Source organism: Neovison vison, chromosome 4, assembly GCF_020171115.1.
Source record: "Neovison vison isolate M4711 chromosome 4, ASM_NN_V1, whole genome shotgun sequence".
NCBI classification, from domain to species: Eukaryota; Metazoa; Chordata; class Mammalia; order Carnivora; family Mustelidae; genus Neogale; species Neogale vison.
In genome coordinates, this window is record NC_058094.1 from 155,094,109 (window position 1) to 155,238,287 (window position 144,179).

General features: G+C 40.5%; 2 protein-coding genes and 1 pseudogene across 5 annotated transcripts; 1 reads left to right on the plus strand and 2 right to left on the minus strand.

Moving 5' to 3' along the window:
* The first annotated feature begins 11,663 nt into the window (after positions 1-11,663).
* Positions 11,664-57,145, plus strand: DMTF1 (cyclin D binding myb like transcription factor 1). Of its 3 annotated transcripts, XM_044245933.1 has the most exons (18): positions 11,664-11,771; positions 22,344-22,466; positions 23,866-23,982; positions 25,719-25,841; positions 30,423-30,517; positions 33,998-34,112; positions 35,609-35,685; positions 41,154-41,311; positions 42,460-42,492; positions 43,396-43,505; positions 45,420-45,648; positions 46,889-47,040; positions 48,551-48,760; positions 51,306-51,391; positions 53,656-53,811; positions 54,332-54,706; positions 55,467-55,614; positions 55,793-57,145. In XM_044245933.1, exons 3-18 carry the CDS (start codon positions 23,874-23,876, stop codon positions 55,900-55,902), a joined length of 2,286 nt encoding a protein of 761 aa, XP_044101868.1. In that variant the 5' UTR covers positions 11,664-11,771; positions 22,344-22,466; positions 23,866-23,873; the 3' UTR covers positions 55,903-57,145. The 3 variants fall into 3 exon arrangements, with proteins under 3 accessions (XP_044101868.1, XP_044101870.1, XP_044101869.1); XM_044245935.1 differs by lacking the exon at positions 48,551-48,760; XM_044245934.1 differs by lacking the exon at positions 25,719-25,841.
* Positions 56,970-77,501, minus strand: TMEM243 (transmembrane protein 243). 2 transcript variants are annotated; one of them, XM_044245936.1, is made up of 5 exons: positions 77,289-77,501; positions 76,337-76,638; positions 60,009-60,059; positions 58,886-58,990; positions 56,970-57,580 (listed from the first exon to the last, which is right to left on the minus strand). In XM_044245936.1, the coding sequence occupies exons 2-5, from the start codon at positions 76,412-76,414 to the stop codon at positions 57,458-57,460; spliced, it is 357 nt and encodes a 118-aa protein (XP_044101871.1). In that variant the 5' UTR covers positions 76,415-76,638; positions 77,289-77,501; the 3' UTR covers positions 56,970-57,457. The 2 variants fall into 2 exon arrangements, with proteins under 2 accessions (XP_044101871.1, XP_044101872.1); XM_044245937.1 differs by lacking the exon at positions 77,289-77,501 and adding an exon at positions 76,899-76,917.
* A 60,814-nt stretch (positions 77,502-138,315) lies between these two features.
* On the minus strand, positions 138,316-139,448 carry LOC122904025 (annotated as a pseudogene).
* Positions 139,449-144,179: the final 4,731 nt, after the last annotated feature.

The following is a 144,179-nucleotide window of genomic DNA, read 5'->3' on the forward strand; positions in this document are numbered from 1 at the left end:
CTTCCTTATTCTAGGTTTGCTGGTATCAGTATAATACTGTTACAGTGGCTTCAATTCTACAGGATGATGTGTAATAATATTGTTCACCAGTCTGAACAGATGGCCCACAGAGCTCTGCTTTCCTAACCCTGTTATTCCCAATCTCATTAAATTAAAAATTATATATTACATGTTTCTACTGGGTCTGCCCACTTAAGATGTAGTCATTATAACAAAGGTATTATGCTCTGGAATTTACTTTGACATGGCTATATTTAATCCATTGTAGATGTTCTTAAATTGGGTAGGTATTAAAAGGCTAGGTTGGTATTTCAGGTTATTGTTTTTAGAGGAATTGCTTCTTTGATAAACAGTGTTTTCTGTTGAGTTTGGATTTTAAGTCTAACTATTTCAGGCCAAGACCGACCTTTAGCTTGCATCTGTTTACATGCATCTATTGTACACATGTTTTAAGGTCTCCAGTGAAGCTTAGTAGCAGGGGTTTCCTCAAATAAGTGACCATATCAATTTCTTCAGTGCATAATGTCCTTTGCCCAGACACATGAAAACAGGACTATTTCCAAGGAGTTTCAGAAAAACAAAAAACTCAAAACAATGCAATTTATAATATTCCTTTCCATATCTATCAGCAATAGGCTGAATTTTGGAAGGCAGTTTAAAGTAAATTAAAAAGGTATCTAAAAACAAACTACCTGTTAGCTATTTTTATTTTAAGATAAGTATTTTTTTCCAATACAAATCTTTTTTTTTTTTTTACTTTTTTTATATCCTAACCCTCTTCACTGAGATACAACTGTTTCCCTAATAAATCCTACTCGCTAGTCAAATAATACGATTCTCTCTTGTTTTTTTCATTTTTTTTCTTTTTAAAGATTTTATTTATTTATTTGTCAGAGAGAATGAGCACAGGCAGACAGAGAGGCAGGCAGAGGCAGAAGGAGAAGCAGGCTCCCTGCCGAGCAAGGAGTACCACGTGGGACTCGATCCCAGGACTCCGGGATCATGACCTGAGCCAAAGGCAGCCACCCAACCAACTGAGCCACCCAAGCGTTCCTTGTTTTTTCATTTTTTTGTTGTTATGACGGGCAAGACAAATAATACTAGACATTTTGGAGCACTTACTATTTGCCAGATATTGTTCTAAGTGCTTTGACAGGAATAAATAATGTCCAACTGTCTATACTGCCCAAAGCAATCTACAGATTTAATGCAATCCCTATCAAAATACCAACACATTTTTCACAAAACTAGAACAAACAATCCTAAAATTTGTATGGAAACACAACAGACCCAAATAGCCAAAATAATCTTGAAAAAAAACAAAACAAAACTGGAGGTATCACAATTCCAGTCTTCAAGTTCTATTACATAGCTATAGTAATCAAAACAGCCTGGTATGGACATAAAAATAGACACATAGATCAACAGAACAGAACAGAAAACACAGAAATAAACACACAATCATATGGCCAATTAATCTTTGACAAAGGAGGAATGAATAACCAATGGGAAAATGACAGTGTCTTCAACAAACGGTGCTGGCAAAACTGGACAGCCACATGCAAAAGAATGAAACCGGACCACTTTCTTTCACCATACACAAAAATAAACTCTAAGGGATCAAAGACCTAACTGTGAGACCTGAAACCATAACAATCCTAGAAGAGAGCACAGGTGGTAACATCCCGGACTTCAGCCAAAGCAACATTTTTCTAGATATGTCTCCTCAGGCAAGGGAATAAAAGCCAAAATCAACTATTGGGACTACATCAAAACACAAATTTCTGCACAGTGAAGAAAACAATCACCACAACTGAAAGGAAACCTACTGAATGGGAGAAGATAATTGCAAATGACATATCCAATAAAGGGTTAGTATCCAAAGTACAGAAAGAACTGATACAACTCAATACCCAAAAAACAAATAATCCAGTCAAGAAATGGGCAGAAGACCTGAACAGAGATTTCTCCAAAGAAGACACACAGATGGCCAACAGATACATGAAAAGACATTCATCACTTACCATCAGGGAAATGCCACCCCAAACTCCAAGGAGGTATCACCTCACAGCTGTCAGAATAGCTAAAATCAATAACCCAAGAGACAACAGGTGTTGGTGAGGATGTGGAGTGAAAAAAATCCAGGTGCAACCTTGGTGGGAAAACAAACTGTGTAGCCACGGTGGAAAACAGGATGGAGTTTCTTCAAAAAATTAAAAATGGAACTACCATGGGCACGTGGGTGGTTCAGTAGGTTAAGCCTCTGCCTTCAGCTCAGATCATGATCTCAGGGTCCTGGGACCAAACCCCACATTGGGCTTTCTGCTCAGCAGGGAGACTGCTTCCCTCTTCCCCTCTGCCTGCCCCTCTGACTACTTGTGATCTCTCTGTCAAAAAATAAAATCTTTAAAAATAAAAAATGGAACTACCATAAGATTTAATAATCACACTATGGGGGCACCTGGGTGGCTCAGTGGGTTAAGCCTCTGCCTTCAGCTCAGATCATGATCTCAGGGCCCTGCGATCGAGCCCCACATAGGGCTCTCTCTGCTTGGCGGGGAGCCTGCTTCCCACTCCCACCCCACCTCTCTGCCTACGTGTGATCTCTTTCTCTCTGTCAAATAAGTAAATAAATAAAATCTTATAAAAAAATAATAATTACACTATGGAGGATTTATCCAACAAATACAAAGACACTAATGCAAAGGGATACATGCACCCCTCTGTTTATTGCAGCATTATTTATAATAGCCAAACTATGGAAGCAGCCTAAGTGCAGCCTAAGTGTCCATCAATAGATGAATGGATAAAGAAGGTGTGGTAAAAAAAAAATATATATATATATATATATTTGCATATATATATATGTAGATACACACATACATAATGGAATATTTAGTCATAATAATGAAATCTTGCCATATGCAATAACATGGGTGGAGCTAGAGAGTATAATGCTAAAGTGAAAGGAGTCAGGCAGAGAAAGACAGATACCATATAACGTTACTCATTATGCAGAATTTAGGAAACAAAAGAAGTGAGCAAAGGAAAAGAAAAACAAACCAAGAAACAGACTCTGAACTATAGAAAACAAATGGTGACCAGAGGGGAGGATGGTGGGGGCATTGGTGAAATGCGTGAAGGGGATTAAGAGTACACTTATGATCTCACGAAACAAACTGTGGGTTGCTGGGGGGAGGGGGGTTGGGAGAAGCGGGGTAGGGTTATGGACATTGGGGAGGGTATGTGCTTTTGGGTAAATTGGAAGGGGAGATGAACCATGAGAGACTATGGACTCTGAAAAACAATCTGAGGGGTTTGAAGTGGCGGGGGGGCGGGAGGTTGGGGTACCAGGTGGTGGGTATTATAGAGGGCACAGCTTGCATGGAGCACTGGGTGTGGTGAAAAAATAATGAATACTGTTTTTCTGAAAATAAATAAATTGGAAAAAAAAAAGAGTACACTTATGAACACTGAGTAATGTATAGAAATGTTGAATCACACTATATTGTATGCCTGAAACTAATATAACACTGTCTGTTAACTACACTGGAGTTAAAAAAAAACTTAACAACAATATTAAATACAGAGCTGTATGTAATTTAGAAGAAAAACACAGTGCTTTGATGAAGAAAAACCAATGAGCATTGATCCACCTTTCCTAATATTTGCAATTCACACTAATTTGATGATGCCAAGTGATTTGATTCATATTTTGTCTTAATCCCTCTTTAAGTTAATAATGAGCAAGTTTTACAGGCAGTTGAAACAATTCAGTAAATTGGTACTTTAACCAAGTGGTTTTTTTTGTTTTATTTTTCTACAAAGGCACATTGAAAAAAAACAACTATAATGTAAGCTCCTCCATTAGAAAATAAGTTCTTTGAGGGCAAGGACATTATGTCTCTTGATCCCTACCATATTTCTTCTGCCTAAAATAGTGCTCAGAAAGGTCTGCAGAACGAACCCAGTGAATAATTGTACCACAGACTCACAAGCGGCTGAAAGCTAGAAGCCACACACATTCCTTATTTCCTTCTCATTTCTTTCACTGTGTATTCTGTGCAAGGAAATTAAAGGTACACCGAATAGGGGATACATCAATGACAAGTCTTTGAATGATAGAAAACCTTTCACATTTGGATTTCAAAGCATATCCCTTTGGTTTTCCTATTGATGAGGCTTATCATTGGTCTACCATAGTGTAACAGGAACAAATTCAAACCACAGAATTCCCACCTACTCTTGAAGCTACTACTCTGGAAAGAAAAAAAAAAAAATCTTGCTAAACAACAGGGACATCTGCTGGTTAAAATGTAATGCTTCTACCCTTAAAATATTGCATCCAAATGGACAAGGAGATTTGGGCAATAAAGTAATTCCGAACCTTCTGTTAGACAAATGCTCACTTTCAGAGCAGTCTGTTAACACAAAAAAACAAAAAAACTCCTTGCACTATAGTAATAATAAAAGGTAGCATGTATTTTATTCCAGAGTTACACAAATAGTGATGCTATCTGAAAAAAACAAGCTAACTGTGGTCAGTAACTATTGCCAAAGAAGAGAAATGACTATCTTCCTGATCTTCTGGCTTAAGACACTATTTCTCAACTCAACAAACATTTAAGAGTCTATTAAGTTAAAATATTTTGCCATATGCTGACAAACTGAAGCAGTAAGGCAAAGCAGAAGTTGCAGATGGTCCAGCCACCCCTGGGCATATGCTGACCTCCAATCTTAGAGGAGAGGACTTAAAAATGAATTAACGTTGCAAGAGAGACTGAGCCTACCCCTTACTAACACTGTGCTCTTTCCCTTTTATAAACATTATAGAGGCCAGTTGCTTTCTACAAATACACTCTTTCCCATATTAACTCGACAAATGTTCTCCCACCTTTTACCCCTATGTTCATTTCTTCTCATCTTTCCAGTCTCTCTTCAAATGTCTTCTCAGAATGCCATACTCTGAACACCCTATGGAAAGCTCACTTTCAGAGCATTCAATTTGTGTCCTCCTTAGAACTTGCAAAAATTGGCAATGATTTCCTAGCTTATTGGTATATCTTCCTTCTTTCTCCTATGACAGACTGTAAAGGAACGGGTCTTTTTTTTTTTTTTTAAAGATTTTATTTATTTATTTGACAGAGAGAGATCACAAGTAGGCAGAGAGGCAGGCAGAGAGAGAGAGAGAGAGAGAGAGGAAAGCAGGCTCTCCGCTCAGCGGAGAGCCCGATGCGGGACTCGATCCCAGGACCCCGGGATCATGACCTGAGCCGAAGGCAGCGGCTTAACCCACTGAGCCACCCAGGTGCCCCAAGGAATGGGTCTTTGAATCTGGGTCCAGACATTCTCCCAGTTTTTAGTCAAGTAACTTAACTGTTTTATTTTGCACAAAAAAATTTCAAGGACAGAATGAAAACTTTTATCCTCGCTTGCTGGGAGTACCCAAAGTCTTGGTTCTCCATTTTCCTAACTGAAAGAGAAACCAAATTTTTCTAATATTCCATTAGTAAGTCTCAATAAAGACCTACTGCAAGAGAAAAGGTGAAGAGCATATAAAGAGGTGGTGGCTAGATTGAGAGATTTTAGAAAGTGTGGAAATGAGACACTGATCCAAAAGGCAGGACATAAAAAGGAGTATTAGATGGAATACCATAAGCCCCGGAGAAAAGCTTAGAGGAGAAATGTGAGATGAAGGAGGACCTGGAAGAGCCTGATGTGTGGGCCTAATTAGGGACAGTTTGTTCTTTCCCCTATTAGCATAGGAATCCCCATCAGATGTCCAGAACTTCTTGAAAGCCTTCCAGTGTAACCCACAAACTGTATTAACATGACTCAGAAACTGGGTAGAAAGAAAATGGACTACTCAATAATTGCATTTTTCATGTACTTTGAACAAAAGCTCTTGCAAACATCTCTTTCACATCATCCAAGATACAAGAGGATCACGGAACCACAGAACCTGTCTCTCAGTATATGAAACACCTTTTGTATGCATACATCATCCTTTCATAAAAGAAAGCTAATTTCATCAATATTCTATCATGATGAGCTTCAAGAAAGTGTTATAAAAAAAATCTAGAGTCCAAGAGAGTTATTCATAACTAGCAAATGCAGCAAATACCGTAACCCTGCTGTAAATACTTTTATGATATAACTTCTATTTGGGATAGGACTATTTCTCATGATTTTTCTCAAAATATTTAATTCCTGATTAGGTAAATCCTAGGATAATATTAAAAATCTCTTGCATTCTGTAGGTATACAGAGTACTAAGGTAGAAATAACCTAGAACCTAACTACAGAATGTTGCCCTAGTTTTCAAATTACATTATGGTAAGTCCTTACAATGGTTATGCAAGTTAAAGATAATATGGTGTTACTATAATAAATTTATTATTTTTTTATTTAGTACTAAAAAAATTTTTAAGTACATCCATTTCTCCACCCTATACCCATCACCTATGACAGCTATCAATTTGATATCTATACCTATGATCTTCGGGTTTGTTTTGGGGTGGAAGAGCATTTTGTTGCCTTTTGGGTTTTTTTTTTTTCAGTTTCCACATATAATCATATGGTATTTGTCTTTCTCTGACTTATTTCACTTAACGTAAAACCCTTTAGGTCTATCCGTATTGTCACAAATGGCAAGATCTCCCTTTTTTATGGCTAAGTTATTACATTACCACATCTTCCTTATCCATTTATGGACACTAAGGTTATTTCCATAGCTCAGCTATTACAAGTAATGCTGCAATTAATATGAGGTGCATGGATCTTTTTGAGTTTGTGTTTTCGTTTTCTTCCAATAAACACCCAGAAGTGGAATTGCTGGATTATATGGCTATTCTATTTTTAGTTTTTTGAGGAACATCCATACTGTTTTCCATAGTGGTTGCACCAATTTACATTCCCACCAACCATGCACAAGGGTTCTCTTTTACCAACATCCTCATCAATGTTTTTTTTTTTTTTAATCTTTTTGATAATAGTCATTCTAACAGTGTGAAGTGATATCCCTTTGTGGCTTTAATTTGCATTTCCCTGTCTGGTGATGTTGAAAATTTTCTCATGTATTTGTTGGTTATCTGTGTCTTCCTTGGAACAATATCTATTCAGATCTTCTACCCATTTTTAAATCAGATTGCTTTTTTGCTATTGAATTGTGTGAGTTTTTCACATATTTCGTGTATTAGCCCCTTATCAGATACATGATTTACAAATATTTTCTCCCACTCAGTAGGATGCCTCTTCATTTTATTGATGGTTTCCCTTGCTGTACAGAAGACTGTTAGTTTCAGATAGTCCCATTTGTTTATTTTTGCTTTTGTTGTGTGTTTTTTTTTTTTTTTTTGCTTTTGGTGCCAGGTTCAAAAATCATTGCCGAGACGTATGTCAGGGAAACTACTGCCTAGGTTTTCTTCTAGGAGTTTTATGGTTTCAGGTCTTATGTTCAAGTATCTAATCCATTTTGAGTTAATTTTTATATATGATATAATATAGTGGCCCACTTTCATTCTTTTGCATGTGGCGGCTCAGTTTTCCCAAAACTATTTATTAATGAGCCTGTCCTTTAAATATTGTATATTCTTGACTCCTTTGTCATAAATTAATTGACCATATATGCATGGGTTTATTTCTGCACTATTTTGTTCTATTGATCTATGGGTCTGTTTTTAATGCCAATACCATACTGTCTTAATACAGCTGTGTAATACGGTTTGAAATCGGAGAGCATGATGCCTCCAGCTTTGTTCTCTTTCTCAAGAATGCTTTGGTTATTTGAGGTCTTTTGTGGTTCCACACAAAATTTTAGAATTCTTTGTTCTGTTTCAGAGTAAAATGCCATCAGAATTTTTAAGGGATTTCAATGAATCTGTGTATTGCTTTGAGTAGTATGGACACTTCAACAATATTAATCCTTCCAACCCATGAGCATGGAATATTCTTCCATTTATTTGTTTTAAGTTCTTTCATTAGTGTTTCCTAGATATCAACACACAGGTCTTTAATGTGCTTGGTAAATTTATTTTTAGGTACTTTACTCTTTTTGATGCAGTTGTAAATGGAACTGTTTTCTTAATTTCTTTTTCTGATAATTTGCTATTAGTGTATAGAAATGCAACCAATTTTTATGTGACTTCGTATTCTCCAACTTTACTGATTTATTAACTCTAATAGTTTTTTTTATAGTCTTAAGACTTCATATACATAATACTATGTCATCTGCAGATAGTGAGTTTTACTTCTTCTTTTCCAAATTAGCTGCCTTTTATTTCCTATTCTTGTCTAATTGCTCTGGCTAAGACATCCAATACTAGGTTAAATAAAAGTGGTAAAAGTGGGTATTTCTGGTCTTGTTCCTGATCTCAGAGAAAAAGCTTTCAGTTTTTCACTGCTGCGTATGGTTAACTGTTGGCTTGTCATATATGGCCTCTACTATGTTGAGGTACATTCCTTCTAAGTCCACTCTGTTTTTATCATAAATGGGTGTTGAATTTTCTTTTAAAATTATATATTAAACTATTATTAAAATTCATTTGTCTTCCCCAAATATTTACTAACTGACTTTGGGAAAAGGTAGATATGAAAGAAACTCAGCCAGAAAGGGAGAATTAATTGAGGATGGGCTTGACTTTTTCAGGGAGTTAACAGCAGAGTGCAGCAGAGTGCAGGCTGCAAATTTTTGCAGAAGACAATGGACAGACTGTTATTCAGATAACCACTCTGTCTTGCCTTGAAAAAGAATCCTAGATGATTATGCTTTATTAAAAATGTAGCTAATTAGGAGCCACTTCCTCATAAATGTTAATGTTAACAATTTTACATATGTAGTTATTATTTCATTAAATGAAATACTTGAGAGTAATTGCTTTTCTGGCTCATTTTTAAATGCTTCCTACACATGTCAGGCTCTGTGCAGTGCATGCCTACATTATTTTGGGAGGTAAATTTTATTATTCCCATGTTTTGAAGGCAAATGAAACTGAGCAGTGAACTACCATACCCATTACTAAGCAATTAAGCCAAGATGCATACTCAGGTTTAACTTTAACATCTATTCCCCAATACAATCCTACCTCATGGTTTTGCTTACATATTACTTATGTACTCATTTAAAAATTGAGTGATATATGTAGTAACCAAAAGGATACAGAGTACCTCATATAGGTAATAAAGTTAGATGGAATAAAATGTTGCTTCTGGCATTTATTTTTGAAAAGTGGTCAAACATGTCCACAAAGATTGTTGCCAAAGTGTACTTTGTGAAGTGCAAAAGAGTAGTAGTTCGAGCATGGGCTGTGGAGCTGAGGACTCAATTCTGAATCTATCACTTAACTGCTGTGCGACCTTGGACATTTTTTCACTTGTTTTGGGTTGTCTAAAGTAGGATTCATTTGTAATAACTGTACTGATGCATCTAACACCTGTGAACATTAAATGAGTTTAATACACGTGAAGCATTAGACACATAAGCACTCAAAAAATGCTGGCTCATGTTGTTCAAATCCAAAGGCTTATTTCGCACTTCCATTCTTTCTTTTTTCAAATAGATCTTTTTTTTTTTTTTTCTTTAGAGGTGTTTAAAATGCACAGCAAAACTAAAAGGCACACACTTCCAATATACTACCTGGTCTACACATGTGTAGGCTCCTCTATTATTAACATCACCCACCAGAGTAGTACATTTATTACAAATGAAGAACCAACAATGAGACATCATTATCACCCAAAGATCATAGTTCACATTAGGGGTTCACTATTGGTGTCGTAAATTTTGTGGACTTTAATATAGAAGCATTTTTATCTACCATTTTAATATCAATATCCTCTGCTCCATCTATTCCTCTCTCCAGCCCTAAATCTTGGCCATTACTGATCTTTACTATCTCCAGTCTTCCCCTTTCCAGAATGTCATATAGTTTGAATCATACAGTATGTAACTTTTTCAGATTGACTTATTTTACTTGGTTATGTGCATTAAAGCTTCTTCATATCCTGTAATGGCTTGATAGTTCATTTCTTCCTAGCATTAGATAATATTCTATTGTATGGATGTACCACAATTTATCCCCATCACCTACTGAAGCACATCATGGCGTCTTCCAAATTTTCGGCAATTATGAATAAAACTACTATAAATATCTGTGTGCAGGTTATGTGGACACAACTTTTCAACTCATTGGGTAAATATCAAGGAGCAATTGTTGGATCTTATAGTAAGAATGTTTAGGTCTATAAGAAACCGCCAAACTGTTTTTCAAAGTGACTGTAACCTTTTGCATTCCCACTAGCAATTAATGAGAGTTCCTGTTCCACATCTTCACAAGAATCTGGTGCTGTCTGTGGTTTTTATTTTAGTCACTCTAGTAGGTATATAATAGTATCTCTTTATTGTTTTACGCTCCTCTTGTGAAACCCAACGTTTATGACTGAGAAATTCTTTTACCCCAAAGATCAGCATGGTTATGTGGACTACTGCTGAAAACTATATACATCTGGGTTAAAATCTAAATATTTATGTTTCTAAGCCCATTTCATTGTGCAGTTTTTTTACCACCACACCCCCATGTTTGTGAATTACTGTCCCTTCCACAAAGTCTTTCAACAACATTTTGTAGTCAAAGGAAACCACAACTGCGTAGAAAAATCAAAACAGGCTAAGATAATCGGGGGGATTATTAAGTATTATGAACCTCATTAGCTACTTGGGACCAATTTGGGAGTACCTTTTCACATTCTCCACAGCCTTATTTGACCTTTACGACGGAGGCTGACTACATTACCCTTGTGACAACATAGTTTGAGTCTACACATAGTTGTTGGAAGCAAGAACATTAGTTAAGTCTAACTTTTAAACTTCTGTCAACTCAGTACAGAAAGGCTACAAGAATCTAGTTTCCAAAACAAGTAAAAATGAGGTTGGAATCCTATATAGTGGTAACAGGTTCGGACCATTCCGCATAAGATTTCCAAGGCCTTGACTCTTTAAAAACACAATCTCTGCCTGGGTCTCACGGAGCTTCTAAAACACTGGTCCAGAGGATGGACCCGAGTATTGGTCCTTCTTAAAAGTTTCCCACGCAACTGAAGAGCAGCCCGCTTAGGAAAAAAGTGGTTTAAGACGGCCTGTGCCCTAGAGGAGAATCTTAATGCTAACAGAGGATGCTTTTGACTAGAACTGCAACACACGCCCAAAGCGCCTCTATGGTAATGCACACTGTGAGAAGCCAAACAAAATTCCCGGCTTTCTTTTGCATCTAGGCAAGGCTCTTATTCCGTTCCACGCCCGGCCGTACTGGCTCCGGAGCACGGCGAATTTGCGAAACTGCCAGCTGGGCCCAACTGCCCCCCGAGCCAGAAAGGCCACAGTTAACGCCCAAGAAAAATGGACCTCCTTCACAGCATCAGCGGCGGAACTGTAGGTACCGCGATTTCCTATAAGTAAGAGAAAAGAAGGGCCGACCACAAACAACAACCACACCAACCCGTACGAAAGCTCCAAAAACCCGGGACTTAGAGCGCTCCGACTTGGCCGGAAGTGACGTGAGCAGGCACCACGCAGGGCAGTCCCAAGGGAGAGGAGAGCGGGAGGGGGAGCGTGCGGGGGCTGGGGGCGGGGCGCGGCCGTAGCTCCGTTTCCGGTGGCTTGTCGCGCTCGCTCACTCCAGCTGCAGCCACTCTTGCCCGTGGCTGCTTCCTCCATCCTGGTATTTTTTGGAGCCTCCATCCTGGTTCTTCCAAAGTGCCCGGACCCAAAACAGGAAGTAAGTGCGATGGAACCTTCAGGTCCCAACCGCCGCCAGGGCCGCTCCGCCCAGTGGAGCCTGTCCGGCCCCCTTGCTGCCAGCCTGTTCCCGCCGGCCGGCACAGGCTGTGGGCACTCGGGCACCGCGGGCGGGGTCGGAGCTGGGCCTTCATGACGCTGAAGCTGCAGTCCCCGCACGCTCAGGCCAGGGCCTCCCTCTCAGGGCCCGGCCCGCGTTGGTGGCTCGGGCTACAGAGTCGGGTAGTGAGCGGCCGCCGAGGCGCAGCAGCGATCCGGCGGGGGCGGAAAATGGCGGCGGCTTCGGTGGAGCTAAATGGCGCCGGGACCCCTGGGGGTGGGGTGGGCCGGCAGCTTCGGTAGAGAATTGGGCACGAGAATGTGGAGAGTAAGGAAGCCTTAGTTGCTTTCTCGTGGTGTTCCTTTTGGGTTTTTTTTTGTTACCTTTTCGGTTCTATGTGGTCTAGTGAAGGAGAGGTGGGCTTGAGAGAGTTGGGCGGGTCTCGTCTCCCCTCCTCCCCCCTTTTTTTTCTTTTACCTTGTTTGCGTCTTAGACTCTTCCATCTTTTGGGATTCGTTCTAGCTCTGCTGTTCAAGGCCCATGCAGAGGCAGTCGAGGTTGCTGGCCGCGGTAACTCGGTCAGCCTCTCTTAAAACGAGGGACTTGGACTGACTGCGGAGGGGAGAGTGTCCTAGTCGAGCAAAGAACCGTAAAAGGCGTCTGCAGAGTAGTAGTTGTCATATTTTGCTGAGTTCTGAGGAAGTTTTAAAATTTTTTAATCTTCTTGTCCTTTACAGTAGACTTTGTTTTGACCCAGTCTCTGGCGTAGATTTGGGAGGAGAGGTGGCCAAGTGCCGTTCCATGCCGTTGAATGATACAGCATCTGTTTTTATAATAAAAATGCTCGGCGAAGATGAGGAGAGGGTGATAATCATATGAAATGTTAGTCAGTAGTCCCTCTCTTTTTCCATGTTTGAATCTGGAAATTTAAATTCGGTGTGTCGTTGCTCTTCTTGTAATTTGATTCATCGTCGTGTTCCTCTTGACAGTAGGCGAGGCTGCTTGTTGGGACATCCGACAAAATTCATCGTCTGTAGGGTGACTTTCTAATGTGCCGTGTTTTAAGAATAGAATAATACCATTCCGAATTTTTTTTTATCTTTTCCTAATTTTATTTTTATTTTTAATTCGTGCAAGGCGATTAACCATTTATAGCTTTTAAGCTCCAGCCCAAGTAAGAAACTATTCTTCCATTGTGTTGAAAGTTTTACAAACGGGACATCTTTTTTTTCTTTTTTAGTTAAAGGTTTTCATATTTTTCAATGGTGGTTCTTTCTTTGATCCGGCTTTAAAGTTGTTTCTAATAATCTTTTTAGTGTTACTGTTTTGTTGTTTTGTTTTTTGTAATTTGAATAATTACCACCACTTTAACATTTAAAGATTCTTTGGCGATAAATACCAAAAACTTAGCGTTTTACTCTGGTGGTGTAGTGATAAAAGCGCATTTATTAGGTTAAGATTCAGAAATGTAGTTAAGATTTAGGAAAAAATAAATATTCAGTTCCTTACCAAAAAATAGGCTGTCTGAGAAAAATTTAGTGGAAGAATAGTTGCTGTTTTTTCATTCACCAGGGACAAAACCGCTTGAATTTGTATGGAAAAAAATTACAGTTATGAAAAATACATTTCATGTTTATCTCATTTTTACTTCCATATACTTTTGTGCCACCAAGAAGCTAATTTTTATCTTTTTAAATTTTTTTTTACTAGTTTAGTTGATAGGCTTACCCCAAAATACGCTTTTGGGGACTGATCGAGAATCTGCCTTTTCTGCGTAACTATCTGACTATCTTTATTTGATTGCAGTTGAGCTAGATGGTGGGGCCAAATGCTATTGCCCTGTCTTCACCAGTAAGTACCCGGCATTGCATACTGCTTAGAACTTTAAGTTCATACTTTGATGAGCAGTTAGACAAATAAATATATATCGTATAAGTATTTTCCTCAGAACGTAAAGATTTTGGAAATATTTTGAGGGGAAGCAATCACAAGAATGTTGTGGAGTTAGGATTTAAACTTCGAAAGCAGAGTATGGCTGGGATGTGGTTACTAATAGAGAATTCTGTAAAAAGAAGGCAGATGTCCTTGCATCTTTTTTTAAGGTTTTTGTTTGTTTAAGACCGCAGGTTTATCTGATTTCACCCTGAGGCAATGGGAGAGAGAAGTGTATTTGTAAGTTTAGATATTGCTGGTTAGAATTGAAATTCAAACAGCAGAAGCTTATTTTTCTTTTTTTTATTCACTTCATTTATCTCTCTAGCATCTACAGACCCTAGTTTTTATTAACGTTATAATAAAATTGTATGTTCTGACAATAACTCTACATTATTATAAGCAGTTGCTTTTGTCATGCTCCATTAAGTACATTGGCTTAAGTTAACACCTGTGAGGATGAACACACTAATGTGAAACACTAGCATCCCTAGGGGTTTACAACCTGGCATATTGGTGTTAAAAATTGAGGAGGGCTAGGAAGTGTTTTTTGAAACACTGAGCTTCTAGATCATTTTGAACACACATTTGTAATTGTTGCAGGGACAGCAAAACTTTAGAACACTAATGAAGTTTAGGAAGAGTTGTACTTTTTATGTCTTAGATGCTACTTATGGGATGTTTATCTTCTCAAAATGGAGTTCTGTTTTTAATAGTTAATCTCCTCTTACTGCCCTAATCTGTAACACTGTTTTTCCATATAAAAGGTTTGCCTAGCAATTGGTGTACCTCTAAATATTGTGCAATTTCAGTTCCAAAGCCTTTTTATCCTCAAATGATAGGAAATGACCGAGAAAGTTAATAACTTTATTGCTTTGTTAAATGATAGATTTATTAAATGTATGTGGTATTTGTTTGCTTTCATATCATTCCCCCCCCCTTCTTTTCCTTTTGTGAAGAGAATTCTTGTAGGAGAAATCACAAATAGGTTTGGTTTTGCTTTGATTCCATAAAGATAAATAAAAGAAGGAACCTGTTTATCATGTCTGCTGCTTCAAGTTTGTGGAAATATACCCCATTCCATGACTGAATTCTATAAAGAAGTTGTCAGGAAAAAGCACACTGCAGATAGTTTTTAATTTTTTTTAAGCTGTCATTTTGTTTAGGTACACTCTTGTCAGGCCATTCTTCCAAGCACTGGGTTGTCTACACTAATTTTTATTTACCATCACATACTGTGTAGCAAAAGAAAGGTCCATTATGTTTATTTACTGCTTATGTGTATGTTACTATCTGTCAAGAAAGTGTGCTTTAAAAATAAACATCAGGGGGCGCCTGGGTGGCTCAGTGGGTTAAGCCGCTGCCTTCAGCTCGGGTCATGATCTCAGGGTCCTGAGATCAAGTCCCACGTCGGGCTCTCTGCTTGGCGGGGGGCCTGCTGCCTCCTCTCTCTCTCTCTCTGCCTGACTCTCTGCCTACTTGTGATCTCTCTGTCAAATAAATAAATAAAATCTTAAAAAAAAAAAAATCAGTGTACATCAGAGGACTATAGAGATAATTTGATATATTTCCATTTAAAGAGTTTCTCATGGTTCCTTGCGTAAAGTGCTCAGTTTTGAATGGATAAAATTTTTAAATGTAGCCAGATACACATGATTATAAGCTCTTAAATCATGCAGTGCATGAAAAAGAGTCTTTCTTTTTAATAATGTGATTTTATTGTCAAACCAGGTATGAAATGCTGCACTTTGAAATGAACCATACTACCAAGTAATTCTCTTTGATAATAACATTGTTTTTTGATAGTTGGTTAATTGGGGGGTGCCTGGGTAGCTCAGTCAGTTAAGGGTCTGCCTTCTGCTCAGGTCATGATCCCAGGTCCTGGGGATTGGGCCCTGCTTAGGGCTCCCTGCTCAGTGGGGAGTCTGCTTTTCCCTCTCTGACTGCTGGAGTCTCCCCCAGCCTGTGTGCTCACTCACTCTGGCTCTCTCAAGTAAAATTTAAGAAGAAAATAGTTGGTAGTTGAAATCAACAGCTTAAGCAATTAAAGCCTTTTATAATAAACTGCACAAATAATTTTGACACTGTGTAGTCATATTTTGCCACCTCAAAACTAAGCTGTTAGGATCATTAGTTACCTTAGTCTAGTATGCTTTATGTTCTTTATAGCTTTGCTTCTCAAACTTTTCACAAAGTGTATAGAAGAACAAATCCCCAGGGGCCTGGAACAACCATCCAAAGCATTCAACCTCAGTATGAAGTGTCCTGTTCCTGTCTTAAATAAAATCAGTGTTCTGCATCTTTCTCTTCTGCCAACGATCTGTGTACCCATGTACAGGATACAGGCATTTGATCTTGATTCTCTTTCACTAAGACTTTCTAATTAGCAAAGAGTTTGATTTCAAAATATCTTAAAACTTATCTTTTAATTATTTATTACATACTCCAGAGGAAATCCACTTTATAAGCATTTCCTAAGGCATTAATTACATGCAATGATAGATATGGTGGTGGTCAGTATGGGGTCTTCATGATAGCACAACCTCAAACAGAAGTTCATTTATAGGATAATGGTTAGATAAATTTAGATAGCATGCACCCATTAAAAATGCTATGGAAAAATAAGTAGAACTATTGGAAAATACTCCCAATAAAGTAAGTGCAGGAAAAAGTTCAAAAGTTGGGACAATATGTTTGGAAGATCATCACAAAATGTTACAGTGGAATATATGAATAACTTTCCTGATAATGGTTTAAGAAAAAACATCGAAAATTAAATGTGGCCTTAAGCCAGAAACCTTGCATCTGTGTTTTTCAGTCAACTCATTCAATAAAATTTTAGTGTTACAAGTTCTGTAGCTTGCTTGATTTCCCTGTATAAAAGTATCTTAACAATGTTTAGTCTTATCATATCTTTCAGTGTAGAATCCCAACTCCAAGCTTGTAGGGTCAGCAACTTTCAGCTCCTGTGCTTTTCACGATCTCCACTAAAATATGCCCTCCCACACTTAGACAGTCAGAAACGGATACAAATTTATCTACAAAACTAATTCCCAAACTAGGGAAAAATGCATTTTTCTTCGTCGTGGTTTTTGGAAAACTTGACACTTTACTTAGCAAATTAGGACCATTAAAGATATACCTTAGAGATACCGCAAGTTCATTTTCAGACACTGCAATAAAGCAAAGGTTGCAGTAGAACAAGTCAAATGAATTTTTTGGTTCTCAGGGCATGTGCAAGTTAGGTTTATCCTTACTGTAGTTCATTTAAAAGCATGCAAGAGCATGTCATAGCCAATGTGCAAACTTAAGAAAAAACTGTTACAAAATGTTATCATCTGAGTTTTCAGCTAGTCTTAATCACCACAGATTTCCACAACCAATATACAGGTGTTGGGTGCTTAGGGGAGATGGCCCCCTGGGGAGTTGAAAATCCCTGTATAACTTTTGACTCCCCGCAAAACTCATAGCCTACTATTAACCAAAAACCTTACCACTAACAGCCAATTAACACTTATTTTGTATGTTTTATGTATCATATACTGTATTCCTACAATAGAAAAATGGAAGAAAACACATTTACAGTACTGTATTGTAAAAAGTCCACATGTAAGTGGACACATGCAGTTCAAACCTGTGTTGTTCAAGCGTGAGCTGTAATAATGAAAAAATTGTAAATAGTGTGAGAGTTAGCAAAATGTGACACAGATGCAAAATGAGCAAATGCTATTGATAGTACCAATAGATTGTTTAACACAGGGTTACCATAAACCTTCATTGTATTAAAAAACTTAATGTATAATAAAATGAGTTATGCCTCTGTGTAGATTTAGTGGATGGAAATACCAGTCCTAAAATAATCCATTGAATGTGAACTTTACATCAATACTGGAGTGAACAGGATGAAGTATTCATTTCTTTAATTAAATTCTGTATTAAGTACCAGATCCAGAGTTGTTCTTTCGTTCTACCTTAAAGAGGGTTCTCGTTCATTGGGAGCTCTCAATGAACACAAATACATTTTTCATTTAAATGTGAATGTAAGTATTTCGTTATAAACGTTTTATACTGCATTTCACATGTTCTCTCTCTCTCTTTTTTTTTTTTTTAATTTATTTGACAGAGAGTGAGAGAAGGAGAGAAAGCACAAGTGGGGGAGCAGCAGAGGGAGAGGGGGAAGCAGGCTCCCCGCCGAGCAGGGAGCCTCATACGGGACTCGATCCCAGGATCCTGAGATCATGACCTGAGCCGAAGGCAGAGGCTTAACCCACTGAACCACCCAGGCGCCCCTCACATGTTCTCTTGATTTTATTACTATACTGTTGATATTTAAGAGACCCACCGAAGGATGGATGGAAACGTGCTAAAAAGCCATTTCACCAGTTAAGATGGCTGTTAAAATTGTTTTCCTCTTTTCGTTTCTAGTTAGTATAAAAATAGTACACATGATCTAACCCTTTACAGAGAATGAAGGGAAGATACTTTTTGATACATTTTCCCTATAAACCAAATAAGGAACAGGTCCAGAAGTTAAACATAGTTTCATGTATAATGAATTAGAATGGAAGGCACTAAAATACTCAGCTTTGTACCCTACTATCACAAGTTTATTCATCAACATTTCTCAGATAATCTCATAGTCCTATCAGAATACAGTATAGATGTGCTTTTCTAAACAACAGTTTTTTAGACATTACTGTACCTAGTACTCTCACTTGCCCTGAAAGCTAAACCTCGTAAAAGACCTGTTTGTCTTGTCTCCCTACTTTGAATTCTCTATATTCCAGTAGGGCTGCTGTCCCCACTATACCTCAGATACTTTTGTTAAGGCCATCAGTGTTCTCCATATTGACAGATCAGATCGTCACGTCTCCATGATCTTCTCTCTTGCCATGGTTGACTACTTAACGCTCCTTGAAAAACACTCTGTGTGTCATAACACCTTAGTTTCCCTTCTCCATCACTAGCTGGTCCTTTTCATTCTCCTTTGCTTGCTTATATATAGCTTGATTTCCACCTGTTAAAGGGTGCTCTGAAACTGGAATCTAAGCTGTTTCACCAAAGCTCTCTGAGTGATACTATGTTTAAAAATTATTTGCCGGGGTGCCTGGGTGGTGCAGTGGGTTAAGTCCAACTAGTTTCAGCTCAGGGTTGTGCGACTGAGCCCTGCCTTAGGCTCTGCACTCAGGTCAGAATCTGCTTGAGACTGTTTCCCTTTCCCTTTGCCCTTCCCCCGCCAAAATAAATAAATAAATAAATAAATCTTTAAAAAATGTTTTTGCATGACACTAACTCATTTGTCTGATATGTCTAATCCTTGTTGAATTGCAGCTTCCAACAGTCAATGTGATATCTTCATTGAATACCTTATAATGTTAATTATTCCTACTAATAGTAATAAAAATACATAATACACATCTGAGTGCCCCCCAGACTGAATCAGCTGTCCAAGCCTAAAGCCTAGGAGTGGGCTTGAGATAGTTACCCTTTCCTTAATTTCCATCATCTCTTCATTGAGCACATCCTGTCAACACTGCCTCCAAATATATCCTTTAATCAGTCTCCTTCCTTTGCCTGCTGTCAGTAGTCCAACAAGAGTCCTCTCTTAGACAACAGCTTATCTTCATAACTTGCTTATCCACTCTCCATTCTGCAGTCTAAGTGATCTTTTAAAAATGTAAATTATATTCCCCAACTGAAAACCGTCCAAGGATTTTTGGAAGGCCGAGGGAGATCTACCCCTGTCTTTATCTCTAACCTTAAATTCAGCTACTCTTCATTATGGAAAGCCTCTGCCATACTGGCTGCTGGGTTTGGGGGGTTTTGTGTTTTTGTTTTTGTTTTTGTTTGCTCTGCAACAGGCCAAAGCAGGCTCCACTTTAGGGACTTTGCTATTATTACTAATCAGCTTTCAGTCACATTCTTGTAGTGGTGTCTCCTCATCTTGCTGAAGCCCTGGAAATTAAAGTACTGTTCAGTGTTGATTTCTGTAAAAAGAGTATGTGTAGCAGGAAGGGCTGTGTTGACTTACATATGCATAAAATAACTGGAAGGAAGCCTGAGAAATTGATAAGAATTTACTTACAGAAGAGTACTTACTTACAGAGTTTACTTATAGGGGACCCGGTGACTAGGGAACTGGAGCAGGAAGCAGACTTCCCTGTATAACCATTTCATCTTTTGAATTTTGAAGTATGTAAATGTGTTACCTATTAAAATTATATTTCAAGTAAAACCAGATTAGCTTCTTAAATATTAATAAATAACATCGACCTCCTGGTTCTAACTACAGTGGAGAGTGGGAAAGGCCTCAGGAAAGTGAGTCAAGATCATAGCTAAAGAGGCAGTTAATAAAAAAATGGCCACTGTATCCCCAGTGCCTGGAGAGTGCCTAATACATTGTAGGTAAAGGATAAATATTTGTTGATGGAACAGATACGCTTGTTAATTTGCAAAGCACCTTAGAACCATTTACTAAGCTCAAACCTCAGTTGCCAAATTTTTAAAAATGAACCTAGATTTCTGATTGAAAGCTAGTACACTGCAGAGGATTACCTGTAATCAGTGGTTATCAAGAATTTAATACTTTATTTCAGCTAGCCATTTCGGGCTCCTTTTTTCTGGTATTATTTTACCGTATCTCTATATTATATTGTCTTAAATCTACCTTTATTTTTTCTTAATTTAGACTAATTTGGGTCCTGGTGAAATTGATTTAAACATTAAACCATTGACTACTTTGCACCTATCACATGAACTCTTGGGCTGTTTTTTTTGCTTCATGCTTTCTTTTTATTAAAAAAGAAAAAAAATGGTTGCCAAGAATAAAGTTCTACCTCAGTGGCTTGGATATAAATTCAAACAACTTTTCTTGAAAGGGAGACTCAAAGGAAAACGGGCAAGAGTCTCATCTTTGTTTGCTGGTCTGGAGTTGTTATTAAGGGCAGTGGTCTGGTGTACAAGTCCTCTCAGGTATCCAGGAACTGGTCAAACAGCAACTAGTGCTCAGGTGTCCTCCTTAAGTCACTTAATGGCCCTGGAGCCTGGGGTATTGTCTCCAGTGTTTGGAGTCTTGGTCTTGGAGAATGTTCCTGAGGACCTCGTCTGGTCACTCCTTAGTTAGATGTTACCAGTTGTGCTGGAAGACTTCAAAGAAATCATTAACTCCTTGACCTTTACAAGGAGGACATACATGAGTCCTGTATAAGGTGGGGGTACAGGTCCTAGCAAAATTAGAAGCACGAAAAAGAACAAAAGAAAAAAAAAAAAACACCACTTTTTCTTTCTTTTCTTTTTTTTTTTTTCCATGAGGTCCCTTACAGTTTCCCTGTCTCAGTGTTACTTAAGAGTTCCAAGTTCTGGGATGCCTGGGTGGCTCAGTCAATTAAGCAGCAGCCTTTGGCTCAGGTCATGTTTCCAGAGTCCTGGGATCCCGCTTGCATCTGGCTGCCTGCTCAGTGGGAAGTCTACTTCTCCCTCTGCCTCTCACCTTGCTCTTGTGATCTCGTTCATGCGCCCTCTCTCTCTTTCTCTCAAATAAATAAAATCTTTTTTTAAAAAAACTCTATAAATTTTTAGTACATAAAAGATTCTTTTATGTCATAATTTCCACTAATTAATACTATTTAAGGAAATAGAGTATATAAATGTTTGAGTATGTTTTAAGGAAATGAAAACTTAGGAACAGCGCAGATGTCCAGAGATAGGGCAATTATTAAATAATGTCATGTTTTTTATGAGGTTTAAGTTTACGTGATTCCGAAAACTTCAGTTAGATACCTAGTTTGGTTTCATCATACTTTTTAATATGAATAAACTCTAAAAAGCAGGATATAAATTGCTTACACACTATAGTGTATACACATTTATAAACGCACACACACACCAAAGAGAGTGAATGAACTCTGCTTTTGATAAGTTTATGGATGACTTTTTTTTTTTTTCCACATTGAATTTCTCCATCTTCTGTAGTAAAGTATTACTAACCAACCTTTTAAGAAAATTTAATGGATTCGGAAATAAGAACAACATTGGATTCAAGAGCTTGCTTGTAATTGACCTTTTCTGGCTCAGTTGTTTAGGGTTTCTTTTTTTCCACAGATCCATAGACAGGATTGTTTACAGATGCACAGTTTTTAATGCTTTAAGATGTATTATGTATAAAGAGGTGTTGATAAGTTATATAAAGAAAAAATATAGTTCCTGGTAGTATTTGTGGTACTCTACACCCGCGGTTAGTTTACACATGCTCTGTCTGTAGTTCATAGAGCCAGTAGCGTAGTTGAACCTTTTTTTTTTCTGAGAATATTTGCCTGTTGAGGGACAGCTTGGGTTGAGAAACTGCCTATACACTAAATAAGTAGAGGATCTCATAATTTCTGCCTTTCACTGGGGAATACTTTCAGAGGCTGATTTGGTTTCTAAAATGAAATATATTTAGAAAAGAATTCTGGTTTTTGTCATTTCATTTCTAGTTGAGACATCACGGAGACTTGAGGCCAGAGTGTCATGAGTGTATTGACAGAACACAATTGTGTGTTCTTATTTAAGCCTTATTGTGTAACGCTTTTACTTTTTCAGAGTGTTGCAGAGGTCGGAATATGGGAGAGAAGCAGTCTGGATAACATGAAGGTGATGCTGGTGTCTAAGGGAAGGCGACTTGATTCTGTGGGAAGGGCTATACCTGATTCATCTATTTTCTAGGTAAGCCTGCCTTTGTTCCAAGGACTTCACCTGTGTTTTGCAAATTCTGGTGTTAACTAGATCATGAGTTCTATTTATCTTTAATTTTGGAAATGTCATCTTTATTATTGTTAAATGATTGATGTCCATTAAAACAGTAATTTGTAGAGTAAGACCTGAGTGAATCATTGAATCTTCACCATGTGCATGTCAATAGATTTTAAGTTTTTCTGCCAAGGGAAAATACACTTGAATAAATGGCAAAAATGTGAACAGACTAAGATGTTGTATATAGGAGCCAAATATTGAGTGATTAGTATACATTAAAGCTTATGGCCTCTGTTACTTAGTTGGTAAAAAGTAGATGGACAAGACCAAAATTGAGTGTTGAGGGAAGAACTTCGTTGAGCATTATAAGGTGAACCCCAAAGACTTCAAACAGGCCCTTGATTTTAATTCAGTATACTTCCTCCTGTCAGCCATGAAGTATTTGTATTGTGAGACTGATCATTCAGTTAGTTTGTCTGAACAAGAGGAAAATAATGTATGTGTAAAATAGCAGTCAAGGCACTTTAAACAAAATCAGTTCTCTATTCCAAAAAATGGCTTACTTCCATATCCATTAAATAAAAGCAATTTGGGGGGTGCCTGGGTGGCTCAGTGGGCTAAAGCCTTTGCTTTCGGCTCGGGTCATGATCCCTGGGATCAAGCCCTGCATCAGGCTCTCTGCTCAGCAGGGAGCCTGCTTCTCCTCCCTCTCTCTCTCTCTGCCTACTTGTGGTCTCTGTCTGTCAAATAAATAAAATAAAATCTTTAAAAAAAAAAAGGCAATTTGGTCAGTGATGGATGTATGTGCTTATTTAATATCATGGAAAAAAACATGGTGGGGATAATTCCACAGTGTTCTTAGTTTTAAGATAATAATAAAGCTTAGATACTTGTAAGAAGTGTTTTGGAAAAACACTAATTATTAAGATTTATTGTAGATTTTCTAAGATACAAGGTTTAATGAATTTTCTGAAAGAATCAGAAGTTAAACACCTATTTGACTATATCACAAAATTGCCAATAAATAGTGGTGAGAGTTTTGCTAATGAGACATAATATTTTATGGATAAGACAGCTTGGAATAGTCATTTTCATTGGACGTGGTGAAACCAAGTCCATTTGAAAAAATAAGTGCTGTAAGTTTTTAATTAGAGAAGTCAGATTCTTGCAGATTATTACATCTCACTCTAAATAGTGGGGATAACCTTTTGAAAAACAGTTTTTGAAGGCTGAACTGTCATTGCAGTTCACATAAAGAATACTGTAGTGAACATAAATTGGGGGGTGTTTTGGTGGGGAGGAGGAGGAAGTTGGAGGCTACTCTCTTTTTGTATTTGTAAATAATGTTTTAAATACGAAATCTGTTCTACAGATTTGAGTATGAGCACAGTTGAAGAGGATTCTGACACAGTAACAGTAGAAACTGTGAACTCTGTGACTTTGACTCAGGACACAGACGGGAACCTCATTCTTCATTGCCCTCAGAATGGTAGGAGAACTTGCTGATGTAGAATTGTGGATTTTTTTGAATTTCTGGATTTTAGGTCACCTTTGATCCCTGTTACCCAGATAGATTAGGCCAGGATGGTAGAAAAGGGGGTTTTCTCTTTGGATCATGAATTAACCTTAATTTATATATATATATTTTTTAATATGTTTGTATTTTTAGAATTTACTGTAAATTTGAACTTTCAGTCTTGTAGCTACTTTATGAATGAGTACAATCTTTTGAGCCTACAAAGATGATGATTGGTTAACTGTAATATACTTCCTTTTTGAAATCATGTGGTGCCCGCAGTGTATGTAGTACATTAGAAAATATAGAAGTAGTCCTGTCAGGTTTTTTGCTGTAGTCTATTAGAGGATTCTATATGACTATTTGAATAAGATTTAATATGATTATCTGTAAAAAGTTAAGATTCCATAACCTTGAGGCTTGTGATTTTGTTGTCACTTCTCTACTATTCCTTATTTGTATTTATTTTTTATTTTGCTTTAAGTTTATCTTTGCTCAGCCTAGGTTTTATCTTCTTTTCTCATTCAATACTTAATTTCTGATTATTTTATTCAATAGATTTTAGTTACCACCTACCTATTAAAATGATTCAAACTTCTTTTTTCTGAATTCTTTGTTTCTCACAGACACCTTAAATTTCACATGTTCCAAATTGAATTCTTTTACAAAATTCCCAGTCCTAGTTCTCTCAGTCAGCTTCATTACTTCGTATCCCAGATCATAAATGTGGGTAGGAATAAACCCTTCTCTCATCTCCTATGTTCATTCCATCATGAAGACTTATTGATAGTATTTTGTTCCTTGAATCCATTGCTTCCTTTGTTTCAAGTCACCCTTTCTTAGTTCAGAGTCTCATTTCTCACCTGGGAGGCCCTCGTAGCCTTTTAATGCATCTCCCCACTTGAATTCATCTTCCAGACTGCTGATGACCTTGCTCATTATACTCAGTGGTACAGTTTTGTTTGTTTAAGTGTCCCATGGTTTTCAGAGTACAGTGATGGACTCCCGTCATCTCCACTTTCTTTCCAACCCCACTTCCTGCCTCATTTCATAGATCTGTGTCCCAGCAATTCACAGCTGGCTTTTTTCCTTACAGACCGTAAGCTTTTCCTACCTCGCTGTCACTGCAAATAATTATTCGTAATGCCAGTAATAATCATTTACCCCTGGCATCTGTTCATTCAAGTCCTTTCCAGTTTAAGACACCTTCTCCAGGAAACCTGCCTTCACCTGTAGTCTAAATTAGCTGCCTCTCCCCTCATTCCACCTGCATAACTCTTAGAACACTATTTTGAAATTGTCGTTTTAGTCATCTCCTCCACTACCCTGTGAGTTTCTGGACAGGAAGAGTATTTGGCATTGTTCTGTTCCCAGCACCTAGCACATAGTAGGCATTCAGTAAATATTTGTGAGTGGTTTAAAGAACCAGCCCTTGTTTTTACGTGGGAAATATTTGGAAAAACAGGTTGTTAGCACAGAAGCGTGATGTTTAAAAAGTGGCACCCCGGTTCTCATAGTTCTTGCCATAAGGATAGGAGCTGGGGTTCTGCACTGGGGACGGAGAAGGCAGTGTCATTTGGAGTCCAACCTGCATAATTGGGTTAACTGAGCAGATTGATAAGGTGGTTTTACAGTTACTGATTGGAGACTTTGGGTTTTCCTCATTGGTTTGAAGATTTTGAGATTTTTGTTTTATTTTGTTTCATTAGAAGCTGATGAAATAGACTCAGAAGATAGTACTGAACCTCCACATAAAAGGCTTTGTCTGTCTTCTGAGGATGATCAGAGTATTGACGATTCTACTCCTTGCATATCAGTTGTTGCACTTCCACGTAAGTCACCATGTGTTAAGAACAGAGTTCCCTTTTGAAATCAACTTTCAGCTTGGGAGAGCTCTAATTGGCATTTCAGGGTAGACTTAGACCCATTATTTTTCTCTTTGTTTAGTCAAAATAACTCTTAACTAACACATAATGAGTGGGCATGGCTCTAAATGCTTTTACATATACTGCCTATTTTAATCTCAGCCTTTTTGTTTTTAATTGTTGTCATCTTCCCCACCCCAAACTTTTGTACATTTTCTCCTGATCGTGCTCTCCACCATGAAATTGTAATACCACAGATACACTGTTTTTTTTTAAGTACTGTGTTATGTATTATTGTTTTATTAATAAAGAGAATGCTTTTTTCACCTACACCTCGCCCAGAAGCACGTATGCCCATGCCCTCATTGAGAAAACATGCCGTAGAGTAGGTATTATGACCCCTGTTTTATAATGAGAAAACTAAGGCACAGAGAGGTATGAGAACTTGTCTAAGGTCATACCCAGCCATTCTGGTTCTTGAGAAATTTAACTTTGCTCTAGGTATCAAGCAAAATCACATCTTCATTCTGTTGGAAAAAACGAAGATTAGGTTTTCATCATGGTAAACCTTGCCTTCATAAAGTCTATGTGCACTTTTTATGTACAGTTTATTCTTACTCAGTTAAATAGAAAAGAAACCATTTGCTATATTAGTTTACTGTGAGACTTTGTTCCAAGATATTGTTAATGTTAGCATTACTAATATTTACTAATATTGCTTCCAGTGACATACACAAACATAATGTATTTCTGATTAAATGATCTTTCCTTCTAGTGATGATTCATATGATTTTTAAACTCCTGATTTGACCATGATTAGGTTGTGATCCAGTCTTAAAACTTGACTGGCCTATCTGTACACATACAATCCTATATGGACATTTTCTAAGCTGGAATTTTTTAAAACTCAGATATAATTAATCTATAACATTATATTAGTCTCAGGTGCACACACAATAATTTGGTATATGTATATGTTGTGAAATGAACATAATAATTCTAGTTAAAATCTGTCACCGCACATAACTACAGGGTTTTTTCCTGTGATGAGAACTTTCAAGATCTGCTTTCTTAGCAGTTTCCAAATATATGTTTTATATATTTTTATATATATATTTATGTTTATATATTTATATATAATATATAAATACTTATATATATATTATATATATAAAATATATTTTAGTCACCATGTTGTACATTACATCCCCAGAACATAAAGTAAAACAAAAATATTTATTTTACTAAGCCAGAATTTTTGAGGGAATTATGACTGGTTAATCCATTTGGTTAAAGTTGAACACTTTGGTCATGATTTTATGTTCAAACTACAGTTGATATTTTGTTCTATTTTATGGTGTTAGACTGAATCCTTCATACACTCACTTACTTAACTGGGTGGGATAATCTAGCTGTGCTGACCTAAAAGCTCCTGACTGCTTCATGTGGGGTCTTAGCATCATCATGTTTGGAGGACATTCTAGAACCTAATATTCGTAGTAAGACTAAATTTATGAAACATGGGCTTTAAGTATTGTTCTCTAATTTGGTAAAAAACATGTTGATAACATCAACTTGAGAAAACTTCTCCATTAAAAAAAAAAAGTCACATAAAAACATGAAGTTCTGTGTCCATCACCATCACGTGGGACTGACTGAATGGGCAAATCATTGTTTGTTGGAGTTCAGGGAAGTAAATATCATTAGCTCTTAAAGACTTAACTTCAAATTTTATTTTAATAGTTAAGTTTTCATTATATGCTTTATAAAGCAGATAAAAGTTTATCTGTCTGCTCCTTAAAAATCCTCTTAAGTCTCGTGTTAATCATTCTATATCACTTACTACTTCTTACTGCAATTATCTACCACCCCATGTACTCCATTCCCTATTCACAGAACTCTTGGTGATTATTTAAATGATTGTTGCAATATCTTAGCCTCTTCTACCTTTTGTTCTCCACACTACTTGTTTATTTCTCCCATTACCTCCTTTGCTGTTACTTTGTTTGAAGTCCATTTGTGATCCACTTCTAGCACTGCTTCCTGTCTTTCCAGATTTCTTCCTCTAATACTCTTGAATGCTTGCAGTCCTTTGCCCACTAGGACCCACTGATCTTAGCACTTTTGCATTGTTCTTTTTCACTTGTACCTTTTGTTTCTTCCATACCCAGCTTGTTACATGGTTAATCTTGCATTTACCTGCAGATCCTTTTTTCCTTCTCTCACTTCATTGCCCTTTAGTGAAACCACAACCCTGGTTAAATCTGTGGCTATTTATGTCTACACTGGTATAGCCAATTGGAAAACAGCACAAACAAGCTAAGTGATCTTACTTTAAAGTCATGATTAGTAACTTGAAGTGGGCTCATACTGTTGCCTGTGAATCACACCACACTTACCAATGATGTTTCTTCTCCTGCTTAGAAATGACTGTTTTAATACATTCCTGAAACCTCCAGTGTTTTCTCTACCTTCGTTAATCTCAGCAGATAACCTTGCTTCTACTTCCTGAGAATATTGAAGTAGTCCAGATAAGTTTCTGCAGATTTCCACTACTACAAAATACACACCCACATTTAGCTATGTCTATACATTCTGTCTGTCTTCTAGCTAAAGCCCGCCTTTGCTTAACTAGGTCTCATCCCTTTGACCTACTCAGGGACATTGTTGCTGCATTTCTTCTCCCTCCTTTAAATCATCAGTTTTTCATTCTCCACTGGATCATTCCCATCAGCACTGCAAACCTACTATAATTTCTTCTTTAAAAAGTCCCTCGTATGCCTGGGTGGCTCAGTCGGTTTAAGTGTCTGCATTGGCTCAGGTCACGATCTCAGGGTCCTAGGATTAAATCCTGCATGGAGCTCCTTGCTCAGTAGGGCGCCTGCTTCTCCCTCTGGCTGCCACTCCCCCTGCTAGCGTACGCACTCTGTCTCTCTGACAAATAAATAAAATCCTTAAAAAATAAAACAAAAAAATCTCATTAGCCCACTTTGGACTCCCATCTAACTTATTTCCTTTCCTTTAGAGCAGAATACTTTGAAAGAATTGATACACTTACCTCCATTTCTTCCTCCATTCTTCCTAAACCCACTCCAGTCAGGGTTTCACCTCTTAATCATTTCATCAAAACTATTCTTCCCATGTCTCCAGAGACTAGCTTGCTGCTAAGTACAGTGGTGATTTTTTTGGTTGTTTCAGTCTTCTTTACTTGAGCTATCCACGGTTTTTGATAATATTTATCACTCCATCTTTTCTGGAACATTTTGTCCTTTGGTTTTCAGGGAACACATTCCTGTAGTTTCTTCTACCTCACTCTCTGTGCCTTCTGAGTCTCTTACGCTGACCTGTTCACATCCCTGGGCTGTAAATTGGAGCAGTCCAGGACCCAGTTCTTCTGCTGCTGCTATTTTGTTTCTTCTCACTTTCTAGAATGTATAATTTCAAATCCTGTCTCAGGTGATGATGCCCAGATTTATTCCAGTCCAGAATTTATCTTAATTCTAGATGTTCAGCCTCAAACTAGTGTGTTTAAAACCAAGCTCCTGAAACTTCTTAAATTCTAATGTTTGCTTCTTCCGCAGTCTTCCCTAGTTCATTAATGTCAGGTACATTCTTCCATTAGGTCAGATTTTTAAAACTTTCATAACATCCTGGACTTTATGGTTTCTTTCATTTTTAGTTTGTCCACAAATCCTGTTGGCTCCCAAATCAAAATATATCCACAATTTGAACTACTCATCACCCCTCACTTGAGTTCTGCCCTGGTCCAGTCACCAACTTCTCTTACCTGGATTATTGAATTAGCTTCTTAAGTGATCTCACTGTAGCCCTTCCTGCCCTCAGACTGTTGTCTCCTTAGGAGCCAGAGTGATCCCATTGAAATAAAAATCAGATTGTTACTCTGTGTCTTCTAGTAGTTTCCTCTCTTAGTGTTAAAGCCAGAGTCTTTACATTGGCCTTCAAGCCCCCACACGGTATCTTAATGTTCTTGTTCAGCCTTCTCTGGTCACACTGTCCTCCTTACCATTCCTTTGAACAGTCCAGGTCTGCCCCTATCTCAGAGTCTTTGCTCTTGGCTTTCCTTCCGCATGAAGTGTTCTTTCTCAAGATACCTGTATGACTCGTTCCCTTTGTCATTTGGGTTCAAATCTTTGTTCCTTTTCAGTCCCTAAAATTTAGTCTTTTCAGACTAAAATTTCAGTCCCCTTCCCCAATACATTCCCTTTCCTGCTTTATTTTTGCTCATTATTCATCAACATTTGACATAATAGGTTCATTTTGTGTCTTTCCCCTACTAGAATATAAGCACCATGAAGGTAGGACTTTGTTTCATTTGCTTACTGCTGTCTTCCTGTTACCCAAAGCAATGCCTAGTATGTATATCAGGTACACAGTAAATTTTTTGTTAAGCATATATGGCAAGGAATATATTAGGAAATTAGATGATCACATATTTTTTCCCATGAATTTCTTTCCTTTTTTTTTTTTTTTTTTTTTTAAATTAGAATCTGCTACTATTCTGGAGTTGAATTGTTGTTTTTCTTGAAGTTTCAGAAAATGATCAGAGCTTTGAGGTGACCATGACTGCAACCACAGAGGTGGCAGATGATGAGATTACTGAGGGAACTGTGACCCAGATCCAGGTATAGTGAGTCTTTTTACTGACCGCAAGAGGATTATCCTTAACACATACCTTAGGTGGTAAAATGATGAGAACATAATTTGTCTGACAAAGGACAGAATTGAGGTAAGATTTATTATTTTCATTCAGGTTTCCAGTCCCCACTTATACGACTCAGAATAGTAGGCAAAGATAGAGTTTGAAAATTCATTCCCTGTAGAGTGGTTCACATCTGTTGAGACAGATGGTGCACGTGCATTCTTTATCTACATAGGATGATCTCATTTGAGCTATTAAATAACCTTAAATCTTATCTTACCAGTTATATAAGATATTGGTGTAAAGCTTTTTAAGTGTTACCCAGCAGTATCTCTGGTGACTGATTTAGAAGGGCTACATATGTGTTGCGTTCTAGTATGAATGGAAGCTATTCATTTCACATGGATTTTAATTTTAACAGTTGTAGTCCCTTTTGGTCCTTCTAGGACTAAGATACATTTTACCCTGAGTTAAGTGGTTGGATAACAAGCAGGTCCTACTGAACTTCTTTGTATCTTATATATGACTTATTTCTGGGAAGTGTATTCAGAATTCTTTGCTCTCTTAGATAGCCTGGAGCTTAAATCTATTTTACTTTAAAGTTAATGTCTGGCTGATTGTGCCTTTCTTTTTAGTATCTTGTCCTTTTGCTTCATTTCTTTATTTAATAACATATTTTTGAAGTAGATAATAGAGACATTAGGTCATTATTTTTCCAATGACCCTTCAGTTAAGTGTAAAAGTTACGAGTTGATACATAACATCAAAGAATGAGGAAATCTCCAGTGGGTGCACTGTGAACCTTCTTCACAGGGAGCTTCACAGTGGGTCTAGAATGACAAGATTTCTAGAGGAGTGAGTCTTTCATGTACATCAAACAGTTTTGAGCCTGCCTACAGATCCTCATAATCTGCTCTTGGATTTGAGAGGGTGATTTGGACAAGAATTTTTTCTAAGTCCTCTGAAGCTATAGAGCACGTTCTTCAAAACTGGGCTTGTCAAATTCATTTCCAATTCAAAGACTGTATAGTCTCACTTTGTTTCATTTTTAGCGCAGTAAAAATAGCTGTGTATATATACATGTGTGATTTGGTTTACAACCTGCTTGTTAAAAGATTGGGCAATGGCAGTGTGAGACAAATTATAGGGTGGTTTTGTTTGGGTTATTTCTTAAAAGTTAATGAGCTATAATTTGATATTAGCCTCTTGGTTTGTTATTACCATTTTAGTGTATGGAAAACATTTAATAATTTCTAATACTTGTTTCATAAAAATACCATTAGGTTGTGAGTGAAAGCATAGTTCAGAGTTCAGAACGAGCCTGCTTTTTGTGGTGTCCTGTGCCAAAGCAGGTGTAACTGTTTCACATACCGTTGTAGTCCATGTACTATCCATTTCAGCATTGATAATTAGAAACTCAAAAATTTCCCAATATTTACAGTGCTTTGTGGCTACAAGAGGTATTTCATGGGGGGATTATTTAGATTTCCAGTCTGTATGTTACAGACATAAAACCCTACAACTATACCAACTCAGAAAGGCTGCATGTCAAAAACAGCAGCATACTAAACATACCTGAGTAATTTTTTAAAAATGAGTTTATAAAGTAGTGAAAAATGGGGGTAAAATACTGTAAAACTTAATAATATGTATATACTAAGTATAGTTAGACATTCTTTGAGGAGCCTAAGTCATCTACAATACTCCATTCATTTGCTATCGGATGGTGTTAAGTTTCACTGCTAAAATTTAATAATTATTGGCTTCATTTGATGGCTGTTTACATGTTTACCATTTACGTGTTTAGTCTTTGAATGTGGTAATTGTGTTTCTTCATCAGAGTAATTTGAGACAAAAAGCATTAGGCTTTGTCCAAAGAGAACAGTTAATCAGCATGACAGGGATATTCCTAGGTTCAAAGAGAGGGCTGTATATTTAGACTCACTTTGGGAAATGGTGGTTTTATTTTTTTAACAAGCTAATTAATATATAAGAAGATTATCTCAAGAGAGTATTTTCTACATTACATTTCCTAATAGTGGGTATTGTTTATATGAAGGTCTTCTCACAGCAATCTGTCACCCTTGATGAATAACCTCTGTGTCAAATCTTAGACAGTTGGGATGTTCAGAATACAAGAGACCTTAGACACTATCTGTCTAGTCTGTCTCTGTTCTCACCTTTATAGAGGTAGCCTCTTGATCTTTAAAACAAAAAAATCTAAAATGTATGACAGATAAGCATAGGGTGACAAAACTTTTCATACTTACTCCAGTGACTCTAGCTTTTTGTCCATGGATTTAAGGACAGTGCTTTTTAAAATACAACACATTCATTCCAGATTAAAAAAACAACGAGATAACAGTAGAGATGTGTCTTTCCTCCTCGTTGTACTTCAGCTGTTGACTGACAGCTACCATCTTCCCAAGCAGGATGATTTCAGTGCCTTTTGAAATTAGAAATTCAGTTTCTGCCTACTCAAAAAGTAGTCCAATGTCTGTTAGGACTTACCTCCGGCCAGTGACATAGCTTAGTTGACCCAGTCTGGAGACTGAACTGAGCTGAGTGGTCACTGGGCATGTGACTGTCTTCCTGGCCTACGTATGATAGGTGGGCTTGTCTCTCGATGGTAGCCCTGTTGCCACATCTTCCTTACTCATACGATAGCTATCTTTAGCCCAAGGCCAGCTCTCTTAAGCGGTTTTGTTCCTGCAGAATTTGCTAGATCACATATGTCTATAATTGAAAATGTACCTGGTGTGATAATCGTATAAATATATTAAAAGCCACTGAATTGTATACTTTAAAGAGTGAACTTTATGGTGTGTGAATTATATCTCAATAAAGCTATTAGTTTTTAACTACACATTTCTCAGTAAAGACTGCTTTAGCTGCAATAAGAAGAGGAAGCGATAACATACAGTTCTTTGAGAAGAAGGTACATTGATGAGGTTAGGAATCAGTTCTAAAGGCTGGCTAAAACATACCTCTCCATAAAGAGACCGTGAGATTTTGCTATGTCTTCTGATTTGGCCTATTAGTCCTTTAAATTTAGCAAGAGATTAACATTACAGAAGACTATATTCTGGCAGCAAACTACCTAAGGGACCTGAACAATCATGACAGTCAAATGAAACCTTTCTATTTTATTATATGTATGAGCTTATTTTACATATATAAATAAACAGATGGCTTTAGATATCCTGTATTTCTTTAAGTACTTAATGGAACCCTAGCTACTATTCTATAGAAGTCATGCCACTAGTACGGAGTTAACTTACTTAAATGAAGGTCGTATTTTGTTAATGTTGGCAGGTTTGTTTTCATACTGTCATAATAAAAACAGGAAAAAAAATTGTTTTTCCATAGATTAGAGTTTTTATAATGTTTAGTATTGCAGATAAAGATGAATCAAGTTGTATTAAATAAAGCTATACTTTTTCCCCCCCTTTACCCCTTCAAGATTCTACAGAATGAACAACTAGATGATATATCTCCCTTGGGTAATGAGGAAGTTTCAGCAGTTAGCCAAGCATGGTTTACAACTAAAGAAGATAAGGATTCTCTGACTAACAAAGGTAAGAAGTAATGTGAATTTCAGTGTCCATTGGAAAAAAAAGAGGAGGTAAGAAGAACTCGGAGTCATCAGGATTTTGAGGACTTCATAATTGTGATTGAGTAGTTACAGTTAATTGAGTTTTTGTGATTGATTAACTTTGGCTCTGAATGAGACCATGAAACCAACATTTGTTTTTCAGTGATCATAATTTCTCTGAGATGCAGTAAATCATAAACAAATGCACAGGGGTGGCATTTAAAAGAAAGTAGTTAACTTCACATGGGAGTGCGAAGTCAAGTCTTTTCAAAACTCTCGATCTGATAAGCGGCCTAGAGGTTTAAATTGTTTATAGTGCTCTGGAGTTCATGAGGATTGGTGGGGAGCTGCTACAAGAAAGTGGGGATTATGTTTATACCACTCTGAAGTTAAGGAAAGGAATTGCATTCATCCACTGCATAGTAAATACTCATTACGTATCCAACATAGTATGTTTACCTTGTCCTAGAATCATTTGTGCATGCTCTTTTGCCCATAAAATTTATTTTTTTCATTGGTGAATTTTTCAGACAGTTTTGAGCATGATTTGGCTTTTTGTAATTTTCATGTCTTTTTAGCATGCCTGTATTGCTCCCAAGAATAAGACATATATAACTGAGAGGAAGTAATAAATTCTTAGACTTTTACTTATTATTGTCTTTATTTAGTAGAATCAAATGTTGTTGGTTTGGTTTTGGGTTTTTTGGTAGTTTTGTTTTTTGGTTGTTGTTGTTGGTGGTGGTTTTTTAGATTTATTTATTTATTTTAGAGAGAAGGAGAGTATAAGGCGGGGGGGGCAGAGGGAGAGGGAGACTGAATCTCAGAATCTCAAGCGGATTCCACACTGAGCGCAGACCCTGACACAGGGCTCCATCTCATGACTTTGAGATTATGACCTGAGTCAAAAACAAGAACTGGGGGCGCCTGGGTGGCTCAGTGGGTTAAGCCGCTGCCTTCAGCTCGGGTCGTGATCTCGGGGTCCTGGGATCGAGTCCCACATCGGGCTCTCTGCTCGGCAGGGAGCCTGCTTCCTCCTCTCTCTCTCTCTCTCTCTGCCTGCCTCTCTGCCTACTTATAATCTCTCTCTGTCAAATAAATAAAAATAAAAAAAATTTAAAAAAAAATAACCAAAACAAAACAAGAACTGGACAACTTAACTGCCTGAGCCACCCAGGTGCCCTAGGAGTGAATGTATTCTTCCTTACAAACCAGAGGTAATGGGGCACATAGCTGGCTTAGTTAGTAGAGCATGTGACCCTTGATCTCAGGGTCAGGAGTTCAAGCCCCACCTTGGGCTTGGAGTCTACTCAAAAGAGATTACAAAAGCAACTATTGGGGATTTTTCAGATTTCAGATGAATAAAAAAGTAGCTATATTTTGTTCGCATAGATAATTTATTTAATCACAAAGCAAATTTGCAGTATTTTATTCCTCTTGAGGGATAACATTTTCTATAACATTGTTTCTTTTCCCTTAAAGGACATAAATGGAAACAGGGGATGTGGTCTAAGGAAGAAATTGATATTTTGATGAACAATATTGAACGCTATCTAAAGGTATTTTATGGCATTTTTTGTTTGTTTCACAAATTCTTTCATTGCCAATTGCAAAAATCATCAAAGCATCATTGTATATACTTTATAAGGAGCTTTTCAGTAGTTTTTCTAATGGATGATTGGTTAATGTGTCATAGCTTCATAATTGTAAGGTGTATAATTATAGCCTATTTATTAACGAATTTCAAATTTTTAGTTTAACATAACTTTACTGTGTTAATCAACACCTGAAATTCAGGCAGAATCCTAATAGCTTCTCAGAATCTTAAAGCCCTGTCTTTTCAAGCAGCCTGTAAATTAGTTTATCCTTGTATTGTCTAAAGCCTAAGATTCATGTCTTCTTTGAGTGTATTTACAACATGAGTCTTCCCCTTTTAAAAAAAATGAATAATTTTAGTTCATTTTTCCATTGAGGCTTATATGTGGTTAGCTAAGTCATCCTTTTCATTAAATGTCTCTTGAACATAGTATTTTTGAGGTACTGGAGATATGGATTGCTATAATACACAGTGTTGGCTTTTAAAAGCCAGCAGTTCATTTGGGAGTGTTAAAAGCAGGTGAAGAGTAAGGCTTTGTACCATGTGAGTGATATATGTTGTGAATTCTGCATGAGGTTGGAGAAGGAAGAGTATATTCTTAGGGTTAGGACAGTTATGGAAAATATTTGGAAGAGCAAGAATTTAAGTGGAGTCTTTTTTTTTTTAAGATTTTATTAATTTATTGTGACGGAAATCACAAGTAGGCAGAGAGGCAGGCAGGGGTGGGGGTGGGGAAAGCAGGCGCTGAGCAGAGAGCCCAATGGGGGGGCCCAATCCCAGGACCCCAAGACCATGACCTGAGCCGAAGGCAGAGGCTTTAACCCACTGAGCCACCCAGGCACCCCTATTTTTATTTATTTATTTATTTAATTTTTTTTGAATGGAGTCTTTTTTTTTTTTTTTTTTTTTAAGATTTTATTTATTTATTTGACAGAGAGATATCACAAGTAGATGGAGAGGCAGGCAGAGAGAGAGAGGGGAAGCAGGCTCCCCGCTGAGCAGAGAGCCCGATGCGGGACTCGATCCCAGGACCCCGAGATCATGACCTGAGCCGAAGGCAGCGGCCTAACCCACTGAGCCACCCAGGCGCCCCAAAAAGGAAAAGAACTTGGGCTAGAATGGGGCTGGAGGGAGCATGAGCAAAGGCTGAGCACCAAGGAGTCGAATGAAACTCAGAGCACATTAAATTAGTCCCTTTAACTTGAAACGAGTAATTATCTGGAAACTTGGCTTTGAAGTCCAGTCCAAAGAAATAGAACTGTCTTACAGGAAATGAGAAAAACTAGTAACTTAGTTGAGTGAGGGATTGGTGGAGTAGGTCTGTGGTCTTTTCAAGGGACTTTTTCTAGTAATTTGCTGACCATTCCCTTATTGGAGTTAGTGCATGTTTGAAATACAGACCATCAACATTGTTTGGGAATGGGACATGTACAGCATTTATTTAACCATTCTCCTATTGTTTGATACTTGGGTGGTTGATAAAATTTTTCACTGCTATAAATATATTGGTGCCTAGAATGTCCATATTCCTAAACCTGATTTTAATCTGCATTGTTCCTGAGCTAAGCTCTGTAAACTCTAAGGAATAAACTAAAAAACTTCAGTTCCTTGTTAATGAATAAAGATCCTTCCCACCAAACTAATATTTTTAAGAGAAACACAAATGCAGTGACCACTGAAAGTGTTTGTCCACCGGCCACATAAACTTTAGTTAAAGCTTGAAAAATGCTGCAGGTTTATATTAGGGAGTAACAAATGATAAGAACTCTGAACTTTGGGAATTAAGCTGGTTTCTTGTCTAGGGGATTGGAGTTGATGGTTTTCAAGGACCCCTTCAATTGTGAGTAAAGAGCAGGAATGCGACTGACGTGAGATCTTTGAGATCTAAATCTTTTAGACTGATTTGAGATTGCTTGACTGTATGAGATAATTAAGGACTTTGTAAAACTAGAGTGGTGGAAGAATTGGCAGATAAGCAGATGGTCAGTAAGGACACCTGGTGACTGGATGTCAGAGAAGAGGGAAAAGGAGGATTTGGAGTAACTTCAGGGTGTTTTATTTTGGATGCGTGGGAGGAGGAATGGATTGGCAGAGATAGGAAACGTCCAAAAAGGCATACTGATCTTGGAAAAAGATACCTGGTTTGATAGTTTATCATGGTTTTTATTATGTGCTGCTGTTTAAGAACACTGGAGCCATATTTTTTTTTTTTTAAGATTTTATTTGTTTATTTGACAGAGAGACACCAGCAAGAGAGGGAACACAAGCAGGGGGAGTGGGAGAGGGAGAAGCAGGCTTCCCATGGAGCAGTGAGCCTGATGTGTGGGGCTCTATCCCAGGATCCTGGGATCATGACCTGAGCTGAAGGCAGCTGCCTAACAACTGAGCCACCCAGGCATCCCATGTGGAGCCATTTTTAAACCAATTAATTAGACATCAGATAAATGAAAGTATGATACAAGTGGAAAAAAGAGTAAGAAGCATTTTCATCTCAGTATATGGTCATCCTGAAACACAGTGCCTTTCATATATTTAGATTGTAAATGTTATATTTAATTATTTGCAGAACTGGAATAAGAGGATTTTAAATTCTAAAATTTAGAAACTTGGGGCATCTAGCTGGCTCATTCAGTAGATTGTGACTCTTGATCTTGCAGTCATGAGTTTAAACCCCATGTTGGGTGTAGAGCTGACTAAAAAAAAAAGATTAATAGGGGGCGCCTGGGTGGCTCAGTGGGTTAAAGCCTCTGCCTTCTGCTCAGGTTATGATCCCGGTGTCCTGGGATCGAGCCCCGCATAGGGCTCTCTGCTCAGCGGGGAGCCTGCTTCCTCCTCTCTCTCTCTACCTGCTTGCCTCTCTGCCTACTTGTGATCTCTGTCTCTCTGTCAAAATAAATAAATAAAAATCTTTACCCCCCCCAAAAAAAGATTAATAGAAAAATAAAATGTAGAAACTTTTTCCTGTGAAGTTTTATACATTTCAAGGAATGTATAAAATGCACATCCGTGTAATTTTACCTCTTTCTGAAATTTATGTAAATAGTTTCATTCTCTGGGTGTTCTGTAATTGGCTTCTGTTGTTTATTATTGTGATTTTGTGATCCATACCCTGTTAATTTTTTTTTATTTAGCTGTATTTCATAATGCCAGTATAGATACTGTAAGTTACCCATGTGCAGCTAATCGTCATTTGGGGTCTTTAGTTTTTTTGCTATTAATTTAAACAAATTTGATGGGTGTGAATGCTACTTTATTACGGATTTTAATTTGTATTCCTCTGATAACATACTTTTATATGCTTACTGGCCACTTTCTAGGTTTCCTCTTTGAAATTCTTGTTTGTTATTTGATCAGTTTTTTGCAGGGTTATCTTTTTCATTCTCTAGACATTCTTAATGTATGTTGGCTTTTTGTTTATTTGTCGGACAGGTATCTTGTCTCAATTCAGTAGCCTATCTTCTCCTTTTCTGCGGGGGTCATTTGAAGAAAAAGAATCTCAATTTCAATATCAAAATCATTTTTTACTTTTATATTTTGCATGGTTATTTGGAAATCCTTCTCTGCTTCTGCTTCAAGGGCATAAAGATATTGCCCTATATATTGTCACATAAAAGTTCTATAGTTTTGTCTTTCATGTTGATTTTTTTTTTTTCCTATAGCTCTGAGATAGGGTTTCACTGTTGGGGTTTTTTTGTTGGTTTGTTTTGATTTTATTTTTTGGTTTTATATGGAAGGCAGTTGTCCCAGCATTGCTATGGAATGTCCGTCTTCTCCCAATCTACAGTGTCCATTTTGTTCCAAATCAAGCTTCCACAAATCTTTGTAGGTTTCTAATTTGTTCCCAGCTTCTGTTTGTTGATACTTGGTACTAGTATAGATGACACTACCTAGAGAAATCACAGCATCTGATAGGGCAGGTCTCTTTATGAATGTCTTGCCCTTTTTTGACCCTTTGCTTAGAATCGAGTTGCAGAGAATGGAAAACTGTTGGAATTTTTATTGGACTGCACTGAATCTGTGCATCAATTTGAGGGTAATTAACATCTTAACAGTATTCCATTTTCCTATGGAGAACACTGTATACTGTCTGTTGTAGTGGCTTCCTGTTTAATGCCTTTTGGTACTTTGTTTTCCTCCATAAAGGACTTGTATAACTTGTCTAAGATTTAGTCCTATTGCTTTTAATTTTGGTGATACTGTAAATGAGAACTTTTAAACGTTTTTTGATCTTTGTATAGAAATGCAAATAACTTTGTATATTGATTTTGTAATGAGAATTTGCTACTCATTTAAGTTTCTACATATATAACACCTGTAAATGATTTCTCTTTTTCAACCTATGCTTTTTATATATTTTCTTTTATTAGGTTATCAGCAAATCCAAATTCACTAGGAGTGTAATTATGAATGTTCTATGTTACAAATGTTCTTTCCACATCTATAGCTATTTATACTTTTTCCATAAATTTAATAATTAATGCTGTAATAATTTTTTTTTAATTAACACAAAATTTCTGGAATAAGCTTACCATCTGTATCCATCTGTATTGATTACTGACCTTCTTACACATTGCTGGTGCTCAATATTTTAGGGACTGGGGGATCTGTGTTAGAGAACAAACTTACTTAAAAATTCTTTTCTAAAACTGTCCTTGTCTGGTTTTGCTGTTGAGGTTATAGTAGCCTAATAAAACGAATGAGGAAGTGTTCCCCCTGTTTTTTTATACCCTGGAAGAGTTTAAAATCAGAATGATGTTTCTCTTGATTGTTTGGTAGGATTTACCTATGTGAGAAATTATTAATAACTATTAAATTTTCTTGGTGGTCTGTGCTTGTTAGATTTTCTATCTCTTCCTGAGTCTGTTTTGGTAAGTTGACTTTTTCTAGGATTTTATTAATTTTATGTAAGTTTTCAAATTTATGGCCATAGAATTTTCATAATGTTCAACTGTCTAATCTCTGTAGCATCTCTACTTAGGCCCCATCTTTTTCATTTCCAGTGTTTTGTCTTTTAGTTTTGCCATAGTTTATCTTTTCATATTTTATTAGTCTCGATGAGTCTTTTCAAAGTACCATTTTTTAGCATTGTTTATAGTTTCTGTTACTTATTTGATTCCTAATTCTGTTAATTTTATTCTTGTGATTTTCTTCTACTTTCTTTAGATATTAATTTTTTTATAATTATAAAAGGTGTTGACACAACATGACTTTATGAATTTAGTAGTTTATTTTTGGAGGATTTAAGTATCACTTTATAATCTCTTGAAACATTTTAAAGTTTATATTTGACTTATTAATGAATTAGCAATACATTATTTTTCTAAATGCCATTGATGATCTTGAAAATAAAAAAACAACTTTTAAAAAGCATAGTATATCCATATGCATTTTATCAGAAATCCCTAAATCAAAGAAATGTAACCCATTTAGGCACGCGGAATAAAAGATGCTACAGAAATCATCTTTGAGATGTCAAAAGACGAAAGAAAAGATTTCTACAGGACTATAGCATGGGGTCTGAACCGGCCTTTGTTTGCAGTTTATAGAAGAGTGCTTCGCATGTATGATGACAGAAACCATGTGGGAAAGTATGAAAACTTGTAATGCTGCATGTTTTCATGTAATTAGGGGAAATATTTAAAGAGCTATCTTTTTTAAAAAATATGAGCAGAATTTTAATTGGAAACAGCTATGAATTATTGTTTGCTGTGTTAATATATTTTTCTCCAGGTCCATGTTGTAACTATGGAAATCTCATTATAATAAGGCCTCTTAGAACTTAGAATCTCAATCACCTTATATGTCAGAGTTTAGTCTTAGCTATCTTCATTCAAAGTCTGCTATATATTAAAGTCACATTATAATAAAAATATTATAGTGGATAAAGATTTAGGAGGTGTGGGGAAAAAAAACCCTCTAAATTCATTGGTAACATCATTCCTATTTTTTTATAGTATAGCATTTCCTAGGTTAGTGGCCCTTTTTTTATCTTTTTAAATAAAACCAGAATGGAAAATAAATAAATTTCTAAATACAATGCCTGGATTTCTGTTATAGGTAACATTTAGGGGAAGGCATCATTTTTTTTTTTTTTCTTCAGTGCAGTGATTCTTTGGTGTTACTGACTTTTTAAATTTCCCTTTGGGAATTTTAGGTAGTCATAATATGGCTTATTAGGCACTGCTTTTAAAAATAACATTGCATTGGCTGTATTGAGTACTTACCCTCTAAAGAAAAAGAGCCTTTATATTGGAGCAAGAGTCTGGGAGGTGTCCATGCTTGGGTAGGGGAAATGAAGGGAAGTTTTTAAAATTATTTGGTGCCTTGTAACAGTTTACCATAGATTTGCATTTTGGCTCTGGTTTACAGTGTCATACATAAGTCTTTCAGAATAACTACAATATTAGAGGGCCTGAAACCAGTTTTCAAATTAAGGAAGACTTAAAGTGGAATAGGAGCAAGTACGTTTTAAGTGTTGAATTTTCCTAGAGAAAGATGTACATTGCTCACTTTCATTATAGCTATAAGTATTTTTTTTTTATAAAAAAGAAGATAGAAGCATCAGTTTTAATTTTTAGTAATTTACTTTGAAGTTGGTTACTTTTAATATATTATCAATGTACTAAGTGACTTAACATTTGGGTCCCTAAGTAAAATTCTGATTTTTATTAAGTTTGGTTTTTTTTAACATTCTTTGTTTTAATCGATCTTTTTAAAAATTTCTTTAAATTTCTAGATATACACCTGAAGAAATTGAAAAGCTCAAGGAGTAAGTTAAAAAAATTTTTTCTTTTCCTGAATTTTGTTAGTTGGGTTTTAACTTTTTTAATACCTTTGTTTTTTCTGAACTTTTACTTTGAAACTGTCAAGAGATTTTTAGTAGACTGGTGTAATTTAATCCTGCTATTGAGCATGATTGACCATAAAAAGAACTTTTCAGGTCCATACGTGCACAGAGTAGCCACGCCCATAAATTTCGTCTTCTCTTTACTGAGTTGCTGAATTAAGTGTGTCCTCAGACCACTAATAAGGGTTACAGAAGAGATTAGATGGCCATTCTTGGTGGCCTGAAGACTAAATACTGGGCTTAGAAACCAGGATCAAAACCAGGGCTGTGCTACATGCTTAGTTTAGAATGGTGACTTAGCAAATGTTGCACTTAATGTCTGGGCGGACTCTACTTTATGAAGGCAGTTTTGCAGGAAAAATAATTTTGCTTTGTTGAGTAGGGCCCTCAAGTATGGGTTGATGGATTGTATGGACCATGGAAAAAATTGAAGGTTGATCCTCTTTATGGTGATAGCAGCTTAGGAAACTTTTTCAGATGTCTGAGAAGAGCTTGTTAGGCGTGCTCAAAGGGAACAATCTGGGGATTGCCTGGGAGATTGTGTCAGTAACCTGAGGGGAAATTTGGTCTTTTTTGAACACATATCCAAGTTACTTATTTCTTCTCTGACCCAGGAAAAAGGCAATTGCTGCCTGTTTTTTTTTCACCCACAGACAACTGTGGACCCCAAAAAAAGGCCACACTTTCAAACTTTGGCTCTCAAAGTATTGCTGCCCACAACTTCCAAACCAGTCAAATGGGAAGAAGAAGAATGAAGAATAAATGATGAAATTAAAAGGGAGAAAACAGTTGAACCCAATGCTGATTGGCAGACTCTTGTTTTAGGCTCCGGATAAAGCATGGCAATGACTGGGCAACAATAGGGGCGGCGCTAGGAAGAAGCGCGTCTTCCGTCAAAGATCGGTGCCGACTGATGAAGGATACTTGCAACACAGGTACTGTGAGCGCTGCTGCGGGGCCACTCTTGTCTCCATCAGAGCTTCCCGCCCCTTCTCATACTGCTTTCTCTTCTCTTCCGGAAAGCAATTTGTCATTCGCTTGAGTTCACATTGTATTTTCTAGTCTTCCTTTTTCTTCGTGCTTTGTAGGCCCGAGTAAGCCTTCATTTTTCTGCCTTTGTGTGAGGTGACATTGTTCACAGGGACACATTGCCTCTGTTTCAGAGGTTTTAGGTGTAGTGTGTTTCCATTTTGTAGCAATGCAAAACTGCTCCAGTGGGGAAAGTTTTTATTAGTAAGGCTTACATAACAGGAAGTTTTAATTTAAACCCATCTAACTGTTGAACTTCTGTAAACAACACCTTATCAACTTCATGTTATTAGAAAAAAACTTCAGTTCCGGCAGTTCCCAGCTTAAGTTACCTTTCAGTGCTATGGCTCTGTTTTGCTTATTTCAAGCAAGTAAGTATATTTTTCTATAGAAAAAAACTTGTCATTAGTGTTTCAGTCTCTGGTACAGACCACAAATGCCTATTTAACTCTTAGTATATACAGATGCACTGATGATACTGTTAATCCTAACCTCTGTGACCAATAACAGTATTGAGGCTCTGGCACCAGCTCTCACATAACTTTCTGAGCCTGAGTTTCCTCGAAAATGAAGAGGTTAGAATAGGTGATCTGTAGTTCTCATATATGAGAAGGAAAGTAAGATAGTTCCATTTTAGCCTTAAAAATTTTCTGAAGGAGCCACAATCTGTGCTCAGTCTTTTAGTAAGAAAAGTGGTTCTCAAGTTAAGCTTAACCTTCCTGGTTGTATGTTTTCCGTTTTCACCTCCCTACCCTGCCAAAGTGGAATCGGGGAATATCTCCTGCTTAACCATTGACTCCACCAGCCCTGTGACCTGCAAGACAGAGAGAACATAAATCCCTCCAACTCTGTCATTCTGTGTTAATGACAGCTTAATGAATGAAACAGGAATAGGAGCTCTAGATAATAGAATTTGGCCCAGAGTTTTTAGGTAAGGCACTGTGAGTACCATTTTGCTGCCATGCTAAAGAAGAAGCAGGACTTTGTCTTGAATATATGGTATCCAGAACTGTGCTTAGCGCATAATAGAAGTCCAATAAGTATTTGTTGAATGAATGAATCCCTGATGCAAGCACACAGCTCTTTTGAAATTTTCTAACATTTCTAGCTACTAGTAACAAAATGGAAACAGAAGTGGAAGGAGTTTAAAAAAAAAAAAAAAACACAAAACTGTTTTTATGCTCAAGTTCCTTAAGAAAAGACCAAGCGGATCATTTGGTGTCATTACTGGTTTATGGCTTTGGGAAAACCTGGAGTATGTGTGAATACCAGTCTCAGACTTCTGTGCTGTCATAGTTTCTTAGAGTTGGGCTGATAGGGAAAGGAGATGGTATAAACCTAGTTTCCATTTTACTAAAGTGGGTAGGAGCCCATTGGAGTTGCTCCACTTGTCTCATCATTCATTCCTCTGGTGAGGGATCTCTTAGCCACACCACTTCTGCAGAGCAGGGAATTCTAGACAAGACTAAGGAAAAATTTTGTGAGGTTTTGTGTCCATCTTGCCACCATGAAGCTCTTCCCACTTAGGTTTAGTGCATCTGACAGTGTATAATTCTTTCTAGGTATGTACTGGGTAGGTTTTTTTCTTTCTTTGAGTCGTCAGTCAGTGTTTTTCATCAGGATTCTGTATTTGCTTTTGTATCAAGAACCTTCCTGGCCTAGTGAAACATAGTTGTCTTAGTAGATACGTGCAGTGTCCTTCCCCAGAGTCATTCAGAAATAACTTACTGGCCGCGTTACTGCGTACTTCCCATCAGGGCTGCATCTGATTTGCAAAAAAAGAAGATAGCAGTAATAGTCTGATGATCTCCTTCTTTCAGGGAAATGGACAGAAGAAGAGGAAAAGAGACTTGCAGAGGTGGTTCATGAATTGACAAGCACTGAGCCAGGTGACATAGTGACACAGGGCGTGTCCTGGGCAGCTGTGGCAGAGCGAGTGGGTACCCGCTCAGAAAAGCAGTGTCGTTCTAAATGGCTCAACTACCTGAACTGGAAACAGAGTGGAGGAACTGAATGGACCAAGGAAGATGAAATCAACCTCATCCTCAGGTTTGTGTCCTAAGTCCTTTAAAGACAAAAGCTGCTTAATAGCAATAGGTGGCTTGATTGATGTTTCCTCTTTTGGTTTCCTTAGATGCCTAATGTCTGAAAAGCATCCTTTCCATAGAGAATGGGTCCACGGAGGATCCTAAAGACCCTATGCATTTCATATTGAGCTCTTTTGTTTTGTTTTGTGTTTGTTTCTTTTTAGTGGATTTAGTGCTCGTGCAAAGTACCAGATTGAAGGCGTGGAGACTGAAGTCCTCTCTCTCCCCACAGAACAGGTATGGCACAGACAGTGGCATTGCAGCCTGCCACTGTCCACCAATGTGCCTCAGTGCTAGCAGAGGGGCACTGTGTGCAGGGGAAGAGGGCAATTCAGTCTCCATGCCCTTCAATCTTGGGTGACTGTGCTAAGATTGCCAAGCAGGGGGCCCAGGCTACAGTTACCCCACACCTTCACACCGGACCCAGTCAGGCGCTTCCATGTCATACGTATCCAAAAATAGCTTTAAGGTAATAATACTGAGCTTTTTTTTTTTTTTTGCTTTTTTTTTTTTTAAGTTAATTAGTACAACCATTAAGATTCAGTGACTCGAGGCAGAAATACCAGCAAGGACATGTTTGAGACATCAAAGTAATAAGAGCTCCTCCCTTCTGAAAATCAACATCATCATGACAGTTGAAGCTGGAGAACAAATAGATCACTTGTACCCCAAATCTAGTGGAACTATTATATTAGTGGTTTTTGTTTTGGTTGCTGCTGGAGTATTGTTTTTGTTTTTAATCATTTTATTTTGGGTTTTGTTTTTAATATACTTGTTTCAACTAGTCATCTGCAAATAGCTCATTTATAAATGTTTTTATTTATTACAGATAGGGAAAAGGTCAGATCTATGAAATAACTTGCTATGGCACACTGTAACACATTACAAAACACTGTTCTTATCCTGTTCTAACCTTTAGCTACTCCCTTGCCTTTACAGTGTTTCATTGGCTTCTGACCATTTATAGTCTGGCCCATTCCTTGTCCCATTAACAAAAAGCTCTTGATAGTGCTAGGTCATAGCTCCTAGCTGTGGGGGCAGTTCTGTACCCTTGCAGTCCTTTCCCATGCAATTAACAGAAGCTTCTCCATGACATAAGCTGCTGTCCCCTTTATTGCCAGTGCCATCATGTGTAGTCAGGGAAGGGTTCTTCCAGAGAAATAAATTAACATCTAACAGATGTTTATTTTGTAACCCTGTAGGATAGCAGAGCTTGATGTAGCTGATGAAAATGACATCAACTGGGATCTGTTAGCGGAGGGATGGAGCAGTGTCCGTTCACCACAATGGCTTCGAAGTAAATGGTGGACCATCAAAAGGCAGATTGCAAACCATAAGGATGTTTCGTTCCCTGGTAATATATTTTTTGCTTCTTAAGTCCTTCCCTTGTCTTACCATATTTACTCCTCAGGACTTACTTAGAGGTTAGACGTTCTTTGCCTAAAGAGATATGAATCTTAGTAGATCTTCACTGAAACAGCTCTATTTCTTTGGCTAACTGTCTTTCCTTCCCTTGAGAAGAGTTGATGTGATGTGTAATTCTCAAAGCACCTAAGATGAAAATAGACACATTTACATACATTCTTGTTCTCATACAACTGTGCAGAAAATGATTTTACATATTGTGTACAAAAATGTATTTCTGATCAGCACGGGAGTTTTGACCTGCTCCGTTTCCGACCTGGGCCAGTTCACCCCTCCTTAGGCAACCTGGTGGTCCCCCGCTCCCGGGAGGTCACCATATTGATGCCGAACTTAGTGCTGACACCCGATCGGCATAGCGCACTACAGCCCAGAACTCCTGGGCTCAAGCGATCCTCCTGCCTCAGCCTCCCGAGTAGCTGGGACTACAGGCGCGCGTCACCGCGCCCGGCACAAAAATATATTTCTGAAAACTTAGGTTTAAATCAACTTTTAAGTGTTGAATAACTTCACATAACTGGGTTTGTCATTTAGAGATTTTCTTCGGTGGTTTTATAGTATAAAAACTGTAAATTCGTAATTCATTAATGATGTACATCTAGACATCCTAAGTTGGGTTTGCTTAAAAGTGAGGCACAAGCATGTTTGTCCCTTTATTACCTGCTTTGCACTCAGGTATGAAACTAAGATGTACAGTCCGTTTAATTAAAGGCAGTCAAATTCATGCCCCTTGATATAGTGCTCCAACTTCCATTTCTCCAAAGGAAAATTAAATACTGAAGAACTGTGGCTCTATGAAAATAAGTTTCTTTAAAAATTAAGTCCATAGTTATAAATTTATAAATCTAATATTAAAACCAGAAAAGTGAATGAATACTAATGTGACATAAACCCACCCATATTGCAGTTACCACCCGAGAGGACTGATAGGAGGGGGGCAAGTCTAGATTTGACTTTCCTGCACAAGAATTCAAGGTGGTTACATATTACTGTTTGGAGAAGATGAGCTGCTACTCTCGAGTTGTGAGTTCAGCCAGCTGACTAAGGAATTATGACTTTGCATAATAATGACTTTGCATTAACAGTATTCTCCCAAAATAATAAGAATTTTATCCTGGAGCCCTAGGACATAACAAAGGTCTTATTTTCATGTTCCTCACAATGGCTTTTTTTTTTTTTTTTTTTTTTTTAATGTATCTTAGGTGGCAAGAATAACATTGTGTTAGGAATTTTTTAAATTTCTTGTGATGGATAATGTTTCCAGAAATTTCCAGACAGGTTATAGCTTTAAAATATTTTTATTGTTATTTTGCTGAGATCTCACATGCAGTGTGCAGTTATTTATTCCAAATACTTTCCCTCCTTACCCCCACCTCCCCTGCTGCTTAGATGGTGGTCTGTCAGAGAATCAATGTTCTTTTTGTCTACCCATCTCCCTTCAGTCTTAATAAAGGGTCTTAAACAGTTACATGAGAATCAAAAAAACAACCCAACGCTTTTGGAGAATAAATCAGGATCTGGAGTTCCAAACAGTAATTCCAATTCCAGTGTACAGCATGTTCAGATCAGAGTCGCCCGCTTGGAAGACAATACAGCCATCTCTCCAAGCCCCATGACAGCCTTGCAGATTCCAGTCCAAATCACTCATGTCTGTAAGTGTCTATTGGAGACTCCTTGCTCTTGGACCTATGATTTGGTAATGGCTCTAATACCTTTCATTCTTCCAGAATGTTGACAGGAATTTGTGCAGTTTGACAGAGGCAGTCTAAGGCATTTTATGTTCATTAGCTTAATTAATATTTGCACAAAAGAGGAGTGTGTGACAGAACTTCCCAACCATAATAAACCATTTTAAATCCTCTTACTTTTAGAGTTCACAAAGAATTAATGATTAATAGACTACTACCTAAAATCAGTTGGACAAGGAAATAGAGTTCCTAAGGTGGCACATCATTTGTAATAATTAACCAGAGACACACAGATTGGGGGTGGATTTGAAGTCATGTGTAGAAGAAATGGATTTGAGGAGATTGAGATTTTCTTCAAGAAGAGCCAGTTTTCCTTTGGGAACTATTTTATCCTTTTTTTTTTAGCCTCTGATATTTTTTCAGTTTAATGAGATTATGAGAACCGAACAGTTGTTACAGGGAGAGGATTTGATAGTTCTACCTTTTTTTCCATGACAGAGTAACAGAAAAGAAGTGCGAATAAAATCCTCAGCACCAGATGATTCTTCACTTTTTTCTCGTTTCTTTTGTCTACCTAAATGCTCTGCCTATGGAAGGGACATTGCCAAAAGTATACCAACTGCTGTGTGTTATTCTCAACCAGGGGATTATTAGCATTTTGAGTAGATAACTGATTGTTGGCAGGGCTGTCCTACACACTGCAGGATGCTCAGTGTCCCTTGACTCATCCACAAAATGCCAGTAGTGCTTCCTAGTCATTATGGCAAATAAAAACACCCTAAGGATTTTCAAATGTACCCTATGACACCATTTTGAGAATCAGTGGGCTGCCTCTTGGTCATCGTGACACTACATACACCCATATATCCAGTGACTATCAAGGTTACCTTGGAGACCTTTAAAATGATCATGCCTGTCCTAAAATTCTAATTTAAGTTTGGTTATTTGCTTTAGCTTTCTACCAGTGTAATAAAGCATGAAGAACTTTTTTTAGCCCTCTGCTTACTTAACTTTATAACCTGAAGAATTGCAAAAACTGGTCTGATATAAATATGCGAGCTACTGTTGGTTATAGATTGTGCACAGAGATTGTTAGAACTTCCCTTGGCTGTTGGGGTGACTGTACTTACTGGGAATGCAGACACTGGTACCTTAATATTCACAGGATGGTTTTTTTAAAATATGTAGAATAATTTTATTTCTTCCAGCAAGAAATGTTAGTAAGAGTTTTATACCATATCAGTTATTCAGGCTTAAATCTCATATGATTATTCCTTCCTTTGTTAGGAGTCAGGGACTCACAAACTTTAGAGCCAGAATAGTAAATATAAACATGTCAGACTTTGCCGCCCACATAGGTCTTTGTGGGATTTTCTGGGTTTTAAACAATCCTTAAAAAATGTAAAAACCAAAATAATTAAAAATGTAAAAACCATTCTTAGTCTTTGGCCACAGTTTGTCCCTGCTCAGTTTGCTTACCCATGACGAAAGTTATTTATCTGGAATCCCTTTAAATTATTCTAGGTTTGATCTTAAGATTCTATCAACTAGAGAAATAGTAACATGAATCAAGTGCACTTTTTTGAAAGGTGTCTCGTATCCTTTCCCACTGAGAAGTATTTTAAGAATAAACACTACACGTTGCAAGATGATTCCAAGTCATTTTTCACATGGATTTATCTATAGGTGCAGTTGAGATCACATTTCATCCAGTTACTCTTAATTCCTCATAACCTTGATCGGGTATGACCGACGCTGTTCAGTCTTCCAAATGTGTCCTTCTGAAATAGCACTACCTTTGTTTTGGGTTTTGGGTTTTTTTGTGTTTTTAAGATTTTATTTGAGAGAGTGAACGCGCACAAACCAGGGGTGGGAGGGGGTGGATTGCAAAGGGAAGACTCCCCGCTGAGCAGACACTTAGCCAGCTGAGGGGGGGGGCCTGGAAATAATATTTCATGTTTGTGGTTCCTCCTAATGACTACATGAGGTAGGCAGGACAGATAAAGTCTCTGAACACTAACACTAGTAGGTTCAAAGCACGCCATTGGCTCAGGTTTACATGGCCCAAGAGTAATGCTGCTAAACTGAAGCCTGGTGTTTGGGGATTCCCGTTCCAGGAACCTATACTGCTTATCAGAATGTCCAGGAAATTTTATTTTTTACCAAGTTCCTGTTGACTTGTAAGTTAGCCTTAGTGTATTACTCTCACTTCTAATACTAGAAATATTTTGTGATCGCTGTCAAGGGTTAGCAGGTACTGTCTCTGAACAGCTAGTCAATTCTGCCTTTACAGTGCAAAAGCAGCTGTGGAACATAAACAGGTATGGCCGTGTTCCTCTAATACTTTTCACAAAAACTGGTAGTGGGCTGGATTTGGCTTTGAGCCAGCCCCTAATGGGTGCCATCCCAGATAAGATTGCTTCTCATAAGAAATTTAAATGGCTTCTAGGCAAATTATTCACTATGAGATTATGTGTTTTATTTACTGTTGTCTTTGTTCCTACCACAGCTTCAACAGAGTCCCCTGCTGCTACTGTTGACTCGGAAACAATAACACTAAACAGTGGAACACTACAGGCATTTGAGATTCTTCCAGTGAGTAACACTTCACAAAAGAAAAAGTGGTTATTTTATGCATAAGAAAAACCACTGGTTTTAGCACTGTTATCATATGAACAAATGAACTAAAAACATGATTGGCATTCAGTGCAACTATGCCCATGTTTCTGAGGCCAGATGATTAAATGAGGACATACATCAAGACTTTCCCTTTTTTCTTCCTCTGTATAGGTTTAAACCAATAATGTGCTCTTTTTACATATGAAAAGTAACAGGGCTTAATGAGGAGGGTGCATGTATGACTTTGTATTGATAAATAAATACTATATATAACCAAAAAGTTTACTGTACTGGCCCTTGGGGATACAGAATTTAAAAGTCCCAGTCCTAAATAGTGTAGCTACTTCACAAAAGAATCTTGAAGTTCCTAGAAAGGTAAAAAAGTATAGTTAATATCTGTGCCACCAATTCTAATCCAAGGTTTACATAAGAGAAATGAAAACATGTCTGCATAAACGTGTACATGAATGTTCCTCTTCCTGATAATCAAAAAGTGGAAATCCAAATGGCCATCCACTGTCAAATGGGTATACAAAATGTGCTGTCACCATACAATTAAGTCAGCAGTAAAAAAGAAAGTACTAATACATGCTCCAAGGGTGAACCTTGAAAATGTTATGCTAAGTGAAACTAGCTACAAAATACCACATAGTGTTTGATTCCCATTTATTTGAAGTGTCTAAAATAGACAAATCCATAGAGACAAAAAGAGGAACGGTTGCCTATGCTAAGAGGTTTGGGGGAGCAAAGGGCCAAGATTGCTAATTTGAAGAAAGGGGGTTTCTCATAGAATAACTTTTTAAGTCTTCATTCAAATGGTAATACCCAGAATTAGCTTATTTTTCAGGAAAAAAATATAAAGTAGGTTTTATTTAAATTATGTCAAGGTTTATTTGCTGTGAAAAACAGGGGGCTGTTAGTACAAAAGTTTATCCTCTGCACAAGTTACATCTCAAGAGGATAGCCAATGTGGCTAAAGGTTCTCTTTTAGATCAACTTTGGAATTTCTGCTAGCAGTTTACTTAACCAAAGCTTCGGCTTCCTAATCCTGTAGTCTCCACATTAGGGATGTATAATAGCCTTTCTCACAGGTTGATAACTTTATTTTGTCACCTCCCATCTTCCCCCTGGCCAAATAATATAATACATATATTTAGAGTATGTGTTCAGGTTTTTACTTACTTGGGTCACAAATATTTAAAGATTTCCATCCTTATTTATTAATAAAGGATGATAGTGCCTCAGCTTCAAAAAAAAAAAATCATGAACATTAGAGGAACTTAAGTAAATTAAGATGCATATATATAAAGTATTTACTGTCTAACCACATCTAATTTACTGAAGGTTGTGTTGTAAATGATCAGCTTTTACTTTTATGGAGAGGGAGGAAAGAAATTGAATCTTACTGTGTGCCAGGCACCATTTACTAATAATTTGTAATGCCCACAACTGCTTCCCTGAGATAGTTATTTATGCCTGCTTTAGCAATAAGGTTCATTGAGCTGGTCCCAGGAGAGCTGTTGTAACATCAGTACACAGGACCACAGGCTCTAGGATTTCAACATCACCCTTTAAGTGCAAATTACCTTCCCTTTGGGATAGTAGGATAAACTGAACTCAAATTATCAAATGTAGAAGCTTATGGCGATGAAGGGCTTATTGGCATTGAATAGTTCTGTTACAGTTCTGTGAAACATATAAGATAAATGTATTGTCCATCAAATACTTTTTGTCATTCACAACACTAATTACTATCTCTGTACATTTCTCCTTAGTATAAGAAGTATTTCGTAAAATTTTACTATGAAAAAAATCTTTTCAGCGCTGCTGTAGTAGTACCTTTTCAAAAATGGAGAGAGTGGCAGTTCTTTATGTTCTAGATAGACGTGAAGGAAGACTGTGTGTGAGTTCCTGCACTGGACACAGTGGCTGACGCTACCATGTCTTGGTGCCTTGAAATAAATGGCTAAGACAGTACCACAGAAATACATGGGAGTGAAGGGCAGGATCAAGGTCTGGCCTTGCCTCTCTGTTAAATCTCTAAGACAAATATAAGGATGTAGGACAAGTCAATATTATACTCTTCATTTTATTACTTGAGGGCACCTTCAGGATTGGGAAGTACATTTGTGCCGAGTATATTAAAGACCCCATTTTGGATATAAACCTAGACTTAATAAATAAGCTTAGTTACTCAGTCTGTTGCACCCGTGTCATTCTTAACTTTTTTTTTCCTTTAGTCTTTCCATTTACAGCCCACTGGCACTCCAGGTACCTACCTACTTCAGACAAGCTCAAGCCAAGGCCTTCCCCTCACTCTGACGGCTAGTCCCACAGTAACCCTGACAGCTGCTGCTCCTGCTTCTCCTGAACAGATCATTGTCCACGCTTTATCCGTATGTTACGTCAATTCCTTAATTTTTCTAGTTTCTGTAGAGAAGACTGTATGATGTCACAGAAGCTTTTTGTTTTTAATACCATGAGAGAACCCAGATGCCTTCAATAATAATAGGTCTAGGGGGAAAATGATTATGTTCTCTGTTTAAGTGTTTACCTACATGTTAGGGACCAGGTCTAATTGATAACAGAGTTTTAGAACCAGAACTAAAGTAGTCCATGTATTTAAACAATTTCTCCTACTGCTGTTGTCTCAGGAACATAGTTTTACACCATCACTCTGCCTTCACTGAGGCATAACCCTTAATCCCATGTGTCTCCTTCCATGAGATGGAATGATGGGGATGAGGGGTCCTAGAAAAACAGTGGTAAGAACACTGCAGTTCCAGAGGTAAGAGAACAGGGGAGGGGACAGTAGGGTACCACCTATAAATTATAAATGATAATTGTCGCTTATAACTGAAGTCTGGTAGGGATTTTCTCATTTTGCCACTGATCGTTTTCTTTGACATTTTATAGCCAGAACATTTGTTGAACACAAGTGACAACGTCACAGTGCAATGTCACACACCACGAGTCATCATTCAGACCGTTGCCACAGAGGACATCACTTCTTCCATATCCCAAGCAGAACTGACAGTAGATAGTGATATTCACTCATCTGATTTTCCTGACCCTCCAGATGCCCTAGAAGCAGACACTTTCCCAGATGAAATTCATCAGCCTAAGATAACTGTAGAGCCATCATTTAATGATGCTCATGTATCCAAATTCAGTGACCAAAATAGCACAGAACTGATGAATAGTGTTATGGTCAGAACAGAAGAAATCTCTGACACCGACCTGAAACAAGAGGAATCGTCTTCTCCTTTAGCCCGTGCTTATGTTACTGAGGTAAGTTGCAATTAAGGGAACAGCCTTCTTGCTTGAGCCTTAAACCTTCAGTTTGGAAAAAGCCTAGCAATAATTTATGGGGTGGGGGGAGAGAGGGTCTCCATTAACTTCCTTTTTCCTCTGGACACAAAATCAAATGCAGATTCCATCTGTGACCTCACAAGTATGAGACAGCTGTGTCGCACAGCCTTAGCACCAAAACTTTTCCCCTCTACCCTTCCAAAAGATTGAGAACTGTTTGTTGGGACCTATGGAACCATTTTCAGGAGAGTGGTTCATAGCAGGTCTTTGTGGTACAGGTTAGTAACCTTCCTTAATAACCTTCCAGCAGGGACGCCTGGGTGGCTCAGTTGGTTAAGCAGCTGCCTTCGGCTCAGGTCATGATCCCAGAGTCCTGGGATCGAGTCCCACATTAGGCTCCTTGCTCGGCAGGGAGCCTGCTTCTCCCTCTGCCTCTGCCTGCCTCTCTGTCTGCCTGTGCTTGCTCGCTCTCTCTCCCTCGGTCTCTGACAAATAAATAAAATCTTTTAAAAAAATAATAATAATAATAACCTTCCAGCATAACAGCATTGTTTCTTCTACATTCAGGCTTCTGTTAAGTTCTGTTTTGTGCATTTTTCAACTTTGATTTTCTTTATTAAATGGGATAATGTTTGAATATTAAGTCCTTTTAAAGCTAAATGTGTTTGGAATCTTTAAAGAAAACTAAGAAATAGGAGTCAGAATGTCTTTTTTTTTTTTTTTAATTGCCACTGTTTAGGATCTAGAGTCTCCTACCATAGAAGAACAAGTTGATCAAACCACCATAGATGATGAAACCATCCTTATCGTTCCTTCACCACATGGCTTCATCCAGGCATCTGATGTTATAGATACTGAATCTGTCTTGCCTTTGACAACGCTAACAGGTATATAATAGAACTCCATCATGTGCCTGATAAATCTTAAGGGGAACATCAGGCTACTTGATCCAACAATAATTGGTCATCTTGTTAGATTTTTGTACTTTGATAGGGTACTTACTATACCTTCTTGAGATGCATTAGAGAGTACATGTAAACTTACTGAACACTTAACTCATTACAGATCCCATACTCCAACATCATCGAGAAGAATCAAATATCATTGGATCATCTTTGGGCAGTCCTGTTTCAGAAGACTCAAAGGATGTTGAGGATTTGGTCAACTGTCATTAGGTAATTTTTCAGAGACAGGTAGCTCAGGCAGAGAAGCCACACTGTTAATTACAACATCTCCAAAGAAATAGGAGCAACTCCCAAGAGGCTTAATTCACCATTCCTTTGGCTTTTAAATAGCTTCAGTGCTGAAAGCCACATACATGTTGCTGCTATGACTTTTACCTCCTTAAACTATACCATCTGAGGTCTAGTCTTAGGACAGTGTATAAATGAACTGAGTATGGAAGTCTTAACTGCATAGATCCCTGTGATTCCTGTTAACTGTCAGCAGGGAATTTCATTCACTTCAGCTACTGAGAAAAGTTTACAGTCACCAAAGCTTATCTACTCTGTTTTAAAAGCAGTCATATTCATCTCTAAACACCGGACATGGCTCTATCCAGTCTCAAGTAGGCCTGTTCATATTTCAGAAATGTCCCATCAACATGGCATAGAGCTTACCAGTGACACTCAAAATGTTAAGTATCGTTAGTATAAAAGGTGACCAGCATCCCATACAGAGACCTAGATGGGAACTGTGTGGCCGTTACTGTTGGTTTACCCATTGCTGGCAGTGGGAGCTGATTCAGGCTGGGTACACAAAGCAGCATTACAAGATTTAAGAACATTCACTACAGGTTTTTATGACTTAGAAAGGGCATATGGAAGAGAATAGCAACACAGCTCATCAGAAGATAAGTAGAGTTTTCACCCCTTCAGAATCCACTGTTGTCAGTTTACAAAGTTAGCACTTTGAAGTAAAATTAAACTAAATGGGACAGGAAGGTTGCCTACCCTATACTATGACTCTTAGATGTTTTGCTAAACAAATTACCCGAAATAGTTGAGGGAAGGTATCAGAGTCTGCCCTTCACTTTAGTGCATTACCTGGTGGGGTGCGACACAACTTCTCCCTCTCAGGCAGTTTAAACAACAAACAAACAAAATTTGCTTCGGTTATAAAAGGAAAGAAATCAAGAGTCATTCCTGTATTAGAGAAGGTAAAGCCAAAATTAGCCTCTAAGGTTTTAATGAACATGACCCCTATAGAAAAGTCACCCCAAAAAAGAAAAAAGAAAAAAAAAAACCTTGTATAAATTATTTTATTTATTATTGTAATTAGATCTTCACAATCAAAGTTGTCTTTTCACCGTCTGTGTTTTGTTAATGTGAAATTGTAGTTATAAGGAAAAGTTGGTTGCCTAGGGAACAATAATTGTATATTCAGTTTAACAGAAATAAAAGAATATTTGTCTTAAAATGCAAGATTGTTACATAGCTTTTCGCCATGCACTTACATTATAAAAATGTTCAATTTCAAAAGTGAAAATTGCTTGTGCCATTTGAGCTTTAAGGGTTGGAATGTTTTAGTGCAACACCACCTCCTTAAAGAAAAAGCAAAGCAATCTAGGATATGCGTCCCCTGCAAGAGGGAATTAAAGATTTACAGTTAACATGAAAATCATGTATCAGACTTGTGCAGGAGATTCTTCAGCACAGCTTACCCAGCTCTGATTCACAGTCCTCACGTATAGCTTTGAAGAGACCTGGTCAGTATTTCTCCTTGGCAGCCTCACCTCCCAACGTCATGGAAGTACAGGTTCGCACATATACATAACATGATGATAGAAAATAAGATATAGTAAATTAAATTTCTAAATTTCGGTTCTAAGTCTCCTTGTCGATACCAGTAGATCTAAAAGAAGAAAAAATAAGTAACAGTTTAAGTAATAGCCACTGGGCCTGGCATGAAAATTTTTAAATACAGCTAATTCTTTTCAACTATGACCAATTCCATCCATATATACCTCCCCTGCCCAAGCAAGACCATCTTTACATTAGTCTATATTTCTGAAACTAATGTGGCCAGAATGCAGTTTTTCTCTTTATAGTTCTAGTAGTACCAAGTTTCCACATCCAGGATCATACCTATTCCTGCTTTCTCAGCTATTCTTGTTTTGTTCAAACCAGTAGTCATCCGATCACTAACAAGCCATCCAAGAATATCCACCTCGTATGTCTGTTTTAAATGGATTTGAGTAAACGGTAGAGCTCTCTCACATACTGGAAGGGATGGCAAATTTACATTCTTACCAATTACAGAGTCAGATTGCCAATACACTAGGTTTTTATACAAAAACTAGATCATGTTAGTCACTCCTGGCTTTAGGCTGGGAGTAAGAAGAGCCATCTCTGGTAGCTTTGTTTCAAAAGCTCCAGAAGTGCATGGGCCAACTCTTCCTAAGAGCAAAGGAGTAGAGCAGAAATGCATTAGATAAGCACATTACAGTGGTGATTTAAAGTCTTTGTGAGTTGTGAGTCAAAACTTGCTCTTAAGGGTTTATAGTTTGGGTTCTACCTCTCTTTGAGGGAAATAAAACATTAGCCAAATAATGAATGACTAAACAACTGGCAAATATCTAAGTGAGGATTTATCACCATCTTTATTTTCTTTATGTAGAGGAAATGCATCTTTATGGTAAAATGGTACATTCTTGGGACAAGGACAAAGCTATAGCTTAAGATTTCCCAGGAGAGTCTTGGTGTTAATTACTTTCATTTGGGGAGATAAGCAGAAAAATTAAAATAGACTTAATTCTGTAATTAGAATTAAATCGGGAATGCTGTATCTCTTCCCTTTAGAGCAGTAATGGCATTTGCCAGATCCTCCTGGGCCTGTATGCAGTCCTTGAAGGAAGATGAATTAGGTCAATTTTAAACCAAAGCTTTTGGCCACCCAAGTCTTAACTATCCCCCCCCCGCCCCCCAACAAGCATTCAAAGGAACAGTGTCCCTTTAGAATTAATGACTCCTGATTCTAGAAACTAAGAAATCTGTCAGTTAATACTGAGACTTCTGACATCCTTTGCATCAAGGTGGGGACGGGTAACTAGATACACCCTTTCTTACAGACCCAAAAAGCTGGGAATCAAAATCCTAGGTGTATACTGCAATCTTCAGCCCTCAGGGATACTCAATTTAAATTCTAAATAGTACTCACAAGTATGCAGGCAGTAATACTACTCAAAGAGATGCAGACAGCAAAAAATATATTCAACGGTTTTGGAGGTAGTTGAGGAAAAACAAAAGCACTGATCAGCGTGACCTGTATGAAAAGAAATTGTGTCAGGCCTTGGTTAGACTGGAGTTTAAGCTATGGCCTATTATAAAACACTTAACATTGTAAAATAGTATCTACCACCAGGTTTGCCTTCTGGAATGTTACTATTTAGTAAAGTATTTGTAAATCTGTTCCAGTATGTTACTTGTTTTTAGTACTTCCTTTTCTATACTTTTCCTCTACTGTGAAAGGAGACAAAACATCATGCTCATAAAACTAGCTAAGCTCAAAATAACCTCTTTACAAAAAGATTAGAAAGCATTTAAACCTCATTCCCAGTATTAAGGATTACACTGGGAAAAGTTCTAACCTTTATTAGGTTATTTTGAATACGCCAGCAACAATTAAAACCAAAAAGGTTTTTGAACATTTTAGAAAATATGGAGATAGGTTTCTAATATACTGGAGTTCTGTTTCTACCACGGATATAAAGCATTATACTCATTCTTTTTCTTAAGAAGTCATTGAAACTTCATTAAATTCTCTTCGATTTAATGAAAATGTGCTACAAAAATGCCATTTTCAGATTCTGGGAACTATAGCTTTATTTTACAGCAGGAGCACCAAACTACATTACGTGGGATAAAGAATAATGACCAAATAATCATTTTAAACCAAAGGATAATGAGTGTGCTTTTAGGGACAAAATAGACTTGAGGGATTAGCAGAAACGGGGAGTTGTGGGTGATACACAGAGGGGAAATGCAGGTGCCACTGAGAAGTTACAAATTTACTAAACATACACTGCAAACTCAGAAAGATGCTTTCATGTGTCTGTTTCAGCTGGGGGGGTGAGGGTAGAAATCTAAGTATTCCCATTGCCAACTGCAGTTTTGTTTAAGCAGTAATAAAACAATACTAGACGAAGACTAGAATACCCCACAGGTTCACATACTGGCCTCTTACAAGTCTTTTTTCCGAGTGTTAAACTGAACCACAGTCCTGAAGCTTTCAAAAAACTTAAGCGAAAAGCCTGGGTGAGACACAAAATAAACATACTTACTAGGATCAACAAGGATGTTAAGCTGCCAACAACTAAATTGATGATTCGATCCTGAAAGAGAAAAGCATTTTTGAGCTCTATCATGGACCCATGGCACTGCCAGAAAGGTACAGTTCTAGCCACTGGGGGGATTTAGAATTAAGAAACTAAGGTCCTGCCCCTCTCTGAGCATACACATACACAGAACTGCCAGAAAGGCAAAGTACCGTGCCATCAGAGTGGAGAAGGTACCTTGGGAAGACACAGACAACTAATTAGAAAAGGTTTCTGAAGAGACAGGATGCTTTTACACTAGAGTCTTGAAGACTGGGGAAGGACTGAATGGGGAAAGGATGCTTATGAATATTCCCTGTGCTGCTGGGAACAGTCTGAACAGAGGCAAAAGGACAAGTGCATTGGGATGGTCAGCCAGTCACAAACCAGACTACAGAGGATGTTGAGGGCCATGAGTTTGGGCCTACTACAAGGACAGCTCAGGTGTCCTTGTCTAATGTGATTTAAAAGTAGATGCTACTGCTGGAAGGGATCATACAATGCCAGGGCTGGAGGCCATCTCAGACCATCTAGGCCAGTGCTTTTCCAACTTAATAACAAAATAACCATTTGACTGAATGCAGAGCCTGGGGTTACCCACTGAGTCTTGTCATTCCCATCCCCACTCCAACCAATTCCACAGAAAGGTCTGGAAAACTCATCTAACTCAATCTTTATTTTATAGATTAAGATAAATTAGTTCCAGTGAGTATGATTAAAATTATTTGCCTAAAGCCCCACAGCAAGTGAGAGTCAACTCTGTAACAGGATTCCCAAATCAAGGTCACTGGCTAGATAAAGTCTCAGCTGTATATATAAAACTAATATAATATTAGTAATATGTAATACATGTATAATATATAGATTTGGTTGAGCTTACAGAACAAGGTCATGATTAAGAAATACTACTTTAAAGGCCACTGAGAAGACCAAGTAGTCTTATTTCTGAGAAGTCAAAACAAACAAAACATCTGAGCAAGGAACAGCAGAATATTGACCATGAATAGTCAATAAACAAAAGCTCACAGACAGGAAGGGCACAGGAAGGAACAAGCAGGGAGCTGCAACTGAACACCATTTCCGAGCTATCTACAGTTAAGCTAAGAATCCAAAGTTAAGAGGCAAGCAAAGCTGAGAGGAAGAGTGAAGGAAAGCCAAGTATCCTGTGCCTGATCTCAACAAGGACAAACCACTCTATCTAGACAAAGGCCACTGCAATTCACAGGTTACAGGGACAAAGGTAACAACTCAAGCCACACCCTTTCTAACCTAGAAGGACTCCAAACAAATCTTTTCATCTTTTCACCACCTCAGCTAGAGAAGCCTGCCCAGCCATACAGAGAGTCTGAAATTACAGCTGTTTGTGGCGAAAGAGACCCAAGGGCAAATTCACTAATCACTAGTCACTAGTGTCCACACACAAGACAACTGTGTCTCAACCTAAGTTGTACAGTCTATTCTTGGGAGCCCCACTGTTTTTACCTCGTGAAAAAGGTTTAACTGAACTCTGGTCTGTTGGGAAAATATCTGCTCTCATCTCTTTAGGAGTTCCAGGGACTTGAAAAGTTTACAAAGGTCTACATACTTCACAACAGCTCTCTTACCCGTAGGAAGAAGACAGTGAAGAGGTTCAGGTGAGGTAGCCAAGAAGAATCCCTTATCTCCAAACAGCACAGCAAGATGCCAACTAGGATCAGAGCAGGAGGAAAAGCAATCATAGTGAAGGGATAGTAACTATGCCAAGAGCTATTACATATCTTCTAAAAAAAAAATCCGGATGGAATGGTATTGGGACTATTTTACACGTGGCAAAAATGTGCTTTGGGAAATTTGCCCAAGGTCTCACTATGGGTAAGAGAGAGAGGTAAGAAATGGAGATGGGATTCGGTGCCAAAAGAGCAAATCCCATTTATGCTTCTCAATGGAAGAGCAACTTAGAACGCTACTGCTGGTCTTAGCAAAGACATCAACTAGCAGGTGGGCCCTCAAAAAGCCCATTAGCAAAGAACTACAGTGGAGTATCTTTCAGAAAAGAAGAGATCCTCCAATGACTTTTTCATGTTGTTAAACTTACATAAGCCTAACTGGTTTTAATCTTTAATGATATGATACCTAAACTTTAATGAAGACTCCTTGCTTGCCTTCTAGACGGTTAACTGAGTAGAATCCCAAGTCATCTTCATGAGTGTCAGTCATTCTATCATAATGCAGCCCCTCTGGGACTCCCAAAATGGGATGAACCATTTAGTGTTTCTCACCAGGTTTTCCTTCTCCAAGCCAAGGACTTGGCTTCAGGCCTTTTGCTATCTAAGTAACTATGAACCAGGCCAAAGAAACACCAGAGTTGACTTAAAAAGACCTCACACTTTCAGGCCCTTCTAAAAGCTGGCTATGGAAAGTGTGGTCTGCAGCCTAACAGCATTTGCCTCACGTGAGAGCCTATGAAAAATGCAGAATCCTGGGCTTTGCCCCAGAACCCACAATCAATCTGCATTTTAACAAGATTCGCACATTAAAATGTGAGAAGTTCAGTAGAGAAGAGACCCTTCCCTGGGCCCAGAGATTACTTTGCTGGGCTTTACAATCTCTCCCAGCTCCCAGTCTCCAAAGATAGAGCAATAAAAGCAAATAATAGCACTTCAAAGGGCAGTTTTCAAACTAATATGTACCATATAACTATAAAGTTCATAAAGATAAGAATATTAAGTTCTCACAGAAACAGTCTCCTCCCAGTTTTATTGTTCTTATTTCTGCCTACCAAAACTGCTCCCCTTCCAGACCTTTAGACCTTCTACTGTGCTTTATTTTCACTCCCCATGATAGCTTGATAGGATCAAAATCATCCTTGACCCTTAACTGCAGAGAAGACAGGAATTAGGACACCCTAGCACATGAACACAGGAAATGTACAGTTCTCAGGAGGAATTCTACATATATTACTTTGTGAGTCACTTATTCATTTGAACATCTCCATTATATCTCAATAAAATGAAAATTATCATATTCCAGGTGCAAATACAACAATGAGTAAAACGGTCTCTACCCTCCAGAAGTTGACACTGTCCAGAGCTCAGGAGGGCACTAAGGAGAAAGGAAGTGAGGTACCTTCATCGGACAGAGAATACAAGAAAGTCAAACCTGAAAGAGGACTAGCAGATGAACAAAAAGACCCCAAAGAGAACAAAAGTATGGCAAATGGAGATAGCCCATAGCTAAGCCAACTTCATTAGACCTGAGCAAAAGGGCTGGCATCAGCCCAAAGCAGTTAGCTCTTCATTTTCCTTGGAAATGGGGAAGGAGAAAGTGATGGACCTACATGCCAGTGGCTTGATAGAAGGTAACCCTGTGAATTAAGTAAGAAAACACAATCTCCATTTACCAATGGGTAAGTTCAATAAGACTGATCAAGGTCATACAACCAGGTAACAGCCAAGTCTATCCAATGCTCTTTGCAAAATCCAAGCCAAAAGTCTAAGACAGTTTAGACCAGTAATACATATGGATCCAGAAATTCGAGTTAGGAGACCAAGCTGCTTATCTCCTTCCTGCCACTGGCTAACCATGTGACTTTAAAAAGATCCCTTACACCATCTGGGTCTATCATACCAGAGGACTGGGCTACATGGTATCTGGATCCTTCCTGCTTTAACGATTTCTAGTTTCAGATTGTCAGCTTCAAACTGCACTTGGGCCAGAGTAGAAGGCCTACTCCCCAGCAATCAAACAGCAGAGACGCCCCCAATCTTTCCTTGTTAGTCATTAGTCAGCTTGATACTAGACAAGAGAACCCCAAACACATGTCAAATGCTCAGGTTTCATAATGGCCTTGGGAGGAAACTGATAGTAACATCCCAAATAAACAAAAACTGGCATTTGCCCTCAGCAACCTGGAAATACCCTGGTTCTAGACTGTTCAGAATGCTAACAAGTATTCCATTTCCAGAGCAATTTATTTTTTGCCTTCTTCCAAAATGGATTTAAAGGCTTGTGCTACTACAGTAAAACCCCAACCCATTCAAGCAACAACAAAAAGACCAAGGCAAAATTTCCAAAGGGGTTTAGGGAGTGGAGTGAGAGGGCAGGCACAAAAACTGGACTAAAGAAAACTCATCTGATTTAAGCTCAGATGTTAGTACTAGACTGCTGGGGAAGTGGGAAGTGCAATAGGGTTTATAACCACAGTGGATCATTGGAAGAGGTAAACTTTGGTTGCATGGGTCCTTGCAAATACAGGGACACAGAAAACCACCACCTCACACAGAATCGTCTCATACTGACCCCTGAGAAAAAGAGAAGGCCTAATGTTCTCATGAGGGTGAGCTGTGGAGTGGGAGGTGGGGTGCCTAACATGCCACCCTCCCAATTTGAATGCTCACCCTTCAGAGCTCAACTTGAATATCAAATGCACCATAAATCCTTTCTGGGCACCTTCCCCTCAGGATGAGATGCTCTTGTCTCCAGACTCCCAAGATCACACCACCTGGACTTGCCACTTACTGCTGGTCTCCTCCACTAGGGCTGGCAGTCAGTTTCAGGCCAGGCAGGCGGCCTCCTTGTCTTCCCTGCGGCCTGGCACACGGTTGACTCAGAATTGTCAACAGAAGTGGCCAAACAGTACCTCTCTCCGAGGGCCTCTCTCCAATGGAGGCTCCTCTTATTATTCATGTGGGGTCCGGCTCCTCGAAATCTCCACTCCCAGGCAGAGCGGCACGTGGCCTCACAGTGCCGGGACGGACATGCCACAGCCCAGCAGAAGCTATGGCCTGCTCCTGCACCCTCAGAAGTCCGTTCCTGCCAGCCACAAAGGCCCGACACCTTCCCAGGTGCCTCCAGGCTAGGTTCCATTAATTCCATGGAAATACATAATACACCATGGTTCAGCTTTCCCTATCTGAGGACAAGCCCAGTTACTGACTTTGGGCTAGAGCAGGACCACACACTCGTTTCAGAGGCTTGACAGCAACTCCTGCCAAGGAGTCCATGCTCTGGCGATGCTCAATACTCCCAGGGAGAAGCAAAGGAAAACAGAAAGCTTTGCCGAAGAGAAAATCCCTGGATGCGCAAAGCCAAAGAAACGATCTCTTCTACCCTCTGGAGAGAGACAGAGGGTACAAGTCTTGGGGTAAGATTGAGAATTCCGGGGTACCTGGGTCCTCAGTGAGTTAAAGCCTCTGCCTTCAGCTCAGGTCATGATGCCAGGGTCCTGGGATCGAGCCCCACATCATAAAATGACTCCGTGACTCCATAAAATCCTTCACCTCCAATACTATCGTGGGTAGCCCAGCAGACCTACACCCACCCGCTGAACGTTCTGCAGGTCTGTCCTCACACCCACACTCGCCAAGTCCTGTGAGCCGTCCCACCCTCTGAAACCCACTCATATCAGCCAATGGCTTCGTGGGCTGCGGAGTTCTCCCACACACTACATTTCCCTTGCTGCCTGTCTCTGAACGCTGTCCCCAAGAGAGCCATGTCACCATGTACTCATGCCAGGTTCACGGCTGAGGAATGGGGTACAGGGCATTGCCTACTCCCTCCCTGGGCCAAATGGAGTTAGCAGCTGCAGTAACATCCTCTGCTATGGTCCGTGTGTTTGTACCCCCTAATTTCTCAGGTTCGCATCCTACCGCCCACTTAACTCCCAGGAATGGGCTGGTGCCCTTCTGGCACATGAGGGCACAAACACAAGCTACAGTCTGGCAGGCATTCTGACTTTGGACTTCCAGCCTCCAGAATGGAGAGAAAGCAATGTCTGTTGTTTATAAAATCACCTGGTCCTTGGTTTGTGCTATGTTGCTGTAGCAGGCCAAATGGACTAAAGCATCCTCTTGAAGACCTATGTCCAGTCAACTTCTTCCCCCTCCTCTTCTCAGTTCCTCGATCATTTCTGCACCTGCTTTGGCCAAATCTGTATCCCTCCAACATTCTGCTCTGCTGCTCCTCAATCTGGTCTTCACCTGCATCCACGGACTAGATCATTCCCCAGCTGTTCCACTGAAGCTCTAACTCGAGGGTCTTCCTCCCGATCTCAGGCCATGGAGTCAGCGGTTTCAGCTGTGCATGAAGACTCCCCAATGGATCTGTTCAACATCTGCTCTTGATGCTTTGAAAACGCAGTCCTGAGTCCCCCTACAAACCCGCAATGACTTCTGTGCTCCAGCGCTAAGCCTCGCTGTGAAGCCTTCCCACTGTCCTAAGTCCACCCGCCAAGTTACACCTATGTCTACCCCATTTCCCTTGTAAGGTCTGGGAGCCTGAGGGCCACGTCTTCCTTGTCCGCTGTCAGACTGCGGGCCACTCACCACACGGGGCTGCGTGGCTGCAGTCCAGCCCCATGCTTTGTCCTCCCCTGAGCACCCTGGCACCAGCCCGCAGCACTCCATGGCAGGAGCACCTTTCTCTAATTCAGACAAAGCCAAGCCATGTGGCTGAGGAAGCTACCAGTGCCCAGAGGAGAGAACCTTCTCTGGTTTGTACAATGGTGCCGGGTAGCATGAGTCATGTTGACCACAGTGCCCGGCATCAGATACCCAAATATTCACTCAAATACAGACTAACCGAGTTGACTGCAAATTCCTGTTGTCAGCTGAGCCCTCACTGCGTTCCCATGGCCTCTCATTCCAAGATGACGGTCTCTGCGTCTCTCCAGAAACTGGTTTGCAGGTCCACCTCATTTCAGCTACCTGATCCCACTCCTGCAGCCTGTGTATCAGCAGACATCCTTTAAAAAAAAGATGCCAAAGAAAAGAGGAAACTCCTCCTCCTCCTATTTCCATTCTTTCCAGCCTGAAGGGGACCAGAAGGTGACCTGCTTCTCTGCCAATCCTGCACCCACTCCCTGGCTTGGTTATCTCCATCCTCATCTGTACATTGAAGCTCTTCGTCATGGAGTCCATCTCTAGCCCACAAAGCTCAATTCCCCCCAGCATCAGAAGAACTTTCCATCCATACTACCTTCCACTTTGATGTTAGGCATTCATTCTCCACTCATCTCACATGCCAAGTGTTAGGAAGTTAGGAAGAAAATAAAACCCGGTAAATGAAGAATGATGGGGGCCAGGACAGGTGGCAGGGGGGCTATTTATAAAAAGAGGTCAAGGGGGACGCCTGGGTGGCTCAGTTGGTTAAGCTGCTGCCTTCGGCTCAGGTCATGATCCTGGGGTCCTGGGATCGAGTCCCGCATCGGGCTCCTTGCTGGGCAGGGAGCCTGCTTCTCTCGCTGCCTCTGCCTGCCTCTCTGCCTGCTTGTGTGTACTCTCTCTCTCTGGCAAATAAATAAAATCTTAAAAAAAAAAAAAAGAGGTCAAGGAATCCTTTATGAGGATGTGACCTAAGGAGTGGAAAAGGAATGAGACACGCAAGGATCTGGGCAAAGGTTACTGCCAACAAGCCACTACAGCAAGTGCCAAGGCCGTGAAGCAGGAGTAAGCCTGAAAAGTGGATTAAGGAAATAAAAAAGGAGGTGGAGGGATGCCCAGGTGGCTCAGTTAGTGAAGCATCTGCCTTCGGCTCAGATCATGATCCCAGGGCCCTGGGATCAGGCCCCGCATCAAGCTCCCTACTCAGCCGGGAGCCTGCTTCTCCCTCTGCCTCCCATTCCCTCTGTTTGTGTCTCTGACAATAGATAAACAAACAAACAAACAGATAAATAAATGGCCAGGATGGCTGAAGCTCAATAAGGAAGAGAGAGGGAAGAAAAAGGATTGTTTAATGCCTTTCTAACTTCCCTGTAGTGCACACATGCTCCACGAAAAAAGATACACGTCCCAGCACATGGCACACCTCCTTGGAGATAGTGTGGTTAGTAAATGAATACAAGAATACACGTGTGCACACTCAACAACCTATAGCCTCCAGAGGGAAATCATACTCACTAGCATAGCATTCAAGGTTCCCACCCAGCCATTCCCAGCAAGCTCTCAGAGTCCAGTCAGTGGTACCTGGAGTTCCTTCACCATTCCTGTTCTCTCCTGCTCCCACCCCTTTCACACAAGCGGGACCTCCTGCTTGGGATTCCCTGTCACCTTCTCCTATCAAAAATCCTAATCCTACTTCAAGGTCTAAGACTCAAAAGCCCTCTGATCTGGTGTCCTGAGTAGAATTTTCTCTTTCTTCAGGCTCCCAGAACTTTGCTCATCCTTTCATTAAAGACCTCGATCCCATTTTAAATCCAGAACTTATCTTCCATAACCCACGAGAGCTTCAGGTCACTGAAGATTATCTTCTCTGGTGAGGCCAAGAGAAGACAGTCCATTCAGCACGCAGGAAATGTCCAAAGGGCACCACTTCCTACCATTGTTAACCTGACTGACTGAGTCAGACCCTTGAGCCACATCCTCCAACTTTGGAAAGTTTTTGCATTTCTCAAACCAAACCAATACTATAAATAAATGGCCATTCTCAGAAATGATTTTCCTTTTATTTCTTCCAAATCTCGGGGGGAAACTTCTTGCCAGGAAAGTGCTGGAAATGGCACAATCAGATGCCTCAAGAGGCAGCCCTATAGGTATAAACCTACTGAGAGGATGTAAAATGTGAGAGGCTGGGGCCCAGCCGAAGCGGGAAACCTCACGCCTTGTCAGTGGGTTAACGTGGTTCCCGCAGAGCTACACAGCTCTAAGCAGGGGCTTCCCCTCATGCTGTCATCTGGGGCCACCCCAGGGACAACCTGCACACGGTAGAAAGCCGGGGGAAAGCTTATCTCACTGGCAAAATGTGGCCAACAGTGAACTTGATCCTAGGTGCTGCTCTTCTAAGACAACCCAAAGAAACATCAAACTTGGAACGGCGCCAAGAGCAGAAGCAGCATGAGAAGGTGGTCACCAGGGTGCAGGCACACCCATACTTGACGACCCTCACCCTCAGCTCCTGGTCAAATGCGCCACCATGGCCACATGTCCCATCTGAATACCAACCCCCACCCCCACCTCCTCTCGATCTGGACAAAGTATATGCACAGACATTTTCAAAGGTTTCCCTTATTTCACACACCCACATCTTCAAGCAGCTTTCATTTGTCAGTATTTTTGTACCTCCATCCTACCTGATTCTCTTTGTCATAGACACATGAACTTAAAATAGGTGAATTTCATTAAAGCACCACTTACGCAAATCAGATCACAGTGAAAACAGAAAACAAACTTACTCCATGAGTTTAAGGGGCAAAATAACCCCTAAAATCCCAAAGGAAGGGGCTGTGACCTCTAGCACAAGAGGCACAGTACAAGATTACAAGGTTAGGAGCCTGACGGACAGAACAGATTTATTCTCCCCCCGAAAGCCGTCCTGTGGCCTTAGAGGAATCATTCAACTTTGAAGCCTAAATTGCCGTTTTCATACAATGGTCAAACATGTGGGGCTGCTGAAAGGATCTGGAGGTAGTATCCTGGTAAAGCCCCTAGAACAGTGACAATTCCCAAAGAGTCAGTAAGTGGCTGCTGATGTGGTCAGAGTAGTATTTTTATATCTAATGGGGCATCTTACCTGTGAGAAGCTGGGTCCTCAGAGATGAATGGGAGTACAGAGGGCTCATACCCTGGCCCCAATTTCTAAGTCAGCCCCAACTTCAAATGCATTTCATCATTCTCACAGGGACATTCAAGTCTGTCAACCCACTGGATCCTAAAACAGCTCAAAAAATAGGACTATACATACACATGGCCCAAAGCCTGACCCTCAGGAAAGAAAGGACTCATTTCAGCAGACCTAGCCTACCACCCCAGACCTGCAAAAGTCCATCTGTGGAGAGGACCACTCAGCAGGCCAGAGAGCTTCTGAGAGGCCAACAACCTCAGGTGAAGTTTCCAGTACAATACAGTATTAGGCTTCCTACCTGCCCCTCAGCTGACGCACAGCAAGGAGATGATCACGGAAGGCCGTCAGCTGGTTAGCTGCCAGAGGGCCTGAAACCCCTTTCCTGTTTTGGTGCCCAGTGTTCCAGGCTTCTCAACACCAGCCCCCTCTTCTACAGTCACCCAGCATGGCCCAAGAATGTAGTTACCCTTCTGGTGATTCTCACTTCTCACATATTCACATGATGTTAATATACTTAACATCAAGAATGGACATTGTGCCCAGGGCCAGAAAGGTTGGAGAAATGAAGCAAATGGCTCCTACCCTCAAGGAGCTGACACTCAGAGTCAGGAAGGCAAGATCTAGAAAAATCCCTCACAACACAAGGAGTAAGCGCCAGGGGGCACCTCCGAGGGCCAGGCTCATTGGAGGGCAGCATGGATGCAGGCGGGGTTTTAAGGAATGTTCTCAGGCGGGGATTTAGACTGAAGAGAATTCAGACATTTGGAGAAAGGAGGGCACTGGATCCAGGGAATAGGTTTATTTGTTCACTTAAACCTTTTTGAGGCTCTCCCTCCATAATAACTTCAGGGGCTGCAGACAGATACATTCCTTCACCACCCTGCAAAAATCATCAACCCTGTCCTTTTATTCTTTTTCCTGAAGTTAGTTAGAGAGCAGGGGTGGGATGCCAGTTGATATGTATCATACAACCGGCTAACACATCACAAACCAGGACCCCCTGGCTGGCACCAGGTGGGAGAGAACTTTCAGGGTCCACCCGGGTCCTGCTCTGACTGCCACATACTTTGCTAACCACAGATCAGCCGTTCCTCGGTTCCACAGACAGGGCATGCTCTCCCTTGCTTTCCTGTGGGGCTGCCCTTCTGATAATCCATCTTTCTCTGCTTCAAACTCAGACACCCAGAGACTGGCCTACGACGCATCCCAAGTCTGGTTTCAGGGTTCAGCAAGAACACTACGGAAAGGTAAACAGAATCTGCCAAAAGCAGGCAGCAGCTAAAGGAAATAGGTCCACGGAGAGGTTCCAGCCAGTCCTGGGCTTCCACACAGCATGGGTTAGACCACGGCAATCAGCCCTCTCTCCACGCTCCAGCGTCCTCTGAGGGGCTTTCTAAAATTACAAATGCCTGAGCCCAATCGGCAGAGATCCCCAGGCCTCTGGTCTGTGGGTGGGAGAGAGCAAACTTACTAGAGTAAGAAAGGAAAAAGGCATGGCATGAGTCATGCTCTACTACGTCCAGCCAAGAAATCCCAACTCAGTGTGGCTGGTCAGTGGAAGAGAGGCAAGGGGCCAGCAGATCTGGTACCTCGGGCTACCAGATCCCCTCTGAGGGAGACAAGAGTTGCAATCAGAGGATCATCCAGAAGCTGTATCAAGAGGAAAACTAGAAGCCTGCACCCCTCAGAGTAAAGACTTCAGCTTTCTAGGCAGGGGGAGGTGAGGCAGGCAGACACAGTAATCTTAATCACAGTTTTGTTATTAATGAAGCAGCAACCCTTAAACCTCCTCCCACAAAAAGCACAAAATAACTCTCAAATTAACTCTCTCATTTTCTGCTAAAATCTGCAGAAGCTAAATGCCCCAAATCGGAATTGCTTTCATTGGAGTATAGGCCATAAAAAGACCTTTTTTTCCCCATCTGTTTGTTTTGTTTTTAGGAAGAAGAAAAAGTACTTTTGTACCTGGACCTTCTGCCTTTGGAACCAAAGATCTGAGCCTTAGGACCCAGGAACGTATCCCTACACAGACCCCATACCCCACTCCTATTAGCTGAGTTCAGTGATGCACCTTCACCGAAGTCACTCACCTTCTTCTATCACATCCAGGTATGAATGGAGGGGCAACCACAGTCACCATCCGCCTTAAAAGATCAATCACTCATTTTTGGAACCAGTGACAAAGCAACACAGCAGGCTGGTCCAGAAAGCAGTTTACATGACCTTCCACCAGGGCTAGCGTTCCTGCTTTCCCAGTGGTGCTAACTGTGGGGTGCTGGTTTGCCTTCTCCCCGGAGAGAACCATCTCTCCCTCCCATCTTAGATTCATCCTCCAGACTGGAGGGCACTGACTTCAGATGACTGGGCAGGCAGCCAGCAAACCAAAAGAAGATGGACTCACAAGCCCTGAGGTTAAATCAGGGTCCCTCCGTTACTTAGAAAGATGGCCCCAACTATGTGTGGTGCTAAGGCAAATTTTTAAAGGCAGCCACAGACAAGAGAGGAGGAAATTCTCCAGTTTTAGTTCACACTAGGGTAGGGAAGGGAGGAGCAAAGGAAGAGGCTTCCTACAGGAACATGGCCAAGTATTCTGTGGAAATTGGGCTCATGAGTGCTCCCATGGGGGGAGGGAAGAAGTCCATAACTCATCATGTCCCTAAAAGGCTACCTTATCAACAGTCCACAAGTACTACTTACCCACCCTCTCCAACCAGAGTCCTGGTGAACATCTGCTTGTTAAGGGTTCTAGCAAGTCCCCCAGAGAAGGAAACTTTCTTCTGAGAATGACTATGGAAACAGCGTAACTAAGAACTAAGCTGCTTCAGAACTGTGTTGTCCAGTAAGGCACCTGCAGCTGTTTGTGGTTACGGAGCGCCTGGAACGTGCTTGTCCAAAATGACACGGGCTCCAAGGGAAAAATACATGCTGGATGTCCGAGGCTTAGTCCAGAAATGTCTATAGGTCTGCTTTTGTATGGATTAAACATTCAAATTTATTATTTTTTTATTTGACAGAGAGACTGAGAGAGCACAAGCAGGCAGAGCAACAGAGGGAGAGGGAGAAGCAGGCTCCCCACTGAGCAGGGAGCCCAATGCGCGGCTCGATCCCAGGACCCTGGAATCATGACCTGAGCCGAAGACAGATGCTTAGCCAACTGAGCCACCCAAGGTGCCCCTCATATTTATTTTTGGTAGGAAATTAAAATGTATTAAAATTAATTTTAGGGGCGCCTGGGTGGCTCAGTGGGTTAGGCCGCTGCCTTCGGCTCAGGTCATGATCTCAGGGTCCTGGGATCGAGTCCCTCATCGGGCTCTCTGCTTGGCAGGGAGCCTGCTTCCTCCTCTCTCTCTCTCTGCCTGCCTCTCTGCCTACTTGTGATCTCTCTCTGTCAAATAAATAAATAAAATCTTTAAAAAAAATTAAATTAAATTAAATTAAATTAATTTTACCTGTTTATACTTTAGTATGGTTACTAAGACATTTAAACTCACATATATGGCTCAGATTGTATTTCTACTGGACCATGCTACTAGACCATTTCTACTAGAAAATGCTAAGCTAGAGCACGGGCTTGGCAACCCCAGATATGTCCATCTTGGCAACTGCGCCATATTTATGTTTTCCCTTCGAACAATGTACATAAGTACATCCCAGACTTTGGGAATGGATGAAAACAACACTCAGACCAGAATGCGTAAGCTAGCCCACCCAGCAATAGGTAATTCTAAAGGAACAACAGACGGGTTTCCTCTTTTGTCCATCATCCGAGATATTTATGCAAGGACAGAATGGTTTCACTTTGCCTTCCCCTCCATGGCTCTGAGAAAGTATTCCTAAGTGTCATGCTGAAGTCTGACTATGTTTGATCATGTTTGGTAAATGAAAGAAATATGTGCATTCCATACAGGTGAACATAAAAGAGACTTCAGAGACTTGCCCACAAGGAAGATGCTCAAGGCCCACTGGGTTATGTAACTTCTGTCCTACAGTAGATTCTGGAATCTTTCACTCACACCCTGACTTTAGATGAATCCGCTTCCTGGGACTGGGTAACTGGAATGTGAATGTCTACAGTGCTTTCCAAAGTATGCAGACAGACTGCATCATTTACTATCTACTCTCAGTGGCAACTCCTGAAGGGAGTTGTTCAGACATTACCAGGGAAGAGCTAGTGGTATGACTGAACAAGCAGCCTGCCGTGGGGATTAGCTTCCTCAGTTACCCAGCAGCAGTCACAACGCACACCTTACAAAGGAACTGGATGACCCAACAGGGGAAAGGCTGAATGCCTAGCATGCTGCCTGGCACTGAGGAAAAACAGCTTCCATGGATACTCTTCTCTGCTCTGGGGGCTTTCAGTCATCTTTGCCTTAGAGGTGGACACTGGACCTAAAGCTCTAGATTTAAAATTGGGAGACTAAAAAAAAAAATAGAGATGAAAGTAAAATTGAGAGGCTACATATGGCCAGTTATTGTACGGCAAACAAGATTACTGAAAGTTCAGAGCATCTAATGGAGTAGAACAGGAAGTGGGCTTTCCCCTTGCTGGGTTTTCTCCTCAGAAACGGTAGCTCGTTAATACTAAGTTTCATGGTGACGTGGCTTTTGGGTCCAGTTTCCTGGTATCTCAAAAGAGAGCAGGCTGGGGAATACCTGCACAGAGGGGCCAGTGAAGGGTTTCTCCGGGTCACCAGGGATGCGGCCTGCTCCGGCAGTGACTGCTCTCCAAAGGAATGGCTCCCCTGCAACTTGCCCAGCCCAGTTCCTGGGCCTGGTCTTCTGTACATCCTCCAATAAAACCACCTGCCGTCATTAAAAACCTAGGTCTCTCCTTCAGACTGGACATCTCAACTTGCAAGATGCAGGATGTTTTCTCCCATTCTCAGACCAACGGTCTCTTTCTTCTCAGTTCTGGATAATTTCTCTATGTCTAGTCATTCTGCCAGCCTCACAGAGGGAACTAAATTTTGATATGTGGAACTGTACCTCATTCTAAATCTCTAAGTATCTGAACCTACTGTTATAAGGCCCAAAGTTGCCTAAGTAATACTAGGCCTATCTGCTCTTGGACGAAATAAGCAGGCAACAAAGAGAAACATTTCGAATAGTCAAGTTCTTGGATAGGTTTCAAATTGATCACAGGCTATAGAAAACTTGACCGTTTAGGCCCAAGCAAGTCAGAAAACATCAGTATTTCTCAATGTCTCTGTAAATCAAGCCCATTATCAAGTCATCTACTTCAGTGTTAAGGTGCTGTGGGGATTAAAGGAGGTCACAAGTCTACATCACCCAGAACCCCAATCTGTGCACATGTGAGGGAGACGCTGAACCTCTTAGCTCTTGGCACAACTGGACAGTCAGGTGCCCCAGGTCCAACACCTTCACGCAGGAAGCTGCCTCCACTCTCCAGTCCCCAAATCCTCTTATTAAACCCCAATTTAGGGGCATTCATATGTGCAAGCCCAAGGCTGTCAGAAGCCAAGATCTTCCCCAATAAAAGTGACCAGTTTCTCCAGCACACCCCCTCCATGTCCCATCATAACACAGATCCAATGCATCACATTTGTCTATTTCACCCAACAAACTGTGTTCCTTGGACCATGAGGACCCTCTCACGTAATACTTAATAACTTTAGTAGAAATAGTAACATCTAACCAACTAGAACCACACTTCTCAAACCTTGTGCGCTGTGAGCCGGGATTATGCAAAGCCACACAATAGACAAGGTGCATCTTCCTAGAGATCAAGCTTAAAACATTTTCTTGTTAAGCTACTCCACAAAAGAATACCCCCACACAGAGTTTAAAGAAATCATGGAGTAGTCCTGCAGAAGGCCTGCAGCTTCCAAATTCAGAGTTACACCCCACTCCGCCAAGTGTACAAGTTTCCTATCCTTTCTGTCAGAGGTCCCCCCAAAGCTGAAAAACCCAAGAAGTTCTGGACTCCACATGTACCATACTTTTTGAGAGGCTTGAAAGGACTTTGTCACCTCTCTCCCCCTCCTGCTTTTGCACTCCTGCACCATCTCTAAAAATAATCTTTAAAAAAAAAAAAAAAGACTTTGTCGGGGTCAAAGGTCACCAATACCACCCTGCGGGGGTGGGGGGGACCCACAGGCTCATTTTGCCAAAATGACTCAGAGTTAAAGCAGAAGAGAGAAAAAGAGCTCTCCTCGATTACTGGCCCAGAACATCCCAAGATGAAGGCTGTAAGAAGGCATTATACTTTTTGTATTAAAAAATAAGGTCCTACAGCTTGTTTAGATCCAGAGACCCTCTAATCTCTTCCCGGAATGGAGCGCCATCATAGAAACCCTCCTACGGAGCCTCTTTGCTTGGCTGGCTCAGCAGTAAACTCTTAATGGTTCCATGTAAATACTCGTCAGAAGCACCTCTCCGGGGTTTTCTTGCTTCTTGAAGCTTTAGTTGCACACCTGAAGCCTCCTGAAGGTTAACACTCCAGCGCCACCTCCCCTTCCGAGAGGGGCTGGAGAGGGGCTTCCGTACACCCTTGAAGGATCCCCAACAGCCCGGAACTTTCTCAACTTTCCTCCACCCCCGCCTTCAGGGCTGCGGGGCCAAACCTGTCCGGAGCGAACCGAGTGGCAGGACAAACATCTTCAGAGCGAAGTAGGATTGAAGAACCAGCTCTTTCTTCCTACAAGTACCTTCAGGGGCCGCAGCCAGGACTCGGCGGGAGAGCAGATACACACGGAAACAAAACACACACACCCAAACTCGGTCTCCAGGGCCGCACTCACCTTGGCCGACGTCTCTCCGAACAGAGGTCTGTTGTCCAGGCCGCTGGTGCCATAGGTCCTGGCAGAAAAGTCCTCCATTTTAGGGTTTCTTCGCTCTCCCAGGCCACTCAAAGCTGAGCCAGCATTACCTCCGGAAGGGTCAGGTCCACGACTGCCCACGCCGCGCGCTCACCGAGAGCTCATGGCCGGAAGCGCAGGTGGTCGGGGACGTCCCCGTGGCGTCGGCGGCGGGTGGGCGCTCAGGCAGGGGGAACCCGGCCGCTCCGCCCGAGGGCCGCTGCCCTCCTCATCGCGAGCAGCTGCTGCAGGAAGTGAAAGGAAAGAGACACAGCGTGGCGGACTCTCTCCGGGACGCCCCGCCCGCGCGGCTCCCACTTCCCCAAATCTCAGCACTCAGCCGGGCCGGGCTCGCGGCCAGCTCCGCCGGGCGCCGCAGCTCGCACCGCAAGCAAATCCGCGGCCGCGCGCTCCCGGGGGGACCCGCGATTCCCACCCCTCACCACCGCATTCCTTTACACGATTGTTTCCCAAGCCTTCTCAGTATTCTCTTGGGCACCAATACCTCCACGCTCGAGAAGGAGGGGGGTTCCAGTGAAGACTTCATTACAAGCCCCTCTCCAAGCCCTCGGCACCTCCCCTCCCCTCCAATTCTCGAGCGGCGGGAAAAGTGAAGTTGCCCCAGCCGAGCGCTCCGCGGGCCTCTCCCCCAGCGCTGCAGCTGCACGTCGCAGCCGCGGCCGCGCCAGGCATCTCGGATCCCCTTCCATTTGCCGCAACTCCGCGCGCACCGCCGCGCTCTCCGCAGCTCTCCTCGGCTCTCTCCCGCAGGAGCCCAGGCTGGAGCACCCGCCCGGGCGGAGCGAGTCGAAGAGAAAATCCCGCCTCGGTCGCGCACAGATTGGCCACCCTCCCGGGAACCGCCCCGCGCCCGCCCCGTGCCCGCAGGCCAAACCTCGGCGTCCCCTGCCGCCCTCGCGCTGGGGAGTCCTGGCGGCGCGGGGGTCCGCGGCTCCCGGGCTCACACACCCGCCGGAATTCGGTGCCAAAGACTCTGGGAGGCGGGCGAGACGCGCGGAGAAGAAAGAGACCTTCCGGGCTGGCGGAGAGCGGGCTCGAGTGCCGAGCGCGGGGCTGCGGAACCCCTCTCCTCCGCTCCCCCGGCCGGGACCCGCGGCCTCTGTCGCAAACCGACTTGGCCCGCCCAGGCGACGTCACTGCGGGGACAGCCAATCCCGCGGGCCGCGGCGCCGCATTGGCTGCGGAGCTTTATTTCTGGAGGTGCCAGTTTATTCCCGCTGGGGCTGCCAATCTCCCTGGCTGCTTGTTTCTCAGCCTCTTTGTAATTAGCGTCTGCGCGAGCCACGTGGGTACAAAACCTCTCTGAAGATAGCTTTGCATTTGGCTGAAAACATCTTTAAAACAGCCAGCCTGTTCTAACCACACCAGTTTTTGCGCGACTAGGACGCAGCGCGGGTCTTTGAGAAATTTGGTTTAGGGTTGTTTGTATAGTTGTCTTGTTTTGTTCTGGGATAGAGATCCTGCGGCGTTTAAAGAAACAGTGGGCACTTGACACTGGCAAGGTACTTCTTTGACTTGCACACTCATGCTGTTAGTGATTGCGCTGAGTAAGCATGTTTGCAGCCACAGAGAACGCTTCGTGTGTCAACCTCTTTTCCGGGGCATAGAGCATAGCGAACTGGAGATGGACAGGCCTTACAGGCAACATAGTGTCACCGCATTTGGAGTCATAAATATTAAGGAACAAACGGAACCACGCTAGGTTTGCTGGACAGTGCAGCTCCGAGATTCACGACCGCTCTGACAATGCTTGTATGCCAGGAGAAAGCGCGTTGGAACGCTGTGGCCATGTAACATTTAGAGCCCAAGCAAAGATTCCAGGTGGTCTTTCAGCGGTTTAGATTAAGGGATTAGAACAGGGGGGATGGACTAAGAACCACAAATCCATCCATCTGAAATTTGCAACACTGAGTAGAGTGCGGTGTGTTGCATATCTGATCTACTAGTTATATATTTCATAAATGATCCTTTTGTGCAGGATTTTTTTTTCTTTTAACAGGAATGCTAGACAATCCTGCATCCAGTTCTGATAGAAGGTTTATACCCTTAACAAATAACCTCAGGCACTCACATTCAGCCACGTTCATTCAACAAATATCTCTGAGAGCCTGCTCTGTACCTGCCAACCACCAGATAGGGTAATTTGGGGATGGAGAAAGAGACAGGCAAGATACATTGGCTGAGAATACAAGTAGATCATATCTTCCCTCAATGAGTTTTTATAAATTAAAAAAAAAATTGGGGGCACCTGGGTGGCTCAGTCATTAAGCGTCTGCCTTTGGCTCAGGTCACAATCCCTGGGTCCTAGGATTGAGCCCCACATCGGGTTCCCTGCTTGGCAGGAAGCCTGCTTCTCCCTCTCCCGCTCCCCCTTCTTGTGTTCCTGCTCTTGTTGTCAAATAAATAAATAAAATCTTTTTAAAAATTTAGTAGAGAATATACAAGACTTCGGGCAAATAAATATCCAAATGGTGGTTGTCATAATGGTGATGAATGCTATGATCAGGACTCCTGGGGGTGCTATAGGGATACACAGGAGGGCACCCACTGGCTTCACCTGACAGGGAAAGCTTCCTCAAGGAGCCTTCTAAATCAAGACCCAAAGAGGAGTGTAATTTACCCAATGTGAGGTGAAAAGTCAGGAAGACAGGCCAGAGAGGCCAGATATTCCCGTAGGGTGTGTTTGAGGAGGAAGGTTGAGTTGGAGACAGTGACCCCTTTACTCTAGAGCTTCTTGTTCTTTTGTCTCGCTTATTTTCTATGCCTTTGCTCTGCTTTGTTTTCCTAAGAACCAGCTTCCTCATCTTTACTACTCCCCAAAATTTCCAGTGACATAAGGCCTAAGTTTGTTTTGCTGCTAAACTTGGGGAAAATAGATCCATAGAGCCGCTGCCCACCACTGGTTTGCAGCTTAGTCTCTATTTTGTTAGTTCAGAATCTCATGAGAAATTTCAGTCAGCTGAGTTCAGATTATGGGTGGTTTCCAGTTGCCTCAGGTCCTCCACCCCCAACCAGCCAACGGGTAGGACCAGGGACAAGGGGTATCTTCTAAGGTCCACCCCCTTCCGCAGAGCGGGGTAGAGGGTTACTTAAATAAAGAGGAGAGTATGTGTAGAAGACTGTGATGGGGTTATCTAGTGTCTTGCCACTCAGAGCGTGGTTCCCGGACCAAGAAATTATCATCACCTGGTAATTCATTATAGCCACAGGACTTCAATCCTCATCCCAGAGTTACTGAATCATAATCCTCATTTGAATAAGATCCCCAGGGGATTCATATGCACTTTGCAATTTGAAAAGTACTTCTTTCTTCCACTTCCATTTTTATAAGTTGCTCCTCAGGCTATTACATGACCCTTCCAATGCCATTGCTTTTCATTTCTTCATCTTCGTTGTACTTAAGCCACTCATTGTAACATTCAACGTTCTGGATGTCATCAACATGCATGTTTGAAAGAAGCCAGCCCATTTACTAAGCCTTATCCTCCAATGCTGCCAATTTATTCATTCTACATCAGTCCCTCGGCCACTTCAGTGTCTCTGATCCTTTGGTCTCTTGAATTTCTCCCATTGGGTCTATTCACGTCCTTCCCATTCAGATTGTGTGTGCTATCGTAAAATTGCTCTTTTGACAATAGATTCAGTTCCCTTGTTCCATTTATTTTATCACATGTGCAGAAATCCCCTGAGATAGTCATCATTCTGCCATCTCAACACCCATAGCCAGGTGTCTAGTGCAGCTGGAGCCAAAAAAAAAAAAAAAAATCAAAAATGTCCCTAATTAAAATAATTTTAAATTCAGGGCAGCCAACCTCAACTGCACCCTTAAAACCACCTGGAATTCCTGTGTTACCTAGGCAACCCTCTCTCGTGTCTTGTGTCCCCCTACCATTGGCAGATAACTCAGCCACCCACTTTGCAAGGAAGATCCCAAAGCCATCTCTGGAGATCCCCTCCATTTCCCAGGAAACCAAGACACGTACTGTATCCATCCTCTTCATTTCTTTTTCCCTCCAATTAGAATGAAAGAGACCCCGTCCATCTCTTGTGTTCTACTTCCCGTGCATCTCACCATCATGGGGTCTCTTTATTATGATTATGTTTCTTCTACGAAAAGCATTTAAGCACACCCAGCTTCAACCATGTTGAAAAAAACAATCAGAGAACTTGCATTAGGCCGTGTCTACCTCTGGCTACCATGCTCACTTCATACTCTAAATGCAACTCTTGGGGTCACCTATAGTGCCATCTTTTTCTCCCCCGTCCCCTGCCCCACCTTCTTCTTTGAAAGCAGAAACTACCTTCCAATATAAAGGACAAAAACGCTGGATGTTCACTTGCTGACCATCCCTTGTAACTAGGGGAGGGGTATGTGAGTGTTAAGGGCAATGAGTCACTAGAGCAAGTCAGCTGGGGGCTTTCAGGAATATTTCTTCCCTAATAAAAGGAGAAGCAGAAGAGGAGACCTATCCCTTAGACGTTGTCATGTAAGGATGTCATATTTGAAGATGCTTCTACCACCTCATGACCACAAAGGGGGGGGCCAAGATTATCCCAGAGAAGCCAACTAGAATCTGTGAACCACCCTCCCCCTGGCTTCCTGTTACATGGTGTGTGTGTGTGTGTGTGTGTGTGTGTGTTTGGAACAGGATGGCCTCTATTGCCTTAGTCACTTTTATTTGGGTAATCCCATACTTACAGCAGAAAACACACTGTTACATTTTTTTTTAAAGATTTTATTTATTTATTTGACAGAGATCACAAGCAGGCAAAGAGGCAGGCAGAGAGAGAGGAGGAAGCAGGATCCCTGCTGAGCAGGGAGCCCGATGCGGGACTTGATCCCAGACCCTGAGATCATGACCTGAGCCGAAGGCAGCGGCTTAACCCACTGAGCCACCCAGGCGCCCACACTGTTACATTTTTAAAGCCAAGATTTGAGTAGAGGTACCCTATAGATTGTATCCACTTTCTTACCTCCCACATTTGCCTCAGTCTCTGGAATCTGCCTTACCCAGATGGCTCCCCCGTGTTCTCCTGTGAAAGCTCCCTTGAGGACTTGGAGCTGATTCTGTGGGTTTTTCAAGGCCTTCCCCTACATGGCCACTTGGCAGCACTCAGCATTTAAAAATCCTGGAAGTAGACCGTATGATAGCTCTTCGGCTATTCCTCTACACAGCTTTTTTTTTTTTTTTTTAAATACTTTATTTATTTATTTCTCAGAGAGAGAGAGCACGCGAGCACATGCAGACAGAATGGCAGGAAGAGACAGAGAGAGAAGCAGGCTCCCTGCTAAGGAAGGAGCCTGATGTGGGACTCAATCCCAGGAGGCTGGGATCATGACCTGAACTGAAAGCAGCCGCTTAACCAACTGAGCCACCCAGGCGCCCCTCTACACAGCTCTTAAATATTACCCCTCACCCCACCCCAGGGCTCTGTTCTTATCCTTTTTCTCTGTCCCTGTTGCAAGAGCTAGCTCGCCTACAACCACGGCTTCACTTCTAACTTAGACAAATAGACTACCGCAATGTGGCATGAGACATTTAATTTATGAAGCCATTTTTGAAGTTAAATAACTCATTTATTTCACTTATCATTTGTGTTTCTCTTCTTCCGTTGTCTCTACAGTGAAGTTGTCAGAGAGTAGCTAGAATTAAAACACTTGGAGTTTTGGAGTTCCCTGATGCCTGGAACCACACCCCAGGCCAGTTATATCCAGATCTCTAAGATGAGGTAGCAATAGTTCTAGAAGCTCCCCAGATATGTTCTGCTGGACTGCCAGAGAACCACAGGTTTAAGGGCAGAGCATCGGACTAGGTAACTGGATCGGGAGGTCCACTGGGTAGCCTCACCCTAGTATCTGGCAAGGCTAGACCCTCGGGAGTCCACACACCCTGATTTGAATCCCAACTTACCCCCTCACTAGGTGCATGAATTTCAGAAAGTTACTGAAGCCCTCTGAGTTTCAGTTTTTACTTTTGTAAATAAGATGAGATGAGCAAAACAATACTTGCCCTGTAGAGTTTTGTGGGAATGAAATAACATATTTTAAACACTGGACACATAGGCAACACTCTGTAAATTATGCATATGATGCATCTACTAAAATAAACATAATGAAGACTATAGCAAAATTTTAAAAACACACATGATTTAATGTTAAAGGGAAAAAATTAAATATAAAGTAGAATCTGTATAGTATATTTGTTTAACATATCTACACATGTGAACCAAGGCTGGGAGGAAACATGAAAAATGGAAAAACATGAAAAATAATGAAAACCTGGCTGGCTGTGTCAATGGAGCACATAACTCTTGATCTCAGGGTCTTTAGTTCAAGCTTCATGTTAGGGATAGAGATTACTTAAAAAAATGAATAAAATGTTTATAAAAGAAAAATATAAAAGCAGAATTGTTATTTTTAAAACTTTCTCTCTTTTCTGCGATGGTTTTTCAGCTCTATGCCTTTGCCAGAAGATGGGAAAAAACTGGCAATAATGCATTTGTGTTCTGTATTGTTTTCCTTTCTTTTTTTCCCCTCTTTGTATATGTTCGCTGGCATCACATGATCTTTCAACAGCCTAGGGCAACAGTTTTCAGAAACCAAAACTAGAGGTCAGGAGAGGGTGAGGAGAGAAGCAGTGCTCACAGTCCAAGGGTAAGAACAGACTTGAAGGAAAATTCTTTTTCCAACACCTGTTCGGTGAGGGGGCTTGCAAAGGGAATGAAGCAGTTAAACACACTCAACCTTTGCCGGGGAATAGAATAATATTAATAACTTCACTTGGGTTGGATCACAGAGCAGAATTTTGAAGAAGTGTGCTTCTCGTTGATCCCAGAGCTCAAAAGTGAGGTGTGCACACCAGGTTTATTGTACCTGAGTCTTACCGAACCGGGATGTCTCTTTTTAAAAATATTTTATTTATTTATTTGAGAGACACAACAGGGAGAGAGCACAGGCAGGGGAGAAGCAGAGGGAGAGAGACAAGCAGGCTCTGTTCTGAGTGTGGAGCCCCCCTCGGAGCTCAATCCCACAACCCCAAGACCATGACCTGAGCTGAAATCAAGAGCCGGATGCTTAACCAACTGGGCCACCCAGACACCTCTAATTGGAACAGGTCTCTTAAATCATAAGGGTGAGGAGAAGCACACATCTTCAGAATTCTGCCCTGAGTGCCTCCCTCACAGCCTCACTCCATGGACACAAGAAGAAAAGGAAGTGGGAAGAAAGAAGTCAGCAGGCAGAAATGCTGTGGTACCAAAGAAAAGCAACCAGAAGCAAGAGTAAGAGAGCACATGTCTTCTAACATCCAGGGGTCAGATGGCAGGAATTGCTGGGGGCCTTTACAGGTGCACATAGTTTGAACAGTCATGAGATAGGAAGATTGATTCACAAATATAATGAATTTAGGCATTGCAACAGAGTGTACACATTCCGCACAGGCCTGCAAGAGGAGATAAGCTCCGCGGTCTTGCTGACAAATTTTTTTGAATCCAAGAATGTGATTTCTACACGTGCTGTGCAAACAGGGCAGGTGTTGTGAAAGCTCCACCTTACTCATTGGGAATCTGGTCTGGTCAGTTTTGGAAAGTCAACTTGAGCACCAGTTTCCTTCTGTAAATGGAAAGGTTGTATTCTACCCGGCCAAATCTAAAATGCTAATAAACTCTGAGATTAATTAGAGGAGCTCTTTTTAAATCTCTCTAAGTTTTGTTTTGTTTGTTTTTTTTTTAAGATTATTTGTTTATTTGTTTATTTGACAGACAGAGATCACAAGTAGGCAGAGAGGCAGGCAGAGAGAGAGAGAGAGAGAGAGAGGAGGAAGCAGGCTCCCTGCTGAGCAGAGAGCCCGACATGGGGCTCGATCCCAGGACCCTGGGATCATAACCTGAGCTGAAGGCAGAGGCTTAACCCACTGAGCCACCCAGGCACTCCTAAATCTCTCTTTTTCTCTTTTTATTTTAAATTAATATTTTAGTTTTTTTTTTTATAAACATATAATGTATTTTTATCCCCAGGGGTACAGGTCTGTGAATTGCCAAGTTTACATACTTCACAGCACTCACCATAGCACATACCCTCCCTAATGTCCATAACCCCACCACCCTCTCCCAACCCCCCTCCCCCCAGCAACCCTCAGTTTATTTTGTGAGTTTGTCTCCCTCCCGATCCCATCTTGTTTCATTTATTCTTTTCCTACCCCCAAACTCCCCACATTGCATCTCCACTTCCTCATATCAGGGAGATCATATTTATAGTTGTCTTTCTCCGGCTGACTTATTTCGCTAAGCATAATACCCTCTAGTTCCATCCACGTCATCGCAAACGGCAAGATTTCATTTCTTTTGATGGCTGCATAGTATTCCATTGTATATATACTCCACATCTTCTTTATCCATTCATTTGTTGATAGACATCTAGGTTCTTTCCATAGTTTGGCTATTGTAGACATTGCTGCTATAAACATTCAGGTGCATGTGCCCCTTGGGATCACTATGTTTGTATCTTTAGGTAAATACCCACTAGTGCAATTGCTGGGTCATAGGGTAGCTCTATTTTTAACATTTTGAGGAACCTCCATGCTGTTTTCCAGAGTGGTTGCACCAGCTTGAATTTCCACCAACAGTATAGGAGGGTTTCCCTTTCTCCGCATCCTCGCCAGCATCTGTCATTTCCTGACTTGTTAATTTTAGCCATTCTGACTGGTGGGAGGTGGTATCTCATTGTGGTTTTGATCTGTATTTTCCTGATGCCGAGTGATGTGGAGCATTTTTTCATGTGTCTGTTGGCCATCTGGATGTCTTCTTTGCAGAAATGTCTGTTCATGTCCTCTGCCTATTTCCTGATTGGATTATTTGTTCTTTGGGTGTTGAGTTTGCTAAGTTCTTTATAGATTTTGAATACTAGCCCTTTATCTGATATGTCATCTGCAAATATCTTCTCCCATTCTGTCAGTTATCTTTTGGTTTTGTTAACTGTTTCCTTTCTTGTGCAAAAGCTTTTGATCTTGATGAAATCCCATTAGTTCATTTTTGCCCTTGCTTCCCTTGCTTTTGGCAATGTTCCTAGGAAGAAGATGATGCGGCTGAGGTCGAAGAGGTTGCTGCCTGTGTTCTCCTCAAGGATTTTGATGGATTCCTTTCTCACATTGAGGTCCTTCATCCATTTTGAGTCTATTTTTGTGTGTGGTGTAAGGAAATGCTCCAATTTCATTTTTCTGTATGTGGCTATCCAATTTTCCCAACACCATTTGTTGTAGAGGCTGTCTTTTTTCCATTGGACATTCTTTCCTGCTTTGTCGAAGATTAGTTGACCATAGAGTTGAGGGTCTATTTCTGGACTCTCTATTCTGTTCCATTGATCTATGTGTCTGTTTTTGTGCCAGTACCATGCTGTCTTGATGATGACAGCTTTGTAATAGAGCTTGAAGTCCGGAATTATGATGTCACCAACTTTGGCTTTCTTTTTCAATATTCCTTTGGCTATTTGAGGTCTTTTCTGGTTCCATATAAATTTTAGGATTATTTGTTCCATTTCTTTGAAAAAATGGATGGGATTTTGATAGGGGTTGCATTAAATGTGTAGATTGCTTTAGATAACATAGACATTTTCACAATATTTATTCTTCCAATCCAGGAGCATGGAACATTTTTCCATTTCTCTGTGTCTTCCTCAATTTCTTTCATGAGTACTTTCTAGTTTTCTGAGTATAGATTCTTTGCCTCTTTGGTTAGGTTTATTCCTAGGTATCTTATGGCTTGGAGTGCAATTATAAATGGGATTGACTCCTTAATTTCTCTTTCTCCTGTCTTGTTGTTGGTGTAAAGAAATGCAACTGATTTCTGTGCATTGATTTTATATCCTGACACTTTACTGAATTCCTGTATAAGTTCTAGCAGTTTTGGAGTGGAGTCTTTTGGGTTTTCCACATATAGTATCATATCATCTGCGAAGAGTGATAGTTTGACTTCTTTGCCGATTTGGATGCCTTTAATTTCTTTTTGTTGTCTGATTGCTGAGGCTAGGACTTCTAGTACTATGTTGAAGAGCAGTGGTGATAATGGACATCCCTGCCGTGTTCCTGACCTTAGCGGAAAAGCTTTCAGTTTTTCTCCATTGAGAATGATATTTGCGGTGGGTTTTTCATAGATGGCTTTGATGATATTGAGGTATGTGCCCTCTATCCCTACACTTTGAAGAGTTTTGATCAGGAAGGGATGCTGTACTTTGTCAAATGCTTTTTCAGCATCTATTGAGAGTATCATATGGTTCTTGTTTTTTCTTTTATTAATGTATTGTATCACATTGACTGATTTGCGGATGTTGAACCAAACTTGCAGCGCTGGAATAAATCCTACTTGGTCGTGGTGAATAATCCTTTTAATGTACTGTTGGATCCTATTGGCTAGTATTTTGGTGAGAATTTTTGCATCTGTGTTCATCAAGGATATGGGTCTGTAATTCTCTTTTTTGATGGGATCCTTGTCTGGTTTGGGGATCAAGGCGATGCTGTCCTCATAAAATGAGTTTGGAAGTTTTCCATCCATCTCTATTTTTTGAAACAGTTTCAGGAGAATAGGAATTAATTCTTCTTTAAATGTTTGGTAGAATTTTCCTGGGAAGCCGTCTGGCCCTGGGCTTTTGTTTGTCTGGAGATTTTTGATGACTGTTTCTATCTCCTTACTGGTTATAGGTCTGTTCAGGTTTTCTATTTCTTCCTGGTTCAGTTGTGGTGGTTTATATGTCTCTAGGAATGCATCCATTTCTTCCAGATTGTCAAATTTGTTGGCATAGAGTTGCTCACAGTATGTTCTTATAATTGTTTGTATTTCTTTGGTGTTGGTTGTGATCTCTCCTCTTTCATTCATGATTTTATTTATTTGGGTCCTTTCTCTTTTCTTTTTGATAAGTCTGGCTAGGAGTTTATCAATCTTATTAATTCTTTCAAAGAATCAGCTCCTAGTTTCATTGATTTGTTCTATTGTGTTTTTTTTGTTTTGTTTTGTTTCGTTTCATTGATTTCTGCTCTGGTCTTTGTGATTTCTCTTCTCCTGCTGGGTTTAGGGTTTCTTTCTTGTTCTTTCTCCAGCTCCTGTAGGTATAGGTTTAGGTTGTGTATTTGAGACCTTTCTCGTCTTTTGAGAAAGCCTTGTATCGCTGTATATTTTCCTCTCAGGACTGCCTTTGCTGTGTCCCACAGATTTTGAACCATTGTGTTTTCATTACCATTTGTTTCCATGAATTTTTTCAATTCCTCTTTAATTTCCTGGTTGACCCATTCATTCTTTAGAAGGATGCTCTTTAGTCTCCATGTATTTGGGTTCTTTCCAGATTTCCTCCTGTGATTGAGTTCTAGCTTCAGAGCATTGTGGTCTGAAAATATGCAGGGAATGATCCCAATCTTTTGATGCTGGTTGAGACCTGATTTGTGACCCAGGATGTGGTCTATTCTGGAGAATGTTCCATGTGCACTAGAGAAGAATGTGTATTCTGTTGCTTTGGGATGGAATGTTCTGATATATCTGTGATGTCCATCTGGTCCAGTGTGTCATTTAAGGCCCTTATTTCCTTTTTGATCTTTTGCTTGGATGATCTGTCCATTTCAGTGAGGGGAGTGTTAAAGTCCCCTACTATTATTGTACTATTGTCGATGTGTTTCTTTGATTTTGTTATTAATTGGTTTATATAGTTGGCTGCTCCTACTTTAGGGGCATAGATATTTAAAATTGTTAGATCTTCTTGTTGGACAGACCCTTTGAGTATGATATAGTGTCCTTCCTCATCTCTTATTATAGTCTTTGGCTTAAAATCTAATTGATCTGATATAAGGATTACCATCCCAGCTTTCTTCTGATGTCCATTATCATGGTAAATTGTTTTCCACCCCCTCACTTTAAATCTGGAGGTGTCTTTGGGTCTAAAATGTGTTTCTTGTAGGCAGCATATTGATGGGTTTTGGTTTTTTATCCATTCTGATATCCTGTGTTTTTTGATGGGAGCATTTAGCCCATTTACATTCAGGGTAACTATGGAGAGATATGAATTTAGTGCCATTGTATTGCCTGTAAGGTGACTGTTACTGTATATTGTCTCTTTTTCTTTCTGATCTACTACTTTTAGGGTCTCTCTTTGCTTAGAGGACCCCTTTCAATATTTCCTGTAGAGCTGGTTTGGTGTTTACAAATTCTTTCAGTTTTTGTTCGTCCTGGAAGCTTCTTATCTCTCCTTCTATTTTCTTTCTTTCTTTTTTTTTTTTTAAAGATTTTATTTATTTGTCAGAGAGAGAGAGGGAGAGAGAGCGAGCACAGGCAGACAGAATGGCAGGCAGAGGCAGAGGGAGAAGCAGGCTCCCTGCCGAGCAAGGAGCCCGATGTGGGACTCGATCCCAGGATGCTGGGATCATGACCTGAGCCGAAGGCAGCTGCTTAACCAACTGAGCCACCCAGGCGTCCCTCTCCTTCTATTTTCAATGATAGCTTAGCTGGATATAGTATTCTTGGCTGCATATTTTTCTCATTTAGTGTTCTGAATATATCATGCCAGTTCTTTCTGGCCTGCCAGGTCTCTGTGGATAAGTCCACTGCCAATCTAATATTTTCACCATTGTATGTTACCGACTTCTTTTCCCGGGCTGCTTTCAGGATTTTCTCTTTGTCGCTAAGACTTGTAAATTTAACTATTAGGTGAAGGGGTCTGGCCCTATTCTTATTGATTTTGAGGGGGGGTTCTCTGCACCTCCTGGATTTTGATGCTTGTCCCCTTTGCCATATTAGGGAAATTCTCTATAATAATTCTCTCTATTATACCTTCTGCTCCCCTCTCTCTTTCTTCTTCTTCTGGAATCCCAATTATTCTAATGTTGTTTCGTCTTATGGTGTCACTTATCTCTTGAATTCTCCCCTTGTGGTCCAGTATTTATTTGTCTCTCTTTTGCTCAGCTTCTTTATTTTCTGTCATTTGGTCTTCTATATCACTAATTCTTTCTTCTGCCTCATTTATCCTAGCAGCAAGAGCCTCCATTTTCTATTGAACCTCATTAATAGAATTTTTTATTTCAACTTGATTAGATTTTAGTTCTTTTATTTCTCCAGAAAAGGCTTTTATCTGTCTGGAGAGGGTTTCTCTAATATCTTCCATGCCTTTTTCAAGCCCGGCTAGAACCTTGAGAATCATCATTCTGAACTCTGTATCCGACATATTACCAATGTCTGTACTGATTAGGTCCCTAGCCTTCGGTACTGCCTCTTGTTCTTTATTTTGTGGTGAGTTTTTCCGCCTTGTCATTTTGTTGAGATAAGAATATATGAAGGAGCAAATAAAATACTAAAATGGTGGCAAAGACCTCAGGAAAATGTGCTTTAACCAAATCTGAAGAAACCCCAAATCGGGGGGGGGGGGCAGGGGAGAAAGGAGATAAAAAGAAGTTCTGAAATAAAGAAAAAATTAAAAAAAGAAAACAAATAAAGAAAAAACATAAAAAGAAAAAAATATATATATATATTAGACTGGTGACTAGAACAGGGTCACCCACTTAATTTTGGAAGTATTTTGGTCTCTTAGAAGAAACTACCTCCCCAAATTTTAAAGAATGAGAAACATATATAAGGGTAAACACAATGAAGGGATGGAATATGCCTATAAGGATGAAAAATAATTTTTTTTTAATTTCTAAAAAAGGAGTTGATAAAGTAAGTTGGTTGGAAGAATAAAGAAAAAGAAAGTGGAGAGAATTTTCTTGGGCTGGAGACTAGAACAAGCCCGGAGCTAGATTTAGAGTATATTTGATCTACTAGAAGAAGTTGTACCCCAAATTTTTAGAAGAAAAACCCTATGTGTATACAAAAAATTAAGTTAGATACAATGAAAGATAAAATATGACTATAATAATGAAGGTTCAAAAAAGATTTTTTTATAAAAGGTATTGTTAAGATAAACTAGTTAAAAAACGTTAAAAGAGGAAAGGATAAAAGTTAAAAAAAATTAGCAGAAGAAAAAAAATAAAATGAAAAAAAATTAATTAATTGCAAGACTAAAGAATCATGGGGAGAAAGACATGAATTCCATGCTTTGCTTTCTCCTCCTCTGGAATTCTGCTGTTCTCCTTGGTAAGTGAACTTGGTCTTGGCTGGATTTCTTGTTGATCTTCTGGGGGAGGGGCCTGGTGTAGTGATTCTCAAGTGTCTTTGCCCAAGGAGGAATTGCGCCGCCCTTACCAGGGGCCGGGCTAAGTATTCTGCTCGGGTTTGCTTTTGGGAGCTTTTGTTCCCTGAACGCTTTCCGTAGAGTTCTGAGGACGGGAATGAAGATGGCCGCCTCCCAGTCTCCAGCCCAGAGGAGCCGAGAGCTTGGGGCCCCACTCCTCAGTGCACTGTCAGAGAAAAGCACTCAATCACTCCCATCTCCCTGGTCTCCAGCCGCGCTCCTAGCTCACCAAGCCTGTGACCGGTTCAAGGTAACCCCGAGTTGAGAGCTCACTCCTCTGTCTCTGTCTCAGTCTAATACCTGCGAGCTCTGCAACACTCAGACACCCCTGATCCTTCTGTGACCCTGCGGGACCTGCGGCCATGCTGATTCCGCGTGGGCTTCACCCCGGTTTAGCCTTTGGAGCAATGTCCCTCAGTGGAGCCAACTTTTAAAAGTCCTGATTTTGTGCTCCATTGTTCCGCCGCTTGCCGGGAACCAGCCCCTCCCCCCACGGTCTATCTTCCCATCGCTTTGGAGTCACTTCGCCATGGTCCTTCCTTTCAGAAAGTGGTCAATTTTCTGTTTCTAGAATTGTTGCTCTTCTTCTCTTCAATCTCCTGTTGGATTTGTAGGTGTTCACAATGGTTTGATAAGCTACCTAGCTGATCTGCTGCTACCTGATGTCGTCTTAGCCTGCTACTTCTCCACCATCTTGACTCCTCGCCTGACAGTTCCAATCTAAGTTTTACAAAACTTTGAGATTTCCTGAAAAGTTATAGAAGTGCTATAGAGAGTTTCAGTCTATATTCTTCATCTGGTTTTCCCCAATATTAACATTTTATACAACTATGGTACATTTATTTATCAAATCTAAGAAAATTAGCATGGGTATAATACTGTTACCTACAGACACTTTATTTGGAACTCTCTACTTTATTTTTTTTTTAAGATTTTATTTATTTATTTGACAGACAGAGATCACAAGTAGGCAGAGAGGCAGGCAGAGAGAGAGAGAGGAGGAAGCAGGCTCCCCGCCAAGCAGAGAGCCCGATGCAGGGCTCCATCCCAGGACCCTGGGATCATGGCATGAGCTAAAGGCAAAGGCTTTAACCCACTGAGCCACCCAGGTGTCCTGGAACTCTCTACTTTAAATAAGGCTGATGTGTAATAGAGAACTGTGACTTCGAGCAAATCTCAGAGGCTCAGTTCTACATGTGCAAAAAAAAAAAAAAAAGAAGAAGAAAGAAAATAAAATCCCTCTCAGGGTTATTGTATGAGAATTATGTAAGACATGGTGGGGGGAATTGATTTTTATACTCTGAAGTGTTATTTGCTGGAATGAGCTACAACTGATAAAAAGTAATTTTTAGGAGTTTTCATAATGAATTTAGCACTGTTACTAAAGTGGATAAAATCTGAGGCAGTTGTTTCTTGCCCACAACTGAAACTCTGTACTCAATGTGAAAGTGCAATTTGCACAGAGAAATTGAATTAAACAAATATGCCAATTTATGCCAATCCTCTCCAACAGGAACAAAAAGAATTTTAACTACAGTGCCTTTCGGGTTTCACATTATGCGCATGTGTGGAGTGTGTGTGTGTGTGTGTGTACATTGTTTTTAATTCTATGAATTAGAAATAGGAAAATAAAGATGTAAGGACCAAGTATTTTTCAGGTTTTGAACTATATCTCTTAAAAAAACTTGGGAAAAACTGCTGGGAATGACATTTACTTTTTGTAATCATTTCATATGAGATCTAGAATATTCCTGATAATGATTTTGAATAAACTGTTTAAAGTTCAGGCATTTAGGTTCAGGAGAAGTGTGTGCCCGGCAGAGTCTCTGTCAGTAACTGTGTCACATTCAGGTATTTATTTAACCGTAAGAGTTTCCATTTCCTCACTGTGAAATGAGAACAATAGACTAAGCAACTTTTTAAGGGTCTTCAGCATGAAAATCATGGGATTTTTTGACCAAAAATTAAAGGGGAGAAAGAGAAAAATATAAATAAATAAATAAACGTTCACAGTGCAATTTTATTAGCTTTTTATGCAGTGAATTCAGATACTTTGGGCTTTTTTTGGTGGGGTAAGATCTTTCTCACAAAGGTAGTTTCCCTGTGATCCTCAGATATTTTTAGTACTGAATGCAGAGCACGACACAGTCTAGTCCAAACCTGCTAGCCTTGCTGAGGTGCCTGTCTGTACCACTTACGATGTTGTCTAAATAAATGTAACAGTGCGGTAGTTGCACTCCTTTTCTTAGAATAACATCACTTTCATTTTTTTAAAGATGCCTGGACAGGAACACAATTGTTTAGAAATTCAGGTTCAGGGGTGCCTGCGTGGCTTAGTCAGTTAAGCATTCAACTCTTGGTTTTGGCTCAGGTCGTGATCTCCGGGTCATGGGATTACCAGGCTTGGGGACCTCCACACTCAGCGGGGAGGCTTCTCACTCTCTGCCCTTTCCCGACCCCACTCGCACACTTGTGTGGTCCCTCTCTTTCTCTCTCTTTCAAATAAATAAAAATAAATCTTTTAAAAAAGAACAGGTTCAAAATGAACAATAAGCATCTGAAGAAGTAAATGGCATTGTTTAAAATACCTCTGATGTCTCTTGCTAACTATGAGAAATTTACCAAATGAACTTTTTCACTGTAGACACAGAGAAAAAAAAACCCACAAGAATTTAAAAGTTCACATGTTGTCATTCTCACCTCTAACTTTTTCAATAAAATACACAGAATAGGTTAATTTTACAGGGAAGAACTTGTTGTTGTTGTTGTTGTTTTAAAGAAAGATATTAAGATCAGGAAGAAAAAATTAAATAAATAACAACCAAGATAAAGAAATTCTTTTACAGTCTGTCCACCCAACAGCACATTTATTTTTCCTTCTTGGAGAGTCATTTATATTCTCCCCAGTGAAAATATTAACACCACCTCCTGTTGGCTGGCTTCCTTGACAATCCCTACGGTGAGATCAGACATCTGTTACTGAGCCTCTATTTGGGGAAAAGCTATTAACTCTCAGAATACACAGATGAAGAAATCTCATCTCTAATGCCCAACATGGTGTTTTTCCACCCCACCCACTAAAAGAGAGATATGAACAGAACCTCTGAATATCGAATGTCATTAGCTCTCCACTTAACCACATTTTTTGTTGCCTCCTGTTAGCAGATTGAATTGTGGACTCTCAAAAGATATGTTTATCCAAAAATCTGTGACTGTGACCTTATTTAGAAAAAATGTCCTTGCAACTGTAACTAAGGTAAGATTCTCCAAATGAGAGCATTCTGGATTGTAGAGACCAAGTCAGAGCAAAGGACTGCCAAGGATTGCTGACAGCTCCTAGAAACTAGGAAAGACACATGGAACGGATTCTTGCTCAGAGCGTCCAGGAAGAAAAAACCCTTCTGACACCTTGATTTTGTACTTCTGGGCTGCAGAATTGTGAGAGGATTGATTTCTGTTTTGTTTTGTTTTGTTTTAAGATTTTATTTATTTGATGAAGAGAGATCACAAGTAGGCAGAGAGGCAGGCAGAGAGAGGTGGGGGGAAGCAGGCTCCCCAACGAACAGAAGGCCCGATGTGGAGCTCAATCCCAGGACCCTGGGATCATGACCTGAGCCAAAGACAGAGGCTTTAACCCACTGAGCCACCCAGGTACCCCAATTTTTGTTGTTTTAAGGCACCCAATTTGGTGTAGCAATCCTATGAAACTAATACTGGGAACTGCTACCTCCTTCACTAGAGATATCGCAAAGATTTATTGATGTTGACCAAGCTCTCTCCTGTGATAAGTCCTCAGAAGAACCACTTGCTCCAAAGTGAAAACGATCTTAAGAAAATCACTAAGTCAGAGTACAGAGAGGGAAGCCTCTCATCTGTCTGGCATGAGACCTGAATGTAAGATAAGGACACTGAATTTTTAATAGACACACAGAACTTTAGCGTCATCGTACAATGTATCCTCAGACGTTACACCTGACTCCAGGTGCCAGCCTCACTCATGCTTGTGAAAGTCCTCCTGCCGTTGACCTTAGAACCTGCTGGCAAGTTGTACTAGTCAGTGTTCTCTAGAGAAACAGCCTATAATAATAATATACATTATTATATATGTTAAATATTTATATAATTATATAATATATAAATATGTATGATTATATAGTATATTATAAATGTATATGATACATGAGATATATAGTAATATATAATTAGCATATATAATATGTTTATGCATATTAATTATATATCATATATCATATATATAAAATAAAACATAGGCTCATGCAATTATAAAGGTTAAGAAGTCCCCCAATCTGCTGTCTGCAAGGGGGAGACCCAATAAAGCTGATGCTGTAAATCAGTGTTCATCTAAAGTCTGAGAACAGGGGCGCCTGGGTGGCTCAGTCATTAAGCGTCTGCCTTTGGCTCAGGTCCTAATCCCAGCATCCTGGGATCCAGCCCCACATTGGGCTCCCTGCTGTGCGAGGAGTCTGCTTCTCCCTCTCCTACTTCCCCTGCTTGTATTCCCTCTCTCACTGTCTCTCTCTCTGTCTCTCTGTCAAATAAATACATAAAATCTTAAAATAAAATCTGAGAACAGGGAAAGCTAATGGTGTGGGTTCCAATCCAGACTGAAGGCACCAGGAGTGCCAAGGGCAGAACATCAATGTCCCAGCCCATGTACTTGAGAAGGGCCAAATCCTTCCTCCACTTTTTCATTCTCTTCAAGCCCCAACAGACTGGATGATGCCTACCACACTGGAGGGGGTAAATTGCTTAACTGAATCCACTGATTCAAACATTAATTTCATCTGGAAGTGCCCTCACAGACACATACAGAAATAATGTAGCCGGATATCTGGATGATCCAGTCAAACTGACGCATTAAATGAACCATCACACAAGCAGTGTCAGCAAAACAATTTCATTCATTTATAGTCACAACGTCAAGTGTCATTTCCCATCTTTCTTCTTTGACAATCTAAATTGCAATGACAGAGACCAAAGGTGCCTGGGTGGCTCAGTAGGTTAAGCATCTGCCTTTGGTTCCCTTCATGATCCTAGACTCACGGAATCGAGCCCCACGTTGGGCTCCCTGCTTGGCAGATCTCCCTCTGCCCCTCCCCCTGTTCGGTCTCTCTCCCACTCTTGCTCTCTCAAATAGAGAAATAAAATCTTTAGAAAACATGACAGAGACCAAAATTGAACTTGAATCCACGTGACCTTTAAATTTTAAAAAGTATATTTCTGTGTTGGGGGGGGGATATCCTCCCAAAAGATGAAGAAATATCACTTTATTCCCACCAGCCTGGCAAAAATGAAAAATCTAGCAATATCATTTTGAGCAAAGGTATGAAAGAAACATTAGGAAATCTGAGATGCTGTGGCTGAAACTTCTACTGGAACAACTGTTGTACTAGTCATGTGGTAAAGAGTAAGATGTGAATACTTCCTATCCCACCAGCTCTAAACCTAGGTGTAGAGGAGAAGCTCTTGACAAGGCCAACAAGAGACTTGTGAAAGAAGGTAACAGTACTTCTGAGAACAAAAAAGTGAAACAGCCCAGATGTCTGTTAACTAAAGAAGGGATTAAAAAAAAAAAGAAGAGATGAATAAATGGAACATCATCCTAGAGTGGAATGTAGCAGTGAAAATGAACAAACTACAAATTACACGTATCAGCAGGCCAGCGGAGATGAATCTCACAACCACAGTGGCGAGCAGCAAGCAAAAAAGCAGCAGATTGCAGGATTATTCACAGAGTACGTGACAAGATGCTAGAAGCTCCCTGCTCATATCCCCTTAGGCCTGACCATGTCAGCACAGGTCAATCCAAGCCCTGTGTCCTCTGCCAGGGGAGTTTCTTTCCAAAGCTCATTCTGTCTTCACACAAGGCAGGCCAGACTGCTCAGGAATGAACATGATCTAGGAGCCAGGCCTTGGTCCATGAGGGCCATGAGTTGCTATATTAATACTCTGGTTCGCTCCCCCGCATTCGGTGGGATAAATCTTTAGTGTCTGTTCTACTCTCGCTCCTTACTGTGATTAAGATGTAGTTGCCCAATAATGTTTTTCTGAAAATAAATAAATTGGAGAAAAAAAAAAAAAAAAGAAGTAACCCCCCCCCCCAAAAAAAAGATATAGTTGCCCAAAGTGGTAACTTCTTTGTTGGCGTTTCCTTCCTTGTTCCAGTTTTCCATTCCCTTTCTGGGTTTTAGTGGTTAATTGTATATGTCAACCTAACTGAACTAAGGAATGCCCAGAGAGCTGGTAAAAACACTTCCAGGTATGTCTGGGAGAATGTCTCTGAAAGAAATAGGTGTTTGAATGGTAGCCTGAGGCAAGGAAATCACCCTCACCAATGCGGGTGGACAGCATCCAACATTTCGAGGACCTAAACAGAACAAAGAGGCAGGTAGAAGACAAGTTTTCTCCCTGTTTGAGCTAAGACATCTGTCTTCTCCTGCCCTTGGACATTGGTGGTACTGATTCTTGGACTTTGAGACTCAGGATTTACCCCATTGGGCCCTGATTCTTGGGGCTCTGGACTCAGACTGAATTATACTACCAGCTTTCCTGGTTCTAGAGCTCGCAGACAGCAGATGGTGGGACTTCTAAGCCCCCATAAGTGTGTGAGCCAATTCCTATAATAAAAATAAATCTCCTCTTATATCTACCTATGTATATCCTATCAATTCTATTTCTCTGGAGAATCCTAACTGATACAGTGGCTCACCTCCCAAAGAAACCGCTCTCATTAGAACCCACATCTGGGAATGCACTTCTGGACAAATAGAACTAACACAGTGGGATTCTATTTGTACGTGATTCAGAAATAAGGAGAATGACAATCTATTGTTAAGAGTGGGTAGAATAAGTAGTTAAGGGTACAGAAGCTAGAGCAAGCTGCTGGGGTTTGAAACCAGGGCCTGCCATGTGTTAGCTGTGTGACTTTGAAAAGGTCACTTAACCTCTCTGTGCCTCAGTTTAGTCAACTGCTGAACTGGGATGTTAATAACAATATTTACCCCTTCTGGTTGTTGTACAGATTAGAATTAAAATACATAAAGAATTCAGAAAAGCATCTTACAAAGAGCAAGCACTCAAAGAATGTTAGATGTTACTATTACTATTTTTTTTTAATTTTTTAAAGATTTTATTTATTTATTTGACAGAGAGAGATCACAGGTAGGTGGAGAGGCAGGCAGAGAAAGAGAGGGGGAAGCAGACTCCTGCTGAGCAGAGAGCCCGATGTGGGGCTCGATCCCAGGACCCTGGGATCATGACCTGAGCCAAAGGCAGAGCTTTAACCCACTGAGCCACCTAGGCGCCCCGTTACTATTACTATTTTTAATTAATTTATTTATTTTAGAGAGAGAGAGAAATTCTGAACACAAGCAGGAGGGGCAGAAGGAGAGAGAGAGAGAGAGAGAGCAGACTCCCCATTGAGCATGGAGCCCAAGGCAGGGCTTGGTCTCAAGACCCTGAGATCATGACCTGAGCTGAAACCCATGGTCAACTGTTGTGCCACCCAGATGCCCCTAGCTGTTACTGCTGTTGTAAGGTCGTATACATTTGCAGTAAAACTGCAAGGGTAATGTTAAACACAGAATTCAGGAGAGTGGTTACTTTTGGAAGGGCAGGCACTTGATGGGTTCGGAGAGGGGTATATGAGGCATTAGTCATGTTCTATCCAGTGCATGACTGGAAAAAACATATCCAGTTTTTTGTTTTTGTTGTTTAATTACTATGCTTCATAATTTACACGTAAATTGAGTCACTTCAAATATCTATCAAAAACGGCATCATTTTTAGAATTCTGAAAAGATAAAGCAATTTCTATCAAATATATTCAAACTTTTGTATCCTTTAAGAGCTCAGGGTGCTCTCTGCTTCAACTATTGTCAGCCCCCCACCATTTTCCCAGTATTCCATGGGGGCACTAACCTTTCAGACTTTACTCAGAGTGGCCCCTTTGAGGAAAGTTCCCAGGACACCTGTACCCTGAAAGGCCTCTGGGACCCAGCCCAAATCACATCATCCCTCGGAAGACATTCAGCAACCCTGTCCTGTTGTCATGATGTAATGAGCACTGGGTATTACACAACACCGAGGAATCACTGACCTCTACCTTGGAAACTAATGATCATTATATGTTAATTAATTGAATAAATAAATAAATAATAAAAATACAAAAATAAAAAATAGACATACTAAAAAAATCTTGGTTTTTGAAATTCCTTCTTTCTTTTTAATAAGCATTGCACTTAGCACATCAAACAATTAGTATATGATTATTTTAAGAAAAAAAAACTTGTGCAAAAAAATAGTATGCTCACAAATCATCATTCAACTGTAACCACTGTCAGTATCTTGATGTATATATACCCTTTCAGATTTGTATTATACATTTTAAAACAAAATTACCTTATAAAGAAATGCTCTGCAGTGATATCCTTTTTTTTTTTTTTTAACTTAATATGGGAACATTTTAACTTAAGCTGGGAACACCTCTCATTTTGCTTTTTTTCAGTTAGTCTCCTTTGTAGGAATAAAGCTGGGTCTGCTGCTGGGCGAGCAAACCGAGAAAGCATTTCCTGTAAGGATGCTGGGAGCTCAGGAATAGAGGGATCCAGGCTCCTAGAAAGGGAATTCAAGAATGACAGGACCGCAGAGAGCTAGAAGCCCCTGGGACACCCACAGCACGAGTGTGGGAGCCACCATCCGTGTGACGGAACCCCCGTGTACTCTGATGCTATGAGTCTATCTCCTCTTCCTATCGGCAGCTTCCCTGCTCCAAGTATCTTTTTTAGCTCCTTCTATCGTCCTATTCAGTTTCATCTTCCAAACATAACTTGAATTACTGAAACTTTGGCTTATTTACTGACCTATTATTACCCTCCAGCTTCTTATCATCTCATGGATTTTTATCTTTACTCTGCCAGTCACTTATATCTGCAGTTTCCATGTCAGATGCATGTGACTGAACTTCTGACAGTCTCCACAGGGATTATTAGATTACTAATAATATAATAATTAATAATGATAATAATAATAATAATAGTAAGTCTCCATAGATTATTGTTTCATGCTTTTCGATAAGTTCATGGTCCAGAGATGAGCTGTCCTTCAGCCAGGTGCCTTGCCCCTGGTCCACTGAGTTGTGTCCAGCAAAAGACAACATCCCTGCCTTTTCTCCATCCCCAGCCCAGGAAGCCTTTGGTGTAAACTTGTCTGTCTAGAATTGTAGTGCTTCCTTGTGGACACTTTAGGTATTACAAGCACTGTGATTTTATTCCAGAATCAGCTTCAAATCATGGATACATTAATTTAGGATGATGAGATCAACTAGAGGCTGACAACCAGAATCTTAAAAATGGAATAGAATAGAAATAAAGAGAAAATATAAGACTGCATCACACTTAGTAAGACACTTAGTAAGAGTGTGGTTTTCATGAAACTTCTATTTTCAGGTGTGTGTGTGTGTGTGTGTGTGTGTGTGTGTAAAACAATGTACATGATACTCCAAAAATTTAAGAACTGCCATGACATAGGAAAGGAGACATGCACCATATACAACTAGCACAGCTGTCCTGGTGCAAGCCAGCTTACCCCCCACCTGTCATAGATAGGCATGTTTGTGATGCAAAATGTTTCTTTCTTTCTTTGTTTAAGATTGATTTACTTATTTGAGAGAGTAGGGGGCAGACAGAGAGAGGAACTCAAGCAGACTCCACACTGAATGTGGAGCCTGACACAGGGCTCGATCTCACAACCCTAAGATCACAACCTAAGCCAAAACCAAGAGTCCCACAACCAAGTGACTGCATTACTCAGGTGCCCCAAATGTTTATTTCTTAATACAGGTCATGTCAAAAGAATATTAACGACACTGTTCTAGAACACAACTTGATGCAGGCAGACCTCAGAGTAGTCTGGAACCTGTTTTAGACCAGGTTCCAGAGTACTGCAATAAAGCAAGTATCACAATCAATTGAGCCAAATGAGTGTTTTAATGCTCCAGTACATATAAAATTTATGTTTATACTGTATCATAGTCTATTAATTGTGCAACAGCATCATGTCTTTAAAAAAAAGTACATCTTTATTAAATAATACTTGATTGCTAAAAAATGCTAACCATCATCTGAACTTTTAGCAAGGTGCAATCACTGGATCACAGAGTACCATAAAAAATAGTATTTTATTTTATTTTTTTAAGATTTTATTTATTCATTTGACAGACAGAGATCACAAGTAGGCAGAGAGGCAGGCAGAGAGAGAGAGGAAGGGAATCAGGCTCCCTGCTGAGCAGAGAGCCGGACCCTGAGATCATGACCTGAGCTGAAGGTAGAGGCTTTAACCCACTGAGCCACCCAGGCACCCCAAATAATAGCATTTTAAAAGTTTGGAATAGTGTAAGTTACCAAAAGGTGACACAGAGACACAATGAGCAAATGCTCTTGGAAAAATGGTGTTAATAGACTTGCTCGAAGCAGGATTGCCACAAACCTTTAATTTTTTTTGAAAAATACAGTATCTGCAATCAACAGTAAAACAAGGTATGCCTGTATAGTTTGCATTATCATTTTTAATAATTGCATTGTGTTAGTATACATGTGCTATAATTCATACACCATCACTTTCTTCCTTCGCCCCTTCTCCTCTCCCTCTCCTCCTTCTACTTTCCCTCTCTCTCTCTTTCCCTCTCTCCTGCCTCCTCACACCCACACATGTTGAACATTACTGATTTTAATGATAGCTATTAATGGCTGTTTAGTGTGGGTGGGAGGTAGAATGAAATGCTTACGAGCATGGACACTAGAACTAGACAGCTGAGACTAAATCAGACTCTTCCACTTACGGATGACCAGATTCCATAACCTCTGTGGGGCCTCAGCCCATCATCTGTAAAATGGAGATGATGATAATAATAGTATCTCCCCCGTATTGTTTTTTATGAGATCTGCATGAATTAAGGTGGGTAAAGTGTTCAAGCAAGGGACTAGGACATAGTAAATACTCAATTAAATGCTAGCGGTTATTATTATTTAGATTGTGTCCAGTTTTTCACTATGACTAGTAAAAATACTGATACGAGGAGGATATTTGTAGTATAATCTTTGGAAAACAGACTTGCTTACATCTACTTGTGGAAATAGAAATGCTAGATGAAGTATGCACGTTTTTAAGGTTTTAAAAAATTTTGCTAAATTATCACCTGAGAGGATCTACTACAATGTTTGAGAGCCCAAACTTAAGTCAACACTGGGTATTATTATTTAAAACAAAAAACTTTGCCAATTTGATCAAGGAATAATGATATCTATTACTATGTAAATTTGCTTGTCTGTGATTACTAGTAAGATAGGATAATTTTTCAAATGCTTACTATCATTAATATGACTCTTCATTAGGGCAGCTTGACAGTCTCTCCCTCCCTCTCTCTCTCTCTTTTACTCTTTTTTAAGATTTCGGGAAAGAAAGAGAGGGAGCGCATGGGTACATGCACAGGAGATGGAAGGGGAGGGAGGGGTTGAGAGAGAGAATCTGAAGCAGGCTCCATACCCAGCACAGAACCCTACACAGGGCTCAATCTTACCACCCTGAGGTCATAACCCTGAGATCATGACCTGAGCTGAAACCAAGTGTCAGACACTCAACCGACTAGAGCCACCCAGATGCCCTAACAGTGTGTCCTCATGCAGAGTTACTTTTACATGTGTCTTTCCCAATTAAACTGTGAGGCTCTCACTTTTTCCTCTTCCTCTCTGGCTGAACACAGGACTGCACACAATTGGTCCCAAACATTTAACTGAACTAGGGATCAAGGTCACTACATCTGATCTCTGCAGTGAATTTTTGAGCAGAATTATCTGGCAGTCAGAAAAAGGAAGACATTACTGATCTCCTCTACTCTCTCCAAATGGCCTTGGGCAAAGGGAGGCAGAATGCTTTCTTTGTGCTCCTGAGAAAGGTTTGACTGCGTAAGAGTGTTTAAATGCATTTCTTTTCTATTATTGCTTCTCTTCGGTAGTTTTATGTTCAAATGTTCCCCTCCTCTAAGGAAAAAAAAAAATTGTTTTCATATTTGAGACTACACAAATGCTGTAGTTCCAAATAGGACTCCCCTTTCGTCACCAACAAATATTTCTAAAACAAGACTGGGTGGGAGGCAGAGGAAGGATTTGCGCATCGGGGGAGCTGGAGGGAATGGCTATGTACACAAAACTTCCCACAGGGAAGTCAGCGTTTAGTTGATGAAGGAAGCAGTGTATAGAGTGGCAGGATGATGCTGAAGAGGCGTCCAGAAATTGACATTCTGGGGATCCCTGGGTGGCTCAGTCAGTTAAGCGTCTGCCTCTGGCTCAGGTCATGATCCCCTGGTCCTGGGATAGAGTCCCGCATCCTGCATCGGGGGTCCCTGCTCAGTGGGGAGCCTGCTTCTCCCTCTGCCTGCCACTCCCCCTGCTATGCCCACACTCCCTCTGTCTCTGACAAATAAATAAATAGATAGATAGATAAAATCTAAAAAAAGAAAGAAAGAAAAGATATTGACATTGTGTACGCAGGCTGCTATCACTGACTGTGTAAACTTGCCTCAGTCCCTCAGCCTCTCTGCTCTTTTGTTTCTTTACCTGGGAAATTCAGAACAGATTATGTTTCTAGCATCTGCCTGGGAGCTATACTGTCTAAGGGATAAAGGGACAGAACCAGAGAAACATGGCAAAACTCCTAAGCGGTCACTGTCAGGTAAGAGATGGGAAACAAGGGAGAAGGGTTTATTTTTATTTTATTTTCTTATTTATTTATTTATTTGTCAGAGAGGAAGAAAGGGAGAGATAGCAGCACAAGCAGGCAGAGAGGCAGGCAGAGGCAGAGGGAGAAGCAGGCTCCCCGCTGAGCAAGGAGCCCGATGCAGGACTCCATCCCAGGACCCTGGGATCATGACCTGTGCCAAAGGCAGCAGCTTAACCCACTGAGCCACCCAGGCATCCCAAGGGAGAAGGGTTTAAAGTGAGGGCTATGACATATCCAGTTGTGACAATCAAGAGAGATTTGTATAGGGGTTAGACTCTGATTTCAAGCTATGCAACAAAACTGTGGTAATCAAAACAGTCTGTTACTGGCACAAAAACAGACATATATAGATCAGTGGAACAGAATAGATAGCCCGAAATAAACCCACCCTTATGTGGTCAATTAAACAGTGACAAAGGAGGCAAGAATATACAATGAGGAGAAACAGTCTCTTCAATCCTGGGGATTGGGTCCTGGGGAAACAGGACAGCTACATGCAAAAAGAATGAAACTGGGCCACTTTCTTATACCATACACAAAAATAAACTCAAAATGGATTCAAGACTTAAATATGAGACCTGAAACCATAAAACCCCTACAAGAAAACATGGGCAGTAATCTTTTGGACATTGTCAGCCTTGGCAACATTTTTCTAGATATGTCTTCTCAGGCAAGGGCAACATAAGCAAACATAAACTATTGGGATGATCTCAAACTAAAAAGCTTTTGCACACCAAAGGAAACCATCAATATCATAAAAATGTAACCTAACGAATGAGAGAACGTATTTGCAATAATGTATCTGGTAAGGGGTTAATACAAAAAAATATATAAAGAACTTATGAACAATTCAACACCACCCCCCCCCAATAATCCAATTAAGAAATGGGCAGAGGACCTGAAATAGACATTTTTTCTGAAAAAGATATATAGATGGCTAATAGGACCAGGAGACGATGCTAAACATCACTCAACATCAGGGAAATACAAATCAAAACGACAATGAGATACCACCTCACACTAGTCAGAATAGCTAGTATCAAAAAGGCAGGAAGTAACTAGTGTTGGTGAGGATATAGGAAAAAGGGACCCTCATGCTCTTTTAGTGCCCATCTAAATTGCTGTAGCCACTATGGAAAACAGGCTCCTCAAAAATATAAAAATGGAAATACCATGCAGTCCAGGAATTTCAGTACTGGGTATTTACACAGATAAAATGAAAACATTAATTTGAAAAGGTAGATGCACTCTTATATTTATGGCAGCAATATTTACAATAGCCAAGATATGGAAGCAACCTCCTTGCCCATTGACTGATGAATGGATAAAGAAGATGTGGGGTATGTGTGTGTGTGTGTGTGTGTGTGTGTGATGGAATATTACTCAGCCTTAAAAAAAGAAATGATATCTTGCCGTTTGCAGCAACATGGATAGACTCACAGGGTATGATACTCAGTGAAATAAGTCAGACAAATGAAACCAGACCCCACAGTTACTGAGGTTGAAACAAACAGGAAACTTAAAGCTTATTTTTCAGAGATCTGTTTCTCTCTCATCAGCTACTGTTTCTTTTCAGATTACACTAAATTATGGCTCTAGCCTATGAGTAAAGGGTTGGTCCTGCATTCCTTATCTTAGATTAATGAACCCCAGACCACATCCGGTTTATACAGGCTCTGGGAGCATATCTGGAGCTCTCTGCTTGTCCTAAAATAACCTCCTGATGTCAGAAGGTGAATTTTGCCACCTTAAGTGTCCACCCCAAAGCAAACATAGGGTGCATTTTACATACCTGTTTGCACAAATAGTTGCACATAAATAGTCATACATTTCCTCACAAATAGTCATAAATTCCTCCACCTTTTTCATCAATATGTACATAATTCCAACCCCAGGATTATAAAAAACTTGTTCTAATCTTAGTCCAGGAAACAGACTTGAGCCAGCCTCCTGTCTCCTTGTTTGGCTATCTATAGAATAAGCCCTTCCCTTGCTACATGCTCGATGTCTCAGTGATTGGCTTTTCTGTCCATGGGGCAGGTGAACTTGGGCTCCAGGACACCGAATACCATACGGTTTCACTTCCATATGGAATTTAAAAAACAGACAAGCAGAAGCAGACTCTAAATATAGAGAACACACCAGCGGTTGCCAGAGGGGAGCAGGCAGTGGGACGAGTGAACTAGGAAAAGGAGATTAAGAGGTACAAACTTCCAGTTATAAAATAAGTAAGTCACAGCGATAAAAAGTCCAGCATGGGGAATCTAGTCGATAATATTGTAATAGCATTGTGTGGTGACAGACGGCAACCACACTGACTGTGGGGAGCATGGCATAACGTGCGGAGTTGTCAAACCCCTTTAGTGTACAGCTGAAACTAACAGAGCATTGTATGTCAACTGTTTTTTTTTTTTTTTTTTAAAAAGAGGAGTTAGAATCTGAGCTGGACCTGGCAGGGAAGAGGGTTCAGCGGGTAGAACAGGGTGGGGCCTGGGAAACAAAGTTTGAAAAACAGCACGAGCAAAGAACAAAAGCCAGGGTGAGAAAACGCCGTCATGTCCCCGGGACAGGGAATAGAGCCGTTTGGTAGAACAGAGGGCTCATGCAAGTATCCACGAGATTCCACCTGAAGAATGAAACCTCTGTGGAGGGAGGCCTTGACCATGCAGTGCGGGAATTGATCCTCAGGGCTCTAGGTCACAATACAGGAAGGGTGTTTCCTCTGTGCACCTGACTTGGGGGGGTGTCCAGAGCACTAGGCCGAGAGAGAAGACAGCTGTGGACTGTGAGCGCTGCACACTCTGCTAAGACTGAGGGACAGGAGTGGGGCACAGAGGGGCTCTTCTGTGACCTGCGCTTGTCCATTCCAGCCCTAAGTCCTAGGAGGACTTGAAGGTTTCAGAACAGAATCCCCACAAGAGCCATGTTTCAGCACAAGGAACCATGTGATATACAGATCGGTCTATAGAAATAAGAGACTGGAGGACCGAAGGGATTAGAAGGCTACTATATATTCAAGGCATCACACCTAACTGGGGACGAGCGGTGGGCTTGAAGACATTATGGCTTCAAGACCTGGTTGCAAGGAATGGCCGATAGGAAACTCCCAGCAGGAAGTGGGCAACCCAGGCCTGGAAGGCGAGGGAGGGAGGATGGGGTCCAGCGAGGGACGGACAGTAGAAGGACAGAACAGAGGAGCGGAAGAGCCAGAAGGAAGAAGAGATGCTGAAAGGCTCCAAGAAGAGGAGGAGCTTATGCGTTTGGTTTTTCTTTTCGGTCCAGTACATGTGGCGGGAGGCAATCTACTGCCGTGGTCGGAGGTCAGAGCTCTGCAGCCAGACACACGCGGAGTGATTTTTGGTCCCGGAAGTTCAGTCAGTGGCCCCACCACTGGTGGCACATGTGATTACCTACAAGTCCCTTTGAACCTACCTGAGCTTCTGTTCCCTCTCTGTGCCTGTAACCCCTCCTGACTGGGCCATGAGGAAGGAACTCACCTGGAACAGAGTAAAGACAATAAACCATAGCTATTAGTAAAAGTATTTTTATTTTCAAATATTTACACTTGTATATATACCAAGAGTAGAAGGTTTCCGCACTGTGGCTGGTGGCTATATAGTCCAGTCCTTGAGGGGAATAGAGAAGGGAGGCCTCTGATGATAAAACCTCTGGATTCTCCTTTTTTCTGCCCCTCCTTTTTTTTTTTTTTTTTTTTGGATTTTATTTATTTATTTGACAGAGGGAGAAATCACAAGTAGGCAGAGAGGCAGGCAGAGAGAGGGGGAAGCAGACTCCCCGCTGAGCAGAGAGCCCAATGCGGGACTCGATCCCAGGACCCCGAGATCATGACCTGAGCTGAAGGCAGAGGTTTAACCCACTGAGCCACCCAGGTGTCCCTTTTTTCTACCTCTTAAGAAAATTTTATTAGGGGCGCCTGGGTGGCTCAGTTGGTTAAGCAACCGCCTTTGGCTCGGGTCACGGTCCCGGAGTCCTGGGATCGAGTCCCGCATCAGGCTCCCAGCTCCATGGTGAGTCTGCTTCTCCCTCTGACCTTCTCACCTCTCATGCTCTCTCTCACTGTCTCTCAAATAAATAAATAAAAATATTAAAAAAAAAAGAAAATTTTATTAAGGACATTTTCAAACAAACATAAAAGTAGAAGGAGGAGTAGAAATTCCTTTGTACCTGTCACCCAGTGTTGCCAATCTTGTGTGGATTTGGGGGGCGATGGAATTATTTTAATGCAAATCCCAGTTATGATTTCATATAATCTTCTAAAAAGAATACATGGGGGAGCCAGGGTGACACAGTCGCTTAAGTGTCTGACTGACTCTTGGTTTCAATTCAGGTCATGATTTCAGGGTCATGAGATAGAGCCCCGTACCAGGCTCTGCACTCAGCAAGGAGTCTGCTTGAGTTTCTTCCTCTCTCCCTCTGTCCCTTCTGCTCATGCTCTCTCTCTCTCAAATAAATAAGCAAATCTTTAAAGAGAAATAACAAAAATATATGAAAAAATACACAAGTTCATTTTCCAACAGGATCATGGATGAGGTATCATTAGGAAATACCACACCAAATATTTTTTCTAATGCTGGATTAAATTAAGGTGGAAGATCTTTTAAAAGGCATTGATGAGTCAGTAAGAAAAAAAGGAATTTTCAGAGGCAAAAAAACTGAAAGTAAAAATGAGAGCAGGCAGAGAATTCCAACTGCCTTTCACCTTGAGGATTTTAACTAAACTCAGATGAACTTGCATTTTCATTCTTAATGGTATCTATGGATTCAGGGGACAGAGCCCCAAAACTAGAATCGACACCAGGCGGAGAGCTTAGTAAGAGCCTCTCGCACTTATGGTGGGTGTCAAAGGGCTGCATCCTAAGGGTGAATGCAAAGTAGAAATAATGAGCTTTTCATGGAGCAACAAAGAAAACTGATTGTCTCAAACCTTGATATTGGGTGAAGATAAAACAGCAGAATTATAGACCACAAAATGCCCTTGCAATAGAGCTCAGCTCCCACACAGTGCTACTAGAGTGTTCTGGAAAAAGAAAAGTCCCCAGGGTGAGCATTTAAAGTGTCCCTGGGTTTGTAAGCCTCCGGAAAACAGATATTCTCCCTGGAGGGAAAACACTTTAAAGTCGGAACCCCTGAGCATTCCCAGAGAAAGTTCCAAGAAATCCGAACTCACTGCAACAATCCCAGGGCTCATAAGGAAACAAACAGCCATGAACAAGAGCTCAAAGAAACAGCAGGCACCAGAACTCAGAATCGGAACCACACAAAATATCAGAACATAAGATTCGTGTACAGAGCAGTGGAAGCTCCAGGAAATTAAGGAACTCCCCCAAGGGCCGAGCTTGCAAGTGAAAGAGCCCAGAGATTTTCGCTACAGTCCGAAATCAGGTCTGTCAAATGCTGAAGCCTTTTGGTTTTTTCTTAAAGCTGTTACTGAACACATTATATACACACCGCCCCTGAGCTTTACCAATGCTTGGTCATGTTTCCTGAATATGTAACCGACAACATGGAAGCCCCACGTGTAACCCTTCCCACAATTCGTTTCCATTTTTCTCTGACCGGGGTTTTGTAATACTTAAGCATACTTATGTAATTCTGCAGCTCTTCCTTTCACCTGAATCTTCAATCTTGAGGATTTATCTATACTGATACATGGAGCTCATCTAGTTCATTTATTTAGCTATTGTTTGAAGATGTACCAGAATTCACGGATGCATTTTCCTATTAATACCAATTTAGGTTTTGAATTTTGCACCGTATGTGCGAGTTTCTCTGGGACATACCAAGGGCAGGAACATAAGAACATCTATAACCTTAACAGATATACCCAGATGGCTTTCCAAAGGGTGGCACACTTCCAAGCTCTCACCAGCTCTGCAGCTGTGACTTTAGCTCTGCATTCCTATGATGCTCGGTATTGCTGGGTGTCTACCTTTTTGCCAGTATGATGGGTCCAAAATTGTATTTGTATTAATTTGTATTTTCCTGATTACTAGTTAGACTAAGCATCTTTTCAAATATTTATTGGCCTTTGGGTTTTCTCTTTAGCGACTTGCCTGTTCAGGTCTTTGCTCATTTTGTGAGCAGCTTCTTTGCCCCTTTTCTTATTGAATTATAAGCATTCTCTGGTAAATTCTGGACCACCCATTCTTTTTTAGGTGTTGTGAATATCTTCTCCCAATCCATGGTTTGCCTTTTCACTTTTTGAGAGGTATCCCATGATGCACAGATGTTTCAATTTTGACACAATTTACGAATATTTTACTTTATGATTTGTTTTCTTTATGTCTTGTACAAAAAAGTATTGTATATAGGGCAGCCTGTTTTATGCTTTGGAAACTGAGCAAACAAGCCTGCTTTCACAAAGAGAATGCCTTTGATTTTTCTCCACTGTCTTGCTTTCCAGATATTCAGGGTTGAGCATTTTTGGGTGCTGCTCTGTAGGGAGAGACTTCTCCCTCTGTGTTTCCCATTCTCATTCTGTGTGTCCCATTTTCCTTATTGCCACACTCATCAATTTGCTTTTGTGTAAAGTCCTTCTTTGAAATGTACCTCTCTTATTCACCTCAGTGTCCCTGAGTACCTATTACAATGCTTAACTCATACTCTTCAGTTAATACTTCCTGCATGAGTGCCTTAGGTGAACCAGGTGCTTTCTTCCTATATTCACCCAAGGATCACAATACTCAGAAAGCAGTTAGGCAAAAGGGTATTTGGAATTACACAATACATGCTACAGAATGCAGTCCCCATGATCAAATCTATAAACAAGGGCAGAAATAGATTCTGGGAAATATATCTTTTCCCACTTATTGGATAACTTACTGGAAAAAGAAGATGGTTCTATCTCAGTTGCCAAAGTCACACAAGAGTGTCTGGCAGATGCTTGACAGCAAGAGAGAGGCACCTAGCTAAAAACACAGGAAGGGTGGTCACCGTCCCCCAGCCTGGAACAGAGTGGTTGACATGCCACAAAGAGAGCATTTCGGAATCCAGGCTGCTTTCAGGAATATCTCCATGGATTTTTGGAGCCCGTTTTCAGAATAAGTCACACAAATTTCAAAAAATGAACTGCATAAGTCCAAGATGGCAGAGGAGTAGGAGACCCTAGTTTCGTCTGGTCCCTGGAATTCAGCTAGATAGCTATCAGATCATTCTGAACACCTGCGAACTCAACCAGGGCTTCCAGAAAGGAGCTGCAGCTCCACAAACAGTAAACCAACCACTTTCTGCAAGGCAGGAGAGGCGGAGAAGTGAATCTGATAAATTCACTTTATCAGATAAAGATAAACCATGGAGAGGAGGGAGTCTCCATCAGACACCAGAAAGTGATATAGCAGCAGAGCACAAAATCAAAACTTTTATAAGTCTGCTCTGGTGAGGGACGTCCCTGCCTGAAAGGTGCTCGGGTGAAGAAGTGGGGTGGAATGCTAGGTGAGACAGAGTGGTCTCAGGATCCCTGGGGTCATAGGAAGATAGGGTGGGGGTGGGGAGATCATACCTGAGTGCAGCAGAGCTCCCAGGCATCGGAGCAGGGGAGCCGGCTTCAAACTGGGCCCAGGTGGGGGCTCTCAGCTCGGGTTTGTTATAAACCATGAACAACCACTGCACGGTCTGGCGACTACTCTGTAAGCAAGGGCGCAACAAGTGACAAAACCGGCAAGACCCCTACTCCTCCCCCCATAAGGAGCACCACAGGAGTGAGCCACGGGAGCCTGCAGGGTTTGGAGACTTGAAACAGGGTCCCATGCCTGAGATACAAATGCTCTGTCACAGGCTGGATGGAACAGAGTGTAGACAGACCAGGGAGACAGGAGTGACTGACTGCTTTTCTTTGAGGGCGCACTGAGGAGTGGGGCCCCGAGCTCTTGGCTCCTCCTGTGGGAGACTGAGAGGCCACCATCTTCATTCTCCTCCAAGCGTTCAGGGAACAAAAGCTCCGAGCAGATTATTTAGCCCAGCCCCTGGCAAGGGTAACGCAATTCCACCTGGGGCAAAGACATTTGAGAAGCACCGCAACAGTCTCCTCCCCCAAAAGACAACAAGAACATCCAGCCAAGATCAAGTTCACAGATCAATGATAATGTCAGAACTCCAGCAGTAGGAGAATATAGCATAAAGAATTCCTGGTTTCCCCCCCCCATGATTCTTTAGTCTTCCAATTTTAATTTTTTCTCTTTCCTTTTTCACCCAATTTCTTATTTCTTAAAATAAGAAATCAATCTTTAAATCATTAAAATTATTAAATTACTAATATTACAAATTGATTATTAATAAATAATGATTGATTAATTGATTAGTAATAAAAATTTAATTATAAAAATTATTTAGTTATTGAAAATAATAATTTTAATTTTCATTTTTATAGTTATATTTGATTCTTTCATTGTATTTAATTTTATTTTTGTATATGTATAACTTTTTCTTTCTTTGTAATTTTAGGAAGCAGTTCCTTCCTAAGGAGCAGAATCTAGTGTATGGCTCTGTTCTCATCACCTGTCTGATCATATTCTGTCTCTCTCTTTTTTTCTCTCTGTTTTAGTCAGACTTTAAATTTTCATCTTACATTTACATTCTCTCCTTTAAATGTATTTAATTTTATTTATGTATATATGTAAGTTTTTCTTTCTTTACAAAATTTCTTCTAACAAACAGACCAAAATACACTCAGAATATAATGTATTGCTTTCTTCTGTGTTCACTTGTCTGTTTCTATTCCTCTTTTTTTTTCTTTTTCTATCTTTTAATTTTCCTTTTTGCAGTTACATTCTATCCTTTCACTGTATTTAATTTTATTTTTATGCATATATAAGTTTTCCTTTCTTTATAATTTTGATATCCAGTTTTCTAACAAACAGATTGAAATACACCAGAATCCAGTGTATTACTCTGTTCTGTTCACCTGTCTGATTATATTTTTTTAATTAAAAAATTTTTTTTATCTCTTCTGATTTGTTTAGTGTATATTTATCTGGGGTCATTGTTGCCATTTTAGTATTTTGTTCTCCTGTTCATCTATCCTTCTCCAGACAGAATGACAAAATAGAAAAACTCACCTCACAGAAAAAGAGGCAGTACTGAGTGTCTGGGACATAATCAGTATGGACATATCAGTATGGACATAAAGTATATAGCCATACAAGCCTTTCTCAAGAAACAAGAAAGTTCTCATATACAACCTAACCTTACACCTAAAGGAGCTGGAGAAAGAAAAGAAAAGAAAGCCTAAACCTGGCAGGAGAGGAGAATGAATAAAGATTAGAGGAGACATCAATGAAAGACACCAAAAGAACAGTAAACTAGAGCAACAAAACTAGGAGCTGGTTCTTTGAAAGGATAAGATTGATCAGCACCTGTCCAGACTTACCAAAAAGAAAAGAGAAAGGACCCAAATAAATAAAATCATGAATGAAAGAGGAAGACCACAACCAACACCAAAGAAATACAGACAGTTATATGAACATATAATGAGCAACTCTATGGCAATAAATTAGGCAATCTGGAAGAAATGGATGCATTCCTAGAGACGTATAAACTACCAAAACTGAAACAGGAAGAAATAGAGAACATGAACAGACCCATAACCAGCAAGGAAATTGAAGTAGTCATCAAAAATCTCCCAAGAAACCAAAGTCCAGGCCAGATGACTTCCCCAGGGAATTCTACTAAACATTTGAAGAAGAATGAATACCTATTCTTCTGAAGCTGTTTCTTTTTTTTTTTTTTAAATATTTTATTTATTTATTTGACAGATAGAGATCACAAGTAGGCAGAGAGGCAGGCAGAGGGAGAGGAGGAAGCAGGCTCCCTGCTGAGCAGAGAGCCTGATGCGGAGCTCTATCCCAGGACCCTGGGATCATGACCTGAGCCGAAGGCAGAGGCTTTAACCCACTGAGCCACCCAGGTGCCCCCGAAGTGGTTTCAAAAAAGTGAAATGGAAGGAAAACTACCAAACACTTTCTAGGAGGGCATAGGATCCAACAGTACTTTAAAAGGATTATTCACTACAACCAAATGAAATTTATTCCTGGGCTGCAAGGATGGTTCAACATCCACAAATTAATCAACGAGATACACTACATTAATAAAAGAAAGGACAAGAACCATATGATCCTCTCAATAGATGCAGAAAAATCATTTGACAAATATAACATCCTTTCTTGATTAAAACTCTTCACAGTGTAGGGATATAGGGAACGTAGCTCAAGATCATAAAAGTCACACAAGGGGGCACCTGGGTAGCTCAGTCAGTTAAGAATCTGCCTTCAGCTCAGGTCACGATCCCAGGGTCCTGGGATCAGGGCCCACATTGGGCTCCCTACTCATCAGAGAGTCTGCTTCTCCCTCTCCCTCTTCCTCTTCTGTTCTTCCTGCTTGTACTCTTTCTCTCTCTCTCTCTGTCAAATAAATAAATAAAATAAAAATTAATTTAATTTAAAAAGCCATATATGAAAAGCCCATAGCAAATCTCATTCTCACTGGGGAGAAACTGAGAGCTCCTAAGGTCAGGAGCAAGGCAGGGATGTCCACTATCACTACTGCTGCTTAACAGAGTACTAGAAGTCCTAGCCTCAGCAATCAGACAACAAAAAGAAATAAAAGACATCTGAATTGACAAAGAAGAAGTCAAACTCTCACTCTTTGCAGATGACATGATACTCTGTAGAAAACCCAGTAAGACTCCATCCCCAAATTGCTAGAACTCCTACAGGAATTCAGCAAAGTGGCAGGATAAAAATAATCAATGCACAGAAATCAGTTGCATTTCTATACATTAACAATCAGACAAAAGAAAGAGAAATTAAGGAGTCGATCCCATTTCCAACTGCACCCAAAACCATAAGATGCTTAGAATAAAACCTAACCAAAGAGGCAAAGATCTGTAATCCGGAAACTATAGAACACGGGGTGCCTGGGTGGCTCAGTCATTAAGCCTCTGCCTTCAGCTCAGGTCATGATCCCAGGGTCCTGGGATGGAGCTTCGCATCGAGCCCCGCATCGAGCCCCACATCGAGGCCCACACTGGGCTCTCTTGGCGGGAAGCCTGCTTCAACCTTTCCCACTCTCTCTGCTGTGTTCCCTCTCTCACTGTGTCTCTCTCTGTCAAATGAACAAACAAAATCTTAAAAGAAAACTATAGAGCACTCAGGAAAGAAACCAAGGAAGACACAGAGAAATAGAAAATCATTCCATGCTCATGAGTTGCAAGAACAAATATTGTTAAAATGTCTTTTTTCACAGAGATGGAACAAACAACCCTAAAATTTATATGGAACCAGAAAAGACCCCAAATAGCCAGAGGAACATTGAGTAACAAAACCAAAGTGGGAGGCATCACAATGGCAGACTTCAAGCTCTATTACAAAGCTGTGATCATCAAGACAGTACTGGCATAAAAACAGACACATAGATCAATGGAATAGAACAGAGAACCCAGAAATGAACCCTCAACTCTATGTAAGTTCAAGTAATCTTTGACAAAGCAGGAAAGAATGTCCAGTGGAGAAAAGACAGTCTCTTCAACAAATGGTCTTGGGTAAATTGGACAGCCACATGCAAAAGAATGAAAATGGACCATTTCCTTACACCACACACAAAAATAGACTCAAAATGGATGAAAGACCTAAATGTGAGAAAGGAAATCATCAAAATCCTAAAGGAGAACACAAGCAGCAACCTCTGTGACTTCAGCTGCAGCAGCTTCTTGCCAGGCATATCTCCAAAGGCCAGGGAAGCAAGGGCAAAAAATGAACTATTGGGACTTTATCAAGATCAATAGCTTTTGCACAGCAAAGGAAACAGTCAACAAAACCAAAAGACAACTGACAGAATGGGAGAAGGTATTTGCAAGTGCCTTATCAGATAAAGGGCTAGCATCCAAAATCTATAAAGAACTTTTCGAACTCAACACCCTAAAAACAAATAATATAATCAAGAAATGGACAGAGGACATGAACAGACATTTCTGCAAAGAAGATATCCAGATGGCCAACAGACACATGAAAAAGTGCTCAACATCACTCGACATCAGGGAGATACAAATCAAAACCACAGTGAGATACCACCTCACAGTCAGAATGGCTAAAATTAACAAGTCAGGAAACAACAGGTGTTGGTGAGGATGTGGAGAAAGGGGAACCCTCCTACACTGTTGGTGGGAATGCAAGCTGGTGCAGCCGCTGTGGAAAACAATATGGAGGTTCCTCAAAAAGTTGAAAGTAGAGCTACCCTATGACCCAGAAGTCGCATTACTAAGGATTTACCCCCAAAATGTAAATGGAGTGATCTGAAGGGGCACCTGCACCCCAGTGTTTATAGCAGCAATGTCCACAATTGGAAAACTATGGAAAGAGCCCAGATCCATCAACAGATGAATGGATAAAGAAGGTGTAGAGTGTATACACAATGGATTATTACTCAGTCATCAAAAAACCTGAAATTCTGCCATTTGCAACAATTTGGATGGAACATTATGCTAAGCGAAATAAGTCAATCAGAGAAAAACAATTATCGTATGATCTCACTGATACATGGAATTTAAGAAACAAAACAGAGGATCATAGAGGAAAGAAGGGGAAAAATAAAACAACATGAAATCAGAGAGGAAGACAAACCCTAAGAGACTCTTAATCATAGGAAACAAACTGAGGGTGGGGCGGATGGGATAACTGTGTGATGGGCATTAAGGAGGGCATGTGATGTAATGAGAACTGGGTGTTATATAAGACTGATCAATCACTGACTTCTACCTCTGAAACTAGTAATACACTGTTAATTGAATTTAAATTAAAAAAAATAAGGGAAAAAGAACTTGAAGATTTGGAAAATTCTCAGCCTATGTATATTGCAAAAAATGAGAAAGTTCTCCAGAGGGAAACAAGAGATTAGGTGTGTGTTTCATGGACCTCATCATCCATCTCTGCTGACACTCTACAAGACTGGGCTGAAGCAGGGCAGAGACTAGAAATGAAGGGAGGCTTTTAGGCTTCTGGGATTTTCCAGGCAAGAAACTGGACAATAGAGCTATTTGGTTGTGAATACGTGCTGTTCTTCTCCAAGAAAAGGGAACTACCCATAAAAATGATAATATACTATATGTTAACTAAATTAAATTTAAGTAAAAAAATTAGGAAAATAAAAGAAAATAAAAGGGAAGGATGTTCCCGCAGGGACCAGCTTCTCCATGGTTCCAGAGGGTGGGGCCACCTCCTGGCTCCACAAGGCTATTGCCAACCGGTGGGCCTGGAGGACAGCATCCATCCAAAGAAGATGATTCTCAAGTCTCAAAATCTGATGCAATTTTGTTGTGTTAGGTTTCTGACTTGCTTGGGACCCATGACCCCTTTTCCCTTTTCTTTCTCTTTCTTTCTTTCTTTTTTTTTTTTTTGTAATTTAAATTTTTCTTTTAATTTCACTTAGTTAACATGCAATGTAGTATTAGTTTCAGGTGTACAATATAGTGATTACACAATTCCACACATCACCCTGTGCGCCTGACAACAAGTGCACTCCTCATCTCCATCACCTATTTCATGTATCCACCCAATGCCCGTCCCTCTGGTAATTGATCCAGCAATTGCACTACTGGCTATTTACCCAAAACCCACAAAAACACCCATTCAAAGGGATACACACATTATTTACAATAGCTAAGAAATGGAAGCAGCCCAAGTCCCCATCGATGAATGAGTGGGTAAAGAGGATGCAGTGTATATATACAATGAAATAATATTCTGCCATAAAAAGAATGAAATCGTGCCCCTTTTCCTCTTCGATTTCTCCATTTAAAACAGTTTAAAATAGTTGTAAAGCATTTTTATCGTTGAAATTTCCAAATAACATTCAAAAGTAGAGAGGATAATGAAACGCCATGTATCCATCACCTAGGTTCTGAAATGATCAACAAATGGCCAATCTTACAGTTTCTTTTTTAAGGGAGGGGCTATTCTTGTGTGTGTGTATATTTAGGAGTGTGTGTGGCTGTGTGTGTGTGGCAGAAGAGGGGTGTACTGCTAATAGCACTGAATTTATGATGCTACTTCCTTTCCCAGGAATCCAGGAATCGGAGAATGATGAGCATTTGTATACGGATAACAGGGGAGAAAAACAAGATTTCTTTAGTTGCTGGAGCTTGCTCTAGCATGCCAGGTGAGAGAGAGAACACAGCCAGTATTTCCCAAACATAAATTGAAACATGAGCACAGATATTGGTAAATGTAATTTCCCCAATTCTCCCTTTTTTGAACGGGATTGTCTGTCCTATGGCTGTTATATCTTCAAAGTTTGCAATAAGACAATTTGTCTGGTTTTATATCCCACACAGAGAGGGATGTTTTCCAGGATGACTCATACCCTGGATCCCAACCAGACCTGATTTAGAAGAAACTTTGACTTCAAGTTGATGCTGGAATAGATGAAGACTTTTGAGGACATGGGGATGGAGTGATTGCATTTTGCATGTGAGAAGGACATGAGTTTTGGGGACCGAGGGAGAAACTATTACAGGTTGAATTGTGTCCCTGTTCTCCCAAAGATCCCTATGTTGAAGTCTTAAAACTCCAGTACCTCCAAATGTGAACTTATTTGCAAAAGGATCATTGCAGATGTCATGAGTTAAGGTCAGGTCATACTGGAGAAGGGTGTAACTTGAATCCTTATAAAAGAACACCCTGCAGAGAGACAGATAAGTACGCTAGGAAAACATCATCTGAACATGGAGGCAAAAACTAAAATGATGTGTCTGCAAGTCAGGAGACACTGAACTTAAGGGTTTCCAGAAAAACTCCAGGAGCTAGGACAGAGACATGGGACAGATTCTTCTGCACAGCTCTCTGATGAAACAAACGTTGCTGAAAGCTTGGCTCTCTGACTTCTAGAAGTGGGAGGAAATACATTTCTATTCTTTCAACTTTCCAGTTGGTGGTACACTGTGACAGCAGCCCGAGCAAAGTAATACACTGTTTTTCTCTTATAAAGTTAGGAACCCCATTATTGTGTTTGTGGAGTGTTTTCTCCCTGCTGTCTCAGGGCCCATTAGAACAACATGAACTGTAACACCCTGTAACACCCTGTTTCCTACGTGTATCAAAGAGGGTCTGGAATGGGCACTGTCGCAAAGACTTTATTTCATTTTCGGTCGTATAATATTTCCTCTTGGGCTGGACAAGAAGTGGGGCGGCCGGAGGTGCGGAGAGTCCGGCTGATAATTCCCATAATTCTAGGAGAAAAGTGTGCTTGAAGCTGCTTTGTTTCTCTCCAAAAGGTCAGAGGCTAGGAACAACTTGCAAAATCAAGCAGTGGGAGTTGTGAACTCTCCAAACAACATGCTCACGGACCTGTGACCCTGTTGATGAAACTGAACTTGGTCAGTGGAATTGATTGAACACTTCTTGGTTTAAGGTTAACCTGAGCAAGAGCCTTCTTTCAAAGGGGGCCAGCTAGCGTGCAGTACTCCATACGTACCAGAAGGGGTCGCTCCATCACAGCCAGCATTCGCGGGAGGCTCAGCGCTCCTCCTCCCTGAATCCACGTCTTTCAATCTGCAACCAAGTTCTTTGTTACCAGTCTGCGTGCAAGCGCGTGTTTTCACCGTGTCATTACCCAGAGGAGGTGTATCGGGTTCTCAGTTTACCCTGAATTCTTTGAAGCACTTTTAAAATTAATTTCTTCTGTAGCCAAGTATTTTAAGATTCTCAGTAGGTGATAATGTTTGTGTTAGGAGCATTTCCCCAACACGGGGCGGGGGTGGGGTGGGGGTGGACTATGTATATTTTGCTTTCTTTGAGGGATAAAGCCACTAAAGGAAATCGAGTCTCAATGAATAAGTCTGTCCCAACGCTCAGAGTGTAAAGCCTACGCTTAGCAGGAAAGGGACCGTTTGAGAAACTAGAGCCGTATGGTCTGATCATCTTGTCTAGACGTTCTAATGTGGTGAAAGGAGTAGTGCCTGCAGGTGAACAAGAAACAGACTTGAAAGGCAAGCCTGACTTCTATCTAGGTATGGGGCAAGTTTGCGTGAGATTGTTCTCTTCCCCTGCGGGGAAACATGGTTACGATGAATTGCCTTCACATAGGACATACAGATTTATATGCAGAGAAAAGAGAACACACCACTGAACCCAGCCTGTCTGGGTGGGCTCTGGACAGAGGGAAAAGGATTCTGTCAACTGTTCATCCTCTGTTCATAGAGACTGATGTCTCGGAATTTGATCTGGTCCGATGTAAAGGCAAATGGACCATTGGCTTCAGTTTGGACTTCGTATTCCTAATGATAACCACCAGGACCATACTCTCTATTGTTGGATAAACATTATAAAGGATCTGATCTTTTAAAAATATGAAAAAAATAGTAGGTTTCTGGGCAAGGTCTGGGAGCAGAGAAAATGATGAACTGATACAGTTGCCCTACACAGCCAAGCTTTCTCTCCACTGAGGGAGGGGGAAGCTTCTGGTGAGGTTGCCCTTGGAGCAACAGCCCTTCTCCTTGCTATGGGTTTAGACTCCCCAGGTTCTGGCTGTCCCTGATGTATGCATGTGTGGGAGTGAGGGGAGCTGCGTTAGGGTTCTGCAGGAAGAATAAAGAGTCCCATCCTTATTTCACACCAGTAGATAGTTCTCAAAGACACCAGAAGACTTGGAGGGTTAAAAAGACTGTGTAGGGGCCAGTCTGACAGAGCTCCTGTCCGCACATTATGTTCAGATTTGGGGAATTGTTCTATGGCAAATTGTTGCCTTCAGGATTCCCCTGGGGAAGAGAAAGGGAATCAAACTTCAGCCCTGTTAAGGTTTTTGTTTGTTTGTTTGTTTGTTTGTTTCAGAAGGATGACATGCGATTTGTATTGGGGGTCAAAATTATACATATGTGGATTTTCAGCTGCGCGAGGGATCAGTGCCTATAATCCCATATTATTGATCAAAGGTCAACTGTATATTGCCCCTATATTACACCAGCTTGCCTTGCCTGCCCAATCACTTCCCCCAGGCTGAATTCTCCCACCTGACCATCACTTTAGGCTTCACATCTACTCCTCATCCCCACCCCCATGCCTCACCTGGGAACAAACACACACCACTCCCCAGCTAGCTGCTATTACCATTTAGCAACCTGCACTATTGCATAGACATCATCCAGGGATCTTGTGAAAAATGCAGATTCTAATTCAGTAGTTCTGGGACTGGGTCTGAGAGTCTAGCAAGCTCCCAGGTGACACGAATGCTCCTGGTTTCTGGACAAAATTGAGTAGCAAGCGTCTAGACCAGCATTTTCTAATAAGGGTTCCCTGACCCTTTTTACACATACATAAACTGAAGAAGTTCTTTCTTTCTTTTTTTTTAAAGATTTAATTTATTTATTTGACAGAGAGAGATCACAAGTAGACAAAGAGGCAGGCAGAGAGAGAGAGAGGGAAGCAGGCTCCCTGCTGAGCAGAGAGCCTGATGCTGGACTCAATCCCAGGACCCTGAGATCATGACCCAAGCCGAAGGCAGCGGCTTAACACACTGAGCCACCCAGGCACCCCTGAAGAAGTTATTTCTAAACCCTTCCTTAAAAAACATACTGATACACATTTGAGGAAGTGTTATGTTGAGTCATTATCTTTGAACACGGTCCTTTCCATGGTTCTCTTATGATTAAAACTTTTGAACTTTTTTTTTTTTAAAGATTTTTTAAAATTTATTTATTTGAGAGAGAGAGACAGTGAGAGAGAGCATGAGCGAGGAGAAGGTCAGAGAGCGAAGCAGACTCCCCATGGAGCTGGGAGCCTGATGTGGGACTCGATCCCGGGACTCCAGGATCACGCCCTGAGCCGAAGGCAGTCGTCCAACCAACTGAGCCACCCAGGCGTCCCAAAACTTTTGAACTTCTTATATAAGAGGGTGAACCTAGTTCCCTTCTTTCTGCATCTTACTACAATGTTCACAGTTTATTTCTTGATTTGGCTTAAGAGTTAGGTAGGTTCCTTCTAAGTCCTGGGCAAGACAGGACATGTCCCATCTTGTACTTCACTTCCTAAAGAGTTACAATAGGAGCAGAACTTGCTCAAGAATAAATGGCAATTGCTTTGCTCACTGAGTAAAAATCCAAATAATATGATCCTATTCATTTATCCTGGGTCGCACTAGAGACACAGATCCTATTCTGGGGGTGGACACTTTGGAGACAGGTGGACAGTTTTAGAAAAGGAACCCCTTTGGGGTTATGGCACAGGTGATTAATTAGGAAACAAAGGAGGGGTGTGGGTGGGTAGGGATTGTTTCTGCTCAGGCATCCTCTTTAGAAGTAAGGGCAGTAATGTGATAAGCCTTGGGTGTCTTACGCAACAAATCAATCATTGAACATTGCATCAAAAACTAACGATGTGGGGGCGCCTGGGTGGCTCAGTGGGTTAAGGCCTCTGCCTTCAGCTCGGGTCGTGGTCCTGCGGTTCTGGGATTGGGCCCTGCGTTGGGCTCTCTGCTCAGCGGAGAGCCTGCTTCCCCCTCTCTCTGTCTCTGCCTGCTTCTCTGCCTACTTGTCATCTCTATCTGTCAAATAAATAAAATCTTGAAAAAAGAAAATAACTAACGATGTACCATATGTTGGCTAATTGAATTTAAGTTTTATTTTTGTTGTTTTTTTTAAGGTTTTATTTATTTATTTGACAGAGAGAGAGAGAGAGCAAGAGAAAGAACACAAGCAGGGGGAGTGAAAGAGGGAGAAGCAGGCTTTCCCCTAAACAGGGAACCCGGGACTCAATCCCAGGATTCTGGAATCATGACCCGAGCTGAAGGCAGATGCTTAAGTACTGAGCCACCCAGGTGCCACCTAAATTTAAATAAAAAGGAGAAGTAGTAGTAGTAGTAGTAAACTGAGGCAGAGAGGGGCACTTTTCCATCCCTGATATTCCTGGGCTCTCGGTTGAAACTCAAATAGTTGTGAGGAGCAGCAGCAACCATCTTGGGTTGAGTTTCTGGGCAGCTGGGGAGAGAGCTGTGTATCACAGGACTTGGGAGCTGACCAAATTAAATAGGAATTTCGGCTCTGACCAACCACCTCCAACAAGTTACTTGCCTCCCTGAGAATAACAGTATTTTTTTTTGTCCGAGAGTGTTGATTACACGAGATAACATCTGTGTGTGGGAGATTCAGCAATGCAGTGCATGAAATGGCTGCTGTTTGTGTTAGGATTAATATTATTGAGTCTCAATCAACGGGAGCTAGCTAGTATTCGTATTAGTATTCATACTATCAAGCCCCATGAGATATGTCAACAGCCAGGTAGCCCAGTCATGGGATCTGCACTTTACCTCCCTCTTCCTATCTTGTCAGGAAATTTGGGTAGAGGTGATTCACTAGGTGTCGAAACCTGGTAGAGTTTAGGCTACATGTGGGACTTGAGCGCTGTGATACACCTGGGAGACTGCTGTTACAGCAGGCAGGTCTCAGCAAGTTCAGTAAACCAAATAAAGAAACACAAAGTCAAGTGTAGAGTTGGTTCTTCATGCAGAGGAGGTTTGTGTCGGAAGGAAAGGCAGCTAGCCCCAATCTCGGGTCTGCAGCTTTGGTGATGGGTCACTTCCCTCATACCTTCTCACCATGGCGCATGGTTATTGATGCCGAAGGGGTAGTTCAGATTTACCCCTTGAATGAAATCTGGGTCCAAGTCATGTCTCTTGTCATCGTTTTGAGGCAGGTGACTTTGAGGAAATTGTCTCTCCAAGCTTCATTCTATTTCATTAGCCATGGAACTCATCATTTACCTGCCCTTCAGCCTGGCTGATGACTACAAATGCCAGACTAGCAAAGAAAAATACAGGACATTCAGTTCAATCTGAATTTCAGATGAACAATAAACTATTTTTACTATAAAGGATTTCCAGCTAAATTTGATAGTTTTTTTCTTTATATTTCTTTTTTATTTTTTTAAAGATTTTATTCATTTATTTGACAGAGAGATCACAAGTAGGCAGAGAGACAGGCAGAGAAAGGGGGAAGCAGGTTCCTTGCTGAGCAGAGAGCCTGATGCGGGGCTCCATCCCAGGACCCTGCGATCATGACCTGAGCCGAAGGCAGAGGCTTAACCCACTAAGCCACCCAGGCACCCCTTGATAGTTTTATAACACATCCCAAATATTACATGGGACATACTTCCATGAAAAAAAAAGTTTGTTGTTCATCTTAAATTCAAATTTAAATGGGGGTCCTGCATCTTATGTGGCAGCCATATTCATGAGATTGAAATGTGTGAGAATATTTAGCATGAAGAGGGAACTGAACTGGCTATCTTTGTTCCCAAAGAGCTCTGTACATATTTATGCCAGGTCCTCAAGGACAGTGAAAGAGAAAGGAAGAAGTAAAGGGGAAAGTCAGATTAGAAACACACTTTAGAGGATGTAATATGCGATCTGGCTTTGAAGCCCAAGGAGTTCATCTGGCTTAGAATCCAGCAGAGAATGTAAGGGGTGGTCAGTGAGTGAAAGCAGGTAAAGATTACTATGAAGCCTGAATATTATATTGGGATCACTGGAGAACCACTTATCCTCTTTTCCAGGAGAGCAATTTGATCAGGTTTGGATTTTGGACAGAATTCTCTGGCAATGGTGGAGATCTTTGGATAGAGATTGTGGTGTTGGCGGGGGTGGGGGGGATGGATTGGGTGTATAACAGGTGAGGAGCTTGGACCAAGTTCATGGCAGTGAACGGAGAGGAATGGATGGATTCAAGAGACATTGCAGTTGTAAAAAAAAAAAAAAAAAAAAAGAGACATTGCAGTTGTTAAATGACAGGAATTGGCAAGAGGTTGACTGTGAAGATGGAGAGAGGAGTTGCAGGTCCACCAAAATTGTGTTTAAGTGAAAATTTTAGAGGGAGAGAAATTACACAGGTGAAAGTGGCATCATGGAAGTCAAGTTGGGAAGATTGGAGGGAAGATGGTGAACAGTGTTGTCACTGATGTCTGACCCCCTGAACTCAGGAAATTTCTAGTAGAACCTTCTGCTTGCACATCTTATTTTTTAGGAACAGAGCTCCTAGAACCTTCTGCCTCACTGTCCATCTTACCTTGAGAAACTAACTGACAAACTGTGGGAACAGAAAAAGAAACATTTGAGAAAGATACCTGCATAAATGAATCAAAAAGTGGCTCCGCCTCATGGTAATGTTAAAATTCCCCTCTGAATATTCATCCCAAACCCTAGTACAATGGAAGGGAACATCCTTAAAGCTGAGGTGAGAAATTGTGCTCCATTTTCCCTTGCTCAGGTAGGCATAACTTTGGAAATGATTTCCCGTGATCCCCTTATTTGTACAAATAAGAATGACCTTATGAGTGACACTCTGCGTGGTACAGTCTCTGTCTATAACTCACTAGTAAGGGGACCCACTTTGGCCTGCCAGTGGTGTTTCCTTCAAAGATGAAGGAAGATGAAGATGGAAAAAGAAAGAGGTTATTGAATCCCACCCACTGGGCACTTGTGATGGAGGTTCCAGCAAGGCACTTACGTGGATATTTGTAGAAACACTGTGGAGTACATGGGAGGTGAACGGGAGAGAAATGAAGGCGGTCTATGCTTTCAAGACATTTAGAGATGCAAAGAGAAATCAGTTTAGGAGGAATGCATGATCCATGGAGAATGTTTGGTTTGTGTTTTAGTATGTGCAGGAAAGGATTGATTTGTGTAAATGAGGTAAAGAACCCAGAGATTAAAGATCAAAAATGAGCAGATAAGGTATGGGTAAGCTCCCTGAGCAGAAGGGAGATAGTAACACAGGCGAAAACTGGTAAAGGACACTTCTTCCCTCTGCAGCAAAAAGGAAGAATGTCGAACTGGTAAACACATGGGTCCCGAGGGACAGAGAACGGGAGTTGAGGGAATTCAAGACTAGATGATCTCCATTTTCCCTGGGAATTATAGATAAACTGAGGGAAGAAGGAAAAGTCAGCAGGCTGTAAGTCCTGTCAAGCCAATAAAAAGGTTTAGTGGAACAGAGAGTGGCATCAGCAATAGCATAGGAGGTTGTGGCAGAAAAGGGGATTTATGACAATGTTTCACTTATTACCATATACACATCACATAAAATTTACCTTGTTGACTTAAAAATTTTAAAGAAGTATTTCAGGGTGGTAAATAGTATGTAGGTTCCTGAAATGAAAGTGAACATCCTTGAAACTGAGGTGAGGAACTGTGAAACTCAATGAGAGAGTTTTTGAAGGAAGGTGGTAGAGCAATGAATGGAACGAGGCAGTAGGCACAGCCAAGATGATACCAACACTTTTTCCTAGTCTAGAGATGAGGGTGTAGGGGTGAGCAGACTCGCCCTGATATGCAGCAGGAAATCTTTATCAAGGACCAAACTTCAGGCCTTCAGCTGCAGTGATGAGATGGCAGCATTTTAAGGGAGAGCTAAATTTTTAGGGAGATCTCTTGGAAAATGATTTGTGGCTTGAGAACATGGTGGGAAGAGTTAAAGAGAGAATCAGTGTGAGGAGGCATGGAAGTGGATAGAACTCAGGTGAGTAGTCACAAGCCTATGTGAGAAATTAATCAGAGAGCAAGTGTTCTGGGCTGTAATTATGGTTGAGTGTTGTGCATGGCAGTTCAAGGGCTTGACTTGAATGGGTCTAATGCTCAGGGTCCATCTGATATCAAGTTGTTCCTGTCTCTGCAAACTCTCCATTTTACATCTAGACAGAACTGCAAGCCCTTTGAGAACCAGAGACAGAATATGTGGAGATGGTGCCATAGATTACTGGTTCTTTGGTGGCCTTGGCATTTTACTGAGACCTTGGTAGTTTTCATCTGATGTATTTAAACTCACTGGGAATTAACTCTACCCCAACCAACTTCTTGGGTTTCATGAGAAGAGATGGGATTAAGACAGTCATGGACACTAAGAAAATAACTCTTTCCTCTGGTGTTTTGTTTTGTTTGTGCTTTTCCACCCTGAATATAAAAGAAACACTCCCAACAGAAAGTCAAAAATTTTTAAAGAAATAATGCAAACAAGGAAATAAACAAAACCTTTGTAAGTCTGTCGTTCAAGATTAACCCTCCCCAACATTTTGGCATATTTCCATCCCATGATTTCTTTGCCTTTTCCCACCTTTATGTAATTAGAATCATAACACAGATGTATACTTGGCTTTTATCACTAGATGGTTTATAGTAATCTAGTAGGCTATTTTAAAAGATTCATTTGATAAGTTGGATCTATTTTTCTAGGTTTGTTCTAGAGTTCATTCTGGGTTTCTTCTAAAGTCTGAACCTGGTAGAGAATGCCTTTTTGAATCTTCTTCTAAATGCCTTATAGACTTGCAATACCTTATTTCCTAAAATAGAACTTTATGGGAGAAATACATTGTATGAAACATCCCATTCATATGCTTCTTATTCTGGAGTGTGTATTGATTGTGGATGACAGTGGTATTTGCACTGTACTGACATATTCCTTAATTGCTTAAACTTCTAAGATTTTTAAATAAAATTTATAGAATTAGATGAGAAAAGTATGTGCATAGAAAACCACATTTTTGGCAGAAAGGTTAAATTTAAACAATATGTATTAAGTCCTGAAATGCCCTGGATTCATTTTGGCAAATTAAAATAAACTTATGGGGGCGCATGGGTGGCTCAGTCACTTAAACGTCTGTCTGCCTTCAGCTCAGGTCACGATCCTGGTGTCCTGGGATCGAGTCCCTCATCAGCAGGGAGCCTGTTTCTCCTTCTCCCTCTGCTGCTCCCCTGCTTGTGCTCTTGCTCTACACCCCTCACGGTCAAATAAATAAATAAATAAATCTTTAAAATAAAATAAACTTATGATATGGGATTCAAGTGAATTTACTACTTGGAATTCTAAAAATTAAGAAAGTTATAACTCTTACAAGTGTGTCAAAGGAAGTATTGACATTTCTTCATATCTCTGGACAAAAAAAGTAGAAAAATATGAAATGTGATACACTTTTTCATGAAAAAATTTTCATGATGAAAAATTTTTGTATTGGTATGAAAGAAAATTTAAAAGAAAGTTAAGACAGTTTTTTTTTTGTTCTGCAAGTTTTTTATTATTAAAATATAATGTATTATTTGCTTCAGGGGCACGGGTCTGTGAGTCATCAGTCTTTTTCTGCACGTTTTAACAAGGTACATATTGAAAACTCTGTTTGTGATTTTCAATTATTATTTTAGATACTATATTACTATTTCTCTACTCTAAATTAAAGATAATTAAATCTTTAATTCATATGCTTACTTTTTCCAGACCATCAAAATTATCCATAATAAAATACATTTTTAAAAAGTTAAGACAGTTTTGAGGCCAGTCAAGACCCAGGATTGCTGAGAGGCCTCTGGGCTGCCCCAAGAGCCCTAGTCCAGGCTTCACCAAAGCAATTACTCGCAGAAACAGAACCTCCCAGACTCTTCCAGACCTGGGCATGGTTGCTCAACCCACCTCAGACTGTGCTTCTATAGACTGAAAAAGAACTGCTTGATTAAAAGGTTTTGGAAAGTGAAAGGCCAACTATCTTAAAGAATTCTTTTACTTGTTGCAGGGTCCCATTATATGGGATATAAGGAAGCACAAGATATTAGGCAAGAGAATTCACATAAGGACTTCCTAATTAAAAAATGTATTGAGTGAATCTTGCTCATTGGTAGAAATTTCAAAGAACAATCCCATTTAAGGAATAAAGAATAATGCATTTATCAAACTACATCATTTTTCAAGGATTACTCTAATAATCCATCAGACTAAAACTAAACGAATTCCAACTCAAAGACTCCATCTCCAATTAAAATGAGGCTTTTAAAATTAAAACTTTCATCTCGAGATACATAGATTTATATCCACTAAGAAGAAGTAATACAAAATCATCCTGTGTCTACTTGCCCAGTTTTCTCTAATGGTAAGATCTTACAAAAAACTATTGTACAATATTACAAATAGGAATTTGACATTAACATAGTCAAGATAAAGCACTTTGTTGAACAAAATGTTAAGAAAGAACATCTCCGGGGGTGCCTGAGTGTTGTAGTTTGTTGGGCGCCTGGCTCTCGGTTTCAGCTCAGGTTGTGATCTCAGAGTCCTGAGAATGAGACCTGCGCTGGGCTCCTTGTTCTGTGTAGAGTCTGATTGAGATTCTCTCTCCCTCTCCCTCTGCCCCTCCCACGATTTCTTTTTAAAATGAATAAATTAAAAAAAAAAAAAAGAATGAACACCTATCCCCTATTTTCTATCTACAGGGAACATCATTTGGTTTTTCACCATTAAATATGATGTTAACTCTAGTTTTTGTAGATGTTCTTTGCCAGGCTGAGAAATTTACCCTCTATTCCTAGTTTTCTAAGGGGTTTTGTTTTGTTTTGCTTTTAAATAATAGACGGCAACTGAATTTTCTCAAGTGCTTCTTTGACACTGATTGATAGGAGCATGTGATTTCAGCCTCTTAATGTAGTGGATTACATTGATTGATTTTCTGATAGTGATCAGCCTTGCATTCCTGGAATAAACTCCACTTAGTCATGGTATAAAATTCTTTTTATATATTTTTGAATTCTATTTGTTAATATTTTGTTAAGGATTTTGCATCTTTAAAGGCAAGTCAGATAACAATGTTCATGTCTGCTCAAGGAATGTTTGTAAATTTGCCAATGAGATTTTGTTAAGATTAACTTATAGAGGTAAGATTGCCATTTTAAAGTGGTCCTTAATTCTTTATTGTAATACCTGTTTTTATTTAAAATACTCTTGTAAATTTATTTACATCTTATTCCCTAATAAAGATATTTGCCTATGTATTTGTTTTCTCTCCGAACATGTGGGTTAGTGTGATAGTAAGATTCTTCATGCTGTTTCTTGACCTAGCCCTTTCTTCACATTACTCAATACATTTTTTTTAATGCTCCATGCATTTTTCGTTCAGTGATATTTAAGGCAAATGCTGCTGGCATTCTCATTCACTCATTTTCCAATTTTCTCATCTCTTTCTTTCATATTACTATGTCCTTTTCAATTGCATTCCTTTCTTCCTCTTTTATGTTTTCCCTCCGTGTTGGCCTTTAGGTGATACCAACAGGCTTGGGTCACTCCTTGGTCCCACTGACATTTGAAGATAAAGTTGGTGATTGTCATGCCATCAGAAATCATTAATATTTAATATACATGAAAAATCGGGGTCAATAATGAGGTGAAAGTAAAAATAGATTATTTGGAATAACCCACTATCCACTGCTAGTTTCTCAGACTTTGAAAGTTTAAGTGGGAAAACCCAGAGAGGGGAATTGATTGTTAATCTCTGCCGAGAATATTAATAGCAAAAACTAGGGGTAGAGAGTGGCTTATTCAGAAGAATCTCTTTCTACCTTCACTTAATTATTGACCGTGATTTTGCAAAGTCTGTTGAAGCTACCAAGCTAAGTGAAGTATAGGATGAGATTTTGCACTCATATAGCTCACCAGGCAAATGGTGATGGTAATTCCTTTATGTTCTGTTCTGTAACTAGACCATATTGGCTGCTCTGGTTAGTATTTACATGAGCAGTTTTCCCTGTTAGAATTAAATGTCTCTCAAGGCTCTGTTTTACACAGGTTCGTTTTAGATTCAATGCTCTTGCTAGTTCTTTAAAAGCAACCATTAAGTTATGATTGCCCTTTGGAATACAGCTGTCCATTAGGTTTAGTACTCCGTTTAGTACTCCGTTTCCATAAAAATAGGATTTCTATATTCTTTCAGAAAAATGGACTGACTGCCTTTATTTTCATTTTTAAGCTTCCTTTTGAAATGAAAGCTTACTCCAACATGGATTCTAAATTCCGCAAAACTACTCACTAATGGCTGGTTGTATTTCTTTTTTTTTCTGGCTTTATTGAGGTATCATTGACAAACAAACTGTATATACTTAGGGTGTACAACATGAGTTATATTCATAGACATTGTGAACGATTACCACAATTGAGTTAATTAGTAAATCCATCACCTCACATAGTTACATTTGTGTGTGTGTAGTGAGACACTTAAAATCTACTGTCCTTAGTAAATGTCAAGTAAATGATATTGTATTATTAACTATATACACCATGCTGTATATGAGATCCTTAAAACTTAGTTCTCATACATCTGAAAGTTTGACTGGTTTTAGAAACCTCACTTGATGTTTTAGAAATTTCTATTAATTAAATAACATCTCTGGTCTCAAGTGTTCCTTTTATATTCAAAATCTCTAAAAATTATCATATTATTTTTCTTTAACAGATATAAGTTGCTTCCTTCCTATTTCATGAACCCCCTGTTTATTTACTATCCTAAAGTTTTTCTTTTTCTCAGTGAAAGAGGAATTTGCTGTTGAAATTGCATCCTTTTACAAATCAGATTGTTTATAAATGGGGTTTGATCATCAGCCAATTTAAATTTTCATTCTTTTTACCCTGTACTTTAAGGACTCAAAACTAAGAATGTTGTAAGGAAAAGAAACAAATTACAAGGGTGGTCATATTTAATAATCATTTTTAAGTTAATAAGTGAAGACAAAATTCACATAAAAATTTATTCTCTTGATTATGCAATTCAGTAGTCTAGGAAATATATTCACAAAGTTGTATGACTATCACCACTGTCTAATTCCAGGACATTTTTATGACTCCAGAAAGAAGCCCCAAACCAATTAGCAGTGGCTCACCACTCTAGCCTCTGGTAATGACAAATCTACTTTCTGTTTTTATGGATTCACTTATTCTAAAAATGGAATATTTTTGGAATTATATAAATAGAATCTTACTTATGTGACTTTTTTTGCTTTTTTCATTGAGTGTAATGTTTCCAAGGTTCATCCATGTTCTGTTATATATCAGTACTTTTTTCCTTATCATGGTTGTACATTATTTCATTGCATGGGTATGCTACAATATATTTTTGTTTTGTTTTAAAGATTTTATTTAGTTATTTATTTGACAGGGTGAGAGAGAAAGAGAGAGCATGAGCAGGGGGGAGTGGCAGAGGGAGAGAGAGAAGCAGACTTTCCTCTGAGCAGGCAGCCCTATCCTGGATTCCATCCCAGGACTCGGACCATTATCTGAACTGAAGGTAGACGCTTAACCACCTGAGCTACCCAGACACTAACACAGTTTGTTTACCATTCATCTGTTCATAGACATTTGGTTTGTTTCCGCCTTTTCAGTTCTGTGAAAAATGCAGCAGCGAACATATGTGTGCAGCCATTTCTTTGAGTATCTGTTCTCAGTTTATTGGAGTATATAACCAGAATTAGAATTGCTGGGTCATATGGTAAATCTGTGTTTAACATTTTGAGGAACTGCCAAGCCACTTTTCAGAAAATTAATACACGTACAGTGGAATTAGCATCAGTTCCTTTGGGAATTTACAATATTGGTAATATCAAAGGGCCCGTTTATTTTTTTCAGTGGTAATAACCTCCTGTGTTACTTTTTTCCTTTTTTTGTTTTTGTTTCTGTGGCAAAAGATTTGGAAAATAACCAAAGGTTTCCCTTCTATTTCAAAACATTCTCTCTGGAACTTGGGTATTCTTGAATTTTGATCTTTGACATTGATATAAACTGTGTGACTTGGAACTAATTTAATCCAAGTAAGTAATTTTTGATTTTATAAAATAAGATAGGTACATAAATTGCTCTTGGTAAATCAATTGCATGTAAAATGAATTCCTATATAGGTTCATCTTCAAATTGCCTACACAGACCTATTTGAACTTTATGGCCACTTGTGGGGAAGACAAGCAGATTTGCTGATGTGAGCAGAGTTGTCAAGTAAGTACCTTTGTCAAAATATCTAATTTGGTCAGATAATGATTCCAGTTACAGAATAAGTATCACTGGAGGGCAAATGGACAAAGAAGTGGTGTGTGCATATACACCCAACCCAATACCCACATAATGGATTATCAAGCAGCCATAAAAAGGTTGAGCTCTTGTCCTTTGTCACAACAGGAATGGACCTAGACGGTCTTCCGCGAAGTGAAATAAGTCAGACTGAGAAAGATAAGTACCGTATAATTTCACTCATGTGTGGAATCTTGAGAAACAAATTCATTAACAAACAGACCTCTAAGTAAGAGCAAACTGATGATGGTTGCCAGAGGGGAAAAGGGTGGGGGGATGGGCAACGAGGGTGAAGGAGAGTGGGAGACATGGCTTCTGGTTACGGAATGAAAAAGTTATGGGAATGAAAGGCAGAGCACAGGGCAGATAATCAATGATACCATAATTATATATTTTTTAAAGGTTTTATTTATTTATTTGACAGAGAGAGCAATCACAAGTAGGCAGAGAGGCAGGCAGAGAGAGAGGGAAGCAGGCTCCCTGCTGAGCAGAGACCCCCGATGCGGGGCTCGATTCCAGGACCCTGAGATCATGACCTGAGCCGAAGGCAGAGGCTTAACCCACTGAGCCACCCAGGTGCCCCCCATAATTATATTTTATGGTGACAGGTGGTGGCTACGTTTATGGCAAGCACAGCATAACATACAGACTTGTGAAATCACTACGATATTCACCTGAAACTAATGTAGCATTGTGTCAACTGATGAGGAGAGTGAAGGCTTGAGGTGACATTCCTCAAGGAGTTCGTGGCCGCCTTATTGCCTTAATGTTGTATTTCATTATAGACTAAAAGTAACCCTATCTGACAACAGCTAAATATTATAGCTCCTGTAAGAATCTGCTTTCGGCATGTAGAAATTCCTTAGAAACGTATGTTATCTCTACCTCTCCTCCTTCCACAAAACTCTAAATATATAATCAATCACCCCAACTGCTTCCAGGTACAGCTCTTTCTGCCCACTGGCCCTGTCCCCATCCTGTAACAAAATCACTTTTTTGCACCAAAAACATCTCAAGAATTCTTCCTTAGTCATTCACTCACAAACCCCAAACTTCCAAATTTCATATCAACTACATTCAAATAAAATAAAATTTATAAAAATGCATCAAGAGAAAACGTTAGATATATATTTAAATATGTTAAATATGCGTATGTGTTATATATACCCATATTTGAAGCGACTGGATATCCATGGGCCAAAGAGGAAAAGAACCTTGGTCAAATCTCACACCTTATTCAAAAATTAATTCAAAATGGGTAATAGATTAAAGTGTAAAATATAAAACTATAAACTTCTAGAAAATAAAAGGAGAAAATCTTCAGGCTCTAGGACTTGGTGAAGAATGCTTAGACATGAAAATAGGATTCAAAAAAGGAAAATTTGATAAATTAAACTTGATCAAAATGAAACTTTTTCTCTGGAGAAGACTGTTAATAGGATGAAAAAGTGAGTACAAACTGGGTAAAAAAAAAATTCTGCAAATCACATAGCTGACAAGCAATTGTATTTAGAATATATAAAGAACTCTCTAAACTCAGCAGTAAAAAAACCCCTCAAAACAATACAGTTAGAAAATGGCCAAAGTACTTGAATAACTATTTCACTGAAAAGGATACATAGCTGTGCAATAAACACATGAAAATAAGTTCAGCATTTCTACACCATTGAGGAAACATAAAATCACAACCACGATGAGATGCCACTACCCACCTATTAGAATAGCCAAAATATTTAAAATTGATAATACCCACTAATGGTGAGGTAGTAGAGAAATGGGACTTCTCATACATTACTGGTGGCAATGTAAATTTGGTACAACCACTCTGGAAAAGTTTGGAAAATTCTTGAGAAATCAAGTACTTCATATGCAACCCAATAACTGTACCCCTGGGCATATATCCCCGAGAAATGGAAACTCACGTTCACACAAAAACTTGCATGTAAATGTTCATAGCAGTTTTATTTGTAATATCCTTATATGTACTCAACCAAATGTTTCTCAATAACTGAATGGTTAAACAAATTCAGGTACATCTGAAACTTGAAATACCACTCAGTAATAAAAAGGAATTAACTTTCTGGGTTCTCTATTCTGTTTTATTGATCTATGTGTCTGTTTTTGTGCCAGTACCACACTGTCTTGATGGAAAGAGCCTAGATGTCCATCTATAGATGAATGGATAAAGATGCGGTACACACATACACACATACATTCATACATATAATGGAATATTACTCAGTCATCAAAAAGATTGAAATTTTGCCATTTGCAATGAGGTGGATGGAACTAGTGTGTGTTATGCTAAGCAAAGTAAGTCAGTCAGAGAAAGACAGATACTATATGATTTCACTCATATGTGGCATTTAAGAAATAAAACAGGGTCATAGGGGAAGGGAAGGAAAAGTAAAATAAGATAAAGACAGAGGGAGGCAAACCATAAGAGACTCTATACTCCAGGGAAGAAACTAAGGTTACTGGAGGGGAGGTGGGTAGGGAGATGGGTAACTGGGTGACAGGCATTAATGAGCGTACTTGAAGTAATGACCACTGGGTATTATGTAACTGATAAATCACTAAGATTTATCAGTTTATTCAGATGTTCTACTTCTGAAACTAATGATACAGTACATGTGAATGAAATTGAATTTAAACAAAAGATTTTTTTTTAGAAAAAGAACTGACTATGGACATACAACAACTTGGGAAGGTATCATGCCAAGTGAAATAAGCCATTCTCAAAAGTATGATTCCATTTATATGATGTTCTTGAAACGACAAAGTTGTAGAGAAGGAAGACAGATTAGCAGTTTCCAGGGATTGAGGTGGTGAGAGAGGGAAGAATAAGTAGAATTATAAAAGGTTAGCACCAGAGCATTCTCTCTGGTGTAGGAAAACCCTTGTACTTTCATTACAAAATGTGTAGTTACAAAATGTTACACAAATGTACACAGCTACAAAAATGTACACAAACTTGATAAAATAATGTAGAACTATATACACACATTGTTCTGAGGTCAGTTTCCTGAGTTTTGTATGTACTGTATTATATTGGATGGCATCACTGGGGGATCTAGGGGAAGAGTATGGTGGGACCGCTCTATCCTACTTTTGCAACTGCATGTGAATCTGTAATTATTTCAAACTTGAAGTTTTTTTTAAGTCATACCTTAACAAAAAATATTTAATTCTAGTTTAAATTTGTATAAGCTGCTCACTTACAGACTAAAGCAATAATATGCAAAAACAAAACAAACAAAAAAAAACACAAAACCAAACCAAAACAAAACACACCCTGCAGTCCTGAGGGCTTCTCTGGTGAATCCTAGCAAAAATTCAAGGAAAAAAATAATACCTCTTTTACCCAGACTTTTATGGAAAAAGATAAAACACTGTAACTCATTTTATGAGAGTAGCAGAACTTTAATATCAAAACCCCACAAGGACATTACTAGAACTTAAAAATTTAGGCAAATGTGCTGATGAACATAAATGGAAAAATCCTAGACAATGTGTTGGCAAACAAAACCCAGGAACATATAAAATAGATGATACATTATGACCCAAATCTAAGCATTGCTAACTGATAATAGGTCTTTTCTTTTAGTCCTCCCCTTCATTTCTGTTCTTCTTTTTTCCCCTCCAAGGCTTAGAGAAATGTGCTTACGTTATCCACCACCAAGGAATTCTCTAGATTTCTATTCACTTGATAGTATTTGTTTGTTTGTTTGTTTGTTTTTATGTGTTCAGCACAGAAATCAGGAACGCATTCACGGAAAACCTGATGAAAGCTATATGCAGAACAGAACAGAAGTAAGGCTGAAGAAGGATCATGAGGAAAGTGCTGGTGTGGATTCAGTAGAAACAAACTGGATTCCTCCCCCCCATCTTTGTAATCCTCTCACTTTCCATTACAATGTCTGACTCAAGGCAGGGGTTCAGCATAGTTGTAGCCTGGATTGCATACGGCAGTCCTGAGTAAATCATCCTAGATTCCACAAGAATCATACAGAAGATGAAGTTAATCATTTCTTGTGATTGAAAAGGAAGAATTTGAGATTGTGGAAGAAAGAAGAGCCAATACACAGGAGAGAGATGATGTAGCAGGCACGTGAGGGAGGGGCGGAGAGAGAAAGAGAGAGAGAATCTTTTTTTTTTTTTTTAAGATTTTATTTATTTGATAGAGAGAGAGCACAAGCAGGGGAAGTGGCAGGCAATGGGAAGGGGAGAAGCAGACTCTCCACTGAGCAGAGAGACCAACAGGGGGCTCAAACCCAGGACCTTGGGATCATGACCTGAGCTGAAGGCAGACACTTAACTGACTGAGCCACCCACGTGCCCCAAGAGAATCTTAAGCAGAGTCCTCGCCAGTGTGAAGCCTAACGTGGGGGTCAGTCTCATGATCCTGAGATCATGACCTGAGCAGAAACCGAGAGTTGGTTGCTTAGCCAACTGAACCCAGGTTCCTCCAAGCATCCCAGGTGTTCTAATGAAAATTGTAGTTCATTCTTTGAACAAGGCTGAGAGAGTATATATGAACAAACTTCAGGGTATCTGTGAACCTTGAGAAATTTTTCACATTTTGCTTGTATATGTGTATTTGTATTTCTCTGGGGAGGAGGTTTTCATAACTTCCAGTAGATTATTAAAGGAACCTATGACAGAATATGTTTTTTAAAAGCAGTTCATTTACAGTGTTAAATATTTACCATGAATATAAGTCCTTGCTGAGTAAAAGAAAAATTCCTCCCTATTTAAGGAATAAAACACGAACTCAAGGATATCAATTGTCTTCTTACCAAAAAAAAAAAAAAATCAGTCTTGATTAATGGTAAGCTACACAGTAGTCATTATGAAAAATAAGAAAAACATGGAAAAATATAAATGAGAAGGAAAACATTTACTCACAACCCAAAAGCAATCATCGTTAATGTTCTACTTTCTTTGAGGCATTATTGTTGAGAATCTAATACATGCATATTACTGTATAAAGCACTCTTAGATTTTAAAAAGGGTCAAGATCTTCAAAGTGATTAAGGACCACACACACACACACACACACACACACACACACACGGTGTGGAAAGAATCAAAGTGTACATCAACTGATGAATGCATAAAGAAGATGTGGCACACACACACATACACACATACACACTCCTGCACTGCACACCTTACATTTCAGAATACCAGAGGTTTAATATAAAGCAGGTACCACATATGTATAATGCTACAGGAAGGGTGGTTCCACCCTTCCACCTGTTATGTTCATTTTAACAGGAAAAATACAAAATAAAATATAAGCCAGAAACATCTTGATTCTGGTCCCTCCTCCATTACTTCCTGCTTCTCTAATTCTCAGTAAGCCACTTAATATTTCTAGGCTTCTGATGATTGACCTCTTTTAAGGATAATGGCACATAATATTTCGATGGCAGGACACAGGACTGTACGATATCCTGAGGTCCCATAAAAACATGTCTGCGGATAGAGATAAATGTATCAATATATAGGTATGTATGCATACATAAAAGTATATATGCAAATTATTTATGTTAGGCCAATTGGAAAATGCAGAAGAGTGCAAAGAAATAAAAACAATTCCTATTTTTATAAACCAGAGATAATAGCTCTTATCCACTATTTTTTTCACATATAAAAATTCAAGCAGCATCCACTTTGCTAGAGACATGCAAAGTGTGTCTAATAAAATGATACACGATTTATGTGTGAATTTTTTTTTAAAACCCTATTGTTGAACCAGTGAATTTTTTTTATTGTGCTGATGGGTTAGAGAAAGAAATATGTTTAAAAACTTCAGTCCAGATACCCACCGCCGCCTCCAAAAGCCTCTCACCCCCCTCCCCCCACCGTCGAGTCGCTATTTTTCTGCCAAGTTTGTGACTGTCACGAGTTCACAAGTTCTAAATCCTGGGTCTCAGCCGCCCTGACGTCCGCAAGGTGCCGGCCAGCTAGCGTCGGTACGGGTGGAACCCTTGCACGTTGTGGTTTTGACCTCGTCCAAAGCCACTGCCGCCGGCGGCCCCCCCCCCCCCCGAGCCTGGCACCTAGGGGCCCCCGTAGGAGGGGGGCTGCTGGCTGGGGTCTGAGAAGCCCTGTCCGAAGCCAGCCAAGTCCTGTCCGTAACCGTACTGACTATAGGGGAAGTCCGGCTGGGCCGCCGGAGGCTTGCTCAGGTCTGGGGCGGCCTGAGACGGAGGCGGAGGGAAAGCCAGAGGTGCTGCCCCTGGAGTAGCAGGTGGAGGAGGAACCCCTGGGGTGGGGGGGCGAACTGATGGGAGGGGGGAGGTGGAGGCCCGTAGCCGAAGCTGAACTGTGCGGGGGCACCGTAGCCCTGCTGGAAGCCCTGAGGAGAGGGGAACCCTCCAGGAGGCGTGGACACGATGTACGAGGTGAACGGTGGGGGCGGTGGGGGCGCTCCTCTCCCGGCAGGCGGTGGTCCCTAGCCACCAATTGCCTGTCCTGCTGGAACCCACATTCCTTGCAGGCCGTATCCTTGCTGCCACGTGGGTGGGGGCTGGCCTGCCCAGCCATTGGCAGCACTGGGCGCGGCCCGACTGCCCCACTGGCTGGCACCTGGCTGTCCCGGCGCTTGGCTTTTGCTGTCCCGTGGCTCAGCCCGTTTAACTTCCACTTTTTTGCCCAAGATGTCGTGAAAATGCATGTGGACAGCCTGGTCCACTGATTGTTCGTCCTCGAAAGTAATAAATCCAAAACCTCGAGGCCTCTGCTTCTCTGCGTTGGAGATCATAACCACTTTTGTGACCACTCCGAATTTCTTGAAGTATTCCCTGAGCTCTGTCTCACCACAATTGTGAGGAATCCCACCGACAAATATTTTATTTGATTTACTGTTATCGCTCCTGCTTCCTCTCCGGCTGCATCCCTCGAGGCGTGCATGGCTTCGGGTCGATGTTTCGGCCGTCTAGTGTGTGTGGTCTGCTGGCCAGCACCGTCCCCACACAGTTTGGGTCTTTAAATTTGACAAACCCAAAGCCTCGAGACTGGTTGGTGGTTTTATCTTTCATGATCACACAGTCTACAACTTCTCCATATTGGGAAAAGTAGCTGCGTAGAGTCTCTTGGGTGGTGCTCCAGTCCAGACCGCCCACGAAGAGCTTCCCGATCTCGTCCACGCCCGAGTTGTTCATGGCGGCGGCTCTCGGCGTCCCGGGCCCCCCCTGGCTCGCTCCCGCCTCCGGAAGGTCACCGGCCCCGGCGCCCTCCCCACAGCTGCGGCCTGGATCTGCGCAACGGCGGCGGCCGCGCTGCCTCCTCCCTGAATTTTTATTTAAAAGGAAACATTAATACAAGTGATAGCATTAACCCCAGAATTGTGTATGTAATGAAGACACACAAAATTCTGCATTTGTATTTATACAAGCAGAATCTCAAATACATTTTTTTTTGGTAGAAGTTACACACTTGGCAGCCTATGATTGTTTTTTTTACAGTATATATGTTTCATCATAAAATACAGCAAAAAATGCCTGAGGATTCTTACCTTATATGAGCTGTCATAACCATGGATACAGAAAGCTGGAAAATACAGAACTGACTCGCTGATTTCTTTCTTTCTTTTATTTTTTTAATTATTTTTTATTACTAACGTATAAAGTATTACTTATTTCAGGGGTGCAGGTCTGTGATTTATCAGTCTTAAACAGCACACAGTGGTCACTGTTGGGTCCCCCAATAATGGGTCCATGGTCAAAGGAGCGAGACTGATACAAAGCGAAGGTCAAGCAAAGCTTTATTTCGTGCCAAGCATTAGGAATCAAACTGACCAGCCAGGGCCATCTCTTGAAAGAGGCGACCTCTCTCTTCTTTACAGACTAGCTTTTAAGGGCAAAGGCCATGTGGTTGGGCCTGGCCACGCACAGGTGGCCAATGAGATTGTAACACACAGAGAAAGCTACATAGTCCTGCTAGGTCACACATAAGTGACCAATTGAATTACAATTTACCCTATAGTAGCTATTTGAACTAGCCTATCACCTTGGTCAGAATTGGTGCCCAAAGGGCACCAAAAGGGCCCATACTCCTTGGTAGCTAGGATATAGTATGCACCCCCACCGACTGTATACCTCCACCTGGCCTGACCCAACCTTGTATTTGGGCTTTGGTACCTGAGACTGGTTTCCAGGACTTGTTTTTAAGTAAGTCCCCTGAAAGGGGTGGAGGGTTGCAGGGTCAGGATGGAGCTGCTCTGGCTAAATAGGCCCTTATAGTCACTACAATGCATACCCTCCCCAATGTCCCTTTGTATGGAACAGAATATTAGGCAAGGGCAGGGCTCGATAAATACTTCTACAGCTTTTTACATCTTCAGCTAATCACGTGTCTCTTTGTAGAAACCACAAAGAACAGGAAGTGAACCTGATACACACCGAAGCGGAGAGAACAATATTTGGAATGTTAACAAGGAAGCTGCAGTATGAGGCAGCCAGTGTTAACAAGTGTATCAAATTGCCGGTCACATTCACCGTCCCTGCTCAGCAGATCCAGGAATTCGGGGATTCGGGGGAAATTGCACCTGAGGAGGGTTCACAATGATTTCGGAAACGGGAAGTGGAAAAGATTTGCTAGGACACAGGTGTGCTGTCAGCCTGGGTTGCTAGTGACAGGTGAGAAAACAGGAGAGGAAAGAAAGGTTTCCTACAGGATTTTGTGTGTAAGAGTGGATAGCAGCCCCAAGAGATGCTGGAACCCATCTTGTGTTCTAAGGACTCCTACGAGTTTCTTGTAGTGGATTATAAATCCTGCTCACACTATGACCACTCCAGTTCCCTGTGGGATTTCTGCCCAGCAGGAGACATGGTCATGATGGACCTTGCTTTGGGACACCTGATAGAGCTCTCTGGGAGTTTCTCAGAACTATAAAGTAAGTAGGGACATTGGAGCTCAGAGAGTAATCATTTTATGTCCCAGAAAACTCTGTAAACTGGATTACAATGGTCCTGCTATAGAGTCTTGAAGCTCTTCAAGGCTGTTCTGAAATCTGCTTATGAAGGTTCATTGTTTATTCAAGAATATCATATTGTCAGGGTGCCTTAGTTAGTGAAGCAGCCGACTCTGGATTTTGGCTCAGGTCACAGTCTCAGGGTTGTGGGATCGAGCCCTCACTCAGCAGGGAGTCTGCTTGTCCCTCTCCCTCTGTTTCTCGTCTCTCCCCACCCCGCCCCACCCTGCCCTGCTTGCTCTCTCTCTTTCAGATAAAGAAAGAAATCTTAAAAAAAAAAAAAGAGAGAGAGAGAGAGAATATTGTATTCCCATCAGCAAAATCTTTCTGGAAAAATGATGGTGCTAAAATCTAAATGGTTTTGTCCACCAAGATAAGTCTCAGAACCAGGAATGGACACAAGAAGGACCTCAGGCATTCTTGGTACTACACATGAAATACACTTGCTGGGGCGCCTGGGTGGCTCAGTGGGTTAAAGCCTCTGCCTTCAGCTCAGGTCATGATCCCAGGGTCCTGGGATCAAGCCCCGCATCGGGCTCTCTGCTCGGCAGGGAACCTGCTTTCCCCTCTCTCTCTGCCTGCCTCTCTGCTACTTGTAATCTCTGTCTGTCAAATAAATAAATAAAATCTTTAAAAAAAAAAAAAAGAAATACACTTGCTGCAGTAAAGCAAGAAGACAATGCTGAGCAAAAGTCGAAACACTACTGTGTTAACACTAATATGATAGAGTATCTTTATAAAAAGATAGTAAAGTATCTTTAATCTTGGTGCTCCAAGTACTTTATTTTTACTGATATAAAAGCAGGTTTTTTTTTTGTCCTCCTCCACTCCTTTTTTTTTTCATTGAAGTGTGGTTGTACACAGTATTATGTTAATTTCAGGGGTGCAACATAGTGAGTCAGCACGTCTACGTGTTATACTGTGCTTACCCCAAGAGTTGCTACCAGCTGTCACCATACAATACTTATTACAATATCACAGACTCTATTCCCTATGCTGTACTTTTCATCCTCTTTAGGTCCAACCATATTGTTGCAAATGGCAAAAATCTTTTTCTTTTTTATGGCTAAGTAATATTCCTGTGGGGGGGCATGTGTGTATGTATATATTTATCTTCTTTATAGATGATATAGATGATGGACACTTAGGTTGCTTCTATATCTTGCCTATTATAAAAAATGTTGCAATAAACATAGGGGTGTACATATCTTTTTTGAATTGGTGTTTTTTGTTTGTATGTTGCCTTTGGGTCAATACTCAGCAGTCAAATTAATGGGTCATATAGTATTTTATTAATTTTTTGAGAAACCTCCATCTTCTTTTCCACAGTGGTTATCCCAGTTCACATTCCCACCAACAGTGTAGGAGAGTTTCTTTTTCTTCACATGCTCACCAACACTTGTTATCTTGTCTTCTGATTCTAGCCATTCTGACCAGTGTGAGATGATAACTCATTGTACTTTGGATTTTCATTTCCCTGATGATGAGTAATGTTGAGGCTAGTTCAAATAGCTACTATGAGGTGAATGGTAATTCAGTTGGCCACCCGTGTGTGACCTAGCATGACTGTGCAGCTCTTTCTGTGTGTTGCAATCTCATTGGCCACCTGTGTGTGGCCAGGCTCAACCACATGGCCTTTGCTCTATAAAAGTTAGTCTGTGAGGCTGGGGGTGGTCGCCCCCTCTGTAAGAGGCGGCCCCGACCAGTCGGTTTGATTCTTGATGCTTGGTGTGAAGTAAAGCTTTGCTTGACCTTTGCTTTGTATCAGTCTCGCTCCTTTGATTACGGACCTAACGGTGGGCACTGGGAGTGCTTCTTAAGCAACAATCTCCCCCCACCCCTCTCTCTTATCCTTCGGTAATAAATTCCTTCTTGAAAATGAAAGCCTCAGGACGCCTGGGTGGCTCAGTGGGTTAGAGCCTCTGCCTTCAGCTCAGGTCATGATCTCAGGGTCCTGGGATCGAGCCCTACATCGGGCTCTCTGTTCAGTGGGGAGCCTGCTTCCTCCTCTCTCTCTGCCTGCCTCTCTGCCTACTTGTGATCTCTTTGTGTCAAATAAATAAATAAAATCTTAAAAAAAAAAAAGAAAATGAAAGCCTCTTTTTTGGTTCTCCCTTTTCACAGTTTATCATTCACTTTGCTACACTTTCTAAAACACTTTCTACCATATAAACCTGCAGTGGCTTTCTACTGCCAAGAGAGATCTTGAAAGGCAATGGGATATAGCACAGAGTAAGGGAATCCACATTCTAGATCAGTGACAGTGGAGATGGAAATCAACCCGCTGAGGTCTCTGTCTCTTATTTTTAAGACAGAAGGTTGCAGTTCCAGTTTTCAAATTTTGCATCTTTTTCCTTTGTAGAATTCAATGCTCTTCATCAATTAGCACCATCTATCCATCTCTCTCTCTCTCTTTCTCTTTCTGGATACCCAGTGTGAATCTTTGAACTCTGCTGGCTGCCTCATCATCCTTAACACATGTGTCAAATAATTTACTGTGATCACTTTCAGAAAAAAAGCCTTCCTACTCACCAATTGATACTTTTCCTTTGTGATCCATCTATTCCAAATTTTGTCCAAGTTAGAGCTCATGATAAGCTCACCCACGTTTCAAAATGCTATGGTATTAGTATTTACAACCTGTACAACACCCCCTGGCACTCAATTTTTAAAAGATACACCATATTCTCCAATTATTTACATATGGACATTTGTTTCTGAACTCTTTAATACAAACACTTTTTTCTCCCTCTTGGTTTTTCCTTTCCCACCCCTCTCTCTTATTACACAGGATTTGTGCTTTCAACCACAAAGGTAAAAAAAAAAATATTTACATAGGACAAAGGACGCCATGTGGTCAAAATTTTGCTGAGTTTTCTGCTAACTATAGCTTAAAGGAAACCTAGTAAGTTATTTAAATTTCATCATCAGAAAGGAG

Coding starts and splice junctions, on each gene's coding strand:
- DMTF1 (XM_044245933.1), top strand. CDS start 23,874: ATGAGCACAGTTGAAGAGGATTCTGACACAGTAACAGTAGAAACTGTG. Junction 34,113..35,608: donor GGATTCTCTGACTAACAAAG/GTAAGAAGTAAT, acceptor TTTCCCTTAAAG/GACATAAATGGAAACAGGGG. Junction 55,615..55,792: donor GCCTTTGACAACGCTAACAG/GTATATAATAGA, acceptor AACTCATTACAG/ATCCCATACTCCAACATCAT.
- TMEM243 (XM_044245936.1), bottom strand. CDS start 76,414: ATGGAGGACTTTTCTGCCAGGACCTATGGCACCAGCGGCCTGGACAAC. Junction 60,060..76,336: donor TCGGAGAGACGTCGGCCAAG/GTGAGTGCGGCC, acceptor TTTCTCTTTCAG/GATCGAATCATCAATTTAGT. Junction 57,581..58,885: donor GTATTACTGCCTGCATACTT/GTGAGTACTATT, acceptor TTCTTCTTTTAG/ATCTACTGGTATCGACAAGG.